Genomic DNA, 143,129 nt, shown 5'->3' with positions numbered 1-143,129 from the left:
CAGCTTTCTGTGCCACCACCCTGGGATCTGTACTGTGTCATGGGAAGGCGTGCAGGGACTTGCCTTCTGACCCCACTGCCAGGAGGCGAGCTGGTTTGATCACTCCTGACCCCTTCCCGCCAGCATTTATGATCTTAGACACTTACTCACCTTCCAACCATGTGAGGCAATTAAGAACTATTACCTCTGAATCAAGGGCAAATCATCCACCAGTTTCCTGGCCAAGGTTTGAGTGGGAGGAGCAGCTTGTGTGAAATCCTTTAACGGTGACAAAATGCTTAACAATCTTGACGGCAGTGGTCAGTTAGGGTAACGAATGTAGTGGGGTCTGACCTCCAGCTCATGTTTTCCTGTGTTCACTTTCTATCTGGTAATGGTGAGCTCATCCTAATCCCCCTAGGGTAGCCCCCATCCGGGTAGGAGGCTACTGTTTGCCCCTGCACAGATGGGTCTAGCCCACCAGCCTCCCCCACCACGACCTCACCACAGAGTAGCAGTTGCCAGCACACTCCTGGAAGCTCTGCCTTTCTTCCGCCTCTCCCAGAGAATGAAATTTCAGCATTTGTACAGCTCAGACCCACTGGCTGAAACTTTTCTACGTCCTGCTTCCCTGAGTGAAGTAACTGACAGAGGAAGTAGTACTTCTAACTGGATTTTAGAGTTCCTGAGTCTAGTCTATGTTTAGTCTATCTCTGTTTCACTCTCCTTCCCCCACCCCATAAACTGACATTTTGTAGATTTCTGGTAAATTACTGAGTCCAGAGTTGGAAGCCCTAAGAGGTATTTATTTTACTTCAAATCACCTTTAGTCATCAGAATCACCTGGAGGGCTTGTTAAAGCAGGAGCTGGCCTGACAATGTGAACTTCTAATAGGTTTGCAGGGGATCCTGCTGCACTGTGGGACCAGGCTTTGAGACCTACTAGCCGCAGGGAGTCTCTTCCTCTCTTTCCTCCCTTCCTAAGCTGTGTCTCTCCCTGAAGCCCACCTACAGGAGAGACGGGAGACATTATGGGCAGTGTTGTCTCAAGAAGGAATGTAAGGAAAATTGGAATAAACAAAAGAAGAACTTGAATAACTCATCACAGTCACCGTTGATCCTTTGCCCAGGAAATAGTACTTCTTAATGTTTTTTTTTTTTTTTTCTTCCATGAACTAGCCTTTTATCCTTAGCAGAGAGGTTTTCTCTCAAGAAGATAATCTGTCATCTTTAGAACAGGATCTGAACCTTAATTCTTCTTTCTAGTGGGAGTTAAGTCCATTTACTTCTTATTCTGGATTAATTTCCCCCTTTGCCATTGAATAAAGCAGAAGACTTTACTAAGGGCCTACTTCATGCCAAGTCATGTGCTAATAGTGCTAAGTGATTTATGTGCATTGAAAGACCTTTGCCACAATTTCACAAACTATATGTTATTAACCCATTTTACAAACTAGCAAACTGAGGGTTAGGGAAGTTTTGTAGTTACTGGAGATCACAGAGCTAGTCATACGTTGAACAGAGATTCAAATCCTGGCTTGACTTCAAAGATCTGCCATAGATAGCGTTACACAAGTCTTACACACTATAGTGAAAGACTTGTCACAAACAATTCTGTGATCTGTCACTTATTCAATACATGTATTTATTAAGCACATACTATGTGCCATGCTCTATAACAAGGTCCCAGGAATATAATGATGTACAAGACAGATGGAACTTTTCAAAACACATATTCCTAGATTGTCTCATGAAAATTTGTTTTTAATACTTTGTCCTTCGATGGACTTGCTCATCAAAGCATACATGTCATTAAACCCAGAAATTGCATTCCCTTCCTCTATTTCTTGCCAACCTCCTGTGACTTACAATTCATCTCAGTTTAACAAATTTGTTTCCTATTTTCCTTAAAGGAGTCTGTGTGTTGCTTTTATTTTTTAAATATTTTTAGTTTTTGGGCCAGGCACAGTGGCCCACGCCTGTAATTTCAGCACTTTGGGAGGCCGAGGGGGGCGGATCACAAGATTAGGAGATCAAGACCATCCTGGTTAACATGATGAAACCCCATCTCTATTAAAAACACAAAAAATTAGCCGGGTGTGGTGGCACATGCCTCTAGTCCCAGCTACTCTGGAGGCTGAGGCAGGAGAATCGCTTGAACCTGGGAGGCGGAGGTTGCAGTAGCCAAGATGGCGCCATTGTACTCCAGCCTGGGCAACAGAGCGAGACTCCATCTCAAATATATATATATTTAGTTTTTGAATGAGTACAACATTAACATAGCTCAAAATTTACAAGAAATAAAAATGTGTACAGTAAAAGTTAATCTCCTTTCCACCCCATGACCCCTGACCACCCAGATCTCCCCAGAGGCAACCACTTATAAGTATACATTGTCTTCCCTGGTCCTTTCTTTGCTTATGAACACAAGTGGTTGGTTTCTACCTACAAAGTGTTCTCTACTTTTATTTTTTCTCAGTTGATTTATCTTGGAGATCATGCCAAATCAGTAAATATAGTTACCTCGTTCATTTTAACAGCCACATATGTAAATAATTCTAAAATGCACCATACTGTATTTAACTAAGCCCTTTGTTGATGAACACATAACATGGTCCAGTATTTTTCTATTACAAACAATTCTACAATGACTACCCTTATGTGTATATAGTTTTGCACATGAGCAAGCGTATCTACAAGATAATTTCCTATAAAGGGAAATGCTGGGTAAAGAGCCAATGGTATGTTCATCTGTAATTTAAAAATCTTTTCGTTATGGGACTTTTCAAGCATTACAAAAGGAGACAGACTAGTAAGATAAACTACTGCATATCCATCATCAAACTTCAGCGATTATCCACAATCCATGGCTGATCGTATTTCATATAGATATAGGCCCTATCCATTTCCCCACCCCAAATTATTTTGAAACAACTCCAGACATAATGTTATTTCACTAGGAAATATTTTGGCGCTGTTCTTGAAAAGCAAGGACTTAAGAAAAGAAAAATATATGTATGTGTGTAATCACACTATCACGCCTAAAATAAATTATTCATTAATACTAGAAAATAGCCTGTCAGTGTCATATTTTCCCAGATTGTCTCATAAAAATTGATTTTCTACTAGTTTATTCTTTGATTAGAATCCAATAAGATCCAAAAAAACAAAAAACAAAAAGAATCCAATAAGATCCATACATTGCAGTTGGCTAAGTCTTTTTTTAATCTATTGGTTTCTCCCTCCATCTCTCTTCTTTTTCTTCGTGCATTGTTGTTGTAGAAACTAGGTATGTTTGCTTCCAGAGTCTGGATTTTACTGATCCTATCAAATTACCACAGGGTCATTTAAAATGTTCTGCTACCCATTAGGTCAAAAATGAAACACAAAATTAAATCGCAGAATTTCTTAATAATAAAACAACATCGCTGAAACTATGTGGCACAGCTAAAGCAGTTATTAGAAGAAAAATAACAGAACTAAATAACTATCAGTAAAAAAAGCAAAGTTAAATGGATTACACCCATAAGTCAGAAAGCTTAAAAAAATCAAAATGTAAGACAAGAGGAAATCAGAAAGAAGATAAATGCAGAATTAATGTTTCATCATTTTAGGACTTGTTTTTACAAACTGCAGCTTAAGGCTCACCATTTGAGAACTAGGAGACCATTTCCTAATATGTAACGATAGCGACAACACAGCTAGGTAGCTGTCAGGGGCTGGGAGCCTTTTCTACACAAACTTTGCTCTGAATTTCAAAATACTAGCCTGCCTTGACACTTAGTGGAAATTCAGGGAGGGTGGCCTTAACTCAGGTTCTTCAGGGAAGTGTCCCGTTTCAGGGACACCGTGGGGTGGGGTTAGGGGACGGCTGTATTCCGCACATCTAGTTCTGGCTGGGCTTATGGCAAGTCTCAGTCCTCTGGAGTCACCTGAGTGACTGAGGGATGAGAGGCATTTCTGATCCCGTAATATACTTACATGGTTTTGCCATCTACCGGACTCCAGTTCAAATCTCAGCTGGCACAGTTACCTTTCACGTGGCCTTGAGCAAATCTCTCTGAGCTGAACTTTCCTCACCATAAATCTGGTAAAAATCTTTACCTTAAGGAAGTGTGGATCAAATGAGATACCAGGTGGAGCTAGTGCTCACAGAGTGGAAGCTAAGGTGATGAAACCCTTGATTCTCAAGTTCTGTGATTCCATGATGGAGATCCATGAGGGCTACCAGATGGGGAGTATCAACTAAAAGAAAGCAATCACGGAGTTCTTCCTGCCTTCTCTGGAGGATGTATTCCTATGAGCTGCCCTGAATGTTAAAAATAATACACCTGCCCCCAAAGTGCCTAGGACGCCTTTGTTGTCCACCTGCTCATCGTCCAGCGGTTTCTGCAAGTGGACCAGTTACCTGCTCAGGAGCAAACGTTTCTATCACGATGCACCCTCTCCCAGGGATGGGCTCAGCCTGTGCTCTCCCTGCTACAATGTTGAACAGTGCCATCTGTCCCTACCCAGCGTCAGCCTCACTCAGAGGGCACAGGCTTGGAGTGTGGGAGGCACGCTCCCAGCTCACTTTGCTTTTCCCGCCCTGGAGGGGAATCCAGGATGTCTAACTGGTCTTCTGGCCCCGAGAGGGAGAGGTGGGGATAGGACCTTCCTTTAGTCCCCTCCCTAGTGGAACGAACGATTCTTTACGGTCATCTGTGGGGTTCTTTTCGTAAAGAAGCATCTGCAGGGTAAGAAGGAAAAAAATCCACCGTGCAAATACATCCCAGGCACATGCCTCCTGAGAAGTGGCCCCCTCCTCCCTCCGCCGTCCCCGGCACCTCCTCGGGCTTCGCCAGCTTCCTGCTCCTGGGAGCAGGCAGAGATCCCGGCGTGGGCAGACCCCTGCCACTGGCGTCCAGGCCCCGTCCGAAACTCACGCCCACGTCGGAGGAGACTCTCGGGATAACCACGGTGCTCCCAAGACCCGGAGGGCAAGAAGAAAGAGCCCTGGCAAACAAAGGGCATGGGCCGGGAGCGCCGCAGCCCGGGGCGGGGGCACGGCGACCGCTAGGCCAGGGGGCGCCCGCCCCCAGCGCCCCACGCCCGGTGCCAGCGAGCCGAGGCGTGCATCTCCTTATATGGTCAAATGACACGGAGGGGGTTCTCGAGGGCGGGAGCCGCGCAGCGCTCCACTCGGCCGGCAGCGGAGCAGCAGCCACCAGCCGCCCGCGCCCGCCCGCGCCGTCCGGGAGTCCCCGGGCCGCTGCGGCGCCGTGAGTACCTCCAGCTCCCTGCGCCCCGGAGGGAGGCCGAGGGGCTTAGCCACCAGGACTCGGAAGAGGGGGCCGAATCCGGTGCGAGACCCGGGGAGAGGGGAGCAGATCCGGAGTTGGGGAGACCGGTGAGTGGAGAGGAGAGCTGTGGGTCGGAGAAGACCACTGGGAGAGGGGAGCCGAACCGTGCGGAGAGAAGCCGGGAGAAAGGAAATGAGCTGTAGGGTAGACCCGGGAGAGGGGAGCAGATCCCTGGGGGCTGGGAGTGGGGAGACCACGGGAAGAGGGGAGCGGAGCAATGAGAGGGGGCTAGACCCTGGGGGCGCTGGAGCTCAGAGGAGCCCACGGACCCATCCCCAGAGGGGGATTACAGCCCAAGTCCTCACCAGGTGGGGCACCGCCATGCGGGCAGGGGCTTGGCTAGCCTGGGTAAAGGCTGGCCGCGGGTCCCAGCCGGCGGCTGCGGGGAGGTGACGCTGTCCCCTTGCTTCAAGGCCCGACTCCGGAGCCGGTTGTCCTGGCACGGTGGTCTGCGCAGGGGTGTCCGGGCTATTTCCCTTTGGTAGAAATAAGTGGAGCTTGCAGTGTGACCTCACTCCTTGACTCGTGTAGACATTTAATAACTGAACCATTCGGTTAAAAAAAAAAAAGGCGTATTTTAAATGAAAAAGATTCTAAGTTTTTCTTAAGTTGCACTCGTGTGATATCTTAGCATACTAGAAATTGAGGGAAGAAAATACTGTTTTTCAGATTTTAAATGAATCAATCATATTTACTTTCATATCCCCAGTCAGGTTTTAATTGGAAGTAGGCTAACCCCGTTAGCTGAAATGTGTAGCTGGCCTCCAAGCAGCAGTGAACTTAGACAGCACTGAACTTAAGGCCCGCACTCCCTTCCACATATTTTGGAAGGTAATAAATCACAATTTGGGCTTAGAATCAGGAGAACTGTCTTCAAAACACAACTCCAAATACATCTCACATTTTTGGTGCTGACTCTACTAACGAATGTTTTATAATAATATATTAAAGAAAAGAGGTTTTGCACTATCCTGACGATGTTTTAGACAAAAAAAAAAAAAAAATTGCAGCAAGTCTTAGAAGTACAGGAATTCCTAGTCTATCAATTTAATTTTAATAAAATCAAACTCAAAGAACATTTCATTGTGCATTTATATAAAATTTTTTCAAGTGTTACTGGATTTAGATCACCCTCCAATTTAGAAGATCATCAATTGATACATAGAATTGTGTTTTCATGGTGTTTATTAGCCTGCCATGGTTTAAAATGCGTTTACACCATCATATGTCGATGAAGGCTAATGATGGGCTTACTAAAGACCAGAAACTGTTCTGGGCACATAGATTCTGTCTCATTTTAGCTCACGGTCTCACAAATAACCACAGGCAGATGCGGTAGGCTAGAGGATGCGGGGGACTGCATCTAGGCTGCCTGAATTTACATCCGGGTCCCTCAACCTGTGCAGCCTGGGCCAAATCACTTCATGTCGTGGTGTCTCGGTTTCCTTCACTGGGAAACAGTGACAATGATGTTGTCTCTTTGGCAGGGTTGTTAAAAAGTCTGGACATCATAGACAGTGTGTACCTATTTGACAGCCTCATTTTTACAGGTAAAGACACTGAAAACAGAGATCAAAGTAACTTTAACTCAGGGTTTCCCAGGCTGTAAATGGTAGCCCTGAGATCTGACCCCAGGCAGCTTAACTTGAGAACCTGAGTTCTAACCGTAAACACACCACGGGAGGAACATTTGAATATTTATTTATTTTTTAACATTTGAATATTTCTACGAGACCTTATGCTGCATTCTTTGACCCAAGATTGCGTGTTAAGCCACTTCCAGTACTGAAAGATATTTAAATTGCAGTCAAAAACACCCAGTAGAATATTGCACACACACACATACAAATCAGACTAGATATCAGTTTACTCCCGTCCTGTGCTGAGGGCCAGTTATTCAGCCTCTGTGACTCAGGCAGCTTCCTTTGTCAGCACCGGGGCCTGAGTTGGTAAAGTTGGTAAGCGGCTCTCTGACTCAGATGCCCCGAGGTAAAAAGTTCCTTGAGCCTGGGTGAATGGAAATGTCAGACGTTGGGTTCTTCTGTGCGGTTTTATTATGAGAATTTGATCAAAGCCACATTTATTAAGTGTCCATCTCAGGTTGCGTCATACTGAAGCCGCTTCCTCAAGATGACCATCTGAAACGAAATGCAAGTGCTTTCTCTAGGGGCTGAGAACTGTGTCTTCCTGGAGACTAGGCTGGCATTTTGACTTTGGCGTGAGTCAAATGAATTTCCTCTGTCATCCTAAATTGTGGATTTCAGTTTTAGCTCCCATGATGATTACTTTCATGTGTCAACTTGACTGGGCCATGTGGTGCCCAAACATTCGGTCATATGTTCTGGGTGTGTCTGCGAGGGTGTTTTTGGATAGGATTGACATATGAATGGGTAGACCAAGTCAAGCTGGCTGCTCTCCATAATGTGAGTGGGCCTCCTCCAAACAGTTGAAGGCCTGAATAGAACAAAAAGACTGAGTAAGAGGGAAGCCTCGCTGCCGGACTGCTTGAGCTGGGACATTGGTCCTTTCCACCTTTGGACTCACATTGAAACATCGGCTCTTCTTGGGTCTATAGAGGCTGCTGTTTTCAGACTGCAACTTGCACCATCGGCTCTCCTGGGTCTCCAGCCTGCTGACTGCGGGTCTTGGGACTTTTTTCACCTTCGTACTTGCGTGAGATAAATCATTGCAACAAATCTCTCTATGTACATCTTTTGTTGGTTCTATTTCTCTAGAAAACCCTGACTACTACAGCTCTCTGGTAGCATCTACTTAAATATTCTCCCCACCAGCTGTCATTCTCCCTTTCTTAAAGATTTGATCACTACTTTGCTCCTGGGAGTCTTGGCTTTCCTCTTGCTGTAAAACACGCTCTCTGCATGGGAATGTCACAAGGGGTCTGGAGCAGCATCTGGTCTCCCGGGTCCATCCCAGTGCTTGTGGGTGGCGTCTTGCCTGGTGTGAACTCAGACTTCACACACATCCTCAGCCTTCGTGACCCATGCCTTTACTGCCCTGATTCTGTCTGCGGCTTCAAGATCCTCCAGGCGTACAGTCCTGAGTGAGATGAGGGATGTCTGTGGCAGAAGCAGCTGCCCTGTTTTCATGGGTGAACAGAATTAATGCCAGAATGTCCTTGCAGTATATAAATATGGAGCTTGTCAGTCAACAAGGAAATAGACCTGTCTGTTTAGGTTAATACAACTTTCGGAGGCAGTGAAAAGCAGGCAGTCAACGAATGAAGCAGAAGGAAGTGTGCAAGCCTCTCGGGACACAGCCCTGTTGCAGTGTGCCAGAGAAACCCCACAGAGCCACAGGACTGCAGTGAGAAGGAGGTGGCCAGTCATTCACGGAAGCTGCTGGACACCAAGGGAAAGGCCAGCATGGGAGTAGGGGTCATAGGCACCTCAGATGGCTGGGAGAGTGAAGAGTGAGCCACACTTGGGAGGTGAGAGGAGACTCCTGCCATGAAAAAGAGTGGGTGGTTTTCATTTTGTAGGTGTAGAAGTGTTCGTAACTCACTCAGGGAAGGCATGGTAGAGCCATAGCATGCAGGAGGGAGTCGCCCTCGGTCCCCACACTGGTGTGATTGACGGACCCGAGGCCACCCGCCATTCTAGCCTGTGCAGCTATGGTTGACCTGCATGGCTGCAATTGACGTGTTTTGAGATTAAACGACAAGATGGGATCTTAAACGTGTTTAAATTATTTGGAGCTAGAACTAGACTGGAACTCATTCATAGACTGTGTGTTTTATCTCAGCTTCCCGGTGCCTCACGTAGCACATGGAAAACAGTGGTTACTCAACACATTCTTGTCGGCTGGATTCAAAAGCCTGAATGACATCAGAACAAGTGTAACTCCTCTTGTAGTCATGGACTTCAGATCAGAAATTTGATATTTATTGTTTTCCCATTTCTTTTTAGTATTCAATATTCAAAAGATAATTCAGAAGACAGCAGTTTACCTTATTCAAACATTGCCTCACACAGAACCACCAGAGATGAATGGAGATGTTTATTTATTTATTTTTAAGTTGGAAGTTACCAGTTTATGTAAACTATAATACACCTCTGATACCTGCCTGTACATGCATGTAGTAAAGGCTCATTAAATTAATCCGTAAATATATTATACAGTGGTAAGCTAGTCAATTTTATACCTTACAAACTAAGATTGTTTAAAATCCAACAATTTAAAAATAGATTTCCAGTGGATGCTAGATGACTTTTTTTCTTCCTTTCCTTCTTTTTTTTTGTTTTTTTTTTTTTCAGGGTTTCACTGTGTTGCTCAGGCTGGAGTGCAGTAGCTTTTCACAGATGCTATCATAGCTCACTATAGCCTCAAACCCCTGGGCTCAAGCAGTCCTCCTGCCTCAGCCTCCCAGGTAGCTAAGACTGCAGGCACACACCACCGTATCCAACTGATATAATTTGTTTGTTTGTTTGTTTGTGGAGACCAGGTCTTACACTATGGCCCAGGCTGGAGTATAGTGGCAGCACTACAGCTCACTGCAGCCTCGAACTCTTGGGCTCAAGAGATCCTCTTTCTTTAGGAACTCCAAGGCTTGATCCGTTATTCTAGTTTATAAAACAGCAACTTTCCTTGACATGATGGCCCTCTCCATTTCATCAGAATTTCTGTTTAAAACAAATCGTTTAGCTAGACAAATGACGAGTGTTGGGGGTGAGCAGTTTTTGTGTGTAGACACTCCCATCCATAGGAAAACAAAATGGTGCAGGGTATTCTTTGAGCACATTTCCAGGTGTGAGAGTCCCGTGCCTTTGAATGGAGGATCTTTGATTATAGGCAACACGTGTCTGTAGAACATCAGGGCCTTGTGCTGACACCTGGAGCCCCTGTTGGGGATCTGTGCCTTCTTCCCAAAGTGGGCAAGACTCCCAGCTGGCTTTTTGCTTCTTGACCTGGCCAGGCTGCATCCTGGACTGTGCAGCTGTGTGTTCACATGGGATTGGAGTCCAAACACAACAAGAAGAGTTCTATCCGCTGCGGAAGCAGCAGCTTATCTGGAAGGAGGGACGAGGGCAGCGGTGGAAGCTCATGATGTCATATGCCAAACCACATTACATGTTGGGTTTGCTATGCAGGGTGGATTGTTCACATAATAGGTTCCTAATTTTTCATGTTTGATTTTTGCCTATATGTTTGTACTCTGACATGTTTGCATTCACTCACCCGTCCATTCATTTGTTCATGCATTCCACAAGTATTCACAAAGCCCCTGGTCCTGTGTGTGTTCCCTGCTGGTGAGGTCTCAGCGACAGGTAGTGGCACCCTTCCCAATGCTTACGGTTGGCAGAGGACAGGGCAATTGCATGAAAACATGACACTTTTATAATATATTTTTTAAAAGAGCCCACATAGACCAGTTTTCCTAATTGGCTCTGGAAAGCTCTGGTTGATTATTGATAGGCAATTGAATGTCCCATGCGGATCCCCGGTGGCATCTAAAGATCCAGAGACTGACTTACTGAAGCTGCTTTTGCATGTGTTGAAGGGCTGCATGCAGGAAGAACTTGGGAACATTCATAGATTTCTCCTTAGGAAATGACTACATTAGAAGAACCTCCTGCAGCAGGGTTGATAGGGAGAAGCACTTCGGGTTTCAAAGGGGAAGGAGAAAATGGGCCCACTGGGGTCAGATGAAAGTAGGTAGCCAATAAAAGGTGCATTGAAAAGGATGCTTAAATAGACTTCTTTTGCTAATCTGACCTCTTCAGGCTTTACCTGTAGGGATCTGCTAGGCTCCTGGAACTCCAAGGCCTGAGCCAGCAAGCCAAGCGAGGCTGTCTATCATGGCAGCCCTTCCTTTGATTGAAATCTTTCTGGTTAAAAAAAAAAAAAAAATTAGCTGGGTGTGGTGGGACACACCTGTAATCGCAGCTACTTGGGAGGCTGAGAAAGGAGAATCGCTTGAACCTGGCAGGTGGAGGTTGAAGTGAGCTGAGATCGGGCCACTGCACTCCAGCCTGGGTGACAGAGTGACACTGTCTCAAAAAAACAAAGAGCTTTCTGGCATGTGGGGTCCTTGCCTCTCTTCTGCCTCATTTCATTTACCCCCCCTCCTTCCTTTCTTTGTCCTGTCACTACTCCTCTCCCCTTCCCTTTACTCTTTCTGTTTTCTTTTTCCCATTATGTTCCTCTAGCTTTGACACTTTCCCCACTCATACTTTGTTTTACAGTTTTTGAATCTGAAAATTTAAAAAATAGATCACATTGATAAGCTTGTGAACTTTTAAAATTAGTATGAATTGTTAGTAGGAGCTGTGCATTGTCGCTTCCTGGCCCTCTGAACCTTTATTCTTACATGCTTTTTATTTATTTATTTTTTGAGACATGGTCTGTGTCACCATGAGGCTGTTTCCTTGAGGTGGGAGAGCAGGGGTGCTATCGTGGCTCACTGCAGCCTCGACCTCCTGGGCTCATGCCTCCTGAGTAGTGGGGACTACAAGTGCATGCCACCACACCCGGCAAATATTTGGTGTTTTTTGTAGAGATAGGATTTCTCCATGTTGCCCAGGCTGGTCTTGAACTCCTGGGCTCAAATGATATGTCTGCCTCAGTCTCCCAAAGTACTGGAACTACAGGCATGAGCCCCTGTATGCAACCTATTCTTATATCTGAGTCAAAGCTGGGCTGGCGAGAGACTCAGAGATCAAGGCCTTCCCTGGGCCATCCCCAGACCTCCGAGCTGCACCTGGCACCTGCCTCAACCATGGCAGTTCCCTTGACCTGGAGTCAAGCCTGTACCCTAAGATCCACCTTTTTCAAATACCCTGTTCAGGGCCGAAGGGATAATGACATCATGGAATGATTTAGCTTGGTGAGGAATAAGAACTCCAGGAAACTGTGATTTGGAATTTGATTCAATGAAATAACAAGAAGGGGTGGCACCTTATGTTTGGGTATCTCCCTGCAAGCTGTTGCCGGATGCTTTTAGCATTCCTGTGTACCAGCTAAGGGGTAAGAATTATTGATAACCTGTCAGGAGGGATGAGGAGTTCAGAGAGAGTAAATGGATTGTACACAATTAGGTTAATAAGTCATTATAGAACCAAGATGTCCTACTTTTGTTTGAAGAAATGATTCAGAAATGGACCCTGATACCCTGATACATTTTTTAGAAGTCATTGCCCCCCGTCTTGCATAGTAAAGGCAGGCTTCCATGCAGTAAACTTTCACTGGGCTGTCCATCACCCCACTGCCTGCTTGGCACACCCAAGTCCACGAACAAGGCGCCCAGGCCCTCATTGCCTTGGCTGTTGACTGGGTCTTCCATCTTCCTGAGCTCTCTTGCCTACCCTAGTCTGTCTCTCATTTCTCTGGCTTTGCCTACTCCACCCCGAGACCTGACCTTCCGTATCACCTGGCTGACCTGTTCCCAGCACAGATAGCATCTCCCCTGGGATGCCTGCCTGCTCTCTCAGCGGCTCCTCCTCTGCGTGCCCATCATACCTGTGCACCTCCAGCACGCACTGAGTACGGGGCTTGGTAGTCTGTTTGGTATATATCTCTTTTCCTCACCAGATGACAAGTTCCTTGAGGGGAGGGGCCTGCATCTTAGTCATCTTTGTATCTTCAGCACTTTTCGTGACATTAGACACATAGTTCCAGCTCAACCAATGTTTATTCAATGAATGAATGAGCAATCAGGTATTTATGGGATTTAAAAAAATGCAAGTGACTGACGCCTGTAATCCTAGCACTTTGGGAGGCCAAGGCGGGTGGATCACCTGAGGTCAGGAGTTTGAGACCAGCCTGGCCAACATGGCGAAACTCCGTTTCTACTAAAAAAAAAAAAAAATTAGCTGGGCGTGGTGGCGCGTGCCCATAATCTCAGCAACCCGGGAGGCTGAGGCAGGAGAATTACTGAAACCCGGGAAGTGGAGGCTGCAGTGAGCCGAGATCATGCCACTGCACTCCAGCCTGGGTGACAGAGCAAGACTCTGTTTCAATTAAAAAAAAAAAAAAATGCAAGTTATAGGAGATTTCTAATATAGGACTATAGTTATACTTTTAAACACGTTGTAACAGAAGGGAAGCTTGGAGCTTGCTTATTAGCTCACGGACTGTTTATTCTGACGCTCAGGGTTTGTGCAGTATGTAACTGTGTGGACCTCCTTCAGGGGCCTGCTTTCACACAGTGCATCCTGCTGTGCTCCTAGGTTGCTGCAGGTGCCCATTTTATGCTCTGTCCTGTTGGTTGGAGTAGAAATGCTCTCTGCTCATTGTAGAACTCTACTGACCTCTTAGAAGATGAAGAACAAGTTGGAAGAGGGATCCACCCACTCTCAGAAAGAATTCTGTAGAATTAGGAGCTGAACCACAGGGCCAGGTGCCTCCTCCCAGGTGGACCCACTGAGCAGATAGCAGCTGCCACTGTTCCTGCTGGGAGCTGGTATCACTGATGATGACATTCATCATGATGACATTCATAACCTGAGTCATACTTCAAGCAAATGTAGAACCCTACTTATTTTCAGAGTTTATTCCCTTAGGTTTTTTTTTTTTTGAGATGGAGTCTCGCTGTGTTGCCCAGGCTGGAGTGTAGTGGCATGATCTCAGCTCACTGCAAGCTCTGCCTCTGGGTTCACGCCATTCTCCTGCCTCAGCCTCCCAAGTAGCTGGGACTACAGGTGCCCGCCACCACGCCCGGCTAGTTTTTTTGTATTTTTAGTAGAGACGGGGTTTCACCGTGTTAGCCAGGATGGTCTCGATCTCCTGACCTTGTGATCCGCCCGCCGTGGCCTCCCAAAGTGCTGGGATTATAGGCGTGAGCCACCATGCCTGGCCAGATTTTTTTTTTTTTTTTCTCTGTCCTGGTACTGTAGATTCGGAGGAGGTGAAAAACACACATCAGGTTATGAGCATCATGATCATGATTATTATCTCAGAGGAAAACAGATGCACCCCTTTCACCAGCTGCCAACAGAATTGGAGCTCTGCAGAGATTGACAGAGGGTGTAGACTGTCTCCCTTCCCTGGCAGGGCTGGTGCTTGTCCTGACCCACACAGACGGCCTTTCAAGTTAGATTGGGAGTTCATTTTCTCTAAGTCAGATGGCCATTTGAGAAAGCTCAGTGGGCCCTCCTTTTCATAAATATGCCTGGGCTTCAGTTTTTCCATCCATAGAATGAGGAAGTTGTCATAGAGAATCTGGGGATTTGTTTCCAGCTTTTACAATTCCACAATTTATAGTTCTCTGTCCTTTCATGGTTCTTATTTCAAATTCCCAAGTTATTATTCTTATGTTTGTGGGCACAGAATGGCCCATGAGCCTCTTGTCCCACAGCTAAATCACACCTATTATCGGAAAAATATATATGTTGGAAAAGCAGCTCTCAATTGCGATGAAATAAATGACAGCCACTTTCAAGGCCAATAACTGAACAATTACAGGAAAGCATTGAGTCTTGTGCCAACATGGCTGCTCCAACCCGAGATGGCCGCGGTACAAAGGATATTTATACGTTGGGTTTCAGAACAATAATTCAAGTGCTCAAGAGCCTCATCTTGTGATGTTATCACAAGAATGTCCAGGCAATGTTTTCTTTAACTCCAGGAAGAGTGATTTAGAAGGACGGATCTTGCCACATGTGTCCAGCTGCGTATTTATTGCTCTTGGAAGAGAATTATTCTGTAAACACAGAAATATCCAAGAATGGATGCTTGAAAGATGATCTTTTCCTTGCTTACAGTTGTCAGGACCGTGTATATGCAATAGTACAAAATTAATAAACTCTATCAAATTTCCTGTAATCATAAACCAGGCAATAATATTTTATTTGCATCAGAAGGTCTGATTCTGGGATTTCACTCTCCTATCGTTTGAAGACTGCAAATTGAACCAAGTGTTCTTAGAGCCTGTGAACTCTTGCTCACAGTTACATAGCCAACCAGTCTACCTATTTTTTTTTTTTTTTTTTTTTTGAGACGGAGTCTCACTCTGTCACCCAGGCTGGAGTGCAGAGGTGCCATTATCAGCTCACTGCAATCTCCACTTCCTGGTTTCAAACGATTGTCCTGCCTTAGCCTCGTGAGTAGCTGGCATTACAGGCATGCACCACCGTGCCCGGCTAATTTGGTTTTTGTTTTGTTTTTTGTATTTTTAGTAGAGACAGGGTTTCACCATGTTGGCCAGACTGGTCTCGAGCTCCCGACCTCAGGTGATCCACCAGTCTCAGCCTCCCAAAGTGCTGGAAATACAGGCGTGAGTGACCGCACCCAGCCCGGTGTACCTATTTAACAACAGAGAAAAGTTTCCACTTTTAGGAAATGGAATATTGCCATTTATTCCTGAAGAAACTTGTCTGTTTTTAATGCCCTACGGACGTTTCTCCACACCAGCTATTCCTGCGGTAGGCGTTTTCTCTCCAGGATCATTCTGACATGATTTTATAGGAATGGTCATAAGAGAAGGGCCCGTCCCTTGCTACTTATGCACACCGTGTATTCATCCTAGGAAAAGTACAGTGTGCCGGGCGTGGGGACGCCTTTTTTTTAACTTTTATTTTCGGTTCAGGGTACATGTGCAGGTTTGTTATATAGGTAAACTGTTGTCACAGGGGTTTGTTGTACATATTATTTCATCACCCAGGTATTAATCCTAGTACCCAAGTGTTACCTTTTCTGCTCCTCTCTCTCCTCCCACCCTCCCTCCCTGCTCAGGTAGACCCCCGTGTCTGTTGTTCACCTCTTTGTGTTCATGTGTTCCCTCATTTGGCCCCACTCATAAGTGAGAACATGCAGTATTTGGCTTTCTGTTCGTGCATTAGTTTGCCAAGGAAAATGGCCTCCAGCTGCATCCGCGTTCCCACCAAAGACATGATCTCATTGTTTTTTATGGCTGCATAGTATTTCATGATGTATATGTACCACGTTTTCTTTATCCAATCTGTCATTGCTGGGCATTTAGGTCGATTCCATGTCATCGGTATTGTGAAAAGTGATGCAATGAACATTCCTGTACATGTGTCTTTATGGTAGAATGATTCGTAATTCTCTAGGTGTATACCCAGTAATGGGATTGCTGGGTCAAATGGTAGTTCTGTTTTTAGCTCTTGGAGGAATCTCCATACTGCTTTCCACAATGGTTGAACTAATTTACACTCCCATGCACAGTGTATAAATGTTCCCTTTTCTCCGCAACCTCGCCAGTGTCTTGTTCCTGTTAAAAGGGCTTGAAGTGTTGCCCAGAGAGCCATTGACTGCAGCCACTGCATTTCTGACTATTCCATATCATTGTTTTGAGAAGTGAATCTTTCCCTTTATCCTGCTCTCAGGATACCTGGGCAGCTGCAGGATGATCTTTCCCATAGGGAGCAATGATTCATCCTCAGGGACTTTGGCAGTTTCTCTTGTGCAAGGTCAGCTTGCACTCCCAATGCAGCACGGAGGTCAAGGGTAATAGTGGCCTCATTGCATCTACTCTCAGGTTTCCCAGGTCAGATCTCCCTCCCTTTTGCCGCTGTGATTTCTTCCTATTCAAATCATGAATCATAAAGAGGAGCTCATGGAAAATCTTTTTATAGAAATGGACATATTATTTCTATGGCTGCCTTTCTATTTTGGGGGCAGGGAGAAGGGGAAGATGCAAGGCTGGGTCACAGCCGGACAGGATGGGGGCTCTGGTGCCAGCCCTTACCTGTATTTAAAACTGAGATAGCTTTTTCTGACACAGTAAAAAATAATTCGTGCTTTTCAAGAAGTGGAATGTGACCAGGTGTGGTGGCTCACGCCTGTAATCTCAGCACTTTGCTAGGCGAGGCGGGCAGATCACCTGAGGTCAGGAGTTTGAGACCAGCCTGGCCAACATGGTAAAAGCCTGTCTCTACTAAAAATATAAAAATTAGCCGGGCATGGTGGTGGGCACCTGTAATCTCAGCTACTCGGGAGGCTGAGGCAGGAGAATCGCTTGAACCTGGGAGGCAGAGGTTGCAGTGAGCTGAGATTGCACCACTGCACTCCAGCCTAGATGAAAGAACAAAACTCTGTCTCAAAACAAACAAACAAACAAAACACGAAGTGAATGCATTCAAACACAAAACTGCCTTAGCTAATGAAAAAGAAAACAAAAAAGGTGTTATCATTGAAAATTATGACCTATTAAAGGGTGAGTTTTAATTATTCATCCAGAGGAATTAACCATCTTTCAGCTAAAGATGGCAGACAGTGGGACAGTTAATGTCTTTGCGTGCATCTCTTTCAGAGAGTGCTTAATGGGACCTGGATTTTCTCTTCTTTTTGATAGGTTGCTGAAAAGGCAGGTGTCAAAATGACTGAGCGCTTTGACTGCCACCATTGCAACGAATCTCTCTTTGGCAAGAAGTACATCCTGCGGGAGGAGAGCCCCTACTGCGTGGCGTGCTTCGAGACCCTCTTCGCCAACACCTGCGAGGAGTGTGGGAAGCCCATCGGCTGTGACTGCAAGGTACCTGCCACGGGACTGCGGGTCCCCGGCTGCTCCCCCAAGAAACACGGGCTTCTCTGTGATTTGTGCTGAAGCCCTGATCCACCACTAAAGTCTGTCTCTTGAGCCCCCTCCGAGAGGTGTGGACCCTGCATGTAGCCTTTCGGAAGCTTCTTCCCTCTAGCTAATGTGATCTCTGCCCACAAGCACTGGGTGAAGGCCTTGCCAGGACTTTCGTGCTTAGTGTCTCTGAGTACATTCTCTGTGTTCTAGTTATTAGTGCCCTTATCTAACCACCCAGCTGCCTACCAACACTGTAACTTTCTTAAGGGCGGTGCTCTCTTCCTCTTGTCTGTTTGCCCCATGGTGAGTAACGCGGAGCAGGTGCTGTGCTCAGTCAATATTTGATGAATGAATGTGTGCATGAGAGAACCAGAGTGGGTTCCTGGATAAATGGGCACATAAAAGTACAAAGTCCTTGGAAGATTGTGGGCTCTTTTCCTTTAATGAGAGAAGGACAGGATTTGTATTGTTTCCTTTCAATGGGGAAATGCGTTCACGGCTCTCCTGGGATGGCACAGCGTGGTTCAGCAGAGACCACTGGTCACTTGTACCAGTATTTAACAGGCCAAGCATGAGAGTTCAGCCACCAGACTGCCCAGTTCCAGCCCGGGCTCCGTGTCTCACTTGCTGTATGGCCTTGGGTCAGTTACTTGACCCTTCCGTGCACATCTCCACATCTATAAAATGGGGAGAACCAGGCCAGGCACATAGGCTTGACGCCTATAATCCCAGCACTTTGGGAGGCCAAGGCAGGCGAATCACTTGAGGCTGGAGTTGGAGACCAGCCTGGCCAACATGGCGAAACCCTGTCTCTACTGAAAATACAAAAATCTAGCTGAGTGTGATGGTGCATATCTGTAATCCCAGCTACTTGAGAGGCTGAGGCATGAGAATCACTTGAACCTGGGAGGTGGAGATTGCAATGAGCTGAGAATCATGCCACTGCACTCCAACCTGGGAGACAGAGTAAGACTCTGTCTCAATAAACAAACAAACAAACAAAAACAAAACTGGGGAGAACCAGGGGTCTGCTTCATAGGATGGTTCTAATATGTAGATAGAAGCCCTCACACTCTTCTAGCAGCGGACAGGGTAAGCTCCAGACTGCCACCTTTCTGCTGACTGCTTCCTTATTCTTTTTGTGACATGTCCCTTCCACACACCTTTCAGACACTTCACCCTCTCTCTTTGTCGCTTTTCATTTTGGAAACATCAATAAAAATGTCCAGTTTGAGGAAGAACTGGACGGCCCGAGAAAAATACAATGATAAAACTTCACCTGGAAAAGAAATACTTAAGTAGGTGAGTGGTTCAGATATCATCTGGCAAAGGGTAACTCTCACTTTCAAGGACAGATTTTGGATATTTGGGGCTAATCATCCCTGACCAGTGGCTGAAATAAAAACAAAACAAAAATCACTTGCCGTTTCTCCGGTGAGTTAGTGGAAAGATCCTTAAAACCAGTCATCCTTCCACGCATGTTTTTTTTTTTTTTTTTTTTTTTTTTGAGACGGAGTCATGCTCTGTCGCCCAGGCTGGAGTGCAGTGGCCGGATCTCAGCTCACTGCAAGCTCCGCCTCCCGGGTTCACGCCATTCTCCTGCCTCAGCCTCCCAAGTAGCTGGGACTACAGGCGCCGCCACCACGCCCAGCTAATTTTTTTGTATTTTTAGTGGAGACGGGGTTTCATTGTGTTAGCCAGAATGGTCTCGATCTCCTGACCTCGTGATCCGCCCGTCTCGGCCTCCCAAAGTGCTGGGATTACAGGCTTGAGCCACCGCGCCCGGCCACTTCCACGCATGTTTTATGAGCGAATAAACAAGAGTCTCCCAAATGCAGCCAAAATCATCCAGGCTGCTGTCAAGCCAGGAGTGAATTGTGCTGAACTTTTCAACTCGGATTCATGTTTTGAGATACGTGGGGTTACACTGTATGATTTTCTACATTTTGGAACAAAAAGAGACATCGAGTTGAAGCGAGACCTTGGCATTTGGGGCTTCTGATGCTTTAGGCGTGATTTTCTTGACTTTCAAAAATAAGCAGGTAGTTGGGTTTGTAGTGGAAGCAATGATAGCAAAGAAATGTTCCTGTTTTTTTCTGGAAGTAAAGCCCACAGTCCTGGCAGGCGGGGGGATACCTGATAGAGGAACTGCGCTCTTAGGTCTGGTGGCCAATGTCTTCTTTTAAAATAGCACAGCCACCACGGGCCTCAGCTACTTCTCTCTAAAGGATGTGTTCATGTGTGTACATTTTAAATGTTGGCATGCCTATAGGAATTAGGCTAATTTTGAGAGTCCTGACCTACTTCAATGAGACAGGCAAGACTTCAGAGCCTGTTCTATAGTTTGAACATCCTCTCTATGTAGCCACTGAATTGTAACCTTTTTTTCTATTAAGTTACTCTGGGAAAATGCTGTGATCTCAAAGGGTAAAGATTATTGATTTGTATGGCCAGTGTAATAGTGGAGACTAGGCAGTGTTATGATCCTCTGACATTACACCCTTCCTGAATGTTTTCTTAGATACCTGTTATTATTAACAAAATATTTTTGTAGACTGATTACAGAGTTTTTGGGAGATCTACCTATGTTCTGGGCTTCAAAAATTCAACAAACTAAAGAAAAAATAGGGCTGAGCACAGTGGCCCATGCCTGTAATTCCAGCACTTTGGGAGGCCGAGGCAGGTGGATCACTTGAGGCCAGGAGCTGGAGACCAGCTTGGCCAACATGGCAAAACCCCGTCTCTACTAAAAATACAAAAGTAAGCTGGGTGTGTTGGTGTGCACCTGTAATCCCAGCTACTTGGGAGGCTGAGGCAGGAGAATATTTTGAACTTGGGAGGCAGAGGTTGCCTTAAGCCGAGATCACGCCACTGCACTCCAGCCTGGGTGACAGGGTGAGACTCCATCTTAAAAAAATAAAAATAAAAAATAGGCTGGAGTTCCACAGATGGCTGCTAATACTGTGCATTTAACAAATTGGTGATTTTAAGTCCTGGGTGACACACCTAACCTAGATTTTGAATATTCCATGGGTTTGCAAGCAATGCCATGAAATCGGACGGGCTACCACACCCACCCATGTGCATAGAGGGTGCTATGAAGAGAAAAAAATAATAATAAACAAGAACAAAAGATCTGCAGATCAGAAACTAGCATTCTGGGTTTAGCTTTTAGTGGTAGTCATTGAAACCACCGTGTGTCGCCTGATGACTTGTTCCAGGCACTTGTAAATGCCTAAACTGCATGATCTAAATTCCTCCTAACACCCTATAGTAAGAACTTTTTTCATTCCATTTTATGGAGTAGTCGCTGAGGCCTAGAGAGGATGAGGATCCTGCCCAGGGTTAACGGGATTAGGAAGAATCTGAGGTACAATTTGAGCCCAGACCCAGAGGGTCCTCACCTATCATGCGATGCCACCTGCCACCTGCAACCTTGGACAGGACCCTGTCTACGCGACTCTCGGGCCAGATGTAGTCAGTCCTTGTGAGTAAGAGGTGGTGACCACCTGGCCTCTATCAAGTGACCTTCAGTCAAAGGCCCCTACTCTTCTCGTGGCCCCCTTTAGATGGTCATGATTGCAGAAGTGAGGCTCAAGTTGTTTCACAAACTCTCTTTCCAGCTTTTGTAGTTAATTAAATAGGAAACATTGAAGTGATGATCAAATTGGCAGAGGTTTACCCATCATGCTGTAAAAGTCTCAGTTAATGTTTGGTAATGGACAGAAAAGTTCAGTGGTATTTTGGCAGAAAGCCACCTGTCTCTGAAATAGGAGACGAAGGTTTTCACACATGCAGGTTAAATCTAGATGCCTCTAGTATATTTTGGAAGGTTTCTGACCAAGCCTAGAGAAAGGTGTAAGGTCAGGTTTGAAAAACCCATCCTTCTGTCCTTGGTGTGACACAGGACTCCCCCGCTGGTCTTTCTGGACTCTTTTCTGGGAAGAGCAGCTACTCCAGTCACATTCTCAGGGTCCAGCCTGCTAACCTGGTGCTTTTTTATTTGTTGGGGTGGTTTTTAAGTTCTCAATGAGAAAATTACCTTTTTGGATCTTCTTCCATGTAGAATTTGTCCAAAGAGTTTGTAACGAGCAATGAAAACGTGTATTTATTTGGATTTCCTCCTACAAGAGAAAAGTCTGTTTGTGAAGGTAATTTAATCAAGGAGGGTCCTAGGATCAGGAGCAAAGCTGTTTGGATGGATTCCATGAGAAGGACCTGTCAGTGTGTGAAACCAAAAGTTCAGCCGCAAGACATAGCAGCAGAGGTGCACAGAGCTCAACAGCGACATCGCATGCACCGAGGCTGGACCCCGGAGCCGAATCTCCCTGGCTCCACCTTTGACGAGCTGCACGAAGGGGACAAGTCCTGCCACCCATAAGCCTCCATTTCCATGTCTATAAACTGGGGTTCCAAGCTCATGGGACTGTCGGGGTAATTGAATGAGTTAACGTCTAGGGAGACCTGTGACCTGCCAACACAGAGCTGTCATTTCTGCTGTTGTCCATTTTTCCGCATCTTTATTTGTAAGGATTTGAAAGAATGTACCGTTGGAAACCTGATGATCTCAAGCATAGAATATCTTTTCATAATGCTGAGCATGAATGACGTGAGAATCCATTTCTGAAGTGAAATCGTATGGATCTGAAGAATGGCTGGTCCCAGCCCTGGTGGAACGGGGTGCGAAGGAGGGAGGATGAGAGCCAGCCGTTTCAGTCTGGTGACCCTGCCACCCAGACCGTCCATGAGCTGCGGGGTCCAGGGCTCCCTCCAGGCCACTTGCCACTAAAGCTCAGCTAAAGTCTTAAAAAGGACACATTTGGAGCCAAGCAACAGGCACAGCCCATGTTAGGAATGTTTCTGAAATGGAAAAATACAAAACCAGAAAGGAAGTATGTGGGCCTAATCTTACATGTTTATCAACATTTTACTGCAATGTATGACATTTCTGTGAGCACAAGATTAGCCTTGGTATTTTTTTCTGGGAAGTATAAAAGACTCTTTTTTTCTTTCTTTTTGTTTTCAATTTCTCTCTAGGGGAATTTAAAACCGGATATTTCCATCTTAAAGTTCTTCAGCAAGTCTGTCAAGGTGTCCGTATTTCTTACCCTGTTGCCTCTCAGCATCTAAGTGCAATCTCTGTTACACTCATGTTTGCTGTTCACAGTGGAGTACTAAGGAAATAGCAAAATTAAGCTACTGGCATGGTGCTAATAACTGAAACTAAAAATCGGTTTTGGAGCTTTTCTGTTTGGAAAGAGTCACTTGAGCCGGGCATGGTGGCTCACGCCTGTAATCCCAGCACTTTGGGAGGCTGAGGCAGGAGGATCACTTAAGGCCAAGAGTTTGAGACCAGCCTGGGCAATATAGCAAGACCCCTGTCTCTAAACAGATATATGATAGATAGAACAGATAGAAGAAAAGAAAAGGGTCACTTGGCACTAGGTCTTCACAGGTAAAGATTCAGAGTGCGGTAGGAAGCACAGGCTCAGGGACCTGGGTCTAATCAATGACAGTCTCACTTCTAGGCCTTTTGATGGCAATTTCCAGTCTACCTCTAAGCTCTAGGGAACCATGTGGCTAAAATCTTCCCTCCTGCTGAGACTCAGAGAATACCATGTTGGCCAAGATCTCTAAAAAAAATCAAACCTGGCAATATTGAGTTACCTTCCTCTTACCATAAAGTATTTCCTCACTTCCTCCTTACTGTGAACTTTCTTAAGAAGCGAGTCCAGGAGGAAGCAGTGACATGAATTTATTAACTTGACTCAGACTTCTAAAGAGAACACAAACTAAGCGCCCCATTCAGAGAGTGACAGGGAAACCCCGTGGCATAATTAGTTACCTACGAGTTTCCAAATAGGATTTGGAAAGAGACATACAAGCTAGGTAGCCGGCATGGCACATGGTTTCCCTGAAGCCAGCATTGCCCTGGCCAAGGAAGCTTTGCAGAACAGATTTCAGCTGGGACTTGCAGCCAAGTGGGATGTGGCCTTTTGGGGAGAAGGGAAAGGATATTCCAAGGCCAGGGACAGAGCATGGTCAAAGGTATGGAGATGAGGAGGAGGGGACCAGACCAGAGGGTCAGGTTGGAAAGCGAATTGGGGTCAACTTGCAAAGGGGCTGATGTGCCAGGTAAAAAACCAGGAGCACGGTTTAGTTCTGTTGGATCATTTCAGGTGGAAGGGCAGTGGGAATGTTGGAGAAAACACTTACTGGTGTCGTTACATTGAATCTGTTCATCTATAAGAATAAAACTTTATTTCATAAAGTTATTGTATGGCTCAAAATAGGTATGAAGAATTGAGAAAAAGAATTTTAGATTTAAAAGGGCTGAGAAATGAAAAAGCACCTGCCAAAGGAGAGTGGCAGAGTTACCAACATGGAACTTTAAGATGGCAGATATTCTCATTGACAGGACTGTCTTCATAAGGAAATGTAGGTTCAGCAAGTGACACATTGAGGCAACTCTTCTCATTATTAGCTGTGATCTAAATAATGACTTATACTAACATCCATTGAGCAACTGCAATACACACCAGCAACTGTTATACATGCTTGTCACAACCAGTAGTGGGTCTATTATTCCTGCTGTACAGGTCAGAAATCTGGTGAGAGAGGTTCAGTTACTAGGCCATGGTGATGTACCTGACATAGGGCAGAGCCCGGATTTAAGTTTAGTCAGTCTGGCATTTGGGCCCTTGAATTGAACCCCTAGGGTGAAATAACCGAGCGGGCTCCTGGGATCCCAGAGGGGCGGACGCTTGGCCCACAGTGGTACAAGAGATGTGGACTGTGGGACCCCATGCTCTCCCATCCTGCTTGCATGCAGCCGGCGTTCAGGTATTGCTGGCCCAGGAAGACCATCGCCGTGTACTGCAGCAGGGAGGTGGGCCAGTTCTGTTCCCACTGAGGACCCAGCAACGACAGTGATGCAAGCTTGTTGATGGAGTATTTTTAGTTATTGTACATCACAAAACTTAAGAGCACAGGTTAATATTTATCTTAAGGGAAAAGAGTTTCCTGTAGAAGGTTTTAGAATTAGGAACTGCTGCATGCAGATTCACTCAGGAATGCATATGTGTGCAATTCATAGAGGTAGGCTGAGAGAAACACTGGGAGCTGAGTGCAGACGGCCCCAGGGAATGATGTCGAGATAATGCGGCCCTGGGCAGGAAGAGGCACTTTCTGGAAGGCACTCTGTCTTCTGTTTCTTAGGACAAAACCTGGATCTCTGCATGCCTCAACCACTCTACACCAGCCTGAAGGGAAAGGGCAGCTTCTGGCAGGAGCCAAGGCGAGATGGTTCTTAGGGGATATAGCAGACCAGGTTGTCCTGAGAGAATGCAGCCTGCACCTTGCGAGGTGGGATCTGATAGAGCAGGGCGCAGGGGACAGGCTGCGCCTGCAGAAGGTCCTCAAGTCTTGCATGGATGCTTAGCCCAGTAACATGAGGATAGTATCCACATTAAGAGGGACAGTTTCAGGTGTCACATGTCTCTGTCAACGGATCAGTCTTAAACCGTAGCTATTGCATTTTTAAAAGTGCCATAAATATTAACTGTAGGAAAAGTGGAATTCTGCGGTGCCTTGGGTCCATGTGCATGTCTTAGCCAGCTTTTCCATGTCTGTCCAGGGACGCTGATGTGCTCTTTCCTCCATCTGGGGACTCAATGACCAGAGTGCAGGCTGTGGTGACATCTAGTGGCTTCGCTCTCATGTTGACTTTGGAGATTTCTCCCTCAGTTTTTCTTAAAGGTCAGCCCCAAAAGGCAAATTTCCTAGAAATTGTATTTCTTTTCCTTCTCTTGTCACTGATAACTTGCCACCCCTCTGTGCGCAATGCCTCCTCCCTGGGCAGGGCTGTGGTAGTTACCATCTTCCCAGAGGGAGGCCGGGGATCTCCTCCCGTCTCCCCGGTGCCTGCCCCATCCAGACAGTGAGTCCTGGGTCACGGAAGACGTTCTGCAGCTTGTCCCCAAACAAGCAGTCCTCTCAGAGGTGGCTCGCCTGCACAGGGGGACAGACGTCACTTCTGAAAAGGTGTTTTTCACCTACTACATAACAATCAAAACTTACTTTCTTTCTTTTTGGGACAGTTTCACTCTTGTTGCCGAGGCTGGAGTGCAATGGCACAATCTTGGCTCACTGCAACCTCCACCCTCCACCTCCCAGGTTCAAGGTTCTCCTGTCTCAGCCTCCTATCTGGGATTACAGACAGGCACCACCACGCCTGGCTAATTTTTGTATGTTTAGTAGAGATGGGGTTTCACCATGGTGGCCAGGCTGGTCTCTAACTCATGATCTCAGCTGATCCACCCACCTCAGCCTCCAAGTGCTGGGATTACAGGCATGAGCCACCTCGCCCAGCCAAAACTTACTTTTTTATTCTTTTAATTGTGGCAAAATACACAGAACATTACACTTACCTTAACCACTGTTAAGTGTACTGTTCAGTAGTAAGTGCATTCAGATTGCTGTGCAACCAATCCCCAGAGCTTTTGCTTCTTGAAAATCTGAAATACTGCCCCCATCAAACCCATTTATGCCTAGTATTCCATTAGTGGAACGCTAAGCATGTGGGAGTTACAAACATCCTACTGCTCAAGATCATCGCCAAGGTCTGATTGTAAAAATTCAAAAAATTGCAACCTCAGGAATGAATGGGTTATAGGACCCATTCTCACTCCCATTCCCCTCTCATCCCAGCCCCTGGCAACCACTCTTCTACTTTCTGTCTCCATGAATGTGACTTCCCTAAGTATCCCACATGCGTGAGATCACGCAGTATTTGTCCTTTTGTGACGGATTTGTCATTTCACTTAGCATCATGTCCTCAAGATTCATCCATGTTGTAGCATGAGTCAGAATTCCTTTCCTTTCTAATAAAGGAATAAAATTCCATTGTATGCACAGACCACATTTTGTTCACCCCTGCACATGTTGATAGATGCCTGGCTTGCTCCCACCTTTGGTTATGGTGAATAATTCTTCAATGAGGGTGGATGTACAAATGTGTCTTTGAGACCTTACTTTCAATTCTTTTGGGTATATATCCAAAAGTACAACTGCTGAATCATATGGTAATTCTACTTTTAATATTTTGAGGAGGTGCCATGCTGTTTTCCATACAAAATTTATTCGTAATGCATTTCTTCCACAATCAGCATTCTAACAGTGATAACATGAATAAAATCTCCATCTCTTCTTAAATTAGGCTGATTACTGTTTTGGGTGGATAGGGCTTCTAATGGTTTGTTCAATTTTATTCAAAGTCTAAACAAAGGCAATGCTGAGCCACATTCATTTAGGTACAAAATACGTTCTAGAAAGTTGCGAGAATTTGGTCGTTTCTGGATTTTTTTTAATGGACACACACACACATCTCCTCAAGGCTATCTGCTTTGAAAGCAAAGAGTAACACAGACCTGACCAGGATTTTGCCTGGGCTGGTTCAGTGGAAATAACTTTTGCATCAGGAGGACTTGAGCTCAAAGCTTGGCTTAGCTCCGTGCCAGGTATGTGACTGGGCAAGTTACGGAACTTCTCTGACCTTCAGTAATAACATTTACCTTGCAGGGCTGTGCCGTGCCTGGAGCCCGCAGATGGGGTAATGACGGTCATCACTAGTGTTTCAGATGTCTTTTTGAAGCTGGGGCGTGTGCGTGGAAAGAATGGAGAACATGCCTCTTCCTGAATGATGATGATGTCCATGTGGATTGTGGGCTTTGCTGTTTATCATGAGTTCACATGTGTAGACATTAACTCAAATCAAAGCAGTTTGTCCTCTATTTCATTTGTCAAAATAACCCATAAAACACAGGTGATTTTCCCCTCAGATTTCTGAAAATACTTTAAGCTAAAAATACAAGAGACAGGGCAGCCCTCTGCCCTCAACTCCCAGTGTATACCCAGTTTGGGTTCTCAAGGATGGAGAGGACTTGGACATTTGAGCAAGCTGCCCTGGAGTCCCCGTGAGAGGCAGTGCCTACCCCAGGGGACCCACGATACTCAGGGGTGGTGGGCTCAGCTGAGAACTAATCCCACAGAAACCAGGGCATTTAGTCCCGCTTTGAGAGCACTCTATGCTCGTCTCACCTTCATTCCTTTTTTTTTTTGAGACAGAGTCTCCCTCTATCACCCAGGCTGTGCAATCTCCGACTCCCAGGTTCAAGCGACTCTCCTGTCTCAGCTTCCCAAGTAGCTGGGACTACAGGCACGCACCACCACACCCGGCTAATTTTTGTATTTTTAGTGGAGATAGGGTTTCACCATGTTGGCCAGGTTGGTCTTGAACTCCTGACCTCAGGTGATCCACCCACCTCTGCCTCCCAGAGAGCTGGGATTGTAGGTGTGAGCCACTGTGCCCTACCTCTCCTTCACACGTTATTATCTTGCATCAGCAATAATCCTATTCCCAGATGTTCTAGGAAGTAAACTTCCAACAGGGACAGCACACGAGGTCGCCCCTCACAAAGGCCATAGTCATGACTGTCTTCCAAGTGTCTCAGCGTTCACATTTTTAAAATTCCTTGAACTAAAACAAAATGCGCAAAGAGATCACCAAATCAAATAACTTTAGTTTGGTTCCAGGTTCCAGGAAAACACACACACACACACACAGATACTTCAGCAAAAGAGAACTGTTTGTTCTGGTTTTGGTTCCGAGTTAGTTGGTGTTTCAGGACTTTCTAATCAAGGCTAAGATCCATGTTTTCACATCCTACACTCAGCATAACTCCAGCTTCGACTTCGGTTTCAGTAACAGAGACACCGTGGGCAGGCTCTTCTTCAGGGCCATCGCGAGAACAGCCCTCCTGCGCCCTGTTCAGGATACTTACCAACCGGAAGCTGGCCCAGGAAACCGTGCAGAGACTAATATTCTGTTTCTGCCTCATGAATAAATGGATGATGATTTGAGGTCACAGCTGGAAACACAAAGACAGCGATAGAAACATATTCTTTCTAAGATGAAGCTGGGCATAAATAGATTGTTATTTTAATGTTTTATTGGCACTCTAAACATGCCGTATGTCATTTTTAAAAGGCAAATGTGGAAGGTTCTCTTATTTCTCAGGCAAGATGAAGCCAAGTGTGGAGTCGAGTTTTCTGCAGGGCTCCTTTCTGTCTCTCATCTTTTACTCAAAAGCATACATCTGTCTTCCCAGGGCCTCTCCCATGTGTGCCCAGTTTTTGTCTCACTTCTCTCACCCTCACCCCCTTCCACTCCCACACCCTTACCTGTCCCCCAGTCTGAGCACTTCACTCTCCTGTTGAAAAGCAGCTCGCCACTGCCTTCAGGATCAACGGAATCTCTACGCAGACATAAAAGGCAAAAAGGCAGCCATATGTTCCGGTCCAGCCAGGCCGGGGGGCCCTCCCACCTCGCCCCCGGCCTGTGGTCCCTGCAATCTGACGTGCTCCCCGTCCCCAGATCTTCTGTGTCTGTGCCCTTTCTCTGCCTGAAATTCCCCTCCTCCCCCAGCTCACTGCCACCCACACAGGTAGCACCCACACAAGCAGTCTGTCCTGACTCTTTCCCACCCGTCAGTCCTTGGGCCTCCTTCTGGTGAACATCCCGACACCCAGAGCCTCTCTGCCACACCGGTGATCACGGTCATCTGAGTTGGGCAGGGCTCCCTCGGGCAAGGACCTCCTGCAGTCTGTTTCTCTGTCACCGGATGTGGTGTGAGACGAATTGATAGGTGTTCATGTTTTCTGTTTCTCTTTCTTGCAGGCAATACCTAAGGGAAATCCCTTTGTTTTCGAGAAGCATCTCTCACACACAGACACGTGCATACATGCACATCTGTCTAACCTGTTGCTCCAAAATGCAGCAAGAGAAAAGCAGCCTAGTCCTCATTGATTTCAGCAGTTAGGTGGTCCTGGGGCATGAATGTGGGTGCACCAGGGTGCCTCGACCCACCTTCATTCCTTGTTTGCCCTGCAGATTTGCAAGGGGCCCCAATGCTGTGGGGTCCAAGCCCTCCTATCCTGCCTCTGACTGTCTCGTGTGGTCTGGCTCCACAGGACTTGTCCTACAAGGACCGGCACTGGCATGAAGCCTGTTTCCACTGCTCGCAGTGCAGAAACTCACTGGTGGACAAGCCCTTTGCTGCCAAGGAGGACCAGCTGCTCTGTACAGACTGCTATTCCAATGAGTACTCGTCCAAGTGCCAGGAATGCAAGAAGACCATCATGCCAGGTCAGGAGACACACCTTTCTCATGCGTGAGCCAGTCTAGCTTCAGGCCTTGTGCACGTTCCTCTGACCCCCTGTTCACATTGACTTGGTTCCAGACACTCGTGTTGACTTTCCATTTTTACCTTGAATTACAGAGGAGTATTTAGAGTCCTTACAAAGCAGGCACATAACGGGTTCTATCATGGGCAGTAACGGGATCTTTTTCCTATGCACATGGGGCAGTGTTATGCATTCGAATTGTTAAGAGTAAGTGAATGGTGGGCATTCCCCTTAAAAATACATCTCCTGCATCAGCCCCCACTTTCCCACCACCATAGATGGTCTCTCTTTTCTTCGCTTCTACCTGCTGAATGTGTACTCATTCAGTTATTTCACCAAGTGTGCATGGTGCTCTTGCGTGCCAGGCACTGGGCTCAAGCCGAGCATCCATGGGGTGTGAGCCGAGGTGCACCTGGTCCTCTGCCCTTGTAGGGTTGGTGTTCTAGATGGACAGTCAAAAAGGGCACAGCTGCAACTGGGCCAGGTGCTGAGGACGGCAATAAAGGTGCCTTGTGTGTTGATAGGACTGTGTCCCTCATGGGGTGTGTGTGTGTGTGTGTGTGTGTGTGGCGGGGGGGAGTTATTTGTTTTTTTGTTTTGTCTTTTATGTGGGAGGGCAGAATCTTTTATTTTGAAAAGCAAAGGGGACAAAAAGATATGGAATTTCAAAATACAGAAAGAAGTTGGGCATCGTGGCTCATGCCTGTAATCCCAGTACTTTGGGAGGCTGAGGTGGGTGGATCACTTGAGGTCAGGAGTTTGAGATCAGCCTGGCCAACATGGTTCAGTGGTGCAATCTTGACTCACTGCAACGTCTGCCTCCCAGGTTCAAGAGATTCTTCTGCCATAGCCTCCTAAGTGGCTGAGACTACAGGTGTGTGCCACCACACCCAGCTAATTTTTGTACTTTTAGTAGAGACAAGGTTTCATCGTGTTGGTTTGCTTTGTTTTTGATAATAAAGAAATACTGAAGAGACTGACATATAGGAAATAGTTTTAAAAGATATGTAGGATGCCAGGTCTGGTGGCTCACCCCTGTAATTCCAGCACTTTGCAAGGCTAAGGAGGGCGGATCATGAGGTCAGGAGTTTGAGACCAGCCAGGCCAGCATGGTGAAATCCCATCTCTACTAAAAATACAAAAATTAGCTGGACATGGCAATGTGCACCTGTAGTCCCAGCTACTCGGGAGGCTGAGGCAGGAAAATTGCATGAACCCGGGAGGTGGATGAGGTTGCAGGGAGCTGAGATTGTGCCACTGCATTCCAACCTGGGTGACAGAGTGAGACTCCATCTTGGAGGAAAAAAAAAAAAAAGACATGTAGGATAAGGAATCATCATTTTTAAAAAGGCAAGGAGGTTATTTGACCTTCAGTAAGATGGTTTCTTACTGCTACTACATTTCTCTGGTTAATACAACTTAAAAACAACTGTGACACACTATGACAGGGAAGAAAAATGCCCAGGCTGACACAACCCCAGCCCTGTTGGCAGCTGTAAGGGAAGACAGGTGGCGGGGCTACATGGTGACTTTAGATGAGGCAGCTCCAGGCAGGAAGGCCTTGTCCAAGATCACATGGGTCCTGCAGAGGCTGGAAACTCGGGCCCCAGTGCTGTGCGACACTGCGAATGAGAACCGAAGCCTGTAGAAAGCCAGGCTGACCTGTGTCCTGCCCCACAGGGAGTCACTGCAGAGACACAGCACTCTCAGTAACAACAAGAACCACAACATGAATTGAAAAACAAATTAAACCCTTACTAGTTTCCTGAACAAGGGCCCAAGGAAGCTTCCACTGGGGAGTCTAGGGGCTATTTAAGACTTTAACTGTTAGCACCAACCATGACATAAAAAATATGCATATTTCCCGGATTTTGAATTTTTCACCTGTCTTGACTTTCTGTGTTTGTTAGGTTCTCCAGAGAAACAGAATCAATTGCAGAAATATATACACATAGATACGTATATATGGGGGGAGAGAGAGAGAGAGAAAGATGAGAGAAAGATGAGAGACAGAGAGAGAAAGATGAGAGAGAGATGAGAGACAGAGATGAGAGAGAGAAAGATGAGAGAGAGAGAAAGATGAGAGAGAGAGAGAGAGAAAAAGATGAGAGAGAGAGAGAGAGAGAAAGATGAGAGAGAGAGAGAAAAAAATGAGAGAGAGAGAGAGAGAAGGATTTATTTCAAGGGATTGGCTCATGAGATTGTGGAGGCGGTAAGTCTGGAATCTGTAGAACAGCCCAGCAGGCTGGAGGCTCAGGGAAGAGATGATACTGCAGTTCCAAATGGGAGCGTTTGAATTCCATAGGGCAGCAGGCTGGAAACTCAGCCAGGGTGTGTCTATTGCAGTCTTGAGAAGAATGAGTTGCCCTTAGGGAAACCTTAGTCTTTGCTTCTAAGGCCTACCACTGATTAGATGAAGCCTGGCCCTGATACGTGGGTAATGTGCTGCACTCAAAGCTTACTGACTTAGACGTTAATCACATCTAAAAAACGCCTTCACTGCAACAAATAAACCTGTTTTTTTGACCAAACAACTGGGTACCAGAGCCCAGCCACACTGACACATAAAATTAACCATCACACCTTCTCTTTCTTGTGGTGTTTACTGGGGAGGGAAAGAAAGGAAAAACATGATCAGATAAGAAGTAAAAGCCCAATGTTCAGTGAGGGGTAACCCATACTGAGTATCTGAGAATTAACTGGCCAGCAGTCTCTTCTACTAAGGAATGAGGGAAGCTGGAATTCAGGCTCTGTGGTAAGAAATGCTGTGTAGTAATAATAGCAACACAGCCACAGCTACTGGCCCCTAAGCACACACAGAGGGGTCGGACACTGCTGCTTTACCGAATCCCATTTAATCTTCAGTGTCCCCTGGGTTGGATGGCTTCATCCCCATTTTACAGGTGCCTCCGCCAGAAGAAATGGACTGAGCACCAAAAGCAGGGTGTCTAGAAGAATCCTGGTGTATGCAAAACAAACAAACCACCACCAACAAAACGCTGAATCAAAGCACTTGCCTGCCTGGGTTTGATTTTTAAAAGTGTTCGAACCCATTTAAGATGAATATGGGTTACAGCGTCAGTGCACACAGCTTTTGCAGTGAATTTACATTTAGAGGACGAGTGAAAAAACTCAACCCGCCAGCGCCACACCCCTACACAAGTCAGTGTCCTGATGACTAATCAGGAAACTGGAGTACCATCAGAAACCCCAGTGCTGGGGTTTACCAGCTCTCGCGCCCCTATTAGCAGACGTTGCTTACAGATGCACCACAGCCTCTGCGCATGCGCAGACTCCAGTAGCGATAGTGTCTCCAACCCTGCAACCAAATTTCTGGCTCCTCATTTGCCTTTTTTTTTTTTTTTGAGACAAGATCTCGCTCTTTCGCTCAGGTGGGAGAGCGGTGGTACGATCACTGCTCACTATGGCCCTGACCTCTCGGGCTCGAATGATCCTCCCACCTCAGCCTCCTACGTACCTGGGACCTCAGGCACACACCACCACACCCAGCTTAATTTGTTGTTTTTTTATGTTTTTTGGTAGAGATAGGGACTCCCTATGTTGCCCAGGCTGGTCGCCAACTCCTGGGCCCAAGAGATCTCCCGCCTTAGCCTCCCAAAGTGCTCGGATTACAGGGCTGAGGCACCGCAGCCAGCCTAATTTGACTATTTGAATCCGATTAAGACATCCCTTCCTTAAGACTGCGCTTCGGTCTGCGGGAGACTCGGTTCAGAGTGTGCGATTCAGTGCGGAGAAGGAACGCCCCTGCCACCTGCCGGCGTTGCTGCATATGACCACGCAGGCCTGCGGCCAAGGCTGCCACCTTGCCTGAGATGTGCACGCGCCACCTCCCTGAGGCTCCAGGTGCCCCGTGCATTCCCTGCACGTAGAGTTGCCCTCGAACTGGTGTTATCTGATAAGACTTATTTCAGAACTCGCCAAGAATGTCACGAGAGTCATAATTGCCCCATATTCATTGGCAAAATCCTTTGGCTTCTGGGCTGCTTGATCAGAATGAAGGTCAGAGATCCAAAGAGCAAGTGACAAAAGTATGCATGGAGGTGGAAGAATATCTTTGTGAAGTGTGTATCAAAGTCCTTCCACTATTTTTACTTGAATTTCCATTGCTTCACGTAATGTTCGTTTTAGGATTCATCACCCCACAATCAAATTCCATTGATTGTACAGTTTAGTTTTCAATTTTAAGATCACTGCGTGTCATCAACCCAAATTCCCTCTCACACATTGCCCCCCACCACACACCCCGCTTATTTTATATAATCTCAAATGTCTGGTCTTGGAAGGACAGGAAGCTGAGAAAATGATCCTAAATAACAATCATGTGATAATTCTCAGCACATTCCTAATTACTGGAGGACAGACATTTCCTGACCAGCTTTCTAGCCAGCTAAAATAAAACCCCTAGCTTTGTCCTTGGGACCATGAGATTTTGGGGCTGAGAGCTACGAACTAGTCTATAGACTCCTATAAGCCACCTGTGTTACTGCAGCTGCTTACACCTGGTCTGGCGCGGGCAGTCCCCCCGTCGGCTTGATTCCCCATCATTCCCTGACCGCTAGTAGAAGTCACATGTATGTGACCCTCATGCCGCAGTCCCCAGGGATTGACAACATTTTTCCTTCAAAAACCAGATAACTATTTGGGGCTTTGTGAACCATACAGTCTCTGTCACAACTACTCAACTACCACAACTACACAACAACTCTGCACAACTGCACACAGTTGCACACTACTCTGCCATCTAGCATGAAAGCGGATGGAAACCATGGAAGTAAATGAATGGGTGTGGCTGCATTCCAATAAAACTTCATTTGAAAAGCAGGCAGCAGTCTGGATTTGGTCCTCACACAGGGGCCAGGCCCCTCAGCTAGTCCGGGCACTTCCAACACTTTCCTGTTTCTTTGTCCCTGATACTCATTTCCCCAGATCTTTCTTTACATTTGCTTTACACGAAGGGTACTTGTTTACATGCCTATCTGGAATCATCTCTTACTATAAATAGATACACTTCTTTCTGGTAAACAAAAATGAAAAAAAGGTCAGTCAACAAACACCGAGCATTTGCAGTGAGTCCAGCTTGGTGGTGGCAGGGGTGACCCGTAAGTGTTTCAGTTCTCTAGAGCTCCTCAGTTCACTTGGAGAAATGGTAGAAATGTATCAAATGCTAATAGTTACTCAAAAGACAATGGATGGCACGGGTTTAGGCAATTACTAAATGGGAGGTACAAGTAACACATGAAGATTTCAGCCAGGCATGGTGGTGTGCATCTGTAGTTCCAGCTCCTCAGGTTGAGGCAGGAATTTCCCTGGAGCCCAGATGTTCAAGGCTGCAGGGAGCCAGGATCATACCACTGCACTCCAGCCTGGGTGACAGAGCGAGACCCTGTCTCGAAAATAAAAAAAACTACATGTAGGTTTTAATTATAGCACTTAGCACAGTGCATAAAATTACCAACATACATCACAACTTGGTTCAACAGCCAGTATGTAAAGTGAGTGTTGTAGAGGCTGCTCACTGAATCAGGTTAGAGGTTCCAGGTTCATTCACACTCCAGCCATTTCCATCCTGCTGCGAACCAGACAGGGCGTTCTTTATTAGGTGTGCAGTAGGTGAATACAGTCCCTAGACTCCAAAAGTCATGCTCCATAGAAATTAATCGGAGCTATGCCACACTTCCCTTTATACTTTGCATTGCTGAGGCAGACTTAACTTTTTTTAGATTTAACATTCCTAACCACGGTTTTCAATAAATAAATGTTAAGTACCTAAAATGTACACGTGTTGTTCTAGGAGCTGGGTGTACAGTAGTGAACCAAAAGACAAAGTCCATGCCCTGCACAAAATAGGAATTACCTCCATTTAGAGGTGAGCCTTCAAGAGCTGAAGTGACTTGCTCTGGTCATAAAACTAGAGGGTGGCAAGCTCTGAAGGCAATTGCTGGGACTCCACGCCCCTCTAAGCATAACTCTGCTGTGTTCCTCTTGACCCTGATGACAGGTACCCGCAAGATGGAGTACAAGGGCAGCAGCTGGCATGAGACCTGCTTCATCTGCCACCGCTGCCAGCAGCCAATTGGAACCAAGAGTTTCATCCCCAAAGACAATCAGAATTTCTGTGTGCCCTGCTATGAGAAACAACATGCCATGCAGTGCGTTCAGTGCAAAAAGGTATTTCAGATTCCCCCTTGGCCCTTGCACATCCTGGCCGGTTTGCCTCCACGGTCCATGTCTGTCAGTTCTCTTTCCAAAAACAAGGATACCTGTGATACTGGAATGGCGTGGGAGCTGTGCCTGTCCTGCCTTACATGCCGAGCTTTATCCATTGGGTCTGGGCGCCCATCCTTCTTTCAAAAACATCAACGCTGTTGAGCTCCTGTGATCAAATCGCTTAACCCTGCCTTCTTCTAGACCATTCTAAATATATTCTTATGTCGATGACCTGATGGTAGAGGGAAGGGGAGCCACTATCCCAAAGCTGTCTTGTTCAGCTTCTCTCCATGAATAAACCAAGAAAACAACTGCAAACTTGAGAGGGAGAGAAAGATGGAAGGAAGAGGGGGAGAGGAAGGGAGGGAGCAGGGAGAAGAGAGAGACGGGATGTGAGAAGAAAAGTAAAGGAGAAAAGTCTGCCCCCGTGGATATGGGACAGATCATTTATCAAATGTATCTACTCTGGCCAGGCAAGGAGGCTCATGCCTGTAATCCCAGCACTGTGGGAGGCCAAGGCTAGTGGATCACCTGTGGGAGGCCAAGGCTGGTGGATTACCTTAGGTCAGGAGTTCAAGACCAGCCTGGGCAACATGGTGAAACTCCATCTCTACTAAAAATACACAGCTTAGCTGGGCATGGTGGTGCACCCCTGTAATCCCAGCTACTCGGGAGGCTGAGGCAGGAGAATTGCTTGAACCTGGGAGGTGGAGGTTGTAGTGAGCCAAGATCACACCACTGCACTCCAGCCTGGGTGACAGAGCAAGACTCCATCTCAAAAAATTAAAAAAATAACAATAAATAAACTTAACTACTCGATCTGTTCCAGTCATGGCTCTGTTAGGGTTAAAGAAAGAAAGGGAACTGCCTATCTGTAGGAAGCCAACTCTCTGCCCAGTTGCCCCCCGACCTGTGCCCGTCAGGGTAGAACTTGGTTTTCTGCTGTGCCCTCTGACTCTCACACACACGCAACTCTGATTATGCCGTAGCTTCCAGCGTCTCTGTGCTGTTAGGCTTTGCATCAGCCTGTTGAGTGGCACCCTCCCACGGCTCACTCGCCCTGGGCAATGCCAGCTGTGGAACTCATTGCAGGTTCTGTTTGCTCTCAACCTCTCATTGACCCTGCTTACCCAGCTTCTGCTGTGTTGCCCTTGGGGCCTCTACCCTTGCCTCTTGGCCATGGAGAAACATCCCAGTGCCTCTACCTGTACCTGGCTGGCCTGGGCAAGAATGTCCCCCTTGCCTGCACCTTTTCTAAGTGCTGAGTATTCTTACCAATTTCCATTCAGCCTTTCTCTCGTTTCCATTTTTTTTTTTTTTTTTGGAGACAGAATCTCACACTGTCACCCAGGCTGGAGTACGGTGGCACGATCTTGGCTCATTGCAGCTTCTGCCTCTCCAGTTCAAGCGATTTCTTTTGCCTCAGCCTTCCAAGTAGATGGGATTACAGGCAAACGTCACCATGCCTGGCCGACTTTTTTGTATTTTTAGAAAACACGGGGTTTCAACATGTGGGCCAGGCTGATCTCGGAACTCCTGACCTCAGGTGATCGATCTGCCTCCGCCTCCACTGCACCCAGCCCCTTTTGTTCTTTACTGTTATTTTAGATTTTATTTCTCTTAATTTCCTCTCCATTTATGCTTTTTTTTTTTGAGACAGTTTCACTCTGTCACCTGCGCTGTAGTACAGTGGCATGATCTCAACTCACTGCAACCTTTGCCTTCCGGGTTCAAGCGATTCTCCTGCCTCAGGCTCCTGAGTAGCTACTCAGGCTCCTGAGTAGCTGGGATTACAGGCAGGCGCCACCACCACACCCACCTAATTTTTGTGTGTGTGTGTGTGTGTGTTTTTTAGTAGAGATGGTGTCTCACCTTGTTGGCCAGACTGGTCACGAACTCCTGTTTTTTTCTTTATTCTTAGATTGAGGTCTCATTCTTGCTTTTATTTTAGGAACTCTCTTCCCTGTTCTCTCCCCTTTTTATTTTCATTTTGGTTTGTTTTTCTCATCAAGACCTAACAGAAGTTCATCTGAATTGCTCTTCCTCTGTCATCTTTCCAGTGTGTGCTTTATTCATTTGCGGAAATGAAAGCAACACATCCTTCTGGGATGCATGCCTTTTGTGTGCATGTTCGTTAAATACACACAAAAACCTTCACGCCAGAAGCATCCATTCCTCGACATGAACTTGGCCCTCTCAGGCACTGGGGATCCGATGCTGGACAAGATGCAGACACTTAACTGCAGTCTAGCTGGAAGTACACTCCAGTGTCAAACCCGTCAGTCGTTACTAAGCAGTGTGCTGTGGAGGAGAAAGGCAGAGTGTGGAATGGAGGGACCTCAACTCATCTGAGGAGTCGGGGGCCAGGGTGGCGTTTAGGGAGGGAGTCTCTGAGAAAATCATGCTATGCTGAGAGGCATCGAGTTAGCTGATGTGGGTGGGAAGCATGGAATCCGGAGTGAGGGAGGACTGAGGACGTATGTTGCAGGCAGAGGAGACGTCTTACACACACAGGCTACTGATGCATATGGATGCGTTGCAACCAAGCGTGTTTTGTGTTCATTCTGTTGTGCGGTGGGGTGGGTTATAGGAAGATGCTTTATGATTCATGGTTTAATGAAAAGAATACAAGATAGAAGGGAGTCTGGAATTCTAGCTCCTGCTTTGTCATTAACCAGCTATGAATTCTTCAGCAAGTCACTTTTTAATTTCTCTGAGTCTCAGTTTACTCACCCATAAAATTAGTATCTTTCTTACTTCACAAGCTTTATGTAAAGACCAAAGGAATTACTGGATGATACTGAAATGTTCAAAAAATAAAAAGCAAAAAAGCGTGATTGTGAGGTGCTTGCACTCCATCTTCCATGGCCTTCGTTTGCCAAGCTGAGGCCACCTACACTCCTTTGATAGCTTACTCAGCTCCACCACGCACGCATTTTTAAACAGAATGTGAGATGCAACATTTGGAGAAAAATACCAGGTAAAATTGAGGTACTGATGGCCGTTCCACCTTGTGTGGCTTTGCAGCTTCACCTCACAGATGTTCTAAGACCACAAGACGGGTGAGAATGAAGGCATCTGGCTGATTTTTCCCAAAACTTCCAAGATGCCCATATCTTCTTGTGGCATCAGCAGGTGCCAGTCCCAGCTGTCCTTTAAGCCTTTTCCTTCTTTCACCATAAGTGGCTGGAGAGACAGGCTCGTGAGTGGCATTGGAGAGGTTACCACTTGCCAGGGTTTTTGTTTTGTTTTTGAGACAGAGTCTTACTCTGTTGCCCAGGCTGGAGTGCAGTGGCATGATCTTGGCTCACCGCAACCTTCGTCTCCAGGGTTCAAGCGATTCTCCTGCCTCAGCCTCCTGAGTAGCTGGGATTACAGGTGCACCACCACACCCAGCTAATGTTTTGTATTTTTAGTAGAGATGGGGTTTCGCCATGTTGGCCAGGCTGGTCTTGAACTCCTGACCTCAAGTGATCCACCTGCCTCGGCCTCCCAAAGTCCTGAGATTACAGGCATGAGCCACCGGCCCTGCCAGGCTTCTAAGTAAGGACTCCCCATCAACTTGCCTATTTAACATCATCACCCTCACTTCCTGGATGAGAAAACTGAGGTGCAGAGATCTTTATTATGACCTGCTCCCAGCCACAGGTCTGGTAAGGAGTAGGATTAGGATTCAAGCCCACGTCTCCTTGATGCTGTCTTCAATCCCGACCCCTCCACTGTGCTGCTTCCCTGCTCGCGAAGGTGGCAACGCCACTGAGGTGCCCTGTGCCTTAGATCTCCAGCATCCCTGGGAAGGGCTGAGGGCAACCCCCAAGCTCCAGTTTCACTAATGGGAAAGCCAGGGCCTAAGACACTGGAATGAAAGCGTGTGGCGAGGGTAACAAGTGACTGTGAGGTTTGTAAAGCAGCTTCATGGTGATGTTTAACAAACTGGACGTTTTCTGAATGAGGATCTTGCATTGTCCAGTGGCAGTAGTGAGACTGAAGATGTCTTGCAAGCAGAGAGACCACACTAACTCTCCCACTCATCCCTGCAGCCCATCACCACGGGAGGGGTCACTTACCGGGAGCAGCCCTGGCACAAGGAGTGCTTTGTGTGCACCGCCTGCAGGAAGCAGCTGTCTGGGCAGCGCTTCACGGCTCGCGATGACTTTGCCTACTGCCTGAACTGCTTCTGTGACTTGTATGCCAAGAAGTGTGCTGGGTGTACCAACCCCATCAGCGGTGAGTGTCCCGGGGTCCCCACTTCGAAGAGGGATTGGAAGCTTGAACAAGGCCTAGCATTTTAGCATGTGACCCTGTCTATATCCCTAAACTTCCCAGACCTCCCTAAGGCTCTGAACACAGCAGACTTTTCTGCCTATCTGCTTTCCTCTCCTTGGTGCACTGGCTATGCTTCAGCAAGTAATGATTACTTCCTCTGCAGCCCACCGGATCACAACCGTATGGCCTGTGCTCTGGTTTAGTTTCTGCTTTGGGTTGGATTATCTCTAAAACTGCAGCCTGTGAGCCTGTAACACCACATAAGCACAATAAAAACTGGCCTTTTCAGGCTTAGCAGCTGTACTGTTTTCTTAGAAGTGTCCCCTAGCATCTTAGGGGGACGGTTGTACTCCAAAGCATCTTAGTGGGAAATTTCTGCCACAAGGCCACAGCTATATGAGGGCAGAGGGTACATTCTAAGGAGTTTTTCATATTGTATTCCCCCAAATGATCTGGCAAAGTGAGAGCCCAAAATCTGGCTGGCCGGCAGACCAGGCTTCTGGACTAGACTATTAAGCAGGCTGGAGAAATTCAGTGTGGAGAACAGATGACTTCACACTAAAGTCCTTTAGATGGTCACCACATATCACTACACAAATTAGTGACTGGGTGGGGAGAGAAAAGTGTGTCTTCTATAATAACACAGGAGAAGTTTTATGATGTGGGATTTTCAATCCCACTGCATTCAGTGGAGTGGTTCTTCCCTATCAGAGGAAGGTGGCAGACACATGGAGTACCTGGTGGCCTGGCTTTCCTATGTGGCTTTTCAGTGTCATTACAGAAACACATCTATACACCCCCTGTGTGCTTGTCCTTGACTTTCTTTTCCCTCAGGCCTAGAACGAAGTTCACCTAACTGAGCTAAATCACCTTCCCAGGTCACTAAAACAGTTCTCTCACGTATAATGCAGAGCTCATTACATTTCCATGTGAAATTAAAATATGAAGAAAAGCATAGTATTTACAGTTTACCTATGTTAAAATGTCTGTTTCTGGTCCTTTATGCACCACATTTCCCTTGGAATCATTTAGGGGGAAAATGCAATCTTTTGCCAAACATATTCATCTTTAATGCTGTTTTCAGCAGTAACTTCTGTTGAGGTAAATGTTTATAACATTAAGCTTTATAAAGTGATACAATCTATATAAAAGCACTTCCAAATGTAAAACGTTAGATATGAATGTGAATTGCGGTTATTGTAGCACTGAGAAAAAACACTAGGTAAAACCAACTGTATTATAATCAGGGACCAATGTACCTTAAATATTTGATTCCATTCTATCTGTCTGCAGCTTTCTCAGGATCTTTCTGCTGCAACAATATCCCTCTCCCCTCATTCCTACCCACATCGCACTTTACCTGTGAGGCTTTTCCTGGCCACCCCAGGGAGGATTAACTTTTTCCTCTTCTACACTCCCTTTGGTGCTTCAATCATTAAATCATAAAAATTTGAGCACCAGGCAACATGAGGCACCTAGTGAAGGCATAAGAGAAATCTGCTTCCTGTTCTCACAGAGTTTCATTTTGTGGGAAAACACATAACAAATATAGTCAGCATTCTTTGATGCACTTATCACATTGTTTTGGAACCAGTTTCTATCTCTCTTCTGATATTCACGAGATCCTCCAGGCTGTGCATAGAATCTGATTTATACATGGATTCCCAGCACCCATTCACTAGAAGTTCACACTATCCATATTACACAATCCAAACTTTGAAATGGATCAAACCACAATTCCTTCTTCAGTCCCAGTTGCCTGATTCTAATTTTCTTCATCCGCTATTATTTTCTCTCTGTTAACAGGACTTGGCGGCACAAAATACATCTCCTTTGAGGAACGGCAGTGGCATAACGACTGCTTTAACTGTAAGAAGTGCTCCCTCTCACTGGTGGGGCGTGGCTTCCTCACAGAGAGGGACGATATCCTGTGCCCCGACTGTGGGAAAGACATCTGAAGTCAACATGGAGAAGTTGCTGCTTGTGATCTCACACACAGATTTTTATGTTTTCTTTCTCACCCAGGCAATCTTGCCTTCTGGTTTCTTCCAGCCACATCGAGACTTTCTTCTAGTGCTTTTCAGTGATACTCACGTTTGCTTCAACCCTTTAGTGCTTTGTGCTAGTTCAGTCCCAGGGAAAGAGAAAACTCGCCCTAGGCCCTAGGTGGGAAGATGGTTTGAAATTTTTGTAATCGAGTAAGGCACACCCAAATGTAAAAATCCTTTTGAATGATGTCTTTATAAATCTTTCTCTCACTGCCTATTTAAGTGCAATTAATGTATGCCACGAACTTGAAAGTTTTCTAAACTCAGTAAGGTAATGACCAATTGGTATTTACAGCTCTGTAACTTCCTGTTGTGTCAAGTCTAAACCAAGATTATGTGACTTGCAATAAAGTTATTCAGAACAAAATCTTTTGCCAGGCACAGTGTGTGAAATCATGATTAAAGGTTGAGGCACTGAGTCTAAGTAACACGTCATTGCATGGTCCGATGGTCACTGTATGAAGTGCAGTTCCAATGGCCTGGGGCATTGCCAACTGGAATAGCATCACATCACACCCTTTATTTAAAGGAAGCTTCAGTCAACACCAGGCACCTCTTCCTTGCTACCTTCTCTCCCAATTTTTTTTTTTTTTTTTTTTTTGAGACAGAGTCTCACTCTGTTACCTAGGCTAAAGTGCGATGGCACAATCTCGGCTCACTGCAACCTCCGCCTCCCGGGTTCAAGCGATTCTCCTGCCTCAGCCTCCTGAGTAGCTGGGATTACAGGTGCCCACCACTATGCCGGGCTAATTTTTGTATTTTTGGTAGAGATGGGGTTTCACCATGTTAGGCTGGTCTCGAACTCCTGACCTCAGATGATCTACCTGCCTTGGTTCCCCAAAGTGCTGGGATTACAGGTGTGAGCCACTGCACCCAGCCACCTCCTCTCTCTTTCCCACACTCTTTCTCTTGGATTGTAATCCTCTGCATTTGATGCAGTAACATCAACTCCTGACAGTGAAGCCAATGTTCAGGTCATTTTTCTTGGCAGGGCTTCTTGGCTCTGTCCCGGTGTTACGGACCCACATCTTACACTGACTTCCATAAAGTGAAAGACTGCACAAGGACATAAGCAACTTGAGGCCAGAGACAACATCCTATTCATCTTTATGTTCTCGACACCCTCGCAACTGAGGGCACACTGGGAGCCTTCCGTGCTTCTGAAAAGGGCAGTAAAGCAGGAGGGACACACAGTCATTACAATAAAAATCACATTCGGAGCTAGTGTGGCAGTAGTCTGTGAAATAATCTCAGACAGCAGTACACAGTTGGGAAGCACAGAGCCAAGGTATGGGATAGAGCACTGCACAGTTCTCTTTAGCATCAGTGACGTTTTTGTCCTTAGTTTTCTGAGACAACGCAATATAATAAAATGATACGCTAAGCAACAGAAAAATTTGGTGGAAATCAAGTCTGATATATGCTGAGCATATGTGGCATCAGTTTCTTAATCTGAGTGGTAGTCACTGTTAGAATGTTTGATAATATCTGGAATGAGTCTTTTGGATTTATAGTTGACTTGAGGTTTTGCTTAAAAAGAATAATTTCATCCCTTGTTAGTTGTTTTGCTGTTTTCTATTTCATAAAAGTAAAAGCACTCCAAATTTCATTTTGGAACATCTTACTTGTTCTCATTAAAACCACAGACTCTCCCAACCTTAAATTACCCATTCTAAAATTAATGGTTAGGGGGAATTCCACTTCTAGTAAATAGCTCCAATTGGACTAATTCTCCTCCAAATTAACAGTCATTCTGGACAAAATATTTATTTAATTGTTGAGAACATTGGAGCACGATCCAAAGCAGGCAGATATTGGAGGCGGGTAGACACTTGGAAGAAGAGAATGACACTGGTTGGTTTTCCTGTTTCGGCGTTTTATCCAACGGCAGCCCCCCGCCAGGGATCTAAAACTCTGTTAGGAAACCTGCAGTCTTACTAGCCTGAGGAACCAGAGGCCAGAGTTTGGGATAAACAGCCTCTGGAAAGTGAGGAAGAAAATCCTGAAAAGGAGAGCCCCAAGTGTGTTGCATGAACTTAGAAATTTCTGGCTGACAACTGAACCGTGTATACTTAGGCCAGACTCCAAGCAGCCCAGCCAAGGCTTAAAGCATTGACTGACGGGACTTTACGGATAGTGGTGTGCAGGGCTTAGCTGACCAACCCTCTTCCTACTGAAGGAAATTACTTGTATATAAACCACACAATGCAAAGTCTCTGAAAATTTCCCCAAAGGCATGTAACAAAATAAACATTCATTCAGGAAAATCCACTACTAAGTCTTAGGAAGAACAGTGAGTCTGTGGCATTTGAGCCACAGCCTCATCCCATCTCATCCCCACTCCCCAGCTTCATGTGACAAACTCTACTTTGGGCCAATGCAGCCAAAAATTAAGGGGTCTTTCTTCCCCCAGATACTGGTCTAGGGCTCTGCCCCAGGTGCCACAGGCTGAGAATCCTAGAGCTCCAATTGCCCCTACCCTAGCCTGCCAGTGCGGGAGGGGCAATCTCAGAAGACCGGTGGCTACCAACCCACTCACAGAGAAGGTGTGTCACTCCCGGAGAAGCAGGCCACTGTCCAGCCCCCAGGGGAGAGCCAGGCTCTGAGACTGGCAACTCAGCAGTTCCGCCCAAGGGGGCTCGTATTTGGTACCGAGAATTGAGAAATCTTTGCCTAAGGGGATTGTCAAAAACAGTAAGACATCTTTCCAGAGAACCATTAAGGAAGGGGCTGGTAACTCCATGCTATTAGTAGCAAAAAGCAGAATGACAGACCAGCCAGAACCTTAACATGGAAAAGCAGAGAAAGAGATAGCCAAGAGGAGCCCTCCTGGAATCTTGTTTATCCTTGAGGTTCGGGAAGTATGTATGGCCTGGGCCGTATCCACTCAGGAGCAATCAGATGTCCAACAAACGTGAAAGCATTCTCCAAGGCATACACAGGTCCATCAGCAAAGAGCAGAAATCTTATTAGCTCAAAGTGCGTAAGCAGAACCTCTGACCAAACACTGGCTGAACATAAAAACATGTCTGTTCAAAGAACTAAAGGAAATCATATCTAAAAAAGGAAGGTAAGAGAACAATTATAGTTGGTCCTCCATATCCACAGATTCCTCATCTGTGGATTCAACCAACTGTGGATCAAAAGTATTCAGGAAAAAAAAAAATGTTGATACAGTTCCAAAAAAGTAAAACTTGGATTTTCCACATGCTGAGTACTATGTTGAATCCATGCAGATGAAGTGATGTGTAGGCATTGTATTAGGTATTATTATAAGTAATCTAGAGATTATTTAAAGTATACAGAATGATGTGAATAGGTTATATGCAATTCTATGCAATTTTCTATAAGATACTTGAGCATCCATGGAGTTTGGTATTTATAGGGGGTCCTGGAATTAATCCCCCACAGATACCAAGAGATGACTTTACTCACCAAACAAACCAATGAAGAGATAAAAATTATTTTTAATAAATCAAATGGAATTCTGAAGTTGAAAAATATACTAAATGAAATGAAAAACTCACTAGAGAGGCTTAATAGTAGATCTGAGTTGGGAGAAGAAAATCAGTGAACTTGAAGATGGAACAACAGAAATTATACAATCTGAAAAACAGCAAAAAGAGTGAAATGAAAAGAGCTTCAGAGAAAGGTGAGAAACCATTAAGCATACCAAAATATGTGTAATGGAAGGACTAGAAGGACTAGAAGGCTAGGAGAGAGAAAAAAAGAACAGGAGAAAATATTTTTCAGAGTTAATGACTAGCAAGGCACAGTGGCATGTGCCTGTTGTCCCAGCTACTCAGGAGGCTGAGGTGGGAGAATTGCCTGAGTCCAGGAGTTTGAGGCTGCAGTGTGAGAAAACAGCACCTGTGAACAGCCACTGCACTCCAGCCTGCACAACATAGGGAGACCCTCTTAAAACAGAAAAAGAAGAAAAAGAGTTAGTGGTTGAAAAAGCCTCCAAATTTGATTTGATGAAAAATATGAATCTACATATTTAAGAAGCTCAATAAACTCAAAGTAGGATAAATGCAGAGACCATACCCAGACACATCACATTCAAAATGCTGAACGCCAAAGATAATGAGAAAACTCTGGCTAGATGTAAAATAATATAGCTATATGATTAAGACTTTTTATTAAATTGGGAAATTAAACATACACATACAAAAGTACACAAAACAAATGCTGACAGGCAAAACTAAACCAATGAGATGTTGGAAATATTCTGTATTATGGGTTGTAAACTATGGTCCCTGGGCTAAATTCTGCCCACTACCTGTTTTCTTTCCTAGTTTATTTTTTAGGGATAGGATCTCGCTCTCTTGCCTAGGCTGAAGTGCAGTGCCATGATCACAGCTCACTGTAACCTTGAACTTCTGGGCTCAAGTGATCTTCCCACCTCAGCCTCTCAAGTAGCTGGGACTACAGGCATGCACCACCATGCCCGGCTGTGTGTGTGTGTGTGGGGGGGGGGGGGTTGTCATTTTGAGATGGAGTTTCGCTCTGTCACCCAGGCTGTAGTGCAGTGCATGATCCTGGCTCACTGTAACCTCCACCTCCTAGGTTCAAGCGATTCTCCTGCCTCAGCCTCTCGAGTAGCTGGGATTACAGGCACCCGCCACCACACCCAGCTAAGTTTTGTATTTTTAGTAGAGACAGGGTTTCACCACACTGGCCAGGCTCGTCTTGAACTCCTGATCTCAGGTGATTCACCTGCCTCGACCTCCCAAAGTGCTGGGATTACAGGTGTGAGCCACCACACCTGGCTGATGCATGGCTATTTTAAAAATTTTTTGTAGAGATGAGGTCTCACTATGTTGCCTAGGCTGGTCTCAAACTCCTGGGCTCAAGTGATCCCCCCATCTTGACCTTCCAAAGTGCTGGGATTACCAGCATGAGCCATCACACCTGGTCTGTTTTCTTAAAAAAAAAAAAAAAAAGTTTTATTCAAACACAGCCATGTATGTTCATTTATGCATTGGTTTGCTGGCAATTTTTTACTATCTGAATCTTTACAGAAAAACCTGCCACCTGTGCTGTACTGTGTATCTTGTTCTGGGTAGTGATACACACACACATTTTTTTCTCCTGAGCTATATAACTTAGAACTTTTCTAACTTCACAGCTTTTTATTATAACTCAATAAAAATTTTAAAAATTTAAAATATGTTACACTTTGAACTTGAGTTCACTTGAGTACACTCTGAGTTACTTTAAAGCTTGTCTTTTTTTTCATTAAACAGCAAGACAACTTGTTTGATCTTTGATTATTGCAATGTGTGAAACCTTTGGGGGTCAGTCTCTATTGCCTGATGTTTCTGTTGCAGCCCACACTGGGTCCACTGTGCTGGGATTACAGGCGTGAGTCACCACACCCGGCCAAGATATTCATAAAATTTTTAACAGAACTAGTCTACCCTCAACCAAAACCATGAAAATGTAGTCACTGAAGTAAGTGAAAGACACAGTTTCACTGATGAGGCAATCATTCTACATGAACCACGAACAAGGCAAGAAACTCAGTAAATCTATCTGCTGTGGTGCAATGTACCCTGGAACTACAATGGTTACTACTCCCTCAATATTGCCCTTAGCCCTTTATCTCTGGAAAAACTTTAGAGGAATACCTGCAAAAGAACTCAGTGCTGTCAGTAGAGCAGAACTTTAGAAACTAGCAGAGAAATCCTTGTGATCACAAAAATGAAGCCCGAGGTATATGTACTACACATTGTGGACTTGCTACAACTAGACACTATCTAATTTGTAAGCAGACGGCTGCCCTCAAGTCTTTGAGTCAGCACAATAAATAAACCCTAACTCCTTTGGACAAAACTTTGTAAAACTAGTTATATTAAAGCAAAATAAAAGTTATATTAACTTGCATATCACTTAATCATATTACTTTAGAAACTTAAAGGATATACTCAATTCTCATCATCTTTAGTGATGCCCATTCAGACTTGAGGGCACCTCTCATTTTCTGCCTGGTTATTAAAGGACAGATTACAGAGGCTCAGGGATAAGCATAAGGTTAATTCTAGAAATATCAAGAAATAAGATCTGCAAGAGTCTTAAGGATAAGAGTGAAATCCATCTGCTTTGCAAAGGAGAAGTGGAAGCCCAGGAAGAATAAAGCTTACTCAAGACTGCAAAGAGGCCAACACACTAGAAATCAGAAATCCTGACTCCTAGCCTACTGTCCCCTAAAACATGAGATTTTTTTCTTACACATAGAGATGAAGATGGGGCAAGTGCCATCTCTAAATACACGAGTTTTTAAACACTGAGAAGGAAATGTCCACGTGACATACATGCCAAAATGTATGTAGTGACCTTTCAGTGAAAAAAAAAAAAAATTGAGACTAGAACTCCATTATAACAGTAAGAGCAGACTGACTTCATTCCTGGCATCTATTAGCATTTATGCATTTTACTCACTTATTATGTTCTGAGGATGCTATGGTTTGAATGTCTCCCCTAAAAGTTCATGTGTTGAAAACTTAATTGCCATAGACACAGTATTAAGAGATGGGGCCTTAAAGAAGAGATTAGGCCATGAGGGCTCTGTCCTCATGAATGGATTAATGCCATTATCACAGGGGCAGTTATTATGGAAGTGATTTCTTGACTAAAAAAAAAGAAAGATGAGTTCAGCCCAAGTTCTTCTGTGCTTTGCATACTCACTGCTGTCTTTCCGCCTTCCACCATGGGATAACCCTCACCAGCTGCCAGTGCCGTGCTCTTGGACCTCCCAGCCTCCAGAACTGGGAGCCAAATAAACTGGTCTTTATAAATTACCTAATCTGTGGTATTCTGTTATAGCTGGAGAAAAGGGACTAAGACAGAGAGGATCTTCTACAAGAGTAATCCAGTCGTTTGTTTTTGATTGGTTTCTCTAGGCTTCAAGGAATTAAAAGATATAACTAGTAAACTGCCTAATGCACAGAATACTGTGACTTTAATTATTAAATGTTCTTCAGATTCCTTCTCAAATTTTTATTTAGATTGAACAACTGGGATTAAGAAGAAGAAAAGGCCCACCAGGAATGGTGGCTCATGCCTGTAGTCTCAGCACTTTGGGAGGCCGAGGCGGGCAGGCAGACCACAGGGTAAGGAGATCAAAACCATCCTGGCTAACATGGTGAAACCCTCTCTACTGAAAATACAAAAAATTAGCTGGGTGTGGTGGCACGCACCCATAGTCCCAGCTACTTAAGAGGCTGAGGCTGGAGAATTGCTTGAACCCGGGAGGCAGAGGTTTCAGTGGGCCGAGATCCTGCCACTGCACTCCAGCCTGGGCAACAGAGCAAGACTCCATCTGAAAAAACAAACAAACAAACAAACAAACAAACAAACAACCCAAACAAAAGAAGAAGAAAAGGCCCTTGAGGACAGGGACCATGTTTTATTTACTTCAGTTCCTTATTTAGAGCCTAAGTATAGAGTAGACACCTTAAAACTGGTGAATCGCTGTTGTCTAGGGATTTATTTTGTTGTTAATGGAGAAAAGTCAATTTCACATTCTTTTTCATTAAAACAAAACTGCAAAACTATCTTAAATGATACGACTTGAGCAACATTAGAAATGAGTTGGAGTCTCTAAGATTAAAGGCAGAAGGAATGAACATAGTCACTCTCATAATTAACAATTAATAATCACTCTCGCCGGGCGCGGTGGCTCAAGCCTGTAATCCCAGCACTTTGGGAGGCCGAGACGGGTGGATCACAACGTCAGGAGATCGAGACCATCCTGCCTAACACGGTGAAACCCCGTCTCTACTAAAAAATACAAAAAACTAGCCGGGCGAGGTGGCGGGCGCCTGTAGTCCCAGCTACTCGGGAAGCTGAGGCAGGAGAATGGCTTGAATCCGGGAGGCAGAGCTTGCAGTGAGCTGAGATCCGGCCACTGCACTCCAGCCTGGGCGACAGAGCAAGACTCCGTCTCAAAAAAAAAAAAAATAATAATCACTCTCATCTAGCTGATAAAGTCGTTTCCCACATGGGTACAGGCTAACAACTCCTGCAACTACTGCTGGGTAAATGGATGGCGGTTGCTAGGAGCCATGTTTCTCACTGTTGGAGTGGGAGGTTACAGACATGCAAGGGAAGTCTGGAATGATCAACATGGTAATCGAGTTAGAGACATAGTATGAACTCATGTTTTACTACTACAGATACAGATGGTTACATATAGATAAATCTATAGAAATGTACACCTATAGGGCTTCATATACGTACATATATTTCCTTCCTCTGTCAGTTGAGGAGGCCTAAAAACAATGATACCCCAGTAGCAATCAGCATACTTAGTACCCAGATCTCAGTTTTTAATAAAAGGAGCCAAGGCTTCTTAGAGAAATGATTCATTCTAGGGCTTGGCCAAGAAATATACAAAATGACACTAGAGCATCCTATAGTACCAGAAAGGAAGTGCTCAAAGAAAACACAATGATGGGGAAAGTCACAAGGAAATGGGAGCTAACTGAAAGAGCTTTCAATGGCCGATGCAAGAAAGAATTTGAGTTAAAAAACAAAACAAAAAACAAAAACACACATTAGACTTTAACCCAAAATACAAACTAAGTATCCATGAGCCATACTGACATACATCATTGAATAAAATTAATGGTAGAGAACAGATAAGTCTCCTGTGCAGAATTACAAATAATTTAGGTACTTCGCCAGCAAAGTAACTCCGCATTCCTTAAGTGACTTTGTTCCAAAGAGCACAGTATGTATGAAAAGGGGAAACAGAAATAACCATTTTTTTTTTTTCCACGGGGGAAGAGGGGGCGGGGGGCAAAAGTGACATTCAGAAGGGAAAAGCGGTAACTTTATAGTGGAAAAAAAATGACAAACACTATGTCAGCCAAATGAGATTAAAGTTAACCTCAAAAGTAATATCATGTTTACAGTATGTGTTCTCAAAATAATGTGATGAAAATAGCAATTTACCTCTGTGGTCTTCCCCCCAAAACACACAGCCCCAGTCTAGTCATGAGAAAACATCAGAAAAATCTCAATTGAGGAACATTCCCCAGGTATTTACCTGACCATTACTCTTCAAAACTGTCAAGTCATCAAAAACAAGGAAAGTCTGAGAAACTGTCATATCCAAGAGAAGCCTAACATGACATGACAACTACATAACATGGTATCCTGGGTAGGATCCTGGCACTGTAAAACAGTACTAGGGAAAAACTCAGAAAATCGAAAAAAATTATGAACTTTAGTTAACAATGAGTCATTTCAACAAAGGTAGCATGCGAATGTATGTTAGCAGGGAAACAGTGTGGGCTATGTTAAAAATCTGTACTACCGTGGCAATGTCTCCAAAACTCTAAAACTGTCCTAGTTTATTTTTTAAAAGTTTATTTTCAAAAATTACATAGCAAGGCAGAACAGACATAACAGAAGGCTTCGAAAGATAGGATGGTTTTGTATTTATGAAAAGTATTTGTCTTTCACCATAACTGGTAAAGCATTTTAAAGTCTCCTAAAGGTTTAACTGTTCGTCAAATAAGTTTTAGTTTAAACTATTTACCTGAAGATTAAAAAAACAAAACACAATTTGGCTAATTCTACTTGAGGATAAAAGATAGGGCTATTATCGACTTACTCAACTAGTCTATTTTTGACTAAACTGAATGCTTGGTTAAGTCTCAACAGAGTTAACAAACAGCTTCCAATTGGTATTGGAATCAAATCCAAAGTCCTACGTAGGGTCATACATCATCTGGTCCTGCCTATTCTTTGACGTCATTTTATACTACCATTGCCCATTTTCATTCACTTGAGCCACACCAGTCTTTCTGTTCTAAGAACCTAGTAAGCCTTAGGGCTTTCATGTTTTGTCCTTGTCTGGTACCTGTTACCTACTGCTGGGTAGCAAACTACCCCCAACACTTAGCGGCTTTCTACAACTCCTACTTTAGTCACTCATGATTCTGAGTGTCATCAATTTGGACTGATTCCACCAGGAAGCTCATCATGCAGCTTTAGTTAGCTGGCAGCTAGACCGGGGATAGGTGACTACTGGCCACATGTCTGGCAGTTAGTGCTAGCTGTTGGGTGTTGGGAGAACCATGCATTTCCATTGGGTAGCCTGGGCTTTTTCACAGGGCTGCAAGCAGAGGTCCAAGTGTAAGAGTAGAAGCATTCACTTGATCAAAGCAAGTTACAAGGCCAGTCCATATACAAGTGGTGGGAAGCTGACTCCAGCCTTGATGGGAGGACTATGCAGCCATCTAAAATCAGACACATGTAGAATCCTTCTCCTGAAAGCTTTCCATAGCTATGCCTTAGTCATGCTCTCTTCAAAATATAGTATCTTCAGAGGCCTTTCCTAACCACTGTGTTTAAAACAGCTCCTCATCCTACTTTCTTTGTCCTTCACCATTTCATGACCCTGTTTTATTTTCTACCAACTGTCCATTATATCCTGGTTCACTTGTCTGTTTTCTCTATGAGAGCAAGTACTTAATCTGCCTTGTTCATTCCCAAGAGCTAGCATAGTAGGTACTCAACAAATATACAGGCAATTCAAATCTCTATTTTTTATTCCACAATAAGATGATCAAGTTATTAAAAAACTGAAAAAGTAATGCACTTTAGTGAGTAAAATGTACTTCAGTAAAAACAATCTAAGTGGAAATAAGACTTTTGTCTCTTCTGTCCAGACCAAAAAAAAAATGAAGAATCTACGTGTGAAGTACAAAGTAGAAGCTGGGTGTGGTGGTGCATGCCTGTAGTTCCAGCTATAGGAGGCTGAAGCATGAGGACCGCTTGAGCCAAGGAGTTCAAGGCTGCAGTGAGCTATGATGATGCCACTGCACTCCAGCTCTGGGTGACAGAGCAAGACCTCATCTCTAAAATAAAACAAAAGACAAAGTAGAAAGTTACCTGAGTCTTTTCCAAGTTATTTAATTTAGAGCAACAGTCTCTAAATACAGTAATATTAAGATAGCAGTTTAGAAATTAACTTTTTTTCAGATCACTCTAACATAAAATCTCTCAACTGAATCTCTAGTTTGTCTCATTTTGTTAAGAGCTTTAACATTACATGGGAAGGTTCAGAGACTTCTATTTCCATCCTTCAACATGTAGTGACAGTCAACGTATCAGGCTCTGTAGCACCATGATATCCCAGCACCAGACTACTCCAGCCATCCTCTCATTCAAAGAAGGGCTGCAAGACGTGGTTGGACTACTCAAATCACATCTGATCTTAATCCAGGTACAGAAAGTTGTACTATAAAGAATACTTTCCAAAATTGTTTACTCGAATAAAAACAGATCAAGTCATTACAGAGCATTTTTCCATTTTAATAAGAACAACAGACCTACTCAAGGTAATTTTATTCTGTTTATTTAAATAAGGATAAGGCTACTTAAAAGACTTTTTACATACAAAATGTACAAGGTTAAACTTTTCTGTACTGAATTACAAAACCTGCACAAGCATTTAATAAAAGAGCACACTTAAAAACATTTGACCATCATTTAGCCTCTAAAAATTACTGAAGTTCAACAGTAGTAAATAGAGGAAGCTCTTACACACATATATATATATATATGATTTAATCTACTGGCAGTTTTACTTAATGTAAGTTTTTAAAAGGTCACATTGCTATTGAATGAGTCTCTAGATCAGTTTTAGAATCGTCTCTCAAAACTTAAGTCAACCAAAATATTATTTCAAATAATAATTCCAATTCTGAAGAATTTTAATACTAGCAAATATATTATGGCCTCATAGTAGTAACTGAACCAACCTTCCAAAGTGCCTGCTAGCTGTCCAGATGAATTAGGCTACTTTGGAAAACTGTACTGTCTTTACAGCCATTGAGAAGTCATTCAGTGCCCTGGTGCTGTAGGGTCCTGAGACTTTCCAGAATTCACACAGCAGTCTATGATCCTTCAAATGTAAGAGGACAGGGGGTCAGCCTATCTTCACCTCTCATTGAATGAGGAGGGCCAAGCAATAAGACTTGCAAACCTAAGCCAGAAGCTTGGGTTCTACAGTAAGGAGGCAGGAGAATTAAAATAGAGAAAGAAAATGTGTAAGGAGAAAGGGTAAAGAAGGAACAATGAGGGAAAGGAAGAAAAAACAAGGATGCCTGCTAATGGCAGGAAGTGGTAAAGTGACTATAACTACAACTTACAAGCCACCCACTAACTCTAATGCCATTCATTTGCCTACTCCAATAAGAAAAGCTGGCTTTACTGGAATATAGAATCAAGAGCAACATTATCCGCCTCATGTTAGTGAGTAACTAGTATTCTAAAGTTGTTTGCCATACATATCAAGTTCTTCTAACCTTTGAAGCAAACCAAAATACTTCAAAACATAGGGCTCCCAGGGCTGCTGCTCCAGATTCCCAGCATTCTGCATGCTTCACTATGTGGAGAAAGACATTTCAAGCTGTATCCATACACCTTCAGAAGGAACAAAGCTCTAAGAAGGTGGGATCATGTTAACACATAGTAAATGGTTTAGCGTTTCTCCACATCATTTCAAACTCAAAATAGCTCAATAATATGCTGCTACATGAGCACTGATTCTGAATGTTCATAATATAAACTTCAATTTGAAGCAACAATGTTACACAGTTCAGCTGTTATTACCAACCTACTCTGTAAGTTAAAATACAAATAAAATATTAATTTTATTGAGTAACTAAAAATAAGTTCCCACTGACTTAAAATCGTCAAATGGCTAACTCTCTCTCAACTAAGAGAGAAACACAGAAGGAAGCGGAAAGGACAACTGAATATAAAATAAAATTTGTCCATCTACTCTAAAATCTGCACTTTTAAAATCTCCTTTTGCATATATTTATGTATAGGATCACAGTTGCCCACCAACATTATTATGTCTATCAGCCCTGCAGATAACAATTTACTGTAACGTTAATTTATGCAGTACTTAGTATGTTTTATCTTATGTGTACAGATTTACAGTCTGGAATAAAGGCAAAATGATTAAAAACTATTGGGTTAAAGTCTTAGTATGATACTTACCTGCAAGGCTGAATAAATTTTTTGGAAGGCTATTCAATAGCTGAACTAAAATGCTTGTTTTAACAAATCAAAAGAGAAATAAGACTACTTTAAAACATATTTAAAAAGGTAAATCCCAATTTGAAGATCAATCATATAACAAAAAAGTATGAAGTATCCTTTGCTTTTGCTTAGAAACACACAGCAGAACAGTAGAAACTAGAACTCATGAATATAAGGTAAACCCTATCTTCCCACTGATTTCCATTATACAACTGGAGTGAAAAATACCACTCGAACAAAAATAAACAAAAAACCTTAGCAGGTAATTCTGTGTGGAACAGCCCTGTGGGAAGAGTCTATATTACAGCTGCAGGGAATCGCATGTAAGCTAGGAGTCCATCTTCCTATGTTGCACTCTGCAGTGACTTCCGACTCCAGTGGCTCCTCTATTGCCTACTCCATATTACACTAATTTTTGCCCCTGACTGCTATGCTTCCTGGACTCTTATAAATTCTAGAATTCTACCCCCACTCCCAATTCTCTAAACTTTCTTCCATCGAATACCACCTCTAACATGATTACTCTGCCTAAGATTTTTTAAATCAACGTCATTTTGAAAAGATTAAGCTCCCCGGAGCGAGTAATAGCTGAACTCACAGAGTGAGATCACAGACTGCTCATGAAAACAGTAGGTAGGACTGCTGCACGACAAGAACATTCTAAAGGATGGGCCAGGTGCAGAATCGACCAGTCAACTCATAATATATATATCAATTGTTACAACTTCAAGGAAAGGAACAATAGCAAGCACTGATTCCTTTTTGCTTTTTATGGGAAGAAGCAATGTAAGCAATTAAAGAACAACATTTTTATCTGTATATTCTCAATAGTTTTCCAGCAGTACTACAAAGATGCTTTTCTTGGTGAACCTTTAAGGATGAATGTTGCAATATTTACTAAAATACTATGATAAATTCTTATATGCTTCTGCTTTGTAAAAGAAATTAAAATGGCAGGCAAACTAGTAAAATATTTGAGTTTTTAAAAAAATCTCAAATTTCCCCAAAGACTCTGAACAAGGCTAATGAGAGTAACTCCTAAAATTCACTGAATGCTTTCTTTTTTTTTGAGATGGAGTTTCGCTCTTGTTGCCTAGGCTGGAGTGCAACGGCATGATCTTAGCTCATCGCAACCTCCACCTCCTGGGTTCAAGTGATTCTCCTGCCTCAGCCTCCCGAGTAGCTGGGATTACAGCATGCACCACTATGCCCGGCTAATTTTGTATTTTTTAGTAGAGACGGGGTTTCTCCATGTTGGTCAGGCTGGTCTCGAACTCCTGACCTCAGGTGATCTGCCCGCCTCAGCCTCTCAAAGAGCTGGGATTACAGGCGTGAGCCACTGTGCCTGGCCAATTCAATGGATGCTTTATAGCAGACTTGCAGCTAATGATTTCAGTAGGGTCAATATAAATGACATATACTAAGCCATTGGTTTTAAAAGATATTCTTTCCTAATCAGGGCAAGACAGGCAAGAATTTTAAAAAAGGAAGGGAGGGAGGGAAGAAGGGAAGGAAAATAAATCCTTTATTTTTTTAAACCTATTTGGAACCTCTTAAGAAAATTCCACAATAATCAGGATTTCTGTAAATATTGTCAATATATATGAACATGTTTGAAAAACTACAGTTACAGTATATTTACATTTTTGGAAACTTTTCTTCAGGGCCAAGTAACATGTTGTATCTTCCTTTTTGCTTGTGGGGGCTTCAGGTTATTCTGAAAGACATGAACAGAAATTAGTTTATACTTGTAGGAATATCAGAAAACAACTAAAATGAACATTTTAAACAACCAAGGTTTACTATTAATATATTAATGGAAGATCACTGCTGCCATCTGGTGGGAATATATTCAAAGAGAAGGGGGTGAGTTTTCTAGCGCTGTGGTTCTCAAACCTGTGTAGTTTAGAATAACTCAGAGCATTTAAAAACATGCCCCAGGCCTGGTCTTATCCTAGAACCAAGTAAACCAGAATCCATAAAAGGTAGGGCGATAAGGCTCTGACTTCTTTTTGCTTTTTTTTGGAAGCTCTTCAAGTGATCTTAACATACAATCAGAGTTGAAAACCACTGACTGCTCCAGATCTGCCTTCTCCCTGACCAGCCCATCTCCCCCATCAACTTGGCAATCCAAAGTCAGTGGGAAACAGGCCAGGCAGGCAGCTCACGTCTGTAATCCCAGCACTCTGTGAGGCCGAGTCAGGCGGATCACTTGAGGTCAGGAGTTTGAGACCAGCCTGGCCAAGAGGTTTGGTGAAACCCTGTCTCTACAAAAATGTGTATCTCATATCTATAAAAGAGTAAAATTTTCTAGGGTAGAGAAATGCTGTTTAACAGCCTGGAAAAACAAAATTCTGAGGCTTACTCCTTATGGCAATATTTGAGATGTAGCTTTATTCTTATAACTCTTATCCCACACCTTCCTCCTCTCTCCTACAAAGGTAGCTGAAGGGTGTATGGAGGAAGCATGGCCTCCGGAGTGTGTGCCCTGGGATCGAAGAAACCTAAATTCAAATTGCAGTCCGGTCGCTTACTAATAACTCTGGAACTCTGGACAAACTTATTTAAATTTACTAAGTTTCTGTTTCCTTATCTGTGAAATAGGAATAACGAAGATGCCTACTTCATAGGGTTACTGACAGGAGTCAATGAACTCATGAAAGTAAAAAACTCATGACCAAGTCAGCTGGTTTTCTTTTCCCAGGGTCTACTATTTTAGAATGTTTGAATTTTCCGAGTTTTGATCCCTTGGATACATGATTAGATGATAATAATACCAAAGCCAAAGTATACTACAGGAATAACGGCTATTAAACTACTAGGTATTTAAAAGTAAAAGTACTTTTCTGAAGAGCCTATATATATTACATATATATATGTATATATAAAAACTCATCTCACAAATTAAACTCTAATACATTGTGTTAACTGCACCAAATTTGCCAACAAGCATCCAAATGACTCAACATAGTAGAGCGCAACATAATAGATTTCCCCAACTTCGGCTATCCCCACAAAGCGAGGTAACTTGAGCAGCAGGCGAGGCAAGTGGTAAATCTTAAAAAGATTCTGGTGTGGGTTTAAGGTGTGGGTTTAAGATAGACTTAAGGTCAGGCCCCAAATGCTACTTAATAAATGTGTGACCCTGGACAAATTACTTAATGTTCTAAACCCTGCTAATAAAGGAATATTTATCTGTTTTAGTTCCAAGACAGTTAAAGGAATTAAATGAGAAAAATCTAGGAAAACTGCCTAACAGCTCCTCTCTCTACGTATTTAAGCAGAAATAACTTGAGTGAACTTTTAAAAACATTAATCACCATGGATTTTAAAATTCCAGGATTCAAGTACTGGAGTAATGAGATGTATTATACAAATTGGACAGACCATCAAAAGGGTTCAAGAACAGAATGTAGCACAGTCGACCCACCTCCCGTCATCAGGCAGACTGCTCAGGTTTCATTCAGACCACTTACCAGCATGGAAACCACCCCCATACTTACCATGGCCTCTGCTTCTTCTTTAGGAGCAGCTCGCTTTAACTTCACTGGAGTAGTTCCAACAGGGGACAATGGTGGCGACTTCACAGGGCCTGAAGGACTTTTCCTATGCGTTAAGTCATGGTTCTGTTTAGTGTCATTATTATTGTGTTCCGTTTTATTGTTCATAGGCAAATTGGAAGACAAAATTAGGGGTGAAACACTCGAAGAGGAATTTGATAATTTTCTAAAGGCATTACTGGTAAAGCTTGCCTGAGGGGGAGGCTTGAGTCGATCATTATCTCCATTCTCTGTCTTTTTCACTTTTATGCTTGTACTTGTTGAACTTCCATCAAATACGATGAGGGGTCTTTTCCTTAACCCATCTACAGTACTACTCCTGAAATCAAAGAGATGCACTCTTGAAAAATACCATCTGGAATTCAAGTTCACTGGAATTCAAGTTAAAATAAACAGTAAACAAAAAGATTTATTGATAAGACTAATCTATTCTAAGTGAGACTATTAAAAATGAATTTTCTATGTTCACTCTAAATGAAAGAATTTCCTAGTGTTTTATTTCAAAGTTTAAAATAGTTATGTACAAGAAATTCAAAGTTAGCTTTAATGTATACACAAGATGCAGCTATTTTTAAAACATCAATTAACCATCTAGCCCTGGAACTTAAAATGAGATTTCCTAGTTAAAAAACAAACACCAGCTTATTGATGAGGTTATCTTAACCATGTAATCTGTTATTATTTAAAAAGGATAATAAACTATAAAACTATACCAAGACTACCACAGTAGCAGTCTACAAATGAGGCACAGCATTCTACTCCATTCAATAAAGGTCTCTAAAGCCAAGGCATTTTCTAAACTAATTGTAACTATGACATTTGTACAAGTTCAATTGTAAAATTTGGCAAGTGTCTCATATTTACCTCCTGGAAACCTAATTTCCACTCTTAATAGTAAAGGTTAATAATGAAAGCATTCATTTGCTTACTACTTATTATACCTCAAGCTATATCACAGATCAATTGAAAAAAAAAATTTTTTTTTTTTTTTTTTTTGAGAGGGAGTTGCACTCTCGTTGCCCAGGGTGGCATGCAATGGCACGATCTCGGCTCACTGCAACCTCCACCTCCCAGGTTCAAGCGAGTCTCCTGCCTCAGCCTCCTGAGTAGCTGGGATTACAGGTGCATGCCACCATGCCCAGCTAATTTTTGTATTTTTAGTAGAGACAGGGTTTCACCAAGTTGGCCAGGCTGGTCTTGAACTCCTGACCTCAGGGTGATCCACCCGCCTCAGCCTCCCAACATGCTGGGATTACAGGCGTGAGCCACTGCGCCTGGCCTCAAAAAAAAAAAAAAAATCCTTTTAATTAAACATGTTAAAAGAACTTGACATAGCCAGTTATCAGGAAGAACATTTTAGCCCTGCCACTCAAAGTGTGATCCAGGGACCAGCAGCACCAGCACAGCAATGTCATTAGCTTGGGAGCTTGTAAGAAATGGAGAATCTGGGGCATCAACCTGAACTAATACATCAAACCCACCTTTGAACCAGACTCCTAGGCAGTTGGCCAAACTCAACAATTCTTGGGTCATCACTGAACATCATTTGGTAGAAAATGAGAAATAAGCTCACTGTATACCCACTGCCTTTGTAGAAGGGAAACAGGGACTGAGAGCAGGGTTTGACAATTTGTTTAATCTAAGATTCAAGAGGCACATTAAAGTTTGACAAGCACCGGGCTATGTTGCTATGGACCTGGTCCTAGCTCTGTGTGACCGTGGGCATGTTATAGCTCTTCTCAGGATCTCAGTTCCTCCACAGATAAAATAATAAGCAGTTCAACAATACAAGATGATCTCTTAGATCCTTCCAGTTCTAATGCTCTGATCCAATTGTGAATTTAAAAAACAGTCAAAGATCCTTTCCGAAATGATTTTGGGGGACTAATCAAGACAGCTGTACGAAGATTGCTTCAAAGGAAACTATGACCAGCACATAAAGTTTTGCTTACTAGAACAATATGCCTGAATGTGCTGATCAAGAGGAAAATACTGGCTGAATAACAGTAAAAGTAAATTAAAAGTCATATGCAGTGTAAGCCATATTTATGAAAGTTAACACCACTACATAGTCTGTACAAGTAAAAGTAACCACCAAGCTAAAATGATGGTCAATCTGAAATGCATTCTTGATCAAAGGTCATACTATGTGTGTATTTTCCAAAAGACAATGAGGAGACATGTATTCTTCGTACTTGGAGAATAATCTCAATCCTTAAGTTTTTCTCTGTAAAACAGAGACTAACACTCAGAGGAACATACTCCCCTTTACCCCCACCTTCCTACTCTGTATTCTCTCACTGCTTCTAGTGGATTGCCTATGATGGTGTCTTACAAATAGAAGGTGCTAAAAAAATTAATTGATCGATAGTATCCACTTGAGATATAATAGACACAGAAGAGTTCACTTAAGGATCTTAGGACACTTTGTACTTACTAACCAATCAACAACACTGATTAATCACATGTAGTTTTCTTTAAAAAAGAAAAATCACTTGCTTGTGGTTTTATAAAAAATTTTTTGAAATTAAATAATTTTAAATAGCATAACTTAAGCTAGTTAACAGGCCCTTCCATTTGTGTATTATTCAAAGACCTTAGAGTTTTACCTGACTTGACTTTTTTCTCAAAATTCAGGAAATCCTATTGGCTCTATCGTCAAACATGCATGCTCCAACCTACCAAATTTACTACTGTAGTCAAAGCTGCCGCCATCTATTGCATGGATTACAGTACAGCCTTCTAATTTGTTTCCCTGCTTTCACTCTTATACACGCCCATTCCCTCCCCACACACCTTAAATCACTTCTTAGGACAGCAGCCAGAGTCATCCTGTCAAAATGTACATCTAATGATGTCACCACTCTGCTTAAAACCTTCTAGTGGCTTCTCATCTCAGAGTAAAGCCAAAGTCCTTACAATGACTTACAAAGCTTTACATGATCTGACAACCTCTCCCGTTCACCCCCAACACAACTCGTTCCTCCTACTTCGCCATCCAGCCCTGATGGCTGCTTTGATGTTTCTGGTATATGATGGGCACATTCAAGATCCAGCCTCTTGTATTCTGCCTGGAATGCTAGCTTGTTCTCTTCTTCTTACAGGTCTCTCTACTAAAATGTCATTTCTCACTAAGATCGTTCCTGGACAATTTACCAAAAATTGTAATCTTTCTCCCTGGTCTTTATTACTATACAACAATACCATATCTTAACTGTGTTATTATGTTTCTCCCAACAAAAATATGAGCAGGGAATTTTGTCAGTTTTATTCACTGCTATATGGACAGTGCCTGGTGCTCAATAGATAGTTATTGAGTAAATAACTTTTTTACTTAAGTTTACTTCAGGAAAAATCAGTAACTGTTTAGTTATATAAGATACATTGAAAACTGGAACCACCAAAAAGTACCTTTTAGTCTCATTTTTAATCTCATGTTGTTCTCTTTTCTTTTCCATCATTTTCCCCCATCTATTCTTCGGCAAATCCCTCTGAGGCAATGGTATTGCGTGCTGGACGTAAAGGTCAGTAAGACTGTCTTTGTTTACTCTTACATCGGTTTCAACAGCTATGTTCTTCTGTGGGAAAGGAAACAAAAGCAATTTCAAAACAACATTTTTGATTTTAGTAAGTAACCACCTTACCTAACAGGGTAAAACATGACTGCTTAAATAACAAATTACAAAAAACCATTTTCACAAAACACGTGCACTCAGAGGCAGTGTTATAGGTTGAATTCTGTAAATATGAGGTTCAGCCTCATCTTAAAGACAATGGTCCTATTTTCTCAGTGTGACAAGGATTGCTGTCCACAACTGCTCAGCCAACACACCAAGCATGAAAGATCATTTCCAGTAATATTATCTTAATATACAAAGGGGATTGAAAACGGGAGACTGCCCGGGAAAAACAGACAAAAGAAAGCTAACAATGATTAACAATCACCACATTCTGTCAATAAGCTACTTTGAGTGTTACTATCATGATCAGATTAGTGGGATGAAGGTCTCAGTCTGTCTTATATTTCTCGTGCTTCTCTAATCTGGTGCTTCCTAAATTGAAGTTAACTACTAAGATTTCAAATAATACCACAGATAGAAACTGTTATCCCCGTACTGATGACAGTAGCAGTACATCATTAGAAAAGCCTGCACCCCATTTTCACTGGTCCTTTCAAGTAAGCCTCCAGTCACTGTCCAACCATCTCTATCTAAATCACCAAATTCCTCCTCATTTTCCAATTTGTTCTTGACATCATGAAAACCACAGCATAAGCACAGTAGTAGTCATGAAGACAGAGTTTGGATTTAAGAAGGAAAAATGAGAATGGAAATGAGATCACAGGCTCTTCAATTTCAACTCAGAAAGGCTTGAAAACATTACATTGAAAACATTAAACAGTACAACTGACAAGCCTATATCCTCTAACAAAAACTAATAAAAGCACATTTTACTTCTCTTTCGTATATTGGACTCACCTATTTTTACCCTGTACTCACTCAGAGGTAGGGGAAACTCCCAGGATTCTCTTGGACAACATTCCCAGAGAATTCACAGGCCCGTTACTTTGGAAAGTATTGCCTTAGGACAGCTGTTCTCAAAGCGTGCTGTCTAGGCCAGCAACCAGCTGGTTAAAAATGCAAAATTTCAGGCCACATTCCGGAACTACTGAACGAGAAACAGGGGACGGAGCCCATCAATCTGTGTTTTAGCAAGCCCTCGACTGATTCTTAAGTACCTAAAAAGTTTGATAACCACAGGTAAAAACTTACTACCATAATTAAAATAAGCTCTACTTGGCAAGAGGACTTGAAATTCAAGAAAGATAGGGTACCAGGGGAAAACCATATGGAAAACAACAAAATACGATACATAAACCCCAAGGAAACTTTCAGTAATTCTCTATCACTTAAAACATCACTTTTTTCCTCTCTCATTTTTCTCCTATTACTACAGGCCACACCAGCTGGAAAAGAGCACGCACTACATGGAGAGCCAGGAGCCCTGAATTCTCCCCCTGGCAGTACCATTTACAGATGCTATGACCTTAAACAAGTCACTTCATCTCTCTAGAACTGTTTAATCATCTTTAAACGATTAGAGAGGGTGTGCAATGGACGGCTTCTCAGATGCTTTCCAGTCCTGACAGTCCATGATTTCTACCTTCCATGTCTATTCTACGCTTCTTCCCCACTTCCTTTCTTCCTCAGGTCGGTGCTTACACACAGGCAGGGGGTGTCGCCTGGGATTCCTCTTTACAAGCCATCGGGACTCAGATAGATAAGCCCTATTTCCCAAGCATTCCTGATATTCTACGGACGTCTCTTTTTCGGAGAGGAGGCGAGGAGCGGGAGCGAGGGGACAGCTGGCTGGTTTGCGTGGGTGGAGAGTGGCACAAACCCGCCGGGAGTGTCAGTGGTTGCCGAGGGCTACTTAAGGCAAGCTCAGGTGCAAGCGCCTCACCTGGGAAGGCCCACTCGCCCGCCCTCCTTCCCTCCCTCCCTCCGATCCGGCGCGCCCAACCTGCTCTAGAGTGAGGAGAAGGAACTCTTGGGACAGCAGCTCCGGGTGCAGCAGCAGTTCCGAGTCCGTGCAGCTGCGACCGCCCACATCCCCCGCCATCGTCGTCGCCAGGAGACCCCAGTCGGCTACCCACAAAGCCCCGCGAAGGAAGCGTTCCGGAAGTGACGTACCCGGGCGGAGACTCGAGTGTGTCGTCACTCTGAGTGCGCCGCATGCCGGGCTCTTTCTCTCGCAGCTGGTGCGAGTGTTGGGGCCTGGTCCAGCTTGCAAAAGCTCGCAGGGACCAGAGAAAAGAGAACGATGTCAGACGTAGAAACAAATGGCGTGTCAAGTTTTGCAGGAAGGGAGGGAAGAGTGAAGCTCCGGGAGCCGGCGACGATTGGTCGCGCTTTCTGTGACGTCCAACGGCAGAGGTCAAAGGGATTCCTGGGGCAGCCTGAAGGGAAAGAATTCTGGCGCGGGGGGCCGGTATACAGTACTCTAAATATGGCAGTGGTTGTGTCTGAAATTATCGTGCTTTTCTTTGTTTAATCTGTTTCTTGTCTCTTCATCCCCCTTCTATATAACGTAAGACTAGAAGCTTTATTTAGTGAATTCCCTGTAACCCAGGCTCCTTGGACAAATAGGTATTCAAGTATTTGTTTTGAAGTAATGCTCTGAATTAACCTGCTCACATGTAAAAAATAATAACCGGCTGGGAAACGCCAGTAATAACCGCCAAACGTTTGTTAGACATTTACAGTGTGCCAGGGACTGCGTTTTACGTGTATTATCACATTCCTCAGAACAGCCTAATGAGGTGTGTATTACCAGAATGCCTATTTTTCAGATGAGGAAACTGATGCATAGAAAGGATAATTTACTCACGAGTGAGGAAGTAGCAAGCATAAAATCCAACTACATTTTTTCTGCATGTATTAATAGCTACAGTGAAGTTTTTAAATTGCTGTAGGTATCAATTATAGTCTAATTCCCAGTAATTCACTTACTAAGAAATATTTTCTGCTTCTCTTTTATCATTCATGGGAGCGATACATATCCCTAAATATTTTGCACATTTAAAACTTAAACTTGTCGGGTGTGGTGGCTTATGCCTGTAATCCCAGCGTTTCGGGAGGCTCAGATGGGAGGATTGCTTGAGGCCAGGAGTTCTAGGCCAGCCTGGGCCACATACTAAGACCCTGTATCTACAAAAAAAAAAAAAAAAAAAATTAGCCAGGCATGGTGGTGTCTCTGCGATACTAGCTACTTGGGAGGTTGAGGTGGTAGGATCACAGGCGCCCAGCAATTCCAGCCTGCAGTTAGATAGGATTACCACACTGTACTTCAGCCTGGGCGACAGAATGGTACCATGTCTGAAAAAATAAAACTTACAGATATGTTTTGAATATTTATTGTATGCATCCTCTGTGATGTGTCATTTTATTGGAAATTATTGCATTGTCTACAAAAATATGAAGAACTCTGAGGATGCCAAAAGATAAACCTCAAAAGAGTACTAGAAGTGAGATCCTCAAAAAGAGAAAGCTCAGAAGTGTTTCCCAATTTTTCTTATTTATGTATGTAATACTTTATGTCTAAAAACTGAATTTCAGAGCTGGGAGGAAACTTAAAAGTTGCTCAGTCTAGTTCTTTCAGGTTGGTGCCAAGAAAGCTGATCAGACTTGCCCAAAATTGAACAGTCTTAAATCTGAGCTGAGGCAGGCATCTGTCTTAAATTGGAGTTAAATGTATTAGCGTCATGGTATTAACATCATCATATTCCACATCTCAAATCTTATTTGATTTTCATTACAATAGTGAAATGAGTGTGATTAGTATTATCCCCATTTCCTTCACCAGGAGGCACATTGTTTTAGTATCAAAAGCAGCTACCTTGGGAGAATCTGGGGCTAGAAACCTGACCTCATTTCAGGTTTTACTCTGTTGCACCAAAACCTTGGGTGAGTTACTCAGTTTCTCAGCTTCAGTCCCCTCATCAGGAAAATGCTGTCTTAGCACTTTCTGTGAAGGATGATCAAAGGAGTGGAGATTATTGTAGAGATTGTAAACACACTTGACACAGAGTAAGTGTTTAAGAACTGGCAGCTGGTTTTTACAAAGTTATTGGTCATAGAAGGCAGTTTAGAGGAAAGGGCAGGCTTTGGAGTGGCTCAGAGTTGTGTTATAACCTTGGCTTCTTTGCTTACCTAGGACATACACTCTAGCTGTAGCGTCCTCCCCTCTGAGATGGAAATTACAAGCCATCTCGCAATGTTGTGAGGATTGGAGCTCAAGGGTGTAAAATGCCTCCTCTGGGGGCTCTCCTTGGAGACGTCTTGTATCCTATTGATTGTCATCGAAGGAAAGAAGTGGCAGGATGATGGTGTGAGAAGGAAGAACCTTGAGTTTAATAGTCTGAAAAAGTGGTTACAGGTTCTTGCTGTGCTTTTTCTCTCTGCGGTTTTCTGAACCCATCGCCTAACCTGAAGCCTTAATTCATCTGCAAAAATGTTTTGTGGCAGGTAAGATGTCTTTTTTTTAATTCCAGTACTTCCCAGTTTAAAACTAAGAGTACTTCCTTGCTTAAAACTAACTATATTAATACTGTTCTAGGTGCCTCTGAAGCAGAACTCTTGAGATGGAAGGGTTGTCATCTGAGGAAAAAAAATCGAGATTAAGAGAGGAGGGACTAGAATGAGATTCACTTACCCTCTCTCCTCCAAGGGAAGGAGAGAATGGTGATGCCTGCCCAATCCTTCCTGGGCGGAACCTTTGTAGCATGGAACATTGGAGAATTTGCAGTCTGCTGACTTTCTGATTTAGGAGGTTGATGGGGAGGCCTTATAATTTGCATTTCTAACAAGTTCTGAGGTGATGCTTCAAATATGTCCAGGCAGAAGGGCTGCCACACAGAGATTTCTGCCATACCACATGAGAATTGAAGCCACAGACATCTCCAGCCCTCAAGCCTGAAACCAAAAGACTGAAAACCAAACACTATGGTGGACAAAGAACATCTCAGAACTTCTGTGGGGACCAGTGACACAAGGACCTAAGGTCTATCTCTCCTCATCTTGGCACTTCGGGTAGTCTCCCCAGTCTTGACAAAGCCCTGGAGAAAGGGGCGGGCCTCCCGTTGATAAGATTGTCACTGCAGATAAATGGAGGTTTCAAACTGAAAGAAAGGAGGAGGGCCTCCCGTTTGATAAGATTATTGTCACTGCAGGTAAATGGAGGCTTCAAATAGAAATAGGTTTCAGTTACAGAAAAAAAAAATTATCTTTGTTACACATTTGAGTTTACAGGCCTAAGGTTACTCCCGCTACATTGTCATCTGTAACCATAAGACACTCAACATTTTAAGGTAACTATAAGGATTTTTGCTTCACTCAAAGATCCTGAGGTTTTATTCACATTTTTATTTGGTGACTATAGTTGACAAGAACAAAGCTGTGGGGAATCAACAAACACTGCCATGCCTGGCATTGTCACCTCACTAGATTGTGCATTCCTCTGGGACAGGGTCCATACATTGCCTTCAAATCCCTCACTTAGTCATTAGCCTGCACAGTGCTTGTACTTAGTAGGTGCTCAATAAATGTTTGTGGAACGAATGCATGATGAACAAAATATATACTGAGGACTCTGGTGTTGATTCTTGTTGATAATGTAATAGTTAAGATATGTTATAAATATTTCATCAAAATATTGTGTCAAAAATACACTTGAGCAGGCTGGGCGCAGTGGGTCACGCTTGTAATCCCAGCCCTTTGGGAGGCTGAGGCGGGTGGATCACTTGAGGTCAGGAGTTTAAGAACAGACCGGCCAACATGGTAAAACCCCATCTCCACTAAAAAAAACAAAAGTTAGCTGGGCATGGTTTTGAGTGCCTGTAATCCAGCTACTCGGGAGGCTAAGGCAGGAGAATCGCTTGAACCCAGCAGGTAGGGGTTGCAGTGAACTGAGATTGCACCACTGCACTCCAGTCTAGGGGACAGAGCACGACTCCTAAAAAACAAAATATATATATATATATATATGTGTATATATAAAGTATATATACACGAGCATAAAGGAGCTTCAATGTGAAGGTAACAGTTTAAGCAATATTTCACATTTTGGACCTATGTTGTTAGCTATTTAGAGCAGTTAAACTACTGGCTTGCTTTTAAATTCATTGAGTCATTTCAAGTTGTTACAACAAAATACCATATACTGAGTAGTTTATAAACAACAGAATGCATTTCTCAATTCTGGAGGCTGGGAAGTCCAAGATCAAGGTGCTGGCAGATTGGGTGTAGTGAAGACCCATTCATAAATGGCACTTTCTCGCTGTGTCCTCACATGGTGGATGGGGCAACAGGCTCTCAGGCTTCTTTTATAAGGGCAATAATTCAGGAAGTTTCCACACTTGTGACAGAATTATCTCCTAAAGACCCCACTTCCAAATACCATCACCTTGAGCATTAGGTTTCAACATAGAAATTTTGGAGGTACACATTCAGATGACGACAGCACTCATCTCATGTTACCTTTCATCTTTGGCTTCTTAGTGCCTGCCACACAGCACAAGAACAGTAAGTGTACGCTGAATGAATACAGATGAATGAACCTTTCCCCATCCTCAGATACTTCCTAACTGAGCTCCACTATCAAACTTCTAGAGCACATTATTTTTTCCCTTATGATCTGGTTAGGTGGGTTTTTCTTCCACATATCACACTAATCCAGTGGTCCTCAAAATTGTGTGTCCGTTAGAATCCTCTGGAAGGATTGTAAAAATAGTTTGCTGGGTCCTAACCCAAGTTTTTGATTTAGGAGGTTTGGGATGGGGACACCAGAATTTGCATTTCTAACAAGTTCAGAGGTGATGTTGATCCTGCTGGCTAGCAACTCTACCTTATAAACCACTGCACATTAAACTTTGAGGGTAGAGACTGTCTTCCTCATTTCAGTATCTGCTGAAGCCTCTGGCATAGTACCTGGCACACAGGAGCTGCTCAAGAAATAGTTGAGTGAATAATAGTTCAAAAAAGTTTATTTTAGTGAAGCTAGATTACAAGTACATGGATGTGTGTGTGTATATGATTAAATGAGCTATTACATGTAAAAGCTCTTAAAACATGGCACATAGGGCCGGGCGCGGTGGCTCACGCCTGTAATCCCAGCACTTTGGGAGGCCAAGGCGGGCGGATCATAAGGTCAGGAGATCGAGACCACGGTGAAACCCCGTCTCTACTAAAAATACAAAAAATTAGCTGGGCGCGGTTGTGGGCGCCTGTAGTCCCAGCTACTTGGGAGGCTGAGGCAGGAGAATGGCATGAACCCGGGAGGCGGAGCTTGCAGTGAGCCGAGATCGCGCCACTGCACTCCAGCCTGGGCTGGGCGACAGAGCGAGACTCCGTCTCAAAAAAAAAAAACAAAAAACAAAAAAACATGGCACATAGTAAGCTGTTGCTTTAAAAAAAATCGAAAATGTAACCTTTCTTTGCTTATCTTCTAAAATGACACCAACTATCCTACACGTGTGCTCTTAAAGAGCGAGACTCTGTCTCAAAAAAAATTTTTTAAAAAAGCTTATATATTAGAATAATGGAATCTTAGTATTAAAAGCCTCTTTTAAAGTTAATCTAGGCCGGATGTGGTTGCTCATGCCTGTAATCCCAGCACCTGGGGAAGCCGAGGTGGGTGGATCACTTGAGGTCAGGAGTTCAAGACCAGCCTGTTCAATATGGTAAAACCCTGTTTCTACTAAAAATACAAAAATTAGCCCTGCGTGATGGTGCATGCCTGTAGTTGCAGATACTTTGGAGGCTGAGGCAGGAGAATTGCTTGAACCCGGGAGGTAGAGGTTGCAGTGAGCTGAGAAGATTGTACCACTGCACTCCAGCCTGAGCAAAAAAAAAAAAAAAAAGTCATCTGGTTAGTCAATATTTCAATATTGAGCTTCAAGAATTTTTAAAAAATTGGTTGAGTGTTTTCTACATGCAGAAAGATACAGCAGAGAGCATAGACACAATCCTTGCCCTCCCAAGTGTATACCCAGTGAGAAAGTGAGGAGCACAAAGTATGTGTAAGTATAAGGATCCTAAGTTTTGAGAGTAGACAGCAACTATGAAAATATTCCGTTATATCGATGCAACTCAGTCTTCAATAATCGTTCTCATCAGAGCCCATCTTTTTCACATTTTGTAAAATAACGCTTGGTATGGGCCCAAGGAATATCTAATAAATATTAAAAGTGAAGTTAATAATTGTTTTGAAAGCCGTATGATTGATATTCTTAAATGTAACCAATAGAAACAAGGAATTTGGCCTATGCACATATTTGCACATTTATGGTACAGGCATTTACATGGAGGTGCCTGTCATTTGTGACACAGACTTTTCAAGTTTCAGAAGGAACTGATGTTTCTAGATGGAATAATATGGAGCTTGCCATTATAAGAATCCTGTGATAAATCCTTTCATAAAATAAATATGTCTGAATTATTTCTTGTTATACATTTTCACTCCTGGATCATCTAAAGTAGAACACAAATATTGTTCATAAACTGTTCATTCAAAACTATATAAAAAGAATCACTGTTGCTAAATTCTGGATTCTTACTGTTGCTTTTTCTTACTAGCATGAGGTTTGGGACAAGTCACCTTTTAAAATTTTTTAAATTTATATTTTCCTAAGTGAATTAACACAGGAAGTCATTCACCTTTCTTTGCCTCAATCAACGCATTTGTAAAATGGTAAATTAGTAGCATCTACTTCATTGCTCAGTCACTAGCAGTTTCTGAAGTCACTGTCTGGCAGTCAGTAGATATCACCTCTGTAACCAGTCTTGTGCAGCTCTGTGTAATGTGATCTGGTAGAGGACTAAAATGCTAAAGCACAAGGGTGAATTCTAGGCCCACCTGAGCCAGTGATTAGTTGATGACAAGTCACATAGTCTCTTTGAGCCTGGGTAAAATGAGGAGACTGGATTTGCTCTTGTACCTTCCCAATCCCTGGCTCCACTAGCTGTTGGCCACCTTAGACTTGAAGGTCCATTCACTGCTGCCTGCCCTTGAAGCTCAATTGCTGGCCACAGCTTTACACTCCTGGGAAGCTAGTCCCCTACTTGGAGGCTGAGCCGGTGACACTGGCCCCACTGGGCATGGGGCATTTATGTTGCCATGAGTCACACTAAGGTAGGGATGGAGGACAAGTCACAGAAGATTGTTGGGTTTTTTTTGGCCACTTTCTTTTTCTTTTTTTTCCTTTTTTTATCCCTTTGAAACAGAAGACCATGGAGTACAATCTGGTATCTGCCTTCAGACTTGGGATAATACCTTTGTTTTACAATACTCAGAGTGGCTGTAAGAAAGCTGAGGCCACAGGTCACTAGCAGCTCCTAAAGTCTGAAAATCACTGGGAAAATTTGACTTTTTATATGCTAATAATTGAGTACTGACAACTCTGGAGGGAGCTTTCCAGTTCTTTCATCATGAAATTGGACTTTGTATATTGAAGAGAGGTTCATGGATTCATAGTAACCTACAGTTCTTCACTGCGGCCTGAACCAAAGGAATAGCTGCAGTTGGGTTTTCCTAAAAAGCGTAAGATAGTCCCAGGCCTCCCTTCTCAAATAAGTTATCAAGCAGGTGGACTCTGCCAGTCAGGGGTCCCAGTCAGTCCCTGGGGCCCTGGGGCGCTGCGGGCCTCCTGCGAGGACTGCGCATCCCAACAGTGCCTTCGGCTCTTGGTGGGGCACCGGCGGTACGTCGGAACCTCCAGCCCGCCTGGTCAGGTGGCCGCGGGCCCAGGCATTTCCTAGGATTCATTCATTCGTTCATTCGTTCATTCAGCAGGTATTTCCCGAGCGCCCTCCTCCTGTGTAGGTGACAGAAACTGGGTGGCGAGCCAGCCAGGCAAAGCCCGGCTTCCCTGACGCTCCCCGCGGCGGCGGGGGCGGAGAAGAGACCTCAGCCCCACGGCTCGCACAGCTGGCGCGGACCGCGCTCTCGCCCGGGGCCGGCGGCCTCAGCGCCCCCCGAATGAACACCTTCCGCCCGCCGGCCGCCCCGCGAGGCGGGCCGTGTCGTGGCCCCGGTACACGGAGGGGGACGAAGAGGCCCGGAGCAGGGCGCTTCTCGGCCTGTGCTCGGAGCCAGGCGGCAGGGACCGCGGGCCGGCGGGCGGCGCGGGGACGGCTGCGCTCCCGCCCTCCGCCAGCGCCTGGCGGCCGCCCCACGTGACGGGAAGCGGCGGCTGCGGGGTCGGGCCAGCCCAGGAGCCGCGGGCCGGAGCGGGGCGGCGGGGCCCCAGGCCGCGGGGCGGCGCGGGACGGCGGGCGCCGGCGCCGGTGAGTGCGGAGGGCGGTGGGGCGTGGGGTGCGGGGCTCAGGGCGCGGGGCGCGTGGGGCAGGAGAGCGGGGAGCAGGAGGGTGGGGGGCAGGCGGCGGGGCGGGGTGGAGGGCGAGCCCGTGCGTGTGCGCTGGGGCAGGTGTAGTGGGGGCTGGAAGGCGGGGATCGGGGAGCAAGTGGCTATACACTTGGGGGCAGGTGTGCAGGTGTGCGACTTGGTAGGTGTCCCTTGTGGGGGCCAGCTAGCCCGCTGGGGTGAGCAAGTGAGTGTTCATGTGTGTGTGGTATGAGGTGTGCACGGGTGTGGGGTCAGCAAGTGTGTATGTTGTGTGTGAGGAGTGCGTGTGTGTTTAGGGCAAGGGAAGACCTGAGAGACCTCGTCCTTGATTTGGGTTTTCCAGGAAGAAGGGCCGGGAAGGACTTGCACCTCCATCCCAGGTATGGAAGGGTTTTGGCGCTGTGATTGAGGTTTCTCGGAGCTCTTTGGATTTGAGAGCTCAAATTCGGGTCACACTCTGGCCTGAATTGTCCTGAACTGGAGAGTAGGCAGGGCTGTGTTGGGGAGCAGGGAAAAGGGCTGTGCTGGACTTCCTGGCCCCTGTTTTTAGCACCAGGTCAAGGGCTGGAAGCTGTCATCCCCGTGAAATTATTTTCTTTCCATTGCCTTCTGGAGGTGCAGGTGCAAGTTAGTCCGCCTGCCTCCCTGTGGTAAGTGCTGATATCCTTAAACACGGAAGCTGTCCAGTTGTCTGCACCTGCCGTGGCTTCTACCCAAGGACTGTTGAGTGACCCTCAGGAAGCCTCCTACCTGGCTGCTAAAAGTCGGGGCTCACAGATCACACAGCAGGTCTTACTGCACGTGGGCTGCATGGGCAGCTGTGGTCAAAACATGTCTGAGCAGAGTTTAATCACTGATGAAGTGCTCGTGGGCAAGCACCTTATCTATCAGGAAGAAAGGCAGCTGCGTGTGTGATTGTGGTGGCAAGTTAAAGCACTGAGAAGGTGTGCAGGGAAGATCCTACTGCATTGTGTATGTTGGCTTGCTTGGAGTCAGGATGAACGAGTATAGAGGGGCTGTGTGGTGGCTGCTGCTCTCTCATGGTGGACATGCTTCTCTCTGTTGGTCAGCCGGAAGCTGGCAGACAACTGAGAGCTCGCAGCTCCATGGTCAGTCGGAAGGAACATTTGGTCAGCTGCTTCCTTTTCTTTTTCCTTCCATTTCTGCCAGCCAAGCAGCCTCAACAGTCATTGCAGCTGCTTTTGTGATGTGTAGCAAAAGGCCGCCTGGGGTACTAGAAAGTCTACTGGCTGGAATCTGCTGGAACCTGTCCATAACTAGCCTGCCCAAGGTCATCTATGAAATGGGAGCGGTGCTCTGTGGTGGTAATGACTGTGGAGTGTGGGTTCAAATCCTGCCTCTGCCATTTCCTGTGACCCTTGGGCAATTTGCTGGACATTCTGATTCTCAAGTTCCTCCATCAAAATAGGGATAATATTAGAAAAGGCACATAGATTCTAATAAGAAATTGTGCCTGGAAAGGATCTGGCACAGGGTCTGGCACTTAGTAGGTGCCCAATAAATTATTGTTGACAAATACAAATGAAGGTATAGAGCCAGGTCTCCCTCAGCTCTGAAAATATGTAGTTTTATGTTTTGAGCAATTGTTAACCTAACAAATGGTTTACTCTGGAGTTAGACTGGTGGGTTCTCAATTCCAATTTGCTGTGTACATCAAGGTTTGCATTATACAATTGAATTGGTGAGAGGTGAGATGCCACTCTTAGCCTTCATTCACTCTGTCTTTTCTTCTCCACTCATGATTGTGCATGGCAGTCCTCTTGTCGTAGCATTGGAGGCAGAGCTTTTTCACCACTGCAGGAATCCCAGGACCAATCTAACCTCAGCCTAAACCCTCCAGAGACGGGGATTTGTAAAGGGCCCATTCTTCATTTAGGCAGCTCCGGTTGAGGAGTTTTAAAAGCACAGAGCTCACTATTTTTAAAATGCTATATTTTCTTTTTGTTGTTGTCTTCTGGGTGGTTTTTTTGCTGTTGTTTTTGGGACAGGGTCTTGCTCTGTCACCCAGGCTGGAGTGCAGTGGTGTGACCATGGCTCACTGGTCTTGATCTCCCAGACTCAAGAGATCCTCCCACCCCAGCCTCTCAAGTAGCTGGGATCACAGGCTCGCACTATCACACCCAGATAATTTGTAAATTTTTTTGTAGAGATAGAGGTCTCCCTATGTTGCCCAGGCTGTTCTCAAACTCCTGGCCTCAAGCAATCCTCCTGTCTCGGTCTCCCAAAGTGCTGGGATTACAGACCTGAGCCACTATGACCAGCCAAAATACTTGCTGTATTTTCTGGGTCTGCAGCTAACATCTCTGTTAGGAAAAAAAAAAATGAAGTTATTTGGCTTATTCCTTCATGCTAATATTACAAATTTGTGATCTTTTAAGAAAACTTGAAGAAATTTTACTTAATGGGTTAAGTGTCTTCATCTTGGTCTGAATCCAGCCCTCATTAGAAATACATTAAAGTAGTCATTTGTGGCGGCCAGGTGTTTGGATACTGCCCAATAATTTGGCTCAGACATTACAACTCATCTCTGTAGCAAACCTGACTCGTTTTTCTTTATTTAAAAAAGTACATATCTACTAAATGAATGTAGAATAACAACTTAATTTGGTGCCACCCCAAATGACTTTAAGCGCCTCATGAAAAGTGAATTATAAAATCTTGTAGATGATTTGAAATCAATATCTTTTCTTGACAGTCAAGTAACTGCTGTTGGGAAAGTTAAAGATTTAAGAAAAAAATCCTGTATTTAAAGATGACAACTGACTAGATATTATGGACTACCAAGTCCTGTAGATACTTAATAATTCTTTTTTTTTTTTTGAGACAGAGTCTCATCCTGTCACCCATGCTAGAGTGCAGTTGCGTGTTCTCGGCTCACTGCAACCTCCACCTTCCAGGCTTGAGTGATCCTTCCACCTTAGCCTCCCAAGTAGTTGGGGCTACAGATGCATGCCACCATGCCCGGCTAATTTTTGTATTCTTCTATAGAGACAGAGTTTCAGCATGTTGCCCAGGCTGGTTTTGAACTCCTAAGCTCAAACAATCCGTCTTCCTCGGCCTACCGAAGTGCTGGGATTATAGGCGTGAGCCACTGCTCCTGTCCGGTACTCGATAATTCTTTGTGGCTGTTTGAAGGTTCAGAATTGAGGAAGATATTATGAAGTAAATGCCATATTTCTCTTCTGCTCTTTTTCTACCTCCCACTTCTCTTCCTAAACCCTTTTAATTCTAACTGCTGATGGTACTCTTATAGGATGTATATTTTACATAATATGTACATACACACACATATACCCTTATGCATATGTATGTATACACATACCATATATATAGTGTGTATATATGTGTGTGTATATAAATATATCTTTGTATGTATTTAAATAATTTTGATTAGTATTGACCAGTAAAAAGGATACCAACTATGAATAGTTACATATATTAAATATACGCCATGATAATGTTAAGATGACAAGTTAGATATTAAAGCTTAGCTGTCTTTTTCTTTAATCGTCTTTTTTTAGATACTCTTACAGATTATCAGAACAGGTCCACTGCACTGTAACTAGTCTTGCTGTCCCTGTTGCATGAGTGCAGAAGGTAACATAAAGTGGTTGTCGAGTAGTGTCTTCATTTTCAAAGGGGGGAAAAGTTGACTTTTGTACAAGCCAGTACATTTATTGTTGATGCCTGACAAATTTCAAGATTGAGTCATTCAACAGATGGCTGTGGGACTTAGGGAAGAACGTGAGACCAGCATGGGGTTCAGCTCAGGAAAGGCAATTGCTGTCACATAAACGTGTATCCTGTTTTGGTAGATTACTATGTTAGTAGAGAAGTGTGTCAACGTACTATTCTGTGTCTGAATTTCAGCAAGCAGATAAAGCCACAGGAGTCCTCTTCTGGATCCATGGTGGGGGAGCAATAGCAAAGACTCCTGAGGAGGAGCTGCGGCAGCATGCCAGTCTAAGTTCCAGAGTGGCCTCCTGCTGAGAGTTATCGCTTCGTTCAGAACTGAATTCTAGGAGAGGATCTGAAATCATACTTGTTCCCCTCAATCAGTAAGAATATGGCCTTGGAGTCATGAACGAAAACTAGGGTCAAAGCCCTGTTTCATCACCTTGTAGCTAGGTAACCTTGAGCAAGCCATCTAAGATCTCTATCTCCATAACAATGTCCACCTCTCAGTGTCAAGATAAGAATGAAAGGATAATGCTATATCAGGTGTGCAATATCCCACCAAAGCCAGTTTTTGGGCTCTCGTGAGGGGGCATCAGGGCGTCAGCCAGGGCTGCAGCATATGGGTGCCACCCATCATCCAGGCTTGGGGCAGTATTGGCCTTGGGAGCCAGTGTGGCGTCTGATTAAGGATGTGTGCTTTGGAGCTGACTACCTGGGTTGGAATCCCAGCCCTGTACTTACCAGCGTGGCTCTTCCACCTTTCAAGACGTCCAGTCCCTCCCTTTTCATCCAGAAGTAGCTGAAGAACAGTATAGGGGAAGCACACAGCCCAGTCCAGGTTCCTGTTTTATAGAGGAGAACACAGGCCCAGACAGAGCCTCTTAGTGAGTGGCCTAAGATCATCAGGAAGTGACCAAACAACAAGCAGAGCTCAGGCTTCCCAGATTAATGTCGGGAATGTCTGCTATGCAGCATGCCCACACTTACCACAGTTCACTGCTGGGGTGGTCCAGTTTTGCTCTGGGGCCTTGATCCTTACTGAGAGGCTATGCTCCTTCCCGGCCTGAGTGTCCACCCTCAGAGCCCCGCATCGGACTGCTTCTCCCAAAGCTCATGGTATATCCAGTTCTGAACACAGCAGGAGTCAGCTCACATTCACCCCAACCCAACCAATCTCAGCCCCTCTGTCGGGGGAAATACTCCACATGAGCAAAACTCCCAAACTCTCCTCTTTGAAATGCATTTTCAGAAAGAAAGAAAAAAAAAAAACCTTTTAATTTATGGATATTATTCCTCTTGTAATTTTAAGCTAGGACACTAGGCTGGTGAAGAATCACCTCCAAAAGTGGCTCAATAAAAAAGGCTCCAGTAGCCCAGAGTATGCTAGGGGAGTCCTGGGCTGGACTGATGGACAAATGTGAAACATGGGTTCATGTTTGTCCTTTTTAGTCACTGACACTCACAGTCTTATGACTATTTCCTTTCCTGCTAGAAAAGGAGATTCCCAGGTCTCTTTTCTCTTTCTTGATCACTCTAAGGTGAGATAATTATCCAGTTATCTCCCCAATTACATTTTCATTTTAACTTTTGAAGTAATTTTGGGCTTACCTAAGAGTTGCAAAGTAGTACAGAATTCACGAATACCCTTTACCCAGCTTCCTTTTTTGTTAACATCTTGGATGGCTGTAGTATAATGATCAAAATGAATCAAGTAGTGCCAGTAAACACTATAAAGTGCACACGCGATTTGAATTTCACCTGTTTTTCCGCTTAATGTCTTTTTTTCTCTTCCAGGATCCTTTTTCTGATCCAGTTTCCCCACTTTGCATTTAATTGTCGCTTATTCTTGGCTTCTAATCTGTGACAGTACCTCAGCCTTTCCTCTTTTTTCATGACCTTAACACTCTTGAAAGGGTGTCAGAGATTTTGTAGACCGTCCCTCTGTTTGGATTTATCTAAACCCCTCCAGTTCCCATGGGGGATTTGAGATGCTCTCTGACAATCACCTTCACAATCTTTAGAAACAACACGTTTAAGAAAACCACATAAGTATCTCAAGACTTTGAGTCAACCCATAAAGCTACCAAAATGCATTTTTCAGATGGGACTTCAGTGATTGTCAGAGAGCCTATCAAACCCCACCATGGGAATTGGAGGTGTTTCGTGGTTTGTTTTTTAGTAGGGACTCTTGTTGACATCTCATTTCATTCATTTAGCACAAACACTGCATCTGAAGGTAGCTTGCAGTGGGAGAATATTGCTGGCAAGGTTTGCCTTTCCTCACCCAATATAGAATTTTGAGGCTGTGATTTGGCTCTTCATTCAGTCAGGAACGCAGCACGGGAAGTAAAGGTTTTCAAGCTTTCTCTCCCTGCTGCCTGCAAAAAAGGTGTCCAGTCATACTTGCCTGTCCTGCTCAATACCCACGATGTGGTGGCCAGGAGAGGAAGAATGGGCATGGGGTTGGTGCCTGTGCCAAAGGGGAACAGGAAGGTCTGAGTTTGCACCGAGTCCCAAGGGGTCGCAGAGATAGAGGCTGAGCAGCAGGCCCCTTGGCAGCTGCCCACGCTGTTTCTGTTTTAGGAAGCTGACAAAGCCAGAGGTGGGTGTCAGCACATCCCCCCGCCCCCTTGACTGAAGTCACCACCTGACTTTTCCAGGCTCTCCTTCCCCATCCAGGCATCACAAGAGCCACCATCACTGGGACCACAAGAAAACTAGTCTCCAATGCATGCTTCTGAGTCTTTCTCTCTTAAGCTTCTCAGGACCGGCCTCAACAAACATGGGGAATAAGGCAAGGTGTCCCACTGTGTTGCACACCACCCCTTTTCTTCACCTTCCTCCTCACCACCATAGTTTGCTTTTGGCCAAGTCCTTGGTGATTTAGCTTTCTCTCCTAATCCTATGGCACCAGCACCCTAACTAGTTGACTGGGAGCTGTGAACGAGTGTGTGTGTGCCAAGTGTGTACGAAGTGTGCCAAGTTCTGTCTGCCCCTCATCCATCTCAAAAGCTGTTAGGATCTATGGCAACTTTTGTCAATTCACTTATAGCTTTGCTTTCTAGAGCTAATATGTGATATACAGTCATGCGTCAGTGAACGACTGGGATATGTTCTGAGAAATCTCCCACTGGGCAATTTTGTCATCGTGTGAACATTGTAGAGTGAACTTACACAAACCTGGATAGTACAGTATATTATACACCTAAGCTATATGGGTATGGCCTGTTGTTCCTAGGCTACAAACCTTTACAGCATGCTACTGTACTGGATCTCTAGGCACAAGAGAATCTTGTAACACGAAAGTATGTGTGTATCTGAACACATCTAAACATAGAAAAGGGATAGTAGAAATACTATATAAAAGACTAAAAAAAGGGTCCACTTGTATGGGGCACTTACCACGAATGGAGCTTGCAGGACTGGAAGTTTCTCTGGATGAGTCAGTGAGCAAATGGCAAGTGAAAGTGAAGGCCTAAAACGTTATTGTACAGTACTATAGGCTTTGTAAATATTGTACACTTAGGCTACACTAAATTTATTCTAAAAATACTTCTCTTCAGTCATAAATTAACCTTAGCTTACTGTAACTTTTTTACTTTATAAACATTTTTTTAAAGTTTTTGACTCTTTGTAATAACATGTAGCTGAAAACATGTTGTATAGCTGTACAAAAATATTTTCTTTATATCCTTATTCTATAAGTTTTTTTTTTTTTTTTTTTTACTTTAAACTTTTTGGTTAAAAATGAAGACACACACACACACATTAACCTTGGCCTGCCCAGGGTCAGGATCATCCATATCCCTGTCACCCACCTCCACATCTTGTCCCACTGGAAGGTCGTCAGGAGCAGTAACACACATGAAGCTGTCGTCTATGATAACAATTCCTTCTTCTGGAGTCCTCCTGAAGGACTCTGTTTTACAATTAACTTAATTTTGTTCTGCATAAGTAGGAGTACACTCTAAAATAATGATAAAAAGGATAGTGGAGTAAATACATAAACCAGTAACATAGTCATTTATTATCATTATAGCAAGTCCTACATACTGTGTGTAATTGAACGTGCTAGACTTTTCTACGACTGGCACTGCAGTAGGTTTGTGTACACCAGCAACACCACACATGCGAGTGATGCATTGCGCCACAATGTTCCAACAGTTAGACTGTCACTAGGTGATAGGAATTGTTCAGCTCCATTATAACCTTATGGGACCACTGTTGTAGATGCTGTCTGTTGTTAATGGAAATGTCATTATGCAGCACGACACTGCTCAATTTTCCCCTGTGACAGACATTGCTATCTGTCTGCGGCTTCATGGGCTTAGTAGATATGTTTATCCAAGTTAACTGAGAAACTGCTTCTCAGAGAAACATTTTTTTTTCCTATAAAGGTTCTATATTAAAATGGCAAAATAGAAACTTTAAAAAAGTCATTGTAGACTGGGCATGGTGGCTCATGCCTGTAATCCCAGCACTTTGGAAGGCCGAGGCGGGCAGATCACCTGAGGTCAGGAGTTCGAGACCGGCCTGGCCAACACGGTGAAACCTTATCTCTACTAAAAATACAAAAAAATTAGCCAGGCATGGTGGCAGGTGCCTGTACGCCCAGCTACTCAGGAGGCTGAGACAGGAGAATCACTTGAACCTGGGAGGCAGAGGTTACAGTGAGCCACGACCGTGCCACTGTACTCTAGCCTTGGCAACAGAGTGAGAGACTCCATCTTAAATAAATAAATAAATAAATAAGGACTTGTATTTATACAAAAACTGTAAATTGCAGGAAGAGGCAAAGAAGGAAAGATACTCATGCCTAAAGCCAGGATCCCTGCCATCAGCCAGTCAGAGGAGGTCCAGTGTGTGGGAATCTGTGCCGCCCTCTGAAGGCCCATTCTGAGGCTGCCCTTGTCTCCCAGACATTGCTACTTTCCATATAGACAAGTGACATTTGGCGATGAAAAGGAGGCAGTGTGTTTTCCTTTAGGGATTATTACATTGGTAAATTCGATCCCACCGCTGTAGTTAATGGTACCTATTTCTGACTCATTGTGTTAATCCTTCGGAAACGTGTCTAGAGAGTAGTGTTTGCTCAAATCCCTTTTGACAACTGCTTGGTTTGTGGAGTGCCTTGGACACTTACAGGCTGTTTGGAACTCAGCAGCAATTCCGAACTGATTGTAGCTTATAAAACAAGAGACTGATATTATGGAACCATAAGAATAGGTTAATAGCTATAATTTTTCTTACTAAATAAAGGAGGAGAGGTTGGCTGAGGTTAAAATTTTAAGGGCTGTACATCTTAAGCTGAGTCTGGAGTTTATCTTTTGGGCAGGGAACTACCTTCTGGTGTGTGATAAGGAGGATAATGACCTAGTGTTTCAGGTGTGTGGCCCACATTCCTGCCTCCTTTCTGCATTGCCTTCAGATCTGACCTGGCTTTGGTCCAAATGTTAGAATGACCACTTGATGTCTATTCATTTTTGATGGACTGTCATAAAGAAAAAAAAAAAAACTTCTTGCTGTAAAATGAGAAAAGAACAAATCTTACTTGAGGTAGTGTGTCCTTTTTAAAATGCAGATACAGAATTAGTCTTGAGCTTATTCACAGGACGGTGCATTCTATTATAGGGCTGACTTTTGTGGTTCGTCCCCCAGGGTGATGAAGTTCTGGTACACGTATAGCTGCATAGATTTCGGAAGAGTCTGTTTCGTTTATAAGCTGTGAAGTAATTAGAAAATGTGAGGGCTTTTTGCAGACACAGAGGACACCAGGCCAATCTTAAAGCTGGCTCGCAGGTGGACATTATTTGGTAGAGCAGATAACAAAGTGTCATTCTTTGGTTCAAGAATAATTATTGGTAAAGAGCCCATCTTAATAAATGCCAGTTCGTCATAGCATTCTTTTGGGAGAATATATTTATCTCTGTACCAGATTAGGAGTTTCCTTGTGTGTGTGTGTGTATATATGTGTGTATATATTATGTGTGTGTGTGTGTATATATAACAGATATATGTTTATATATAACAAATATGTATATTTCAATACATAACAAATACATATTTTAATATATAACAAATATATACACACATACATGTATGTATAAATGTGTTAAACATATGCATACCTATACGTGTTAAACATATATATTAAAATCTTATATATGTGTGCTAATATTTACGTGGTTAATGTTGGAGCTACAAGCAGCCTCTTTTGTTTTTTGTTTGTTTGTTTGTTTGTTTTTTGAGACAGAGTTTTACTCTTGTTGCCCAGGCTGGAGTGCAATGGTGTGATCTTGGCTCACTGTGACCTCCGCCTCCTGGGTCCAAGTGATTCTCCTTTCTCAGCCTCCTAAGTAGCTGGGATTACAGGCACCTGCCACCACGCCCAGCTAATTTTTATATTTTTAGTAGAAATGGGATTTCACCATATTGGCCAGGCTGGTCTCAAACTCCTGACCTCTGGTGATCCACCCACCTTGGCCTCCCGAAGTGCTGGGATTACAGGCATGGGCCACTGCGCCCAGCCTACAAGCCTCTTTTTATGTCTAGATTATCTACTTAAAAACTTGCTCTTGGCCGGGTGCAGTGGCTCACGCCTGTAATTGCAGCACTTTGGGAGGCTGAAGCAGGTGGATCACTTGAGATCAGGAGTTCGAGACCAGCCTGGCCAACATGGTGAGATCCCATCTCCACTAAAAATGCAAAAATTAGCTGGGCAAAATGACGCACGCCTGTAATCCCAGGTACTCAGGAGGCTGAGGCACGAGAATCGCTTGAACCTAGGAGGCAGATGTTGCAGTGAGCCAAGATCGTGCCACTGCACTCCAGCCTGGGTGATGGAGTGAGACTCTGTCTCACAAAAAAAAAAAAAAAAGAAAAGAAAAGAAAATGGTCTCATTCCACATTTATTCTTTCTGCTGTGACTTTTTTTTTTAATGAGGTCTGTCCTTGGTGAGTTTTAGTACAGAGGAAATGGAAAGAAGAGTAAGATAGTAAAACCAGTTTTGAACTGGTTGAAACTGAAAGTGGAGATACTTACGTGGCCCTGAAAGTAGAAGGGAGAGGGACAGAGGCCCATGAGGTAAGAGGCTGGCCTCACAGAAGCTGCTGCCTCAGACGGTATACACACCCACGGGGCAGGGTGTTCACCCCCTGAGCCATCTACCACATGCTGGTCTTTCCCTTCACCTTCTAGGGGATATTTATAGAAAACGATGGATGGAATGCCCCAAATTGGACTTTGATATCCTGAGAAATGGCTATTAAATATGGATACAAAATAAACTAAGCACTGCATTTAGATAAACTAAGAAATTATAAATCACTTATTTGTTTGATAAATGTGCTTCCATGCAATCAAATTTTTAACAAGGAACATACAGTTGGTGAATTCCACCAGGTTTATTAAACAGATTCTTTCTCTATTTCCAGGGTAAGCTGGTTTGGGGAAATGAGTAGAATTTTATACATTCTATATGTACATATGTATTTTTAATTAATATTTAATGCCTATAGAAACATATTTGTAATCTGTATAAGATATAGAGAGTTGGCCGGGCGCGGTGGCTCAAGCCTGTAATCCTAGCACTTTGGGAGGCCGAGACGGGCGGATCACGAGGTCAGGAGATCGAGACCATCCTGGCTAACACGGTGAAACCCCGTCTCTACTAAAAATACAAGAAAATTGGCCGGGCGCGGTGGCTCAAGCCTGTAATCCCAGCACTTTGGGAGGCCGAGGCGGGCGGATCACAAGGTCAGGAGATCGAGACCACAGTGGAACCCCGTCTCTACTAAAAATACAAAAAATTAGCCGGGCGCGGTGGCGGGCGCCTGTAGTCCTAGCTACTCAGGAGGCTGAGGCAGGAGAATGGCGTGAACCCAGGAGGCGGAGCTTGCAGTGAGCCGAGATCGCGCCACTGCACTCCAGCCTGGGCAACAGCGTGAGACTCCGTCTCAAAAAAAAAAAAAAAAAAAAAAAAAAAAAACAAGAGAATTAGCCGGGCGAGGTGGCAGGCGCCTGTAGTCCCAGCTACTCGGGAGGCTGAGGCAGGAGGATGGCGTGAATCCGGGAGGCGGAGCTTGCAGTGAGCCGAGATCGCGCTGCTGCACTCCAGCCTGGGGCACAGAGCAAGACTCCGTCTCAAAAAATAAATAAATAAATAAAAAATAGAGAGTCATAATAAAAGCAACCCCCAGCTTCAGAAATAAAACATTGCTGACCCTTGGGAATCTCATGCACACCCACACCCAGTTCCATCCTTCCCAGATTTGTGTTCCTCATTCCCTTAAAATTCCCTTACGATTCATCCTTGTGGGCGGCTCTAGTTCATTCTCTTGCAGCTGCACAGTATTTCAGCCTCTGAGGAAACATGAGTCGTTTCTAGTTTTCCCCTGTCTCAAACAGGATTGCTGTGAACTTTCTTTGCCCTGGTAAGCACAAAACAGACTCAGTAAGACAAATGCTTAGAAGTAGAGTCATGGCAGGGGCTTCCTAGATAATGAAAACCTGTCCTTACCAGCTCCAAACCTTCCCCCAGCACGGTGGAGCCTCCTCATTGTGCCGTGTTCTTAGGAACACCTCGTGTTGTCAGACTTCAAATATTTGTCAATTTAATGGGTAGAAAATGAAATATCACTGTAGTAGTAATTTGCAAATGCCAGGTGCTAATCAGGTTGTGTTCTTTCGTGTTTATTGGATATTCATGTTTCCTCTCCAATGAAAGGCCTGTTTGTGTATTTTGCCCATCCTTCTGTTAGATCCTTGACTTTCTTGCTGCAGGAGTTCCCACATCATCCAGATGTTTCTGGTCAGATACATGATGTCAGTGTCTTCTCTCCAGCCCCCTTTTTCCCTTATCTTTTCACTTTCTTCATGATGTCTCTTGAAGAACAGAAACAGTACATTTTCACATGGGAGAATTTATCATTTTTCCTTAGGGTTTGTGCTTTTTTATATCTTATTTTAGAAATTCTTCCTTACCCTAAGAAGGTCATGAGAATATTTTTTCTTGTTTTTTTTCCCAATGTTTCAAAGTTATGTCTTTTATACTTAAGAATATTAATCACCTGGAATAATTTTGATGTGTGGTGTGAGGTAGGAATCTAGCTTTCTTTTTTTCTTTTTTTTTTTCTTTTTCTTTTTTTGAGATGGAGTCTTGCTCTGTCTCCAGGCTGGAGCGCAGTGGTGCTATCTCAACTCACTGTAACCTCTGCCTCCCATGTTCAAGCAATTCTCCTGCCTCAGCTTCCCGAGTAGCTGGGACTACAGGCACCTGCCACCATGCCCTGCTAATTTTTGTATTTTTAGTAGAGATGGGGTTTCACCATGTTGGCCAGGATAGTCTCCATCTCTTGACCTTGTGATCCTCCCACCTCGGCCTCCCGAAGTGCTGGGATTACAGGTGTGAGCCACCACGCCTGGCAGAATCTAGCTTTCTTATATTCTCTATGGACATCCAGTACACCAAGCACTGTTTACTGTACATGTGTATACATGGTATATGCCCCACATGTACAGTGCCACCCTAGTCACGTTTCAAGTTTCCACATATGCGTGGCCTGTTTCCGGGCACCCAGATGTGTTCTCTAGGTCTGGCCTTGTGCTAGTCCAACATTATCTTAATTACCATGGTTTCTGATTATATTTTATCTGTTGAGTCAAGTCTCCTGGCCATTTTTCAGACGTGTCTAACTTTTTCTGGCCCTCTCTGCCATGTGAATTTTTTTTTTTTTTTTTTTTTTTTTGGAGACACAGTCTCATTCTGTCACCCAGGCTGGAGTGCAGCGGCATAATCTTGGCTCACTGCAACCTCCGCCTCCCAGGTTCAAACGATTCTCCTGCCTCGGTCTTCTGACTAGCTGGGACTACAGGTGTGCACAGCCACGCCCAGCTAATTTTTGTATTTTTAGTAGAGACTGGGTTTTACCAGGTTGTCCAGGCTGGTCTCAAACTCCTGACCTCAGGCGATCCATCCGCCTCGGCCTCCCAAAGTGCTGGGATTACAGGATTATAGGGATGAGCCACTGCTACCAGTCTGCCATGTGAATTTTAGAATCTGCTTTTTGAGTTACACGCACACGTGCGCGCGCACACACACACACACACTCCGTGTACCTGTAAGAGTTTGTATTGGAATGGCACTTTTTTTTCTCTGGATCAGGTAGGGAATTTTTTTTTTTTTTTTTTTTTTTTTTTTTGTAAAAACATAATTTGCATACAGTAAAATACACAGAACACAAAAGTCAATGAATTTTGATAACTCCTTACACTTGCGTAGGTAATACCTTAAATAAGATACAGACTATGTCTGTTACCCAGAAAGTTTGCTGTGTCCCTTTCCACTTAGTCACCCTGTTCCTTCCAAAGTAAACACTGTTCTGATTTCTGTCACTATAGATTAGCGTGGCCAACTTTTGAACTTCAGGTAATTGGAAATATATAATATAGGCATGATTTCTTCCACTCAGTGTTTTTGAGGTCATCTATTTGTTGCCTTTGTCAGTAGTTTCTTTCTTTTTATTTCTAAGTAGTATTCCACTGTATAAATATGCCACAATTAAATGGGGGTAAGTGGGGAAAACTGAGGCGTTCCCTTTTTTTGGGTAATATGAATAAGCTTGCTGTGCATATCTTATATCTTATACATGTCTTTTTGTAGATACAGATATATACACAAGAGAAGTGGAAATATTAAACGTGACGTAACTGGACAAATGCATGTTTAAGTTTATAAAAAACTGCGAAACAGATCTCCAAAGTTTACCCTTTTAAACTCCTTCTAGCAACGTATGAGATTTCCAGTTGTTCTACGTCCTTATTAACATTTCGTGTTGGCGATCTTTTTAATGGTAGCTCTTCTAGTAGGTGTGAAGTGATAGCTCATTGTGGCTTAAAATAAATATCTTGGTTAAAGATGGTGAGCATCTTTTCATGTTCTTATTGGTCCATTCATATGCCTTTTGTGAAAGTGTCTGAGTCATTTGCCCATTTTTAAAATGTTTGTCTTCTTGTTATTGGTTTGTAGGAGTTTTTCTATATTCTGGATATGAGTCGTTTGCCAGATATATGCATTACACATTTTTCTCTCAGTCTGGGGCTTGACCTGTTTGTCTATCCTCATGTCTTCATTACTGTAGTATTAGAGCAATTTCTGAAATCAGTTAGTGTAGGTCCTTCAGTTTTGTTCTTCATTTTCAAGACTTTTGACTATGCTATGTTCTGTGCTTTCCATTTAAAATTTAAAACCAGCTTTTCAATTTCTGCAGGAAAGCCTTCCAAGATGATAATTTAGGTCTTCCTTAATGTCAAACAATAAAATTTTATTACTTTATCCATAAAGATCTTAAATATCTTTGTTAGATAATTCTTTCATACCTTATATTTTCTACTATTGTAAGTTTTTTTTTTTCAAGTTTGTAATTTTGGGGCTAGAAATTCAAACTACTTTGGTTTTTAAAAAAATTAAACTATAAAGTCATTAATTCTAATAGCTTTTTTGTGGGTTTCTGTGTAAACAGTAATGTCATTTGTGAATAATTATAATTTTATGTTTTTGTTTTCGATTCTTTTTTTTTTTTTTTTTTTGAGACAGAGTCTTGCTCTGTCACCCAGATTAGAGTGCAGTGGTGCGATCTTGGCTCACTGCAAGCTCTGCCTCCCAGGTTCAAGCAATTCTCCTGCCTCAGCCTCTCAAGTAGCTGGGATTACAGGCGCCTGCCACCATGCCCAGCTAATTTTTGTAGTTTTGGAAGAGACAGGTTTTCACCATGTTGGCTAGACTGGTCTTGAACTCCTGACCTTAGGTGATCCATCTGCCTTGGCCTCCCAACATGCTGGGATTACAGGCATGAGTCACCAAGCCCAGCCTGTTTTCAATTCTTTATAACTATTCTTGTTTTGTGGTACTGGCAAAGACTCCTAATACAGTGTTGAACTGAGATCGTGTATTAGTTTCTAGGGCTGCTGTAAGAAAGTACTACAGGCTGGGTGCCTTAAACAACAGAAACTTATTACTTCAGATTTCTGGAGGGTAGAAATCTGAGAGCAAGGTCTGGAACTTCAGACATTCCTTAGCTTATAGATCTCCTTCCTCTTCCTGTGTCTTCACTTGTCTTTTCTCTGTATGTGTCTGTCTCTGTGTACAAATGTCCCCTTTTTATAAGGACACAGTCATATTGGATTAGAGCTCACCCTAAATGACTCTGATCGTCTTATTTCCACATAAGGTCCCATTCACGGGTACTGGGGATTAGGACTTCAGCATGGCTGGGGAAGATTCATTTCAACCCATAACAGATGGCAATAGTAAACATTCTTGTCTTGTTCCTTGTTTCAAAATGAAAGATTTTAAAATTTAATTTAATTTAATTTATTTTGTTTATCTTATGAGTTAATTTAATGCTTTTTCTGCATCTATTGAAATAATTAGTTGTTTTCTTTTCATTTATAAATGTGAGCTAAAGGAACAGATTTTATTACTTTAAACCAATATTGCATCCCAACTTAGCCATATTATATTTTTAATATATATTTGTTGATTTCATGTGCTAACATTTAGTGTTTTCTCAGGTTTGTTTGTGAGTAAGAATGATCTGTGATTTTCCTTCTTCCTATATCCTTATCTGGTTTGAATATCAAAGTTTTACTTTCTACTACTTTCATAAAATAAAGTAAGGATATGTTCCCTCTTTCATTTATCTTTTTATCCTTAGGAACATTTATTATGTGAAATTGGAATTAGTTGGTTCCTGGGTGCTTAGTGGAACTCGCTTGGAGATCCATCTGGACCCGGTACTTGCTTTGTAGGATAGACAGTGTCTATTAAATCAGGATGTAACCAGTGCTCTGTGCTGTGAAAAGAAGTGGGGCCTCTAGAAGCCTATATAGCTTTTGTGACCGGTCTCCAAGTAAAGAACACAGAAACTTTCTTTGAAACTTACAGGTAATATAAAACCTGTGGCTCCCAGCCCCATGTGTAGCCAGAAAGAATAGAATTGTCATTTTTGAACTGAGGTTTAGTAAACTTCCTGAGGAGTAAGGGAAGACGCCAAAAGTCATCAGTTCTTTTTTTGAGACGGAGTTTCACTCTTGTCACCCAGGCTGGAGTGCAGTGGCACAATCTCTGCTCACAGCCACCTCTGCCTCCCAGGTTCAAGTGATCTTCCTGCCTCAGCCTCTCAAGTAGCTGGAATTACAGGCATGTGCCATCACATCTGGCTAAGTTTTGCATTTTTAATAGAGATGGGGTTTCACCATGTTGGCCAGGCTGGTCTCGAACTCCTGACCTCAGGTGGTCCACCCGCCTGGACCTCCCAAAGTGCTAGGATTACAGGCGTAAGCCACATGCCCGGCCAAAAGTCATCAGTTCTTTTAAAATGATGCCAGATACTGAATAAAAGATAATGTTTCCGTGTACATTTGTAGAAAAAGAGTTGCATTTTTACATTAGCATTTTTAAAGATGCTGACTAAGATTCTGATTATCACCAGTGGCAAAATCTTTAAAATGACAATGTGCATATTCTTAACCTGGTAGGAAATAATTACTAATATTTTTATTTTGACCCTTAGCACATATTGCTTTATACTATTACTGATTTATTTTTCTAGTCCTATTTCCTTAAGAGGACAGGGAGACTCTTAGGAAGTGGGATTGTGTCTTATAATTGTTTATTTTAGTTTTTTGCATACTTAGAGGTTCTTGCTACGTATGCAATGTTAGCTTTAATTAAATTATGGTCCTTGAGCATGCTAGCATTTTCCAATCTCTTCCCTACCTGGGTATGTATTTTGAAATTCTAAGAAAACATTAAAATGTTGATCTTTTAAATTATTATAATCATGCATTTTAAGTGAATTTTTTTTTATTTAATATTCTTATTTTTATTTTAAAATAGAGACCAAGTCTCAGTATGTTGCCCAGGCTGGTCTTGAACTCTTGGGCACAAGTGATCTTCCTGCCTTGGCCTCCCAAAGTGTTAGGATTATAGGTAAGCCTTAAAGTGAAGTTCTAACAAAAAGTTTAAATTTTAGATCATTTTGAGATCACACAGTAAAATATGAATTGTACACCTTAGAGAAACGTTTCCTTTTATTACCATGTTGAAAATTCTCTGATTCAGAACCCCAGCAGGCTATATTTAATGAAAATACAGAGGTGTGGCCTAAAGTTTATCTATCTTTTTATGATTCATATTTTATCTAAGTAAATATGTCATGTGAATTAGGTCATGGAGAGAATTTTCCTACTGCTTAAAAAATAGTTTTTAAAATTATTATTATTATTATTGTTTTTGTGAGATGGAGTTTTGCTCTTGTCACCCAGGCTGGAGTGCAGTGGTGTGATCTCGGTACACTGCAACCTCTGCTTCCCGGGTTCAAGCTATTCTCCTGCCTCAGCCTCCTGAGTAGCTGGGATTACAGGCGCCCACCACCATGCCTGGCTAACTTTTGTGTGTGTGTGTATTTTTAGTAGAGACGGGGTTTCGCCACATTGGGCAGGCTGGTCTTGAACTCCTGACCTCAGGTGATCCACCTGCCTCAGCCTCCCAAAGTGCTGGGATTACAGGCATGAGCCACCACTCCTAGCTAATTTTTTATTTCTTTTTTCTTTTTCTTTTTTTTTTTTCTTTTTTACTTTTTCTGTGTGAAAGCATCTCACACTGTTTCCCAGGCTGGAGTGTAGTGGTGCCATCATAGCTCACTGAAGCCACAAACTGCTGGGCTCAAGCAACTCTTCGGCCTCAGCCTCCTGAGGAGGAGGGAATACAGGTGTGCCCCACCATGCCTGGCTAATTTTTTATATTTTTTTGTAGAGACAGGGTTAAGAATAAGTCATTTTTAAGTGCTAGCCTGTTACTTCTTCAGCTTTCATTTACCTCCATATAATTCTGCATTATTACCATTTAATTACCAAAGCAAGTCCTTAATTTAAAGGCCTGTAATAGGAAGCTTATCTTTAGCAAGGCTTGAGTAGCTAGTTTACTAGATAGTGAAACAATATTGCATTTCTTTTTAAATATAGAGTTATGACTTTTTAGTAAACCATATATTTTTTTACAGCTCTCTCTCCCTCTCCCCTTCTCTATCTACCCCAGGATTTAGACTAAATATGAGGAGTTTGATTCTTTCTCTAATATTCTTTACTGCAAATGTGTTTAGTTTATCCCTTGTGCTAACTGAAGACAGGGGCTGGAATTATGGATAATATACTTTTAAGAAGCTAAATAAAAGGAGTTTGATTATAGGTGCCCAGAGTTTGTTTCTCTATTCCTTCTGCAAAGTAAGACACAATTTATATTTTAAATAGCAGAACTGCTTACTCCTGCCATTGAAAAAAGACAACCTTGATTGATTAATCAATGAAGGAAGAAGTATTTTGTATTACTTCACTTTCACTAACTTAGATGTCTGGAAGCCGACATTTCAGTATCTGGGTTTTACTCATTAGCATTTACATGGAGAAAAAAACATTGTCTAGGTGGGTTTCGGTGGTTGTGTTTGGTTGGGACAAATACGTGACGTTGTTTAAGAGCTGTTTGTGCCAGAGACTATTTGTAGAAGCCTGCAGGAGCTCTGCACCCGGCCTCACCTGGGATTCTGGGGATGCTCCCACAGCCCCGAGGTAGATGGACATGACTCCTTCTCTGGGGTGCCTTTTGAGCCTCCCTCTACACTTCCCCCATCTCTTTTCCATAGTTTCTGTGAAGATGAGCTCCCATAAATGAGTGTGAAGATGTCGTGGGGTGGGGCAGGTGTGTGAGTGTGTGTTCTGGCTTATGATGCAGGCTGTCTTTTGGTGGAGGTGAACAGGTTACCCATATCTGAGGACAGAGGACAGCATAGTTTAATCTCTTGGTGCCCAGCTTGGGAAATAAACACCAGAAGCAAGCTGGTAGTTTGAGAGAGGAATAGGAGCTGATCCAGACTGGGAGGGAATCATAGTACTTATGATGAGATCCAAAAGTTTGAGTGCCGTGTGCCGGCTGTCAGTATTTCATATGAGCTGACTTACTTCATGCAACAATCCTATGAAGTAGGTACCGTTATTATGCTCATTTCACAGATGAGGCAATTGAGACTGGAATAGCCAAGTGTCCGTTCAGGCTGCTGTTAACAAACTACCATACACTAGGTAATTAATAGACAATAGAAATGTATTGCTCGCAGTTCTGGAGGCCGGGAAGTCCAAGGTCGAGGCATGGTAGGTTCAGTGTTTGGTGAGGGTCCGTCCCTCAAGGGTGGTGCCTTCCAGCTGCCTCCTCACACAGTGGATGGAAGGAAAAAATAAGCACTCTGGGGCCTCTTTGATAAGGGCACTAATGCCGTTTGTAAGGGTTCCACCCTCATGACGTAATCACCTCCCAGTTGCCCCACCTCCCAACACTACCACTCTGGGGATAAGTTTCAACATATGAATTTTAGGGGGACACAAACATTCTGACCATAGCAACAAGTAATTTGCTCAAGCGATGGGAAAAAACAGGAAGGACTGACATGTCCACAGACAAGCCTCCTCAGCCCTGGGGTACCCCCCTCCTGGGGGTTTTGTTGAGCTAGGGAAGGGGGCTGGAGTCTCTCTCATGTGTAGTTGTCATTACCCCCATGGATGGGGGCAGACAAGAAATTGTGGAGTTCCAAAATTTTCTAGTTGAAAGGCACCAAAGAAGTTTTCTGATTCCTTCCCTTCCCTGATGCGTGAACCTTTCTTGAATATTTCTGAGAGGTCTTCCCCACTTTGCTGGAATGCCTCTGAGTATTAGGAACTTAAGCTCTCATGAAGCAGCACTGTTCCATGTTCAGAGAGCTTGAGGTGAGGAAGTGATAGTGATAGGGAACCTTTCACTTCCCAGCTGCCCTGCAGCTCCCGTCATTCTCTGCAGTCCTCTTTCCAGCTCTCTGATCCCCTGCCCTGCTCCTGATCACAGGGACTGTGCCTTTGAGTTTGCTTCTGGCCGCCTGAGAAGTCAGAAAGGCCACCTTGCCTGGTCTTCTCCCTCTGACTTTGTGGAGTGTGAAGCCACAGTTCTCCACAGAAGATGAAGTAGGAGGCCACAGGCTCTCACTTTCAGTGGGAACCAGGGACCAGTCCACACATCCACTGAATAGCTCCACTCGCCACCTGAAAGCCTTTCGAGCTCCGAGGCACACCTTTACTCTCCAAATGAATACATTTCCTCCGGAGCTGGGGCTGATGCGCCTGCCTTTTTGGGAAGAACACAAAGGAATGCAAGGCCTGGCACCTGCCTCAGTGTCCCTGGCAGGATCCTGCGACTGTGGTTGTGTTCACTGACTAAAGTACATATTCAAGTAGCTGTCGAAACTCAGGGAAGATCAATGAAGATCACTTCTGCCTTTTTCAGAAATCCTTTTTTTTTGTTTCTTTGTTTTAATGGGGTCTCATTATATTGCCCAGGCTGGCCTCCAGCTCCTGGGGTCAAGTCATCCTCCTGCCTCACAGAAATCCTTCTGTTATGTTGCCTGTGGGTGAATGCGTGCATTTGTCTTCTGCCTGCAAGCGTGTCTCCCAGGAGCAATGCGAGGAGGCTCCAGGTGACTCTGTGTGGGGACTGAGCAGGATGGCATGTGATCACAAGCACGTGCATGTGTGTGTGTGGGTGTGTGTGGAGGGGTGTGTGTGTGGTTTTCTGCTGGGGTCTCTTGCTGTCCGATGGGGGAGGTCAGTGGGGAAATGGTTTCTTTCCATTTTTTGACAGCATAGAATGTTTTCCTTTAATGAACATGCTAACTAGGGAATCCACGTATCATTATTGCAACCGCTGTTTCTGCTTCTTCCTTGTTCCTCTAAAATCAGTTTTCCTCTTTCTCTTCCAGCAGATCAGCCAGTAGACATGATGAACATCAAAGCCTTTACGCTTGTCTCTGCCGTGGAGCGGGAGCTGCTGATGGGCGACAAGGAGCGCATCAACATAGAGTGTGTGGAGTGCTGCGGCAGGGACCTCTACGTGGGTACCAACGACTGCTTCGTCTACCACTTCCTGTTGGAGGAGAGGCCAGTGCCTGCCGGGCCGGCCACGTTCACTGCCACCAAACAGCTGCACAGACACCTGGGCTTCAAGAAGCCCGTGAACGAGCTGCGCGCAGCCTCAGCGCTCAACAGGCTGCTGGTGCTGTGTGACAACTCCATCAGCCTGGTCAACATGCTGAACCTCGAGCCCGTGCCCTCGGGGGCCCGCATCAAGGGGGCAGCCACGTTTGCACTGAATGAGAACCCTGTGAGCGGGGACCCATTCTGTGTAGAAGTTTGCATCATCTCTGTCAAACGCAGAACCATCCAGATGTTTCTGGTGTATGAGGACCGGGTGCAGATCGTCAAGGAGGTGTCGACCTCCGAGCAGCCCCTCGCTGTGGCTGTGGACGGCCACTTCCTGTGTCTGGCTCTGACCACTCAGTACATCATCCACAACTACAGCACGGGCGTCTCCCAGGACCTGTTTCCCTACTGCAGCGAGGAGAGGCCGCCGATCGTCAAGAGGATAGGGAGACAGGAGTTCCTGCTGGCGGGCCCCGGAGGGCTGGGTGAGGAGGATGCGTTTGTGCACCTGGTCTTTTTGGGTGGCCTCCGTGACTGCATGTTGAAACTGGAGAGTGAGATTGGCACTGTGCAGAATAAATCCTCAGTGACATTGGGCATGTGTGGCAAGACAGAGGCAGCAGTGCTTGACCAGTGCTGAATGAAATCCAGTTCGATTGTTCTGTGAACATGGGGTTGCAGTCATAAAACCAGTTTCTTTCACACTGAAGTGGAGCTTGAAGACAGCTCTGGTGGTGTTACCAGGAAGGGCGGATATTCTCAGCCCTTAGTTATCTTGGGAGAAAGATTTTGGCCAAGAGACAATTCAGAGATAGCAGAGAGCTTTAGGAAGGGAAGTAGAGAACAGAGAGTTTATATGGAGAGAGACAGTACGTTCTGAAAGATGAGGCAGAGTGGGATACTGAGAGAGTAAGCCAGCAGCCCTGAGAGTTCTGCCTCAGGTTTTTATGATGCTGGATTTTTTTCTTGAAGTTCCCACCTCTCTCTTAAGTTTCTGCCTTTTTCCTTTGTCTGCTTTTCCCGCTTCTGCCTTAAGTCCCCGCCTTTTTCTCCCACCTAATTTCTACCCTAAGCTTGTGGGGCCCTCTCTTACTATTAGTTGGTGCGCATGTACAGCCGGTGTTGGATGTAAATCCCACCGAATGGCTGCGTTGCTCATTACCTCCACCCCAGGAAGGTTGTACAGCAGTTAGGTCCATACTTACTGCACCTGCATGTCTCTTTGGAATTTCTCCTTTACCCTGTTTCTCTCCTCTCTCCTCATATCTAGCATGCATTTTGTTTGTTTGTTTGTTTGTTTTGTTTTGTTTTGTGACAGAGTCTCGCTCTATTGCCCAGACTGGAGTGCAGTGGCACAATATTGGCTCACTGCAGCCTCTGCCTCCCAGGTTCAAGCAATTCTCCCTGCCTCAGCCTCCCAAGTAGCTGAGATTTCAGGCATGCACCACCACGCCTGGCTAATTTTTGTATTTTTAGTAGAGATGGGGTTTCACCATGTTGGCCAGGTTGGTCTTGAACTCCTGACCTCAAGTGATCTGTCCACCTCGGCCTCCCAAAGTGTTGGGATTACAAGCATGAGCCACCGCGCCTGGCCAGCTTGCATCTTTTTGATGGTCTCTGGGATGTGGGATTTTCCTCCCTTTCTCAGGGCCTTTTCGCTCCTGCTTATGTCTACCTATCTACCCACTCCAACAGCAGGAAAATTCTTTTAAGTAAATAACTACAAAAATAACTTCAGGCCGGGCACGGTGGCCCACGCCTGTAATGCCAGCCCTTTGGGAGGCTGAGGCAGGCAGATCACCTGAGGTCAGGAGTTCGAGACCAGCCTGGCCGAAAGATGAAACACTATCTCTACTAAAAATACAAAAATTAGCCTGGTGCGGTGGCGAGCACCTGTAATCCCAGCTACTCAGGAGGCTGAGGCAGGAGAATCACTTGAACCCTGGGGGGGCGCGGAGGTTACGGTGAGCTGAGATCGTGCCACTGCACTCCAGCCTGGGTGACGGAGTGAGACTCTGTCTAAAAGAAATAAAACAAATAAATAATAATGAAAAGGAGTTGAAGTAGCTCACTAAGTATTTTCAATGTCAGGTACATAACATTTTCTCTTTTATGTCCTGTCATTTCATCCCACCAAAAAGTTTTTCATAGCTAGCTCCTCAAAAGGGGCTTTAGTGGTTCTTCTGTGGCCTTACCTAATTCTCCAGACAGCCTTATCAAAATTAAGAATCAGTGCTTTAACCTTAGTGATGTCTCCTGTCTTCCAGCCAGGGGTGGCTCATATTAGAATTCGTGTATATGTTCATGGTACAGGGATGCTGGCGAGAGTGCGTTCCGTTTAACACTGGTATTTTTTATCCTTGGAGAGTTTTTGTATAGGCACCTCATTTCAAAGTGCTGAGTGCAAACACATTTTCTTGTGACAAACAAGAATTCCTGTCACGAACTATTTCATGTATATGTCTTGATTTTCACTTTAAAAAAATATATATATACATACTTTAATTTTTAGAGCAGTTTTAGGTTCACAGCAAAACTGAGGGGAAAGTACACAGAATTCCCATGGACCTCCTGCCCTCCCGTTATCCACATGACAGTGGTACGGGGACACGTTGTTAGCACCCGAAGCCCGTAGTTCATATTAGGGACTGTGCTCGACAAATATGTCATGACATGAATCCACCATTATAGTGTCATTCACAATCCGTTCACCACCTTGAAAGTCCTTTGTGCTCCATCTGTTCATCTCTCCCTTCCCCTAAGCCCCAGCAGCCGCTGATCTTTTTGCTGTTTCCATGGGTTTTTTCTTTTCCAGAGTGTCATCTAGTTGGGACCATACAGTATGTAGCCTTTTCAGATTGACTTCTTTCGCTTGGTCATAGGATTTTCTCTTTCCCCCCACCCTCGCCCAGGCTGGAGTAGTACAGTGGTGCAATCTCGGCTCACTACAACCTCTGCCTCCCGGGTTCAAGTGATTCTCCTGCCTTAACCTCCCAAGTAGCTGGGATTACAGGCATGTGCCACCATGCCCATCTAATTTTTGTGTTTTTAGTAGAGATGGGGTTTCACCATGTTGACCAGGCTGGTCTCAAACTCCTGACCTCAAGGGATCCACTGACCTCGGCCTCCCAAAGTGCTGGGATTACAGGTGTGAGCCACTGCACCCAGCCGGTAATATGCATTTAAGTTTCCTCCATGTCTTTTTATGGTTTGACACTATAGAGTCTTACTTTTTGAAGAAAAAATCTTTAGCCCAGCCACATTTGTTTTTCGAAAAATTGAGGAATTCCATACAGTGAAATTTTTTTGTTGTAGAAAACATATATAAACTTATATAATAAAGAGAATAGCATAATGAACCAGGTAGAGACATCACCCAACATCAGGCATTCTCAGTTTATACATGTTTATTTTATTATATAAATGTTTACAAATCCCAGACATCATAGCATTTCATCTGTAAACATTTTAGTACATATTTCTAAGTTACCTAAGAAAACCCCAATTCCTAAAAAACCTGACAGTAATTCCTTAATATCAAATATATCTAGATGTGATATATTTGATGTGAATGCCTTCATTGCTCTGTAATGTTAACAGCTATTGACAGTTACTGCCCAGATCAATTCGGTTATTCAGTTTTCAATATGGGGGTCTCTTCTGCCTTACAGAAATGGCTTTCTGAAAAGTATCATTATAAACTCATGGACGTAAATGTGTGTGATGTGCTTGGTTTCATCCATGCCTGCTGGGAGTTTATTCAGGTGGACTCTTCAGTCCCTTTTTCATGCCACTGGAAATCTGATTGCTTCCTTGACTTTCAGGATGCTCCCAACTCACCTCGTACATTTCTTGTCCTGGGTCTGGTTTCAGCCATTTCTCCAAAAAGCCCCGATGTTTACAGACCACAGTCTGGGAGCTAGGGGCGCTTGTTGCTCATGTTTCTAGACCCTTCTTTCAGTAGACAGTGCTGGGAAATATGTCTTTTTTTGTTTTATTTTATTCTTTTAGAAACAAGGTCTTGCTATGTTGCCCAGACTGGCCTTGAACTCCTGGGCTCAAGCAGGCCTCCTGCCTCAGCTTCCCAGGTAGCTGGGACTCTAGGTGTGCACTACTGCACCTGGGCAAGTATATATTTTGTAAAGATAATTTCATTGTGAAATCATGTTGATAGAACCAATCCATCATTGTACCTGTATTTCCTTTCAACCACACCAAAGATCTTACTTCTCTACTACCTCAACATAATTACTCCTTTGATTTATCCCGCAGTACATACTACAGAGTAACAGGACCAACACTACCGCTCCCACAGTATAATTATTGGAAACTTTGATGGTTTGTGGTTCTTTCTGTCCTTAGGATATTAGAAATATAGTCAAATTACTGTGTTTCAAAGTCACTTGGAGTATTTCTTCTCTGTGTGGTTATGCCATCAACCAGATTTATACTTAGATTTGTTTGTTTCATTTTACTTTTGATTTTTAGAAATTGCTTTGGTTTATTTTTTATTATATAAATGTTTACAAAGTTCCAGGACAGATGGATACAGCAAGATATCATCAAAGAGGTCTAAGCTTACAGCCAGTTTTTTGCCAAGTCTCCCTCTCCCATAGGTAACCCTTATTTTTAGGGTTTATTCTTGCATTTTAAAATACAACGTAAATATGTAAATATTTGTATCTCCTCCTTCTTGGCCAAATGGTAGCATACTTTTCCTCACCTTGCTTTTTTTTTTTTTTTACTTAGTATATTAAAGTGGTCACTTCAGAGTATAATATAGAGGTATTCCTCCTTGATTTTTATAGCTGTGCACTATTCTGCTGTGTGGAGGTACCATAATGCGTTCCATCTATTGATGGACATTTGGGGTCTTTTTCAGTCTTTAGCGATTCCTAGGAACTTATATTTGCATGTATGCGTGTGTGTTTTCAGTGTATCTATTGGAAAGCTTTCTAGAAAGGAGATAGCAGAGTCAGACTATAAATGCGAGGTGTTGCCATAGTCTCCCTTGATAAAGGTTGCACCATGTTATTTCTCCCCAGCAACCTATGAAAGTACCTGTTTCCCTCCAGCTTTGCCAACAGAGGATGTTGTCCAAACTTGTGTGTTTTTGCCTGTCTAGTATATGAGAAATGGTTTCACAGTGTAGTTTTAATTTCCATTTCCCTTGTTTATGTGCATGGTTGAACATTTTTCACATGTTTAAAAACCATTTACATTTCTTCTAATGGGAATGATCTCTTCTTATCTCTAGTCCTTTTTTTTTTTAGTATTCTTTATATATGTGAGATACCAACTTCTCTGTTATATAAGTTTCAAGTATTTGTTTCCATGTTTTACTGTGCAAAAGCTTTTTAAAAAATTTGATGTAATCTCACCAGGTGTAGTGGCATGTGCCTGTGGTCCCAGCTACAGGAAGCTGAGGCAGGAGGACCACTTGAGCCCAGGAGTTCGAGGCTGTGGTGCTCTGTAATTCTGCCTGTGACTAGGCACTGCACTCCAGCCTGTGCAACACAGCAAGACTGCATCTCAAAAAGAAAAAGAAAATTCTGTGTAATCAAATGTATCAATATTTTCTGATATTGCTTCTTGAATTTGAGTTATAATTAGGAAGATTTCTCTGTCTTCCAGATTAAAGACAAATTCACTTGTGTTTTCTTCTAGTACTTGTGTGGTTTTATTTCTTTTTTTTTGAGAGAGTCTAGCTCTATTGCCCAAATTGGAGTGCAGTGGCACCATCTCAGCTCACTGCAACCTCCACCTCCCGGGTTCAAATGATTCTGCTGCCTTACCCTCCTTAGTAACTGGGATTACAGGTAGGTGCCACCATTCCTGGCTAATTTTTTGTATTTTCAGTAGAGACAGGGTTTCAGCATGTTGGCCAGGCTGATCTCGAACTCCTGACCTCAAGTGATCCACCGGCCTCGGCCACCCAAAGTGCTGGGTTTACAGGCCTGAGCCACCGCACCTGGCCAGTTTCATTTCTTATTAGTAAAGAGTGTAAGGAATACATTGAATTTTATCTTTTTAAAATTTTTATTTATTTATTTATTTTTGAGACAGGGTATTTTTCTGTCACCCAGGCCAGAGTGCAGTGGTACAATCTCAACTCACTGCAACCTCCGCCTCCCTGGTTCAAGCGATCCTCCCACCTCATTCCCCTTGTGGTGCCTGAGACCACAGGTACCTGCCACCACGGCTGGCTAATTTTTGTATTTTTTGTAGTGACTGGGTTTCACCACATGGCCCAGGCTGGTCTTGAACTCCTGGACTGGAGTGATCTGCCTGCCATGGCCTCCCAAAGTGTTGAGGTTACAGGCGTGAGCCACTGTGGCCAACCTCAATTTTATCTTTTTTATATAGTTGTCCAGTTTCCCAACAAACTGATTAAACAGTCTATATTTTCCTTACCGATGATGGCCTTTAATGTGTACTAAATTTCCTAATATATTGGGTCTGTCTCTGGACTTTCTGTTTTATTCTCTCAGTTCATTTGCCTATTCATGTACCAATACCTAACTGTTTTAGTTATAAAGATTATAGGCTGGGCAAAGTGGCTCACGCCAGTAATCCCAACACTTTGGGAGGCCGAGGCAGGCAGGTCACCTTAGTCCAGGAGTTGGAGACCAGCCTGGCCAACATGGCGAAACCCTGTCTCTACTAAAAATATAAAAATTAGCCAGGCGTGGTGGTGCATGCCTGTAATCCCAGTACTCGGGAGGCTGAGGCAGGAGAATCGTTTGAACCCAGGAGGCAGAGGTTGCAGTGAGCCAAAATAGTGCCACTGCACTCCAGCCTGGGCAACAGACTGAGACTCTGTCTCAAAAAAAAAGATTGTACTCCATTATCATCCTTTGTTGGTTGTAGTGTTAGGACTGATGGGAAATAATAGTCGATAATCTTTATGATGCGCTGTGTCTCAGCTATATGGGCATCAGGCTAAATGAACCAACCTTCTTTAGTTTTGTTCTGCTTGTAACTGGCACAATTATAAGCAAATTGGAAGATCACTTGTAACACCTCTCACACCGTACCTATATACAGATTCTGTCTATGGCATAGTAAACACCAGACTTTAAACCTGTGGTTTAAAGCGCTGTCCTATGACAGTGCTTTTTGAGATGGGGTCTCACTATGTTGCCCAGGCTGGTTTTGAACTTCTGGGCTCAAACAATCTTCCTGTGTCAGCCTCCCAAGTAGCTTGGATTATAGACATGCACCACTGCCCCAGGCCCTTGCCCCTTTTATTTTAAAAACAATCATCAGGGCCTCTGTACTGCATAGTTCTCTGGTTGGGCAATGTTCAGCTGTGAGCAGGTAAATGCAGGGACCCTGTTAGACCTCCATGGTGAGGCTGGGCGATGGTGGTGGTGTCCATGTGACCATGAGAGTTGTGCTGTCTAGAGCATGTTCTTTGAGCAGAAATTGAGCAGAATCCTCAGGATCGCACCCTATTTGAAAGTCACTTTGTCCTCACGTGAGGACACATGCTTTATAAATCGTCATGTGGCTTATATGGAAATGTATTTTTAACCTCATTTTTATTTTATTTTATTTTATTTTATTTATTTATTTTTAGACAGGCTCTCACTCTGTCGCCCAGGCTGGAGTACAGTGGCATGATCATGGCTCACTGCAGCCTTGACCTTCAGGGCTCAAGTGTTCTTCTCACCTTAGCCTCCCGAGTAGCTGAGACTACAGGCGTGCACCACCACAACTGGCTAATTTTTATATTTTTTGTAGGGCTGAGGTTTTGCTGTGTTGCCCAGGCTAGTCTCCAACTCCTGAGCTCAAGCACCATCTGCCCTCCTTGGTCTCCCAACATGTTGGGATAACAGGCCTGAGCCACCACATCCGGCCTATTTTATTTTTTATTTTTTATTTTACTAAGTTTGTGGTAATATTATTACAACCTCATTTTGAATCGGAAGTAAATATCAGATGTACATTCTGGGTAAGGTAGTTCTCTTCACAGAAATCAATTCCTGTAGGGCTCTTCACACATACAACATATTATATTATTTTTCCTTTCTTGAAATACAAGACCGTACAAGAAAATTGCTGGTGGGCAGGGGACGTTCTGCATCTAGACGTAGCTACAGGAAAAAGACACCACGCTTATTCGGAAGCCCACCTAACTCTTTCTTTTGACTTCTAGGCATGTTTGCCACAGTCGCAGGGATATCCCAGCGCGCCCCCGTGCACTGGTCGGAGAACGTGATTGGGGCGGCTGTGTCCTTCCCATACGTCATAGCGCTCGATGACGAATTCATCACAGTCCACAGCATGTTGGATCAGCAACAGAAGCAGACCCTGCCCTTTAAGGAGGGCCACATCCTGCAGGACTTTGAAGGTACTCATTCACATAGAAGTCTTAGTGAAATTTCCTTAACTCTTTTGTGATATTTCTTCAGTGAGTATCATTTAGGAATTGGGCCTTGCGCTAGGCATAGAAGATACACAGATGACTCCAGTACAGCCTCTGTGCTTCAGGGGCTGCACAGTTAGTGGGGAGACAGACATTTAAACAAATAGTTATGGCAGCATAAAAGCGTGATCACGACGGAATAAGGCCCATTGTGAGAGCAGAGGAGAAAGTATTTCCTAGAGATAGCAGGGAGGACTTCCTGAAGGAGGTGCTGTTTTAGCCAAACCTTTGAGGATGCGTAGGAGTCAGCCAAGCAGATATTGTGTGAAAGCACCTTCTGGTACAGAGAAAGGTGTATGCGAATCCGTTAAAGAGGGTACTGTGGGCTTCAGGCCACACAAGCAGTTCACTGTGACCGTAGTGCATGGTGTGTGTGAAGGGGCAGCGTGACCTGAGGCTGCAGCAGACCAGGGTAATCGGGGAGGCGGAGGCAGGAGGGATTTCATTTCGTGTGTATGGTGAGCCACTTGAAGAATTTACTCTACTTTTCCTCAGTTTTATTTTGAACACTTGGAAGCATTCCGAAAAGTGGTAAGAGAGACAAAGTAAACCACCAGGAACCTTTCACCTAGATTCAATACTTGTTACCATTTTGCTGAGCCATTTGAAAGTAAGAGGAAGATATCATGATATTTAATCCCAAAATTCTTTCACACACATCTCCCAAGAATAAGGGCATTTTCCTACAAAATCACAATGCCATTTTCACTCCTGAAAAAAATTCACATTAATTTATGATACCATCTCCTGTCCTGCCAATATTCAGATTTCCCCAATTGACCTAAGAATGGCTTTTATCATAGTTTCTTCCAACCGGGAACGAATCTAGATGTATGCGTTGCATTTGCCACTTAAGGATTTTAGTTCACCAAACGAAGGATTTTAGTACCCTCGCTGTGCCAAGTGCTGTCTTACAGATGCTTACAGGAGATAAGAAGGCTCCGAGTTCCTGCCATTGAGTGGGTTAATTCCAGTGGGGCTCCGGTGCCTGCGCTGGGGTCACACACAGAGCAGTATTGTGGTGCGGTGCCTGTTGAGTGGTAGAGGCGGGCTCAGGGTGTGGTGGACACACAGAGGAGGAGGATGTAACCCGCCCAGGGTGGGAACACAGGGAGGCTTCCTGGGAAAAATGACTCCAGGCAGAGGAGGGACAGAATGTCATTTGGGAATGAGAAAAACTGCCTTAGTTGTGCTACAGAAGACAGAAAGAGTTAGATTGTTTCCTGTAAACAGGTGGTGCTTAGCTGAAAGTGTCTGCAGAAGGGAACCAAATTTAATTTGGAAGCTTAGTAGAAGGAGCTCGTCTAGGACCGCAGTTCTGACTCTTCCACAGACTACCTGTGGAGGGGCTCACAGGTAAAATGACAATGGCAGTGGGCCAGGTTAACGTGCAGGACTGTGGGGAGATGAAAATATTAATGGCAAGACTTTGGAGGTATTTCTGGTTGGCAAATGAGGATGAAATATTATCTCATGCTTCGAAATATCACATTAACATTTTAATTTTATGTAAACTAACTTGGAGGGAAAAGAATGTTTTAAAAATGGTGTGTATTCTTATTGATAATGTTCCCTGATTGCACTCTCCATCTTCAATGGGCTATGTATCATGTGTTTACGACACTGATTTTACATTTACCAGCATTTCTCAATTAAAAAAAAAAAAAAGGCAAAAAAACCCAAGATGTTATTCTTTGGAAATGTCATAGTAAGAGTTTGCCCTTTTCTGACAGTTGACAGTGTGGGAAAAAGAAAAGCATTATAATTTATAATTGTTGTAGGAATTCCTTTGAGAAAACTCGGGGGAAATTGTTCAACAAATCAGGTAATGATCCAGTTTGGGGAAGCAGTTGTGGGTTTTTGCAGGCAGTATGTTTTCTCTCTTTCCGACAATGCTCAATTTCTTCCCAGGAAGAGTGATCGTTGCCACAAGTAAAGGAGTTTACATCTTGGTTCCATTACCTTTGGAAAAACAAATACAGGATCTCCTAGCAAGCCGCAGAGTGGAAGAGGCTTTGGTTTTAGCAAAAGGAGCCCGGAGGAACATTCCGAAGGACAAATTTCAGGTTTGTAATTAACTGGTCACAGAAATATGCCTCTAAGTCACCAGTTAGAGGACATTCAGATGTAACTAACGTGCATCGGCCCTTCCTGTGTACCGGGCCGTACACACCGCTTTTATATCTGTTGTTTAATTTTCTCCACAAATCCACATTGTATAGATAAGGAAACAGGCTTTCGGGCGGTCGAACAGCTTGTGACTAAGAAGGCACTGCCAACAGTGGAGAAGTCAGGCTTCCAACTTCTGACTTAATTCTGCTACTTTAGGTATGGGCTTGTATTTCTAATCAACTTTCCTCTTCCGTGGACCTTCAGAGAAGGATCAAGAACACAGTTCTTATAAAGCAAAAGAGTGAAGTCAGATTAATTTGTCTCCGAATTTAGAATTTGTATTTGTCAGGAAGTTGTTGAATTAAAGTTTAGATTTCTATCATCTATAGGAAAAGCGTTACTATAGATTAGTAATACTGTAAATCTATTTACTATAGATTTACTGTAACCATATCGATAACCATTTTACCAACTAAGTTGATATTGTAGGAACCCCATCTAGTTGATTTCCTTAGGAGAACATTTTTAACGCACTTGAGAAACACTCATTTTAAATATAGTTGGTAGAGCAAATGCAATTGATATAAATCGGGTCTCCTAAAAACTATTACTTGATGAGTTGTTAGGTTGTTCAGGTTACTGTGTATTTGAGGGGAACAAAACATAATGTTGATATGTTTGTGTGCTTCGTATGAATATCTAAATTAATAATAAAAAGTTCTTAATAATGTTGGTCAGATTTTAGAGACGACAGTGTGATTGTTGTGGAATGAAATGCTCTTTGGCCTCAGGTGCTTTATGCAGCAAAGGGTAGATTCTGAAAGTGAAAGACGGGATGTGTGATTTATGGTTGTGGGCTGTGAAGGCGGACAGGACCTCTTTTCTACGTTTAAACGTTGATAAACTTTTCATCTTTGTTCCTCTTTTGAGTGAGACTGATCTACTAGCGTTCAGCAGGGGGCAGCAAAGGCAAAAAGAAGAAAGCTGCTGAGCTTCTGGTGCCCTGGAGGGGAAGGTGCAGACCAGAGGCAGATCGCCAGTCGCAGGCCTGCCACTGCCGCGCGCACTCTCAGCCCCTGCTCCTCTCCTGCGAGCTGCCCTCGGTGGATGTGTGGAAGTCCAGGGGGGCCACGTTCCAAGGTTTCCACAGCTGCCACTGTGGAGTATTCCCTCCTTGCACACACACCATGTGCACATTTTAAGCGTGTTAACATTTTCTTACGGAGGCTTTCAATGCCCTTTATCTGATTTTTGCTCTTTTTTTCCCTATGCTTTTTGCCAGAGTAGAGCTACACAGTCAGTATTAGGTGATAGTAGTCATCTTGTTCTCCTGTCTGATATCTCAGGGTTTTTTGTTTTGTTTTGTTTCTTTTCTAACCTGCTTCCCGCTTCTCCCTGTATTACTGCAAGCTCCTATCTCCTGCCCTGGAAATACACCCTCAGAATTATCTCGAGTTCACCCATTATTCTCAGTTCCCATTGTTACTGCTGGTATTCAGACCATGCTCACTTTTGCCCGCGTTTTTAACAGCCTCCATGTGTGATTGCAGTCCATCTTCCATGCAACTATGGAAATGATCTTTCTCAATTACGGACCAAGTCCTTTGCTTAGAATACTTTAGTGGGCATCTCGTTGCCCAGGTCAAGTCCACAGCCTTGAAGCTTGGCTGACCCCACCCTCTTCTGTGGCCTCCTTGTCTTTTACACACACTTACACACACTCCTGTGAAGCACATTCCTACATTCTACATTTCTGCCTCAAAGGGTGGAAGACAAAGAGAACAAATGGGCAGTGAGCCCGATGATATGTCAGGAACCCTGCAAGGCATCTAAAAACATTTGTTGTTTTAACCCTCAAAAGCATTCGGTCATGGCTGGTACCATTGTCCTCATTTCACAGGCAAGACATGGCAGCGCAGATCAGCCATGCCTCTGGACATCAGGCTGGCTAAGTCAGGCTGGCACTCCCCGTGGGGCCCTTTACCCTGCAATTACTGGAGTGTACGTCTCTACTTGATAAAATGGTTTTGATACATCGCTTAAATATCTCCTCTTCACTAAGCCTTCCCTTTCCTCTGGGCAGAGCTAAGGACTTATTACCCCATGCACCTGCGATTTACGGCCCATACCATTTATCAGTTCATGCTTCTCCCTCCCCTAGGTCCTCAGCTCCACGCTTCTCCCTCCCCTAGGTCCTCAGCTCCACGCTTCTCCCTCCCCTAGGTCCTGGGTAGGTTCTTTCCTTCTAATACCAAGGAAAGAATGAATGAGTAATTCAGAGCTTCCAACTGGACTTCAGCAGAGCTGTGGTATAATGGATTGACAGCACTGGGTTTTCGTTTGAAATGGAAACCTTAAACAATAAAACAATATTGATGCAAAAAAAAAAGGTTTAGAAATGACTTTTCATAAATGTGTATGTTTTAAAGGATTAGATTCAGCTCATCTGGTTAAGTACATTGCTTCTTTTAGTCTTAGAGTGCTTGTGACCACGTGCTAGACCCCAAGCTTAAAGAAATCAGGAAGGGGAAGGACGAGAAGCTTGAGCTCAGTAGACTTCTTCACCGTTGCACTCCTTTCCCTTCATTTAAAGCAAGGGCTGGTTTCGCTTCTCTGAGTTCTGAATTAGCAAGGGGTTTGTCAAGAAGTTTGACTGTGGGGCTGGGATTAAGGATCATTTCTTTGAGCCAAAAGGGTTGTTCAGAACTTTAGAAAACAGGCCTTAAATTATATTACAGTTGAGAATGCTGTATTTAAAATAAGGGACAGTGAAGGGACATCCTGCTCTATAGACAAAGGTTTGTGTCACACACAAAATATTACTTCATTTCTATCACACAATATGGATAGTGTTTATATTTAAGCTTGAGCTCTGATAGATTTTTTTTTTTCCATTTCATCTAAAAACATTTTAATACATGTCTCTAAAGGCACTGATGCTCTTTGAAATGTAACCACAGTACCATTGTCGTCACTCCCCCAAATCATCACTGATTCCTTTGTGTGCTGGGTGTCTGGTCAGTGCTCATGTTTCCACACTCATCCAATGAATGTTTTTGCTCTGCTTTTTTTTTTTTTTTTTAATCCTTAGGGAAAATCTCGCTAGGCTGTACACTCAAATTACTGTTTTAATGTCACGTGGGGTAGTTCTCCTCTGTGTGGTTCTGCCACCAGCTCTTATATATGTAGTTAGGTTCATTTGTTTCATTTGACTTGATTTTTTTTGGGATTGCTTTTTAAAATGTAATTTGTTTTATAATTATCTAAAATATTTACAGAGCTCAAAAGTCAAATCAGTAAAACAAAGTATATTCAAAGAAGTCTAAACTCAGTTTCTCTCCTTCACTCTATTCACTGCCTCCCTCCTTTTACTGTGTGGTCTGTTTTATTTGCATGTTCTTTCTCTGTCTCTCTCTCTCCCCCGCTCCCCCCCCCCCACCTCCCTTTCTACCCCCCTCATTTTCTTTCCCTTCCTTCTTCCCACTGTCCCTCTGTGTCTCTCTGTCTTCCTCCCTTCTTTTCTGTCTTTTGGTGTATTTGTGTTGTATTTTTTTGTTCTAATGGTTACCTTAATATTATCCACCTTAGAAAATTCCTTTACGTTCTCTTTTTTGGGAGGGTTTCTATTGTCTGTTGCCTCCCCACTTGGAGCTGTGTTTGAAATTAGCCAGTAACGTCCTCATCACTCTTCCCCTGTGTTCCTCAGCATCTGCTCTGGAGGAATAGCCCTCAATTCCCAGCCGGTACCCGGAAGGCAGTCAGCAAGCGTCTCATCTTTTTTGTATAACCTCTCATTCTTCCCTATTTGTTGATGGTTGTATTGTCTGTACTTCTTGAGAGCATCGAGCCTTCCGTATGCTATTTGGTCTCTTAGTTCTGTGGACAAATATGTGTTGAATGCTCACCATCAAATTTTCTGTTGATGTCTTTCCAGTCATTTTGGTTTTCTAAAGCAGTCCTCTGGGAGATATTTCACAGTAGGAATATGGGGACACTGTCTCTTGAGTTTGTGCTTCTTGATGACAGTGACAGTTCATTGCAGACTTTATCCTTGAGGGCCAGTTTGGCTGGATACAAAGTCCTCCACTCGTCTTATCTTTCAATGAGGAACCTAAATATGTTCTACCATGATAGAGTTGCAGTGTAAAATCTGATGACAATCTGGGTTTCTTTCCCTTGTAGTGACTTGATCTGTTTGCTTAGAGGCTCAAAGCATACAGATTTCTTTTATGTCAGATTTCTCCATGTTGGCACACATGGCAAATTGGAGCCTGCAAAGTCACCTCCCCCTTCCCACTATATGCCCACCCATTCCCTCTGCACCCGGCCCAGGCAGTCCCCACTTCTACTTCTGTCTCTATGAATTTGACTACTCTAGGAACCTCACAGAAGTATAGTCATACAATATTTGTCCTTCTGTGACTGGCTTATTTCTCTTAGCAGCATGTCCTCAGGGTTCATCCATGTTGCAGCACGGAAGAATCTTCTTCCTTTTTAAGGCAGAATAATATTCCGTTGTATGTACCTACCACATTTTGTTTACTTATTTATCTGTCGATGAATAAGTTGCTACCACCTTAGGCTGTGGTGAATAGTGCTGTTATGAATCAATCATTCTGTCTCTTTTCAGAGGAGACTGAGAGATTAAAAAACTGTGCCTCTACATTCTTAGTTATCTCAGATTGCTAGAACAGAATATTATAAACTGGATGACCTCAACAACGAACATTTATTTCTCAGTCTGGAGCCCAAGATCCAGGTGTCTGCAGGTTTGGTGTCTGGGGATGGCCAGCTTCCTGATTCGTAGATGGCCGTCTTCTCAGTCTTCACATGGCAGAGCCAGAAGGAAGCTCTCTCAGTATTCTTAATAGGGTACTACTCGGATCCCATTCAGAAGGGCTGCACCCTCATGACCTCATGTAATCCTAATTACCTCCCCAAGACTACACCTCCTAATACCCTAGGGGGAATGATTTCAACATAGGAATTTTAGGGAGACACAAGCATTCCGTCCGTAACAGCCACCACCTTCCCAGATACCTTGGTTTTAGAACATTTTATTTATTTATTTTTTTGAGATGGAGTCTCGCTCTGTCACCCAGGCTGGAGTGCAGTGGCGCAATCTCACAATCACTGCAACCTCCGCCTTCCGCGTTCAAGGGATTCTCTGCCTCAACCTCCCGAGTAGCTGGGATTAAAGGCACGTGCCATCACACCCAGCTAATTTTTTGTATTTTCAATAGAGACGAAGTTTCACCATGTTGGCCAGGCTGGTCTCAAACTCCTGACCTCAGGTCATCTGCTCACCCCGGCCTCCTAAAGTGCTGGGACTATAGGCATGAGCCACCGTGCCCAGATGGTTTTGGAATATTTTTAAATAATTTATTTGAAAACCCAGAATCCATAAAGAAAAAATTAAATTCACACACACACACACATACACTCTCTCTCTCTCTCTCTCTTTCTCTTACTCACTCTCTCTTTCTCTCTCTCTCTCTCTCTCATATACACATCCTGCATGGCAAAACCTATGAACAAATTCAAGAGAAATAGCAAATTAGGAAAAATATTTGTAGTTTGCAGCACAGAAAGAGAGCTAATTTGTCTAATATCTGAAGAATTCCTTGGGATATATGAAGGAAATATGAATAGCCCAATAGAAAAATGAATGTGAACACATTTTATAGAAAATGAAATTGCTGGCCAGGTGCAGCGACTCACACCTGTAATCCCAGCATTTTGGGAGGCTGAGGTGGGAGGATCACTTGAGGTCACGAGTTCGAGACCAGCCTGACCAGCATGGTGAACCCCTGTCTCTATTAAAAATACAAAAATTAGTCGAGCATGATGGTATGCACCTGTAATTCCAGCTACGCAGGAGGCTGTGGCACAGGAGTCACCTGAACCCACGAGGCAGAGGTTGTAGTGAGCCGAGATTGTGCCACTGCACCACTGCACTCCAGCCTGGGCGACAGAGCAAGACTGTCTCAAAAAAAAAAAAAAAAAAAAGATTTGCCTATCTAATAGATGTATGAAAAGATGCTTTGTCTCTCATATAGAGGTATGCACAATAAGAATACACCAGTACATTTTTCATTCATTAGATTATCAGAGATCAGAGAGTTTGATAATACCGTCCTGGTGAAAGTGGGGAAACGGGTGCTTTCAGGTGTCCTGTAATAATTTAAATTGATACAGCCTCTTGGGAGGGCAATTCAAGAATATCTGTCGACATTAAAACTTACAATTCCATACCCAGAAGTGTATTTTACAGATCTGATCACTGAAATTCGAAATAACAAATGTAGAAAACTTTTCACTCCATTATTGTTTGTTAAAAAGCAACAACCACAAAACCTAGAGGCTGCCAGTGGGACATGATTAAATGTATTATAGCCCAGACAGGGGCTGCAGCACTGTGCAGCCAGAAAGAGTGTCAAGGCCTTTAGGGCTTAACACATAGCATTAAGGTGGAATAAGTTACACAAAGTGCCAGCGAGCCTGCATAACATGCTACTGCTATTAAAATGGCGTAAAAGTATTTGCTCGTCAATACATAACATGTCTCTGGGAGGCTACACAAGAAATTAATAGCACTGATTCCTTCTGGAGGGCATCTGCTGGCTGGGACAGGAATGAGAGGGCTTGCTGTATCCCTTTTCAATGCCTCAAAATTTGAGCCCTATTGAATATATTACTTAGGAATTTTGAATTTTGAAAAGCACAGAAGAAAAAAATACATGCGTGTGGTTAAAAGAAAAATCAAATGGCAAATGTCCTTTTCTTCCTCAGCACATCATTTTTCTCTCTAAGTCACCAGTGTTGAAATTTTTTGTGTATATCCTTCCCAAGAGAAGTTGGACCTGTTTTTTTTTTTTTTGTAAATTTTGCTTATGTGTGCTCTCCCTCTTTTCTTGCCACCACCTCGCTGCCTCCTTTCCCTATTCCCATATTTGGAATTGACCACTTTTTGTGCTTTGCATGTGTCCATTGCAGGCTTCCTTCTGAATCAAGGCTTCCCACTTTGTTTCACCAAACACTTGTGCAGGGACAGTAACAGGTGCAGGGTGGGAGGAAGATTCTATTTTGGAAGGTTAAGTTAATTGGGTTTCTTAATTGAAGGTTTTTTCAGAGCCTCTAATATTCTAATACTTATTGTGATTCCCTAAGAGGGTATATTTTATGTATTATTATATTTTTATCTTTCTGTGCACCCTCAAGAAGGGATATATATATACACACTATATATTTATCTATATCTATATTCTATAGATATAGATATTCTATATATATAGAAATGCATCATTTTATACATGATACAGTTGTATTTTTATATCTACACAAGTAAGTGCATTTCAGTTTATATATTTTATATAACATTTACATATATAGATACACATACATACACACCTGTTCACAAATTTATTCAATCAGGACGCATTGCCTTATTAACAAGGAGAATGCCATGGTCCTCATGTTCCACCCAATATATTTTGGGAAAGATGTTTCTGTTTAGACAGTAACTTACATGGTTTTTTAATAAGTTAAAAAAAAAGGGGTTAGTATGAATATAGTTAAAATGGTAACATTCATGCCAATTTTTGTTTAGAATTTGGCTATACTTACAAGAATGATACTTATGTCTCATATATTCCTGTTATATTCTCCATGTAACGGGGCATTATAACATGAATCTTAGTGGTCTGCCCCATGCCAGGAGTAGACTATCCTCTGTGCATTGGTAGCTGGCTGGCAATAACTGTGTTTGCCAGTTTCCCTTCTCCAGGTCTGCAGTCGATCGTATAATCTAGTCAGGGTGACCCACTGCCTCTTAGCCCCATCCCATCCCTGAATTAAAGAACCAGTCATAGCCGAGAGCCCTGGAGAGGGAAGCTCAGGAAGGGGAGAGGCAGCCTGCTCGTGCTGTCGTCAGCACTGGCTTAGGAGTCTGCGTCGCCCCTGTGTGCCTGTTCATCTCCCCTCAGCTCCAAGGTTTACATGGTGTGTGTCCTGTTGTGGTATTTGCAGACTCATTTGGTTGTGGTTGTCACCTTTCTCAAAACACTCTTACTATAGCTATGAAAAATATTCTAGTCTGAGCCCACATTTGACCTATCCAGTTTTTACAGACTTGAAAGAAAATATTTTTCTGAGTTGCAGTAAATGACTCCATTATATTCCTTGTCCACACCTCACCACTTGATGCGTTTTTGTGTCACATTTGGCCTAGGAGTTGGTGTAGCCACCTGAGGCGCCATGTTTGAGGAACTGGCTTTTGTCACGTGACAGTGTCGGTGCTGCCACCGTGTGGTTGTTCCAGCTGCTCATAGGAAGTTTCCTTTTAAAATCTAATTTTCTGTAAGTCTTTCTTTCATTAGAAAAGGATTTATCCACCTCCCTCCGTTACTCACAGAGATGTGATAGAATCAAGCAGACAGACCTAGAAGGTGATGGAGAAAGTTAAAGCCTGGGATTAGTTAGGAGTGCTAATTACAGGCTCAGCCTGAAGACAGAGACAACATTTATTGTGTGCTTATTGCACTCTAGGCACTGTTGTGACGGCCACACCCAACTGCACTCTCTTAATCCCCACCCCAGCTCTGAAGTTGCTTGATTCTGCTCCCTTTATAAAGATGAAGATGCCATGTGGAGGGTCAGAATAACCTGCCCACGGCCACACAGCTAATGACGGGCAGAGCCTGCACTCAGACCCACACATTCTGATTTTAGAGCGTTTCACCTCAGCCTCCACCACAGATCACCATAGAAATGAGAAGACTTCGGCTACTACCAAAATTCAGTAAAGGGAAAAAGTCTACCTGGAGAAGTTTAAAAAAAAAAAATGTGGTAAAATATACATAACATAAATTTTACCATTTTAACTATTTTTAAGTGTGTAGTTCTGTGGCATTGAGTGTATTCACCATGCTGTGCAGCCATCACCACCCTCTATCTCCAGACCTTTCATCTTCCCAGGCAGAAACGCTGTACTGTTGAACACTAACTCCCCACCTCCCTGCCCTACACCCCTACCAGCTCTTGGCAGCCCCCATTCTGCTTTCTGTCTCTATGAACCTGACTGCACTAGGGACCTCATATCCGGGGAATCATTCAGTATTTGTCTTGTGACTGGCTGACTTCACTGAGCACGTTGTCCTCAAGGTTCATCTGTGTCGTGGCATGTGTTGGAATTTCCTTCCTTTTTAAGGCTGAGTAACATTCCATTAGTTGAAAGGTTGTGTATTGGGTTAGGCAGTGCATAGTAAGGAACCATGAGAGAAGCTGCCCTTTGAATTTAGTGTTTGGAGGAACTGTTCTCTCCAGAAGCGCTTGTGTGATATTTAACTTAGACAATGCAGCCTTGGAAACAGTTTTAGAAATCTTTAGATTAGAATCTTCTTCCAGTTCCCCAAATCACAAATGTTAGACATGTCAGTTCAGAAAGATAATACTAATAATAAGGATTTTGACTTCAGTTTCAACTTGCTTCCAGAATCCATGCAGCCTCTTAAGCCTGGCCTGCAGCCTCTGTACAGAGTAGACATAGGGTGGCTCCTTAGAGGGCTAATTTGTTGACTTATTCTCTTCACCTGGGAATTTGCACCACTGCCTTATAATGAGGGATGAGCTGGTAATGAAAAAAGAAGCTTGGAGCTTCCACTGATGAGTTAGCTCTGGAGATCAATGGACTTTCTTGTTCTCTGTCCTTCGTATGTATTCATCCGTCTCGTCTTTTCCCTGACAGCCTACCTGGCTCCAGGTTTTATAGCCCAGGACCACCTGAGCAGAGAGCAGGAGGAGGCATCGATGGTAGTAGACAGTTTGGGAATGAGACCGTCAACTTCAGAGAACCAAGAATTGGCCATGCTTGGTAAAGTTTCTGATCAGGCATTTTTAGGTGGAATCCGACGGTGCTCTCTGTATCATCCCAGGCTTCCGCATCCGTGATGCTTACATCCGGGACGAAGAACCTCTTGGCATTCCCCTTCGAAGTGCGCGTGTAGCATTCCCAGACTAGAGTATAGAAAATAACCCCTTCTTCTTGAGATTTGGAATGTCCACAAAAGTAATTTCCATTTCCCTGCAGATAGGGGAAGAGTGGATGCCATTTGAATCCTACCGCCATAAGGAATAAATTGCCGTTCAGCTGATTTCTCCTCAACAAGCCTGGGTGTGATTGAGAATTCTTCTCCAGCAGCTGATGGGTCCTCTGCATCCCTTTTGCTAAGTGGCTGGCCTCTAGTATTTCTGCTTTCGGAAATGTTACTGGCATTCCAGGCAACAGAACTTTGCCTCACTCCCTTTTGCTTACTGTTGGGTGGCATAATTGGTTCGGTCTTTATGTCAGAAATGGCTGGTTTCAGGGAAGAAAAATAAAGACAGATGGTAAAAAGAAAACTGAAAGGTTTAAGCAGCCTGCTTTTTCTGACGTCTCTAAAAGGATTTCTACTGGAAGTAGGTGAGGAACGGTTGCTATGCTTCTGAGAGTCCTTTAAAACTACTGTGTAGTGAAAGCTTTTTTTTTTCCTTCCACCGTGTCTTCGGGTGCTGAGTGAAAGCCCTTTGAAAAGTAATTTAAGAGAACAGGATGGATAGCATTTCCGCACTGGGGCTCCACTTCCCTTGTACCTTCAGTGGGTGACATACCAACTGCCTGCTGTGTACCTGGAAGAATCAGTGAGTGGAAAGATCTGGCCTCTGGAATCACAAATGCCTGGTTTTAAATCACGGTCCAACCAATTCTTACTTCAGTAAGTTGGGGCTAAGAACGTAACATCTCTGAGCAGAGTTTTTGTACCTGTAAGATGGGGATAGTGAGTGACAATGGAAGTGGAGTTTCATACAAATGGATCAGAGAATTGATCAGTAAGCACCGACTGAATGGCAGACACTAGGCTAGTAGTGGGAGACGCTAGGTGAGTGATGTATGTGCCGTGCCTTCACGGAATGTGTGGCTGTCAAATGGAAGGATGTGTTAGAAAGAGGAGGTGTCAAAGTCGGAGAGTAATTAAAACACAGTCTTGACTCTTGAGGCGATTAGAGCCTGGGCTATGGTGGTGGCGTCTATAGGAACAGAGTGAAGAAACACGTCCAGGAGCCATTTCATATAGACGATGGGCAGGACTCGGACGCCAGCCATACTGGACGGTGACGGAGCGGGTCGTGGGATCAGAGACGCCACACAGCAGATTCCTAACGTGCATTCTGCTATTGCTGGATGTAACAAGAACAAAGCGGTCGTGGAAATGTGGGTCATAGTGGAGTAAACACGATAAACTGGCCCGTTTATTGCAGGAGTGTTGGATGTTGCTGTGTTAGTGTGGGTTGGACATCACCAGCAGGAGATGGAACGTGCAGCATTTCTGCGTCTCTGACTAAGAAAGCCTGGGTGTTTATCTGTTTTGTTATGGAATGAGTTGGCCCTGTGCTCTGAGGGATGCTCTGAAAGGTGGTACTGTGAGTTCAATTCCACAAGAGTGGAAGAAGGCCAGGCAGTTCCTGGACTGCCAGAAACACCAGGGTTGCTGATATCCATCTCAGCAATCACAAGTGCAGGGACTCGTCGAAGCCCTGTGAGTTAATGAGGAGGAGAACTGGAGATCAAGAAGTGCATTTGGGAAGGATTGGAGAATTACAAAAATAAAACCATAAAGAGACAGACATATGTCATTTCATATACACCTTGTTTTTCCTCAGCTTGTAATTGTACATGTCTATGTTATAACAAACATTTATTTAGGGTTAGATGAATTCAACCCTGCCGTGGTGGTTTCAAGATTCGCTAAGAGATGACACCTGTCTTTCCTTGCAGGTAATGTACAGAAGAATTCTGCAGCAGGCGGGATTTATACAGTTTGCACAACTTCAGTTCCTGGAAGCTAAAGAGCTCTTCAGGTAATTTGAGGTGCTGGTAGCAAGACTGCCACCACAGTCTCCCTCTGTGGCCAGAACCTGCGTTGCCGGTGTGACGTCGCGGCGGGATGTGTTGCATGGTTAGATTGTGCTTCAGGTGGATACGGTGGAGGTTGCTTGTGACAGCAGACCCCGCCAATGCTGGTTCCTCGGCGTCACCCCCGCACCCGGAGCCTTAAATTAACTGGCCTGTGTCTTAGAGTGGGAGCAGAGGAAGGGCACAGACACTAGTCCCGTGGAGGCATCAAGATTGTTTTGTCAGGAGAAAATTCTAAAGAGCGGGTCTGATAGCACGCTGAGGACCCCTAGGAAGGCACCGTGGTTCGCTCTTGCTTCTCTCCAGTGATTTTATAAGAAGCTGTGAGTTTGGGGTGGGGTGGCAGGGAACACAGTGCTTCTGGAAAGACCTATGAAACTTTCCGTCATCCTCTAATGACCTTCTAACTGTTCTGTTCCTGGTCAGCTCTCAGAAAGTTGAGTTTCTCTTAAGGAGGTCCCTTCTGGCACTGCAATGACTCCTGTGCTTGTCAGACGTGCCTGTGGGCTGTGGAGTGTGTTCTCCCCTTTCCCCCGCCCGCCACGCCTGCCTTACAGGCAACGCCTCGCAGTCACGCCGCCTCCGGCTGCCCTTGCCCCACAGCTGAGTGCTCAGTGAGGCAGGAGTTAGCCGTCCCAGGCCTTGCTCAGCACTCTTTGCAGAAGATTAAGTTAGACCTGCTATGAGAGTCTTGAAATATCCTACCCAGGCACTGCCTTTAGAGTAACTTCTCAAAATGTCTCTCCAGGGCAGATTCTGCACAGTTTACAGCTGTCTAAGAAATACATGTACAGGAAGCCCCTGAATAGATATTTTCATCTAAGTAGTGACTTGAGCAGAACGCCTCCCTTGCCTGTTCTGTAGGAGGTGTGCTCATGACCAGCCACATCCTTACATCCGTGGTGGCTCTAATCTTTCGCTCTATGCTGGGTATTTGAGGGATGGCAGTACTGAAAATGATTACAGTTACAAAATTGGCTGTAGAGAATGGATTTCTGAGTAAAGAAGGAATCATTCCTTGAATAATGATGCCCCATATAACTTTTGCTTATGCAACTCTTACGTACTGTTCTCTGTTCTTGGCAAGACCCGTGGCTTCGGGGTTTAAGTCAATTTTTTGCCCCTTTGGACCTAGGCTCTTTTCTGTCATATCTTGTGTCAGCCCTACAGTGTTGGAGACCTCCTCACCGGGGTCGTGGATGTATCCCAAGGTGTCTTCCTTCTCTCATGGGTTAATCTGAAACATTAGGTGATTGTCCTCAGATGGATTCCTAGAGCAGTCCTCGGATTTTGTAAGAGAATAGATGTGGGGGCTGTTATTAGGATGACGTTTCTGTACTTCCACACCTCACTCTCTTAATGGCTTAAGTTTAGATTGCTGCTCTGCTTTGGTCCAAAGTGTGACTGAGAGAACGGATTTTTTTTTTTTTTCTCGTTTTGAAGCAGCATCTCATTCTGTGTCCCAGGCTGGAGTACAGTGGTGCAATCAGAGCTCACCACAGCCTTGACCTACTGGGCTCAGTGATCTTCCTGCCTTAGCCCCCTGAGTAGCTAGGACTTCAGGTGTATGCCACCACGAGACCCGGCGAATTTTTTATTTTTTTATAGAGACGGGATCTTACTGTGTTGCCTGGGCTGGTCTCAAACTCCTGGCCTCAAGTCATCCTCTTGCCTCAGCCTTCCAAAGTGCTAGGATCACAGCCATGAGCCACTACGCCCAGCCTGAGAATTGATATTTGAAGAAGACACTTCTAAGACAAAGATGATTCCACTTCCTTTTCTTGCTCACAGCAAATGTTGCTAATAAATTGTGATTTTCTTTTCCTCATTGAACTGGGCCCGTCCTCTGACTCCTTCTCAGTGCCGTGCCGGAGGCCACAGTTCCCAGCTAGTTATGGTTGATACTTAAGAGAAAATTGATCATACGTAACCTGGGCACGTGGGCTCAGTGTCTCTTCCTTTAGACAACCTGCAGCCTATCGTTGTATCAGCTAGGTTCAGCTCTTCTTTCATTCAGCAAACGTGGCCTGAGCATCTGAGCAGTGGATGGAAGGGTAACCCAGTGCCTGCTTCTCTGGCATGCCCATTCTAGCTTGGAAACTGGATGTGTGCCTTTCCTGCAGCACAGGTGCCGCTCTGCTGTGGAAGCGTTGTTGCATGGGCTCACATGAGCCAGTGGAGGAATCTTCATTGGATTCATCCTGGATCTTAAACCATGAGCAGAAACTTCTCAAATCAAGAATTGTACTTTAGGTCAGGGATTCTCAACTGTGGCACTGTAGACGTTTTGAGCCAGATAATTCTTTGGGCAGGGGGGTACTGTCTTGTGCATTGCAGGGTGTTTAATGGCAACAGCCCTGGCCTCTACCTACTAGATGCCATAGCACACCCCCACCCCAGTCATGATAAAATTGTCTCCAGGCATTGCCACATGTTCCCCAGGGAGCAAAATTGCTTTTCACCAAGAACCACTGCTTTGGGCAAGGGAACAACAACAGCAAAGGCTGAGAGGCATGAAATGTACAAATTGGCAAAATAAGCAGGTCTAGTAGAAGTGTTGGGGTGTGGGAGGGATGCTTGAGGCTGAAGTTGTAGAGTAGCTTGAGATCAGTTTGGGAAGGGCCTTGAATGCCATACTAAGAGGTCTGAAATTTATCCTATGGGTTGTACAAATCATGGGAGGTCAGGAGAGGCTGAGTGAAGCGGAAGGAAGGGCAGCTAGAGGCGGAAGCCAGTAGAGGAGGCTTTAAGCTGATCAGAGCTTGGGTGAAAGAGGATGCACTGAACATCGCAGGCAGCATGGATCCTGGGTCCTTCCTCACCATTCCGTGTGTCTGGGGTGGGGTGGCCCCTGCTTCTGTTTCCACAGCTGGGTGTGACACTGGGCCAGGTTTGAGATCCACAGCTCCTGCTCTGATTGTAGCCAGGACGAGCAGGTTCCGGAGAGGAGATAGGAAAGGAACTGTTTGTTGCATCCCAATGTTAGGCTCTGAAATTCTACGAGAGTCCCTACAGAAATGGCCACATGAATATTTCTGTGTCTTCTGTTGTGAGATGTTGGTGAGGAAGTTGTAAGTTAATGTTTTTATGAAGTCCCTTCTTTAAGGACCATTCAACAAATCTGTCTGTAATTTAGTGCCAGGAAAATGCTGGTTTCAGCAGAGCTGTGATGCTGCCTTTGCACAGCCGCAGACGCTGATGGCGTGTTATCCCGGGTGTTGCTTTTTCTGCCTTAGTTTCCAGGCTCAGCTGGGTATTCTCTTCATCATAGGCATTTTGGTGTTCCACTCTCACGCCAGTTGCGTATGTGTCTTTCACCTTCGTCCCTTCTGTTCTTTTTTGGAGCCAGGTGGCAGCACCCAGTTGGATGGTGCTTTGCTGCACTCGCAGATTAGAACGGTCACCCTGACGTGATTACCCTGTCCCCAGTTCCCCAGTCCCCTGTGAACGTGTGCCACCGTGCACTCCCCTCCAGTGCTGTTTTGTGTGCCTATGTGTACTCTTCTCTCTTTTTGCTTCATTTAGTTTGACACTGTAATTGCAGAAGCGGCCAGCTTGATGTCCGGGAGCTGATCTCTCTCTACCCCTTCCTGTTGCCCACCTCCTCCTCCTTCACCCGGTCCCACCCTCCTCTTCATGAGTATGCAGACCTGAACCAGCTGACCCAGGGGGACCAGGAGAAGATGGCCAAGTGCAAACGCTTCCTCATGAGCTACCTGAACGAGGTCCGCAGCACAGAGGTAGCAAATGGCTACAAGGAGGACATCGACACAGCCTTGCTCAAACTGTACGCAGAGGCTGACCACGACAGCCTGCTGGACCTCCTGGTCACTGAGAACTTCTGTCTCCTGACAGACAGTGCCGCCTGGCTAGAGAAGCACAAAAAGTGAGTGCTCCCCTCCTGACACGACCAGGGCTTCCCGCCCTGCACCCTTACTGAGGCCCTTTGCTGGGGAGATCCTCGTGAAGTGACTTAGCCTTAGCCAGTGTGATGTTTGCGTTCCCAAGGACCTGTAGGTGACTGCCACGAAATCATAGTGACAGCAGATATATGTGCTCCTCAGATGCCCTCTCTGTCACCACCGTCTGCAGACCCCTTGAAGGGGTCTTAGAGGGCATTTGTTCTCACACCCATGCTTGAATGATCTGGAGTACAATTTGGAACTAGTAATGGGCTTTGTGAGTAAACGAAGTTATTTTTCTTTTTTTTTTTTTAATTACTTTTTTTTTTTTTGAGACGGAGTCTTGTTCTGTCACCCAGGCTGGAGTACAGTGGCGTGATCTCAGCTCACTGCAACCTCCGCCTCCTGGGTTCAAGCAGTTCTCCTGCCTCAGCCTCCCAAGTAGCTGGGATTACAGGTGTGTGCCACCACGCCCAGGTCGTTTTTGTATTTTTAGTAGAGACGGGATTTCGCCATGTTGGCCAGGCTGGTCTAGAACGCCTGACTTCAGGTGATCTGCTCGCTTCAGCCTCCCAAAGTGCTGGGATTACAGGGGTGAGCCACTACCCCCGGCCATGAAGTTATTTTTAATTTCCTTTATAGTTTGCCTCGTATTCACTTGTGGGAGATGCCACGTTTATTGGTAAAATTTACAGTGCATTTTAGTTACTGACTACTGAATTGAATAGATAGCTAAATAAATAGATTCAAAGGGAGGCTTCTTGATCTTGTTGATACATGGTATGGTTTTAAACTCTGCCTTCCTTGGCTGGACATGGGGGTTCATGCCTGTAATCCTAGCATTTTGGGAAGCCGAGGCAGGCAGATTGCTTGAGCCTAGGAGTTTGAAGCCAGCTTGGGCAACATAGTAAGATCTCGTCTCTACTAAAAATTAAAAAGAAATTAGCTGGGTGTGGTGGTGCACACCGGTGGTCCCAGCTACTCAGAAGGCTGAAGCAGGAAGATTGCTTGAGCCCAGGAAATTGAAGCTTCAGTGAGCAGTGATTGCACCATTGCATTCCAGCCTGGGGACAGAGCTAGACCCTGTCTCAAAAAAATAAAAAACTGCCTTCCTTATGTGCATGAGTTAGTGGATGGCCTTATATATCATGGGCTGTTAATGCATAGTGCCTGGCTTGGTTGGGGCCAGCAGCTTCTCCATTCTGGGCAGCTAATACTTCGCCCAACCATTCTAGGCCTCAGTTTTCTTATCTTTAAAAATGAGAGGGGTTGGGTGATCCCTCAGCTCCACTTAGAGAACACGATTTTTTTTGGTCTATGATTTTTGTTAAGGATTCGAAACAACAAAAGCGTGGATAAACTCCCACAGAGACCCTGGGGTCACTGTGCTAGTGCCTGAGACGCCAGAGCCTTCCACATGGGTACTGGCCTTTTCAGCAGTTGCCATCAGCCACTCGGATATGCTCATGGAAATCAGTGTTAGTTTTCTCAGGAGGCAGAAGTGACAAGGGATGGTGGGATCTGTAGAGTCAGCATGGCTTTCCAAAAGGTTAAGGAAAAGAGAAGGATTCATGTGGATGCCCCAGTATCTTGAGAGTGTGCCCTTGGAGGGAAGGAGCCTGACCTCTCGCTGGTCAGCCTTCTCCAGTTTCCTGCTGGGGAGGCGGACCAGGAGTGTGGCACCCTTGCAGACTTCGGGAGGGTGCTGAGGGCTCGCTGCCCAGGCAATGCCAATGCTATTGCCCATCTTTTCCATTTATAGGTGAGGAGTTAGAGGCTGGGGAAGTTAACCTACTTGCTCAAGGTCAGAGAAGCTGGACTTGAAACCCAGGTTCTTGAACTCTGGGCACTCCCTCCCAGGACGCTCCCTGACTCTGTGGTCTGGGAGGCCCGGACACTAGCCCTTCCTGCTTGTTCCTCATGTCTGAAGCCCCTGCCCTCCTTCTCAGTCACTGCTTAGGCAGCGTAGCTTCTGCGTATTCTAGTACCTCATATGGGTTAATAGTAGTAGACCAAAGACATATGAAATTATATTAACATTTGAAGCAAATCGTAAAGCAATTCCAGATGTGATTTTTCCATAGTTTACTTTTTCAGCTCATCTTAGACTGGAATCAGATTCTTTTTGGAAGCTGATAGAGCATATATTTTTAGTATCATAAGTAAATATACAGAAATGAACATCCTTTGGTTGTTTGTTGTTGAACTACATGGGCATGCGCGCGCGCACACACACACACACACACACACATGTATTTTTTGAGACAGGGTCTCACTCCATCACCCAGGCTGGAGTGCAGTGGCACATTCAGGGCTCACTGCAGCCTCAACTTTCTGGGCTCAAGTGATTCTTCTGCCTCAGCACCCCAAGTAGCAGGGACTACAGATGTGTACCCCACACCTGGCTAATTTTTTTGAATATTTTAATAAAGATAGATCTCACTATGTCGTTGCCCAAGCTGGTCTTGAACTCCTGGGCTCAAGCCATCCACCCACCTTGGCCTTCCAAAGTGTTGGGATTACAGGCATGAGCCACTGCACCCAGCCTGAACTCAAGTTGAATAGAATATGGGGAGCTTGGAGTAGGGGGTGTCACTGTGTGAAGGTCGCCTCCAGGAGCTGATGAACACAGGTTGTACTTACCACGTTGTCCTGTTTCAGGTATTTTGCACTTGGACTGCTCTATCATTATAATAACCAAGACGCAGCTGCAGTTCAGGTGAGTTTAGTCGCATTTCCACGTGATTTAAAAATCAGCACCGTGTAATACTTAGTGTTACTTTAAAAAAAATTCACAAGTTGACAGAGACCACTTTTGCCTGATATACACCCTTTTATACAGAACAAAAATGATTCTGTTTTAGAAAGTGAATTCCTGGAGGAATGCTGGCCAAGAGTTTTCTTCTCTTTGTCTTTCCGTCTCCTTAAAGAACATTATCAAGACTGAGTTTTTGAAAACTTAAGAAATCACGAGGTCAGGAGATCGAGACCATCCTGGCTAACACGGTGAAACCCCGTCTCTACTAAAAATACAAAAAAAACTAGCCGGGCGAGGTGGCGGGCGCCTGTAGTCCCAGCTACTCAGGAGGCTGAGGCAGGAGAATGGCGCAAACCCGGGAGGCGGAGCTTGCAGTGAGCTGAGATCCGGCCACTGCACTCCAGCCCGGGCTACAGAGCAAGACTCCGCCTCAAAAAAAAAAAAAAAAAAAAAAAAAAAAAAAAAAAAAGAAATGAAAATATGATTTCTCACAGAGTCACAGTATATCACTGCCCTTACCAGAAAATGTACGCAGTGAATGACAGTCGGATTTATCATTTCCACTGTTAGTGACGATCAGTGTTGCCAGTGAGCTGGGTAAGTTCTTATCCTTGGGTCACCTGTGACAAAACCACAGCTGTTGCACGCCAGTCCCTTGCCCAAGGCCATGCATCTATGGTAGATCTGAGATCTGAACCGTGCTCCATTGGCCCGGCAGAGGTCCTGCACCCTGATCGAAATGGCATCGATTTATTAGCATTGTCACATTTTGTGTCTTACGTCTTGCTACTGATCTTGAGAAAAGCCTTATCTCACAATCTCAGGACACTTTCTCCCCTTCATTATTCGTTATGCATTTGTACTGCACCATGTTGTTTCCTGATGTGCCCTTTTGCTTTATTTTGTGAGGAGACAAGGGCATCAGCCATATTCACCAAGCTCAAGTCAACCTCATGACTCTGGCAAGGCTGAACATGTATTTAGTGTTGGATCGCTTTGTGAGACTATTGTGGTAACCTGATTGCAGAGCAGAACAACAGCAGCAACGAAAAATGGGGTGGGGTGAATTAACATGTACCCAATGGCCAAGAGTAGATTTGGGTGTCAGTGATAAAATTTTCATTTTCAAAAGCCTGGTGTTCTCAGAATTACAGCTTTATATAAGTATAGTAATAACCTTAGCAGAGCTGTAGAGAGATAGATTTGCAAACTTGAAATGGGATAAATCTCCATATGTGGTAGAAATGTATATAAAATGGCACATTTCAAGGTATGTGTGATTATTTGGTTTGGGGAATTCTGTGTTGACGAAACGAGTATCATAAAAAGTGTTCATATGCTGACATCAGAATTCCAGCATTCATATGCCGCGCCTGTTTCTGGGCTCCTTCCTTGTGCTGTGGCTTGGCGGGGTGGCGTGGTGTGCGGGTAGGTGGGGCACGCCATGCAGGTAGTGCGGAAGGAACCCACGCAACCATCATCCTTTCCACGCCCACGTGATGCTGCCTCATTCCAGGGTCCTGAAAGTAAGCTCCACTTAACATGGTAGAGAAGTTTCTGGCTGAAAAAGCAAAAGGCTTTTATCACTGGAGTCTATCCTGAGCCCCCTGTGCAAAAGACAGTGGGACCTCAGGGGACAGAGTCACCAAAGCGTTTTTAAAAGCACAACATCTGCCTATCACAGTCCAAAGGAGACTTCAAAATCAAGAATATCTGTGACGGAGAAGATGGAAACAGAGCCTGGCTTATAGGTGAATCTTCTCTGTGTCAAGACGTTATGAGAGACTGTTTTGTTTATTTCATGAAGAAACATTTTTAATATATTCACCTCCCTGCATAAATTCTGTTTACTGTTATTGAGAAAGAAAAGAAAAGATAAAAGGAAAGAAAAGGAAAGAAAGAGAGAAGAACTGGGAGCTTTATTTTTTTTTACTTCTTGGACTTATGTCTTTTTACATTTGTTTATTTCTCCAAGAAAACTAAAATTTAAGCATTTACAGTTTTTCTAACTACTTTAAAAGGTATTAAAAAGCCAAATAAGTAAACATATGTCATTTCTCAACTAATTCTAAGATACGTGCCTTTACGATTTTTTTCTTTTCTTTTTCTTTTTTTCTTTTTGATTCCTTTCCAGTTGTGGGTGAACATTGTGAATGGCGACGTCCAGGACTCCACACGCTCAGACCTGTATGAATACATCGTGGATTTTCTTACCTACTGCTTAGACGAGGAGCTAGTGTGGGCCTATGCTGATTGGGTCCTGCAGAAAAGTGAAGAGGTTTGTGCTTCATAAAAATGCGTTCTCTTTGGTTGGGGGAGGTGGTAAAAACAGGCCCCAGAAACTTTGATTTTAGAGGGGAAAAGGAAGCTACATTTCAACCTCCTCCTCTGTTTTTTGTTGTTGATGTTGTGCCCCTTTTAATACCGTCCCTTGAGCTCTCTGGATTCTAGCTCTGGGGCAGTTTTGTATCTTGCTGCTGAGACATTCCATTGAGAATCCCCTTGCTGGGGCAAGTCACTTGTGTAGAAAAGCAAGACACATAGCCAGCTTGCGTTTTTAGCATCTTCTTAAGAACTTGTGTCTGTGAACCCCGCTCCTCGACCCCTCAGAAGTCTGACACTGCTGTTTTCTGGAGCAGGATTAGGTGGTTGCCCTGCAGGACTTGATCTTTGGGAGGAGGAAGCACCCAGACCTGGGCCACACCGGGCAGCCCGTTGCCCTCATCCCTGCTCCCACCACGGCCAACATGGAGCTGGTGGGCCTGGAGGAGGGAGGGGAGCCATGAGCAAGACTCGGCCCGTCTTGGAGGCTGAGAAATGCTGACAGTGAAAAAGCACCTGCTGGCTAGAGGGGAGGTAGCAGGCTCAGGACAGTATCCTTAGTAAAGCCCCACAGTGACTGGGAAGAAGACAGCAGGCATGTCAGTTCTCATCGTGAAAAACGTGTATGCTTCCATGGCTCCCCTCAGAGAGACAAAATGAGCTTTCTGATGCAGGACCTTGGTCCTGAATGGAGAGTTTCTGAGTGCTGCATCTGCCTTTCTAAAACCTGAGTTGGAATATATTCTCATATCCTCTGTGGTGCTGGCTTCCCTGGAAAATCAGAGCCAGGCACTTACACTTTGCATACTTGTTACTCCATCTTTACTTTGCCTCTATGCATACGCCTGCAGAGCACATCCTGACCGGGCTCACACACGCCTGCAACATGGATCTCAGTGCCGTTGCAAGGTTTAGGCCTCTCCCAATGCTTATGGATGATAACAGCAGAACACACATGAAATTCAGCATACTGCACGGTGAACAATCCCCTGACAAAGGTCATCACTTATATATCACAGCAACCCCTCAGTGGGCATTAGTTACACATGAGGAAACTGAGGCTACAGTTGGTAGAGCTGGGACACAAATCTAGGCTTATAGAATCCAAAATTCGTACCATCATACATGATATATGACTGTATTGGCCTTGGGGGGGGGTGCGTGTGTGCGTGCACGTGATAGAACCTACACATATAAGTGCTCGGGGGGTGCAGTGGAGAGCTGCTTGCCTGCCTGCCTCACTATCCTTTCCTTGAACCAGGGGATTGGACCTGTGCCTCCACTTGATAGACACAGGAAGGCAGCCTGGAAACTCGCTCAGGGACTGGAGGCTCGGATCTCAGATTAACCATCTATCATAAATAACCCAGGGTAGATAATCCATGTTCAGAGAAGTGGGTTTACTGCACAGAAATTTCAGTACTTTTGATATCTTTTCACATACTGTTCGGCAACTGGCTATCCCTGTTCTTGGATGATCTTAATGTTATAAAATTGTTACTCCATGGATTGTCAAAATCTGTCACCAACAAATGCTTTGTTCTTCAGTTTCCAATTTGCACGGGGTGTGTGAGGAGGGCTTCAGAGTATAGGCTGGCTTTTCTGTCTTGATTTTTTGCCCTCTGGCCTTTGACAGTGCTTCATGCTGGGCTGTTTTTCTCCATAATTATCTTTTTTAAACCACTGTATTGAGATATGATTGACATACAAAAAGCTGTGCATATTTAATGTATTATGTCATCATCTTTTAAGTGATGATCTTATCCAAACTTGAATGTGCAGTGACCAAAATAAAGATGAAGAAAAGGTGGGTTTGAGAAGCACAGCAACTGTATTGTCGCTCCTCTTTCAGGTCGGAGTTCAGGTTTTCACCAAGAGACCTTTGGATGAACAGCAGAAGAACAGTTTTAATCCCGATGACATTATCAATTGCCTTAAAAAATACCCTAAAGCCCTTGTGAAGTATCTGGAACATCTTGTGATAGACAAGAGGCTGCAGGTGAGCACTGCAGAACTTAGACTAAAGAGTGTGGGCTGGAGAGATGGAATTGAACTAGAGCACTTTTTGGTGTGTGGTTTCTGTGTAATGTCTGTTCCCCGGGTGTGATCCATCCGTACTTGTCGATGGTCTGATGGGGGCCTTGAGGCTTGGGGAAAGAGACCTGGACCAATAGGTAGCTTTATTTTTTTCTCCTTCTATCTCACCCCCACTTAGCTTTCATTTTCCCTCTCTTTTCCTTATTTGTTATTATCTGTAAAGGAAATAAAGGGAGCTGTACCTTTTTGTAGGTTATCTACATTCTGTGGCCCTTACTTCTCAAAATAAGAGGTGACTTTTTGTTCTATTCCCCAGTATCGTGGTTTCTGAGAGGGTTTTGATCCAGCGAGTGAGTGCCCAGCTCATGTCAGCGCAGCCCCGGGCTCCAAGCCCTGGCTGACGGGGGAGACCTTTGACTTTCCCACTTGAAAACACTGTCTGTCTGCTTGGCTCCCCCTGTTTCCTGCAGAAGGAAGAGTATCACACTCACTTAGCTGTGCTCTACCTGGAAGAGGTGCTGCAGCAGAGGGCCTCCACCAGCGGCAAGGGCGCAGAGGCCTCTGAGACACAGGCCAAGCTTCGGCGGCTGCTCCAGAAGTCCGATTTATACCGAGTTCACTTTCTCCTTGGTGAGGATGATCTCAGTGTTGTCTCCCTTTGGAAAAAACTCGTATCAAGGGGGTGGGAGGAAGCAGAGAGAAGGGCTTTGGCACAGCTCCTGGTTGATTCCACAGGGTGATTCTTTGAGCCTCTTCTTTAAAAATATTTTTTTTAAATGAAGACAGGGTGTCGCTTTGTCACCCAGGCTGGTCTCAAACTCGTGGCCTCAAGTGATCCTCCTGCTTCTGTCTCCTAAGGTGCTGGGACTACAGGCATGAGCCACCACACTCAGCCCTTGCAGCTCTTTTGACAGAGTCAGCCTCCCTGCAGGGAGAAATGAGGCTTCTTGTGCCTTTAAGATGGACTGTGCCTCTAGATGGACAATGTCCTTTGACTGATGATGTTGGCGCTGCCCTGGTAGCTTTTAGACGTCTGTGTGTCTCTTGAGTGTCCTTATTGAATGTCAAAGCACTGAGTCATAGTTCCCTCTGATGACTTCAGTCTCTGATCGAGGCTTACAGCAGGCACAGCCCCCAGCAGCCCACTCTCAGGCTGCTTAAGGCTCAGGTCCCTTGAGCTCTAAGCAAGAAGGTTGTGCAGGTGTCTTGGAGGGGATTTGGGTTTCCGTTCCTCAGGGGTACAGAGACCACAGTTTCTGTATCGTGTAAAGTTCCACAGCGCAGCATGGTGCTTGCAACTGATAGAATTAACTAGTTTCTTGCCACATTCAACATAGAATTTCTGAATTTATACTCACTGGGGTTAGTGATGTGTTTTTCTTTAATGGCCTTTAATACCATTTTTGATAACAAAGCGTATCTAACACATGTGTTGTCTCCCTAAAGCACATCACAACCTCCCTGAGCTCAGGAGCGCTAGGCAGCACCTCAGCACTATGCTGAAATCACCAACAAAAAGCACCAAAATGCAAAAATGTGTGGCAATCAATAGCCTGTGAAAAGGAAACGTGTAGGTAGTACGAGAACTGAAGCAAGGAGGGAGGGTGCTCCCTCTTTGGCCTCAGCTCTGCGTCAGGCTCTGTGCTTGTCGCAAATGACCTTGAAGTTGCTGCGAGTGTTGATTGGGAGGTTACAAATAAATTTCAGCGAGTAGATGACTTGTCCACAAGTAATGAGGATTGACTAGTTGTGCCAGGCATAGGTCGAAACACTGAGGCTGCCTTATGACACGCAGTTTCCACAACAACCCTGTGAAGTGAGTCCCGTTTTTCCTTCATTTTTATGGAAGAGTGCACTGAAGCCCAGAGAGGTTACCCTGCTTGCCACAGGTCACACGACCCATGAGCGGTAGAGCCAGAACACAGGTGTGGGTTGGTATTTCATGTGACCGGCACACACTGGTCCTGGCTTGCACCCGCACCTACATTAGGACTTCCGTGGCGATCCGGCGTGCGACCTCTGTTCACTCACCGTCGCTGACTGGTCAGTGCCAGGGTGTCCCGGCTATTAAATATTTTTACTCACTCCTGACTTACCCTTTTTCCTTTACAGATCTCCTTATAAAACTCTCAGGCCAGCCACAAGTGTGTGGTTCAATGTTTGCGTTCTGCCAGCTTTTCTGAGTGTGTAGAGTTGTGTCACTGTGCATTGAGGCTATGAAAATGGATGACACTTAGTCCCGGTCCTCAGAGACTCAGTTTAAATGGGAATGCAGATAAGGGCAGGTACAGTTCTAGAAGGGCCGAGGAACCCACGAGCCATGCCTTGGGGTGGAGGGGTCGGGGCAGCCTCGCGGAAGACGCCCTGTATGAGCAGTCATTAGGTGTGAGTCTGGCCTTGCAGGTAGCACAGGGAGCTTTCAGGCAATGGGGGTATCCCCCGCAGCACTGTGGGAGGAGCACTGGAATCCAAGGACACGTCATTTTGTCTCCTTTCTTAGTTAGGTGACTTGGGGAGATGTCAGTCTAGGGAAGTTGTAAAAACGATTCCAGCCCAACCTATCCACTCGGGGTGGCTGTGGGAGTCAAATATAAATGAGATGATAGATGTAGAAGTGTAAGTCACCACAATGATCTTTTTTAAACTGTCTTTGCACCTCTCCTGGGGCCTGAACTATGGCTGCCACTTAGTAATTATTTGTTGGCCTTCCACTGTGAGGATGAAGGCGTTGCCTATTGTGGCTTCTGTGTCTGGTGTTATAAGGGATGTACCTTGTAGGGCCAGCCCTTTGCTACACGGCTAACAATGTCTGCCATGTTCTTCAGGCCTGAGGGATAGCCAAGATTCAAATGCCTATAATTTGATTATTAGCCTTGACCCTGAACTAAGGGTCGTCCTCATAATATTTCTTCGCAGTAGGAAGAGATCTTATAATCTCCTGAGGATGTAAAAACAGATGAGACTCACTTCTGGTCCTTAGAGACTCAGAGTTCAATTGCAATGCAGATAAGGGCTGGTGCAGTTCTAGACGGGATGGAGTGGGAAGTTACTCATGGGGTAGGAAGCAAGGTGACTTTGCCAGTGAGACACAGCCCTGTGAGGGTAGGGCCTTGGTCAGGAATGACACTTTGGGTTAGGTCATTTTCCTTAGGACCTGGAAGCTTAATTGCAGGTGAAAAAAAACAAAAAATCCTATTATTGGCAATCTTTTGTTGAATAATGTAGAGATGGATTTTGAATAATATGAGTTCATATTCCATTTAATGAAATCTACTTAAAATGGGAATAAAGGGGTTCAGCACACCTTTTGGGGGAAGTAGTGTTTGTTAGGAGTTTAGGGACATAGTGTCCTTCTATTTTAGTCAAAAGATACTGTCCTGGGAGGATAGGAGTGATGATGGAGTGACTGGAGACCTGGAAGGCTGATACTCACTGAGCAACTGGGCCTTTCTGAGGTTGTGGTTCATTTGTTCTGTTCATCCTCTGAACACTGGAAAAAGGAATTATTCTGTGGTCCAGCTATACTTTTGAGTAGAGTCTGCCTTCTGTTTTACTAACACCCGGATTCACAGTGTGAAAATGCAGGAAAAGCTTCCCTCAGTCATCTGGGGGGCAGCATCTGGCATTGTGAGGGAGCCAGGTCGACTTTTCCCCTCCTGAAGCCCAGAGCAGCAAGGAGGCCAGTCGCTGGGTGGGTGGCCGGCGGGCCCCTTTCTTTCTGAGCCGTGGGTTCTGTCTCACAGAGAGGCTGCGGGGAGCTGGGCTGCCCATGGAGAGCGCCATCCTGCACGGGAAGCTGGGCGAGCACGAGAAGGCGCTGCATATCCTGGTGCATGAGCTGCGGGACTTCGCAGCGGCCGAAGACTACTGCCTGTGGTGCTCCGAGGGCCGAGACCCACCCCACCGCCAGCACCTCTTCCACACGCTGCTGGCCATCTACCTGCGTGCTGGCCCTGCCGCCCACGAGCTGGCCGTGGCTGCTGTGGACCTGCTGAACCACCACGCCACCGAATTTGATGCCGCCCAGGTGCTGCAGATGCTGCCTGACACCTGGTCAGTGCAGCTCCTGTGCCCATTCCTGATGGGGGCCATGAGGGACAGCGTCCATGCCAGGAGGACCATGCAGGTGGCTCTCGGCCTGGCCAGGTCCGAAAACTTAATCTACACCTACGATAAGGTGAGTGCCGGCCCTCAAGAGCTGCCTCCTGGTCAGTCAACATTGCATTGAAGGTAGATTTTACTGATGGGAAATAGTCTTTGCTGGTTTTTCTTTCGTTCTGTCTCTGACTACAACACATCAATATCTGGTCCCACTCATAGACACTGAGGTCTGTGTGAGCAGAGGCAGAGGCTGGGCTGGTAGGTGTAACATCAGTGTAATTTTTCTACCCTTTTGGACACTGGTGATTAAGAGAGTCTGTGGGAGAGGCTGTGGGGAGGAGAGCAGCATCAGAATATCAGGCATTTACCCAGCACATGCTGTGTGCCAGGCACCGACCTAGGCATTTTATGTCGTGCTAGCATTTTGTCATCATGACAGTTTTATGCAGTATCTGCTGTCAGCACCTCCATTTCACAGGAGAGGAAACTGAGGCACAGAGCAGTCACATGCTCAGGCAATGGGCGCACCCGTAGCTGCCTCCCAGGCCAGTTCAGAACCCCACATTCTTGGTCCCCACGCTGTACTCCCCTTCTGGAGACTTCTTTCTTGTGGGCCTAAATTCCACACGGCTGGCAGAGTCTTCTTTCCAGAGCGGGAATCCGACGTGTTCCCCTCCCGCTTAGAAGCCTTTGCTGACGCCCCCTGGCCTGGAAGATGCAGTCCCATCTCCTTCGACCCGTCCCTCCTCACTTCTCTCTGCTCCCCAGCTCATGTCCTGGCTTTAGCACACAACCTTCCAGATGTGACTTGGTATTTCATAGTTCGCTGCTTTTGCAAATGCTGTACCCACTGCCTGAGATATTCTTACCTTTTTCTTTGTCCCCAGCAAATGTCCAGTCAAAACTTAGCCTAAGTAATTTTTTCCCTGGGTGAAGCCATCTCATACCTCTTAAATAGAGTGATCACCTTCTCTTTCACCCACCTTTTACTTCGTGTTTGCATTCACAATTGTCACCTGTACTATTAGAGTTTGGGTTCTTTGAGGAGAAGGAACCTCATTTCTTTATCTCAGTGTCTGTGGGGCTAAGCCTGGCATGTTGGAGGCATCTAATCCATGTTTGTGGAATGACTGATGCAACTAAGGAGTGTAGGATGAATCGCTAAGTTGCTGCTTGATCCTGCCAGTAGACCAGCCTGCCTCGGTTGACACGAGTGAATTATGTAGCAAAACTTTATAACTTTCAGAGCTCAAGTCCTGTTCATCAGAGAGGGACCGATGGCATTAAGACTCAGTTTCACCAGTTACCTCTAAGGAAACGGAAGGGTGTCTCCCAGGATCAGCCAGGAATATGCCACTCTTTCACTGTATGACTTTGACTACATCCCTTATTTGTTTGTGCTTTACTTTTCTTATTTGCAAATGAGAGAACCCTGGAATTACACTATTAGATGGTCCCATTCAGCATTAACATTCACGACCTTCTAACAGGCCTTGCTTGAAATGAGCAGAGCCTAGAGAATGTTGGAGAGAGGATCTTGGGTGGAAATGCCTCAGCCAGACAAGCAGTCATTACTCTTGTGAAATAAGAAAAGCAATTGTGTAGCTTTCTTACTTCTCCAGTTACAAAGGATGATTTTATTTACACCTTTAGCATTTCGTTTCAAGAAGTTGATATTAAAGAAGTCCTCATCATCATAATATTATTAAAGAAATCCTCATCATAATAATGACCCATGGAGTAATGCATGTCAACTCTGCAAAACCAGAACGTAGCCACTTTAAGTATACTTAACACATGACAGCATTCTCAGTCTTGGTTTCTTTTTGCAGATGAAGTTGAAAGGAAGCTCAATCCGACTCTCAGACAAAAAGCTTTGTCAGATATGCCAAAACCCCTTTTGTGAGCCTGTGTTTGTTAGATACCCAAATGGTGGTCTTGTGCACACCCACTGTGCTGCCAGCAGACATACAAACCCCAGCTCATCCAGCCCTGGCACTCGGACTTGAAAAGCTTGGCCCGAGGGTGCGAGGGGAACTCCAAGTTCTTTCTGAGCCTGCTGGACGTGAAGAACAGACGACCACCATGCTCTGTGTCAGCCAGGACGAAGGGAGACATCTGGGTGCCAGGGAGCCTTCCGTCCACACGCAACAAGGACTCCTCATTGCTGACCGGGCTCTATGAATGCACATGGAAAACCCCTACAAATCCCAAAAATAGAGACATACAAGAGTTCACCTGTCCAGGCACATAGTAATCCAAGACAGAGGTCTACTTTGAAAAAAGAAGGGAGTCTTCCTCATACAGCCCAGACCCAGGTGGGGGATCCCCCACCACCCCCACACTCCAACCTTTAGACTCATGTTTGCACTGGAAACGTGGCTTCAGCATGGCTGGAGACAAAGCCCTCTCTTGCCTGGGTGAGTGGCGAGGGCACAGAGCCTCATGGGGGTCAGCCTTGCCCTCCTGCAGAGATACATTTTCCATCCACGCCACTCACTCGTGGGCCCGTTTCCCAGGGCTACCTCGTGGGCTCTGCCTTTGCCCTAAGAAACGGCTGACCCTGGAGAAGTACCTTTGTTCCTTGTTACTTCCTCTCCGGCTCTCAGCTCCCAAAAGATTCTGCCTTGTGTACCCAAGCACTCACTCTTGGGTGAACTCATGCTTCTGGCTGCCTAGCAAGTAAAGATCTATTGAGAAACTGAGAACACTCCAAGAGAGAAGCTGCTCTCCCCACCTCGAAGAAGCTGCAGACACGGGATACCCACGGCGGGCAAGGGCCCAGCCGTGTGTTCCTTTCCTGTTGTGGCATCTGCTCATTTGAAACTCCATGATGAACACGTTGAACTAAACGTTTTTATTTAAATTTGTATCATGTTCGTAGTTGCTCTCTTGTTGAGAGAGTCATCTGTCCTGTTTGTTAGGGATATTTTTTCTTGTTAAAATGTACCTCCTGTTGAATACTCGAGAAATTCAAAGGGAAGCGTGGTCGGCAGACACTGAGCGTTCTTCTCCGGAGAGGCCGTTTTTAGCCTCGCACCTTTAGCAGGACCGGCGGCGGGTGGAAGGGCCCATGTGCTGGACGGGGGTGTCGCCTCCTGGATGGCCCACCCTCCCGAGGACATCCAGACAGGCTGTGTCACGTTCCAGCACTTTATGTGCCTGCTCTGAGGTGTCCTGAACACACAGCAACGGCCTCTCATTCATCACAGGCTGGAGATTCCTTTTGTGTTTCTGTATAACATCGACGATGAGCTGAAGCTGTTGTCACTTCACTGCCCTCTTCGGAATTTCTTCATTGTGATGACTGATTCTGTTAGGGGCTGACAATAAAGGCAGTCTGCCCACTACTATCATGCTTGGGAAACAAGCGTCAGCTTGTACATATGACGAGAGAGGACCCCGAATACACCCTGTCTTCATCAGCCCAAGCCTTACCGAGGTGGGATGAAGGCCTCATTCTCTGTTCTGTTCTTTAAAACATGTTTCCTGAACTCATATTGGTCCATGTATTTTTTGTCCTTTTGGGACTCTTAAGTGGGCCAGGAAGCAAAAACATCCATGTGTTGTTTGGGGGGAATTGGCACCATTTTTTCCCGACTATGTTTCAATTAACTAAAGAATAAATGATGAAGAAATTCTCCTTGTAGCACAACTGTATGCTGTGTAAATTGGTGGGAGCTCAAAGCCCAGTCGTGTGTTTTACCTGTGGGTGACTCTGTTGTAGAGTGGTCATATTACTGCATATGTTATCAGGATGACTTGTGAGTTTGAGTTTATATTTCTCAAAGAACAAGTTACCCGTATATGCAACATTGCACTATTAAAAGCTCTATTTCTCTGTACACAAAATGGGTAAAATCTTGAAAAAGCTTAGCAATTTCTCATTTCTAACACGGAGACGGAGTCTTACTCTGTCACCCAGGCTGGAGTGCAGTGGTGCAATCTCAGCTTACTGCAACCTCCGCCTCCTGGATTCAAGCGATTCTCCTGCCTCAGCCTCCCGAGTAGCTGGGACTACAGGCATCCGCCACCACGCCCAGCTAATTTTTGTATTTTTAGTAGAGACGGGCTTTCACCATGTTGGCCAGGATGGTCTCGGTCTCCTGACCTTGTGATCTGCCTGCCTCGGCCTCCCAAAGTGCTGGGATTACAGGTGTGAGCCACAGCACCCGGCCAATACTCGTCTTTTTCATTTTTTCACTGAACATTGATCAATACTCTAAAATGTTTGTCATCCTTTAGAATAGTGGGAATTAAAGTTGAGGAGTTTTCCATCTCTACCAAATCCTTAACCACAAGCAGCATTCTATTACAGTATGAAGAATTGTCTCATAAGTTAAAACTGTACTCTTCTCTAACCTTCCTCTCACTCCTACAAGGTCCTTTTCTCAAGTCATATTTTTGAGAGAAATGTGTGGTTCTTTCTCACAGGCCTGCTGATTTGTAACTGTGCCATTGAATAGAGCAATTAGATCCATCAGACCTTTTTCCCCTCATGAGGTTCAGTGGAACCATTCTAGTTAAAGCAGCATGAACTGAACTCAGTTTACATTCATATTCTATGGGCAATACCATTTGGTTTTTGGAAGTGCTTATCTGCTGTTCCCTATCAAGTATTAATGTAGGAATGTCACGTGGGCTGCGTTGCACTGGGCTGAGTTCAGCTGCAGTGCTCCCACTGATGCGTGCTTACGTGTGCTTCTCACCTCCGGAGCGCAGGCAGGTGTCTGCAGGGTCCCAGCTCTGAATGGATGCCCGTGACACAACTGGGGCAGCCCTTGCTTTTTTGCTTGCTCTCCCACAGAAGCCTTTGTCCTTGCAACTTTATCCTTTGCCCCTGACTGGGTCCCAAATACACAAAATGTACAAATGTAAACTTGCTCATTTTATTAAAATTCTTTTAGTTCTTTGTTCTTTCTGTAATTTTTTAAAATAAAAATTGCCTTGATGGAGTGACGGTTTCCACTTGCACCATACCTCGTCTAAAGAGTTCTAGAATCTGTACCTTCTTGCTTTTCCCAGCACCTACAGAGGACTTGAATTGCCAACCCCTTCAATTCTGCTATTGTTTTACCAAATTTTAACGTGTCTGCTTCTGAATTTGCCCAATGCATATTTCAGGGTGCTCCTTGACATTGGTTGCCTTCAGGTTAATCATGCACTGAGGAATTCAACCAGAAAGATTTCTGATTACTTCTTATCTAGTTCACCTTTTAGCCAAATACTCTTAAATAAGCCTGCTACTCTTGGATTTCTAACCCTGAGCATATTCAAAGAACATAACTCTTAACAAAACTTACCTTTTAAATTTGGCTTCATCCCCTACGCTGTTGCTGATGGCGGGTCTTTCAGCCATCCTGGTGAATTTCAGAGCACTTTCTCATGTTCTTTAATTCCAGGTACTGTTCTAGCCCTGAAGAAAGGGGTGTGTTCACACACATGATAATCCTCTGAGTTTTTTGGGTTTTTTTTTCATGCGATGGAATTACGCTCTTGTTGCCTATGCTGGAGTGCAATGGTGTGATCTCGGCTCACTGCAACCTCCACCTCCCAGGTCCAAGTGATTCTCCTGCCTCAGCCTCCTGAGTAGCTGGGATTACAGGTGCCTATCCGCCACACCCAGCTAATTTAAAATATATATATATTTTTAGTAGAGACAGAGTTTCACCATGTTGGCCAGGCTGGTCTTGAACTCCTGACCTCAGGTGATCCACCTGCCTTGGCCTCCTAAACTGCTGGGATTACAGACGTGAGCCACCACGCTCGATCTCCTGAGTATTCTGACCCTTTTTCATGTCAGTGGATTGGGGTGAATCCCAAATACGTGTGAATAGAGGTGAGGCGTCATGAACTCACACATATTTGAAATTGAAGAAGCTGAGGCGCTGAGTGTCAAGGTAGTTTTCTTGGAGTTGGAGGAGGTGCCAAGCTAGATCCGTGGTTCCCACCCACAGGGAGGCTGGGGCTTCACCAACCATGAACAGATAACCAGAACACAGCCCAGGGTGGATTCGCATTGGCTTTTAGATTCCAACCATCGCATTGCGGTTTTTAGAAAATCATAAAGCAGCAGGTGCAATATTCTTTTCTCATTTTTACCTCATTGGTATCTGAAGGCCCATTAGCACATTAGAGAATAAGTAAGAGGGGGCCTTTAGACGTGTAAACCCGACTGGAAAGGAAGACATGTAGATTCACACTAACTGCATTGTGAGAATGTTACAACGGCAGATTAGGCTAAATGGTTGGAGAGAGTGTGTGTAAATTGATGTCCTAAATGTGTCCGTCAGTGAAAGCAGAAACTGGTGTCTGACTCAGTTAAATGGACTGTGACTCGTGTTAGAGTAATTAGATACTAACTAACACCCCATTTGCTCTTAGCAGATCTGTCAACCTTAGCGTTTGAAATGAAAATGTACAAGAATCTGGACCATATGGACTAGCGGCCCTTTCACCTTCTCAAAAAAGCTAACTGGCTGGAGCGCCGTCCAAGGCTTGTTAACAGTGGTTGGGAGATAAGCACTGGAATTAATGAAGCCTACTTTTCCTTAGCTTGCAACTGGGGGAGGGAAACAAATACCTATCATTCAGCCTGCCGTCCAGAGTCGTAAATTAGTTAAATAAGATCACGTGGCAAGAAAAGCTTGGAAAGCAATGCACGCAACTCAACAGGACGAGCATGACTTGAGAAGTCAAAAGTCAGGTGTCGGGAGCATGGACCTCTTGGGGCTCTGACACCCCTGGCTGTGGGCCTCGGTGAGTCAGGTCATCCAGACCTCCGTGCCTGCACCAGTCCATTTTTGCATTGCTCTAAAGAAATGTTCGAGACTGGATAGTTCATAAAGAAGAGGTTTATTCGGCTCATTGTCCTACAGGCTGTACAGGAAGTGTGGTGCTGGCATCTGCTTCTGGGGAGGCCTCAGGAAGCTTCCAGCCATGACGGGAAGCCAAGGGGGGAGCAGATGTATCACATGACGAGAGTGGCAGAGAGAGCAAGGAGGAGGTGCCAGCCTCCTTTAAACAGCCAGCTCTCACATGAACTAACAGGGTGAGAACTCACTTATTACTATGGGGAGGTAATTCGTGAGGGATTCGCCCTCAAGTTCCAATACCTCTCACTAGGCTCCACCTCCAACTCTAGAAGTTAATTTCAACATGAGATTTGGAGGGCGACACACATCCAAACCATATCAGCAGCATCGTTCATAAACAGGAGGTAGAGCTGGGCAGTATCTGAGTTCTCTTCTCGTGTTAACCTTCTATTCCAAGCAATGGAAGTCAGGGCAGGGTAGCAGTGTGGTCTCAGCCTTCATTACCAAGAGATGTCCTCTAGGACCCAGGGTCTCAGGTGGTCCTTGAAAGCACCAAGCAGAGGGACTCATGCACAGCATCCCACAGGTATGCCCCCACAGGTGTGTATGAGCACGCCAGAATCTCATTGCATGGTTCCTCGATTCGGAAAGTGACTAGCCCACTCCACCCCTCAATCCTGGTTCCAGCTGGAGCCAGGAGAGGAGTTGGTCTACACATACCTTTTTTCAAGTGGTTTTCAGTTTCCCCTTTTCCTCCAGCTTCTGCCTTGCCTTGCCTTGCCTTGCCTTGCCTTTCCTATCCTTTCCTTTCCTCGTCCTGTCCTGTCCTGTTCTGTCCTGTCCTTTTTTGAGATGGAGTCTTGCTCTGTCACCCAGGCTGGAGTGCAGCAGTGTGATCTTGGCTCCCTGTAAGCTCCACTTCCCGGGTTCAAGCGATTCTCCTGCCTAAGCCTCCCGAGCAGCTGGGACGACAGGTGCATGCCATCATGCCCAGCTAATTTTTGTATTTTTAGTAGAGATAGGGTTTCACTATGTTGGCCAGGTTGGTCTCGAACTCCTGACCTCAAGTGATCCTCCTACCTCAGTCTCCCAAAGTGTTGGGATTACAGGCTTGAGCCACTGTGCCCGGCTCCCCTTGCCTTTTCTCCTGTGCTCTAGCTTTCACAAGTCCTTTTCTCTTTCAGATTCCATGTGTGTGCCACTAAGCTGGGGAGGCCAATCCCCAACCCGACCTCAACAGGAATGTGAGCTAAGATGACGCGATGTGCTTTGAGCTGACTCACCCAGCCCCTGCCTCTGTCTGGTCGCCCACACACGTTTATGATTTACCTCCACAGCAATGTGCTTGATAGAACTGGGGAGGTCAGTCGGCCCACCCTCCCTCACTCCCGCCTCTGCAGCCAGCACATTATGGTAAAACCCCACCAACTATTTCCAAACTATTTTTTAATACGTTGCTGACTTACGGACGGCTATTGACTGAAGCTCATAAATATAACTGAAATCCTAAACTTTTACTTTCTTAAGAATTAGAGCACAAGAGAGCATTTCCCAGTTGTTTATAGGCCATCATGATGTACACCTCTAAAGAAATTCAGTTTCTTTGACTTCAGTCGGTTTACAAGAACGTATTCCCTTTATATGAGTAAACATAGTCAGAAACTCAGTTTTATGCCCTCCCCCACAAAGACAGGTTATCATATTACTGGTCTGGCTATATTTAAGTGCATTTTGCATGTATGTTAATATTCTTTCCATTTTTATAGTGTATTTTTTATTGTGGTAAAATATAGCATTAAGTTTATCATTCTAACAATTTTTAAGTGTATAGTTCTGTGGCATAAATACATTTACATTGTTATGCAATCATCATTACCATCCATCTCCAGAAATTTTTGCATCATCCCAAACAGAAACTCTGTCCCCATTAAACACTAATTCCCTGTTTCTCCCTCCTCAGTCCCTGGCACCCACCATTCTACTTTCCGTCTCTATGAACTTGACTATTCTAGGTATCTCATAGAAGTGGAATCACACAGTATGTGTCCTTTTGTGACTGGCTTATTTCACTTGGCATAATGTCCTCAAGGTTCACCCATATTGTCGAATATGTCAGAATTTTCTTTGTTTTTTATGGAGAGAGAATCTCACTCTGTCACCCAGGTTGGAGTGCAGTGGCACGATCTCAGCTCACTGCAGCCTCCACCTCCCGGGTTCAAGGGATCCTCCTGCCTCAGCCTCCAAGTAGCTAGGATTACAGACGCATGCCACCATGCCCAGCTGATTTTTTGTATTTGTAGTAGAGACAAGATTTCACTACATTGGCCAGGCTGATCTCGAACTCCTGACCTCAAGTGATCTGCCCGCCTCAGCCTCCCAAAGTACTGGGATTACAGGCATAAGCCACCACACCCGGCCATGAATTTTCTTCCTTTTTAACACTGAATAATATTCCATTTCATGATTTTAAAATAATATAGTTACCAAGAGTGTATGTGCATAGAGTATTTGCATTTATTTTACATAAAATTAGAATTGCTGTTTTGTATATTCATATCAACATAGAAAAATATAACCCTATAACAGCCCATCTAAAAGTCCTTATTGTCCTAATCCCTTCTATTGTGTCCAAACAGACCAACAAGCAGAGCTCATGAATGGTCTAAGGTGGGCCCTTGAAAATGGGTTCAAAATCAGCACAAAGTCTTTGCCAACAAGGAAAGGCACAAAGGTTTCCCCATCCATGATGTGACACTTGTTCATCTGCAAAGGTCCGTGTAAAGCTGATTCAGAACGAGATCCAGACTAACTTACAGGAAAATGTGGCCAGAGCCAGGGCAGCTGCTGCCCTGTAGGTCAGAGCAGATGACAGAGTGGCCACCTGCCCTGTGTGTTTCATTAGCAGGTCTCCTAACAAAGGTTTGCACGTTTTCCATCTTGTTTCCCAACCCCTCTTCATATAAACCTCTACAACATCTTTTGGGAAAGGAAGGAGGTGTGCCGTGTGCCCAGATCTCTAGTCACACCCCTTCTTGGATGGTTGCTCCAGCTAGTAGGGCTCCAATTCCTGTTTTTGAGAGGCTCACCACTGCATGACATCTGGAAGTGCAGAGAGCTGCTGAAGCTGGTCACAGGACAGGAAGAGGACATTTATCCTCACTTTTCCTGGGAGGGCAAGACATGACTTTGCAGGCAGTATAGACAGCATGCGTGTTTTTGTCTGGGCTTGGGAGGGGAAGGGCTGGTTTTCACTTCTCCCTGTGTATCAGTTGGGGCGCAGTGCCTCAGCAAATTAGAACCAGTCTATTTCCTTGGTCAGGCTCCTTCTCCCACTGCTATGGTGTCGTGATGCTATAGATTTCCTAACACATTTCCACACCTGCATTGCAGGCCCATGTCCTTGGCGATTCCTAGTGGAATAGACCACAGCAAAGGTAATGCAATTATAGAGGAAGGTTGGCTGTCCCATCACATCAAACTTGAGAGCCTCCTGTAAACCCATCATTATCTCTGCTCCCATAACTGTAATTTCATGCAACTGAACGATGGAAACACGCAGCAGCAGTGCCAGTTTCCTATCTGTGCTCGATTTGCTCCTGCTGGTGTAATTTTCAGGTATCTTGTGTTTATACAAATACTAGAAAACAAGCTGCTGCTTAAGCAGCAACCGACAGGGAAGGTCAGCTGTTCCCTACTGCCATGGCCGTGCCAGGATGCACATTGTAACAGTCAGTGTTCTCCAGAGAAAAAGAACCAATAGGAGAGAGAGAAAGAGAGAGAGAGAGAGAGAGTGAGTGTAGGGGTGGGGAGAGAG

The 143,129-nt window shown here is 44.4% G+C and overlaps 3 protein-coding genes and 2 long non-coding RNA genes across 17 annotated transcripts in view; 4 read left to right on the top strand and 1 right to left on the bottom strand.

Moving 5' to 3' along the window:
• Positions 1 to 42,966, top strand: part of FHL2 (four and a half LIM domains 2) — a 76,879-nt gene extending 33,913 nt beyond the window's left edge. Inside the window, exons 1-7 of one of the 5 annotated variants that reach the window (XM_005575180.5) lie at positions 4,812 to 5,368; positions 7,489 to 7,539; positions 17,593 to 17,772; positions 29,845 to 30,019; positions 36,077 to 36,246; positions 40,326 to 40,512; positions 42,358 to 42,966. In XM_005575180.5, the coding sequence (XP_005575237.3) occupies positions 5,114 to 5,368; positions 7,489 to 7,539; positions 17,593 to 17,772; positions 29,845 to 30,019; positions 36,077 to 36,246; positions 40,326 to 40,512; positions 42,358 to 42,509 (1,170 nt within the window). In that variant the 5' untranslated portion in view covers positions 4,812 to 5,113 and the 3' untranslated portion in view covers positions 42,510 to 42,966. Of the gene's footprint in view, positions 1 to 4,811; positions 5,369 to 7,488; positions 7,540 to 17,592; positions 17,777 to 29,844; positions 30,020 to 36,076; positions 36,247 to 40,325; positions 40,513 to 42,357 lie in introns of those variants that run through there. The other 4 variants (XM_045368681.2, XM_005575181.4, XM_005575182.3 and 1 more) reach the window with 4 other exon arrangements.
• Positions 18,983 to 22,898, top strand: LOC141408314 (uncharacterized). The gene is made up of 2 exons (XR_012422009.1): positions 18,983 to 19,116; positions 21,881 to 22,898. It is a non-coding gene; the product is annotated as an uncharacterized lncRNA (long non-coding RNA).
• Positions 42,967 to 43,577: 611 nt separating the features above from the next.
• C13H2orf49 (chromosome 13 C2orf49 homolog) lies at positions 43,578 to 64,894 on the bottom strand. 5 transcript variants are annotated; one of them, XM_074011171.1, is made up of 6 exons: positions 64,754 to 64,894; positions 62,642 to 62,808; positions 59,423 to 59,549; positions 59,174 to 59,296; positions 57,313 to 57,387; positions 51,961 to 53,473 (listed from the first exon to the last, which is right to left on the bottom strand). In XM_074011171.1, exons 1-5 carry the CDS (start codon positions 64,850 to 64,852, stop codon positions 57,331 to 57,333), a joined length of 573 nt encoding a protein of 190 aa, XP_073867272.1. In that variant the 5' UTR covers positions 64,853 to 64,894; the 3' UTR covers positions 51,961 to 53,473; positions 57,313 to 57,330. The 5 variants fall into 5 exon arrangements, with proteins under 5 accessions (XP_045224618.1, XP_073867272.1, XP_005575240.2 ...); XM_045368683.2 differs by lacking the exon at positions 51,961 to 53,473 and adding an exon at positions 43,578 to 43,759 and having other exon boundaries at positions 59,174 to 59,549; XM_005575183.5 differs by having other exon boundaries at positions 59,174 to 59,549.
• A 52-nt stretch (positions 64,895 to 64,946) lies between these two features.
• Positions 64,947 to 68,365, top strand: LOC102134946 (uncharacterized). Of its 4 annotated transcripts, none has more exons than XR_283081.4 (3): positions 64,947 to 65,166; positions 66,947 to 67,257; positions 67,349 to 68,365. It is a non-coding gene; the product is annotated as an uncharacterized lncRNA (long non-coding RNA). The 4 variants fall into 4 exon arrangements; XR_012422008.1 differs by having other exon boundaries at positions 65,163 to 65,320; XR_012422007.1 differs by having other exon boundaries at positions 65,163 to 65,379.
• A 4,598-nt stretch (positions 68,366 to 72,963) lies between these two features.
• TGFBRAP1 (transforming growth factor beta receptor associated protein 1) lies at positions 72,964 to 137,479 on the top strand. 2 transcript variants are annotated; one of them, XM_045368686.2, is made up of 12 exons: positions 72,964 to 73,074; positions 94,671 to 95,372; positions 103,049 to 103,243; positions 105,230 to 105,384; positions 117,243 to 117,325; positions 120,925 to 121,266; positions 123,944 to 124,001; positions 126,175 to 126,318; positions 128,215 to 128,361; positions 128,870 to 129,029; positions 132,143 to 132,576; positions 134,333 to 137,479. In XM_045368686.2, the coding sequence occupies exons 2-12, from the start codon at positions 94,685 to 94,687 to the stop codon at positions 134,507 to 134,509; spliced, it is 2,583 nt and encodes an 860-aa protein (XP_045224621.1). In that variant the 5' UTR covers positions 72,964 to 73,074; positions 94,671 to 94,684; the 3' UTR covers positions 134,510 to 137,479. The 2 variants fall into 2 exon arrangements, with proteins under 2 accessions (XP_045224621.1, XP_045224620.1); XM_045368685.2 differs by having other exon boundaries at positions 94,668 to 95,372.
• Positions 137,480 to 143,129: the final 5,650 nt, after the last annotated feature.

Source organism: Macaca fascicularis, chromosome 13 (genome assembly GCF_037993035.2).
Source record: "Macaca fascicularis isolate 582-1 chromosome 13, T2T-MFA8v1.1".
Classification (NCBI taxonomy): Eukaryota; Metazoa; Chordata; class Mammalia; order Primates; family Cercopithecidae; genus Macaca; species Macaca fascicularis.
Note: the sequence above shows the minus strand (reverse complement) of the source record. Positions and strands in the feature narration are given on the sequence as shown.

Coding starts and splice junctions, on each gene's coding strand:
- TGFBRAP1 (XM_045368686.2), top strand. CDS start 94,685: ATGATGAACATCAAAGCCTTTACGCTTGTCTCTGCCGTGGAGCGGGAG. Junction 121,267..123,943: donor TGGCTAGAGAAGCACAAAAA/GTGAGTGCTCCC, acceptor GTCCTGTTTCAG/GTATTTTGCACTTGGACTGC. Junction 129,030..132,142: donor CCGAGTTCACTTTCTCCTTG/GTGAGGATGATC, acceptor TCTGTCTCACAG/AGAGGCTGCGGGGAGCTGGG.
- C13H2orf49 (XM_045368683.2), bottom strand. CDS start 64,852: ATGGCGGGGGATGTGGGCGGTCGCAGCTGCACGGACTCGGAACTGCTG. Junction 62,809..64,753: donor TTCTCCTCACTCTAGAGCAG/GTTGGGCGCGCC, acceptor CCTTTCCCACAG/AAGAACATAGCTGTTGAAAC. Junction 59,550..62,641: donor ATTAAAAATGAGACTAAAAG/GTACTTTTTGGT, acceptor CTTTGATTTCAG/GAGTAGTACTGTAGATGGGT.